This window comes from Tenrec ecaudatus, chromosome 13 (genome assembly GCF_050624435.1).
Source record: "Tenrec ecaudatus isolate mTenEca1 chromosome 13, mTenEca1.hap1, whole genome shotgun sequence".
NCBI lineage: Eukaryota > Metazoa > Chordata > Mammalia > Afrosoricida > Tenrecidae > Tenrec > Tenrec ecaudatus.
In genome coordinates this window covers 19,871,589-19,978,481 of record NC_134542.1, presented here as the reverse complement: position 1 = coordinate 19,978,481, position 106,893 = coordinate 19,871,589, and the positions used below count along the sequence as shown (strand labels likewise).

Genomic DNA, 106,893 nt, shown 5'->3' with positions numbered 1-106,893 from the left:
GTGGTCATGCCTATAGAATATCCAGGAGAGAAGGATCTTGGGAAATGTTAGTGACTATCTGTACAACGGACTGAAACGTTACCCAATCCTGCACCATCTCCACAATCACTGTGATGTTTGAGCCCACTATTGCAGCTACTGTGTCAATCCACCTCATGAAGAGTCTTCCTCTTGTACCCTAACATTTCACCAAGGATGATGTCTGTCTCCAGGGACTGGCCCTTCTTGACCATATATCCTAAGTATATGACGCAAAACCTCACCATTTTCACTTTTAAGAGGCATTCTGACTGTACTTTTCCAAGATTACAACTGTATTTGTTCTTATGGCAATTCATAGTATATTCAATGTTCTTTGCCAATACCAGAAGTCCAGGGCATTGTCTCTTCAAACTTCTTTATTCGTTGTCTAACTTGGTTGACAAATGTCAACCCTTTTGTAAAATATAACATATAGTATTGAAAATACTATTGTTTAAGTCATGTGCATTTTATTCCTCAAGGTGACAACTTTGCTTTTTGACACTTTAAAAGGAGAGATCTTTTACAACAGATTGTCCAATGCAATATATCATTCATCACAATCAGTTGTCGCAGTACGTCAATAAGGAACTGACAAATTTGAGCCAGATTCAGAAGAGGACATGAATTGAGGGATATCACTGCTGATGCCACATGGATCTTGGCTGAACGCAGAGGAACAAAGATTTTTTTTTAACCAGTGTTTTATTGACTATATCAAAGCATTAAGCCGGATGGATCATAACAAATTGTGGATAACTCCGCAAAGAATGAGAATTGTGTTCATGAGGAACAAAAGGGATACTGCATGTTTAAAATCAGGAAAGGTGTATGTCAGCGTTATATCCTCTCACCATACTTCCTCAAACTGCATGCTGAGCAAATCATCAGAGAAGCTGGATGATTTGAAGAAAAATACAGCAGCAGGATTGGTGGAAGGCTTATTAATAACCAGCGATAAGCAGACGACACGACCTTGCTTGCTGAAAACTAAGAAAACGCTCAAAGCACTCATTGATGAAGATCAAAGAGTGCAGTCTTTGGCATGGATTACACCGCAGCATAGGGGAAAACAAAACTCACAATGGGACTAATCGGCAGTATTATGATAGCTGGAGAAAAGAGAAGTTGCCAATGTTACTTGGCTCCACAGTGGATCCACACCATGGAAGCATTGAATTATCCAAATAGAGAAGCAGAAAGAGGCGAACCAGATACTATTGTAGGGAATGTGAGGCAAAGCATGGGAAACTAAGGAGGTGGTGATGTGCAAGAAGCAGAAATGGGAGGCCATTCTTGGATATCTCTGCTTCCTCTATCAGAACTCTCTCCCCAAGAATCGGGCCAACCACCCATGGACCGAGTCTGAAAGTCAGCAAGGTTTCAGAAACTGCCAGTTGCAAACACATGGCAGCCCTTTGGTCAAATATAACACATGCAGATGACCTAATACGTTAGAAAGTGAAGGCTCTCGCTAGTGCCCTGGGTTAGAGACATTTGGGTCAGCAGCATGCCTGCTGTGCCTCATTCCATCAAAACCCCTCCCTCCTCCCCCAGTCACTACTCTTCTGACTTTTACGGTCATTGAGAGGATTGTATTTTAATGAGCTTAGAGGTTTAGCTATCCATCATCCCTAATGGCCGATTTTTGAACAGTTGGGGTTATCTAGAGCAACCATGAGAGGCAGCTGGATCTCAGGACACTTAGAATCACACCATACAGTCAGTTCCCTCTGCGCCTGTGGTGAAGAGACTTTCAGTGGAAAAGGATCCCTTAGGAGTTCAAGTAGAGAGAGAGTCTGTGCCCTCTGACCTCAGCGGCCTTCTTGTCATATGCTGGTCCAGAAAGAGGCCTGCCTTACAACCTTCCCAATAGGATCCTGCTCAGTGCTTGGGAATGTGCTCGGGCCGGGTTGTCTGGTGCTGACTCCCTGAATCCAATGATTCCAGGACGTCACGGAAGTCTTCCTGGGCCCCTGGTCTCACCCAATTATAGGGGTCACGGCCACCCCCTCTCCTTCCTCTGCTCATTTGGTCTCTTGTCCAGTGTTGCTTGCTGTTTCCGTTGTTTATTCACTCAGCCTGTCAGGAGGACATGGCTCTCCTTTGCCAGTTGGGCATCTTCCCGGTGTTGGGTGCCTCAGTTCTCACACACAGCGAGTTTGCTTGAGCGCACATTTATACACCGCCCTCTGGGTGCTCCTCGCTGGAGGGCCTCACAGACACTCAGAGTCAGTGAATGAACGGAATGGAAGAACAAACGACTCCTCCCACGCATTCATGTCCCCACGTGGGCACCATTCTCCCAGGGCCTACTATACATACATCGCAGTGACTGGTGCCGCTGTAATCAAAGCCACCTCTCTCCCTCCTTCCTTCCTGGGTGCCCCAGAGCTAAGCTGGGTGCCCTGCCAGACCAGCTGCCCAGACACGGGAGCAGCTACCGGCAATAGACACCGTAGAAGGGAACCAGATGAAATAAGGCCAGAGACAGCTTGTGTATTCCAGGGGGGGGGGGGGGGGGGCAGGCGGGGGAGGAAAAACAGACAGACAGACAGAGAGAGCCGAATGAAAAGCTGTGATTCACAGAGCCCAGCCGCTGCTCGGACACTGCTCGGGTTTCACGGGCAAGATTGGGGTCAGTGAGGGCTGGCAGCGCAAGATGAAGGGCAGCAGGCTCCTCCTTCCCCTGGAGATGGGGTGGCTGGCTGACGCCAGTCCCTCCCTTTAATCCTCTTTGCCCCATCCCACCCCTCCACTCCTGGAGCTGACCACTGACCGTTGTCCTGGGCCTTTAAGGAGTGGAGGGGCTGGAGGAGGACTCCGCTCTCACCTCTCCCCCACCTAACTGGCTCCTTCCTCCCTCCCTCGCTGGGCTGGGCTGGAACTCTGCCGGCCTCGGCAGCAAACTGCAGGAGAAGCGCCCGGGGGAGCAGCCGCGCCCGGGAGGCGAGGACAGACAGAGCCCAGCAGCCCGGCTGGGCTGCCTTAGCCCACCGCTGAGAACACAGCACAGCTCCGCCATCCTCCCGTCCTGCCCACGGTAAGCGCCTGCGGACTGCCCCCGGAGGCCCGGCTTAGAGCTGCCCCGGCCTGGCGATTGCTTGCTTGTCCATCCTGATGCCCTTGCCGCCCCACCTGCTTCGAGCCCTCTCTGGTTCAGAGGGTTTTCCCCTGGGTGTGAAAGTCACTTCCTTATTGGAAACCAAACTCCGGAGCCACCCTATGGGCAGAGTAGAACTGCCCGTGGGTTCCTTCCCGGAATAGAAAGCCCGTCTTTCTCCGGACCCTTATAGAAAGGTGCTTCAGACAGTTCCCGGGGCAATGGGGTCATCTTGGAATTCCATTTCGCCCGGAACTTTCCTAAGCCCCTATCGATATGACTTCTGTCCCTCGAGGCCTCGTTGCTACCCAGGGCCCTGAGTCCCTGGTCCCCGTCCAATGTGAGCTCCCGACCCCCATAAGGGAAGCAAAGCGAGGCAGGGTCCGGGTAGCCAGCGCAGAAACCCCTGGTGCCTGGCACCGGGTGAGGAGGCGCTCTCGGAAAAAGCCAGGGCTCCGTTCTGGACCTTGTTTTCCGTCTGTTCAGTGAGCCGGAGCCCCTTTGCCGAGAGGGACAGGAGCTCACTTGGCGACTTCGGACTGCAACCTTGTGATCTGAAATGGGAGAGAACTTGGGATTGCCCAAAGCTGCCTCTGTATCAGGGGTGCTTGTTAAAAACACATACTCTGGGTCCCATCCTTGGGAATTCTGACCCAGTAGGTATGGGGTGGGGCTCAGGAATCTTTGTTTTAAGAAATACTTCTGGGGGAGGTGGATAAAAGCCAGGAATCTCTGAGTTAGAGGTGTGATCAAGAGCCTTCAAACACTAACTTCCTGAGGGTTACATGCTGTGGCCCGAGGCTGCCTGTCTTCCTTAGAAGCAGGGCAGGTATGACCCACACGGTGATTTTCTTCCTGCCTGCGCTTCGAAACCCCACTGTAATGCCCTTGGTGCCACTGGTGACATGCCAACTAGGGTAATCATAAAGCCACCCAGATATTGAGGACCAACTCTTGCTCTAGAGCCCCGGACCACTTCCCATTTTATTTCCATTTGTGTTATAGATGCTATCCTGCCACCAAATCCCCAAAGATGTCCATATACGTACTCAGAAGTTAGGTTGCTAACCAACAGGTCAGCAGTTTGAAGCCGCCAGCTTCTCTGTGGGAGAAAGATGAGGCTTTCTACTCCCATAAGGAGTTTTCCTTGGAAACTCACAGTGGCGGTTCTGCCCTGCCCTACTGGGTCAGTATGAGTCGGAATCAACTCGATGGCCTTGAGAGGGGTTTTTTTTTTTTTGGTCTCTTACCCTCAGTTTTCATGCTCTGTTCTTTGTCAGGTTTCCCCTCCCAACACCTCCTTCCTCTGTCTCCTCGCAGCACCTGCATCACTGTGACCACCCTACCCACCCAACCTCCAGTCACCAGAGGAGATCCCCAACACAAAACGCAGCCCACCTGCGCTCCAACCTGCATTCTCTGGGCCGTTTGTTGAGTCCGTTTCTTTGGGCACAGGGCGGGTTGAAGAATGAGCGAGTAAGATCCTGACAGGGGATGAGACTCAGCGCTGTTGGGAATGAGTGAAGAAAAAGCAAGTGGCAGGAAGTGGTGATGGGCAGAAGAGATTCCAAGAAAAGGAGAGCGAAAAGAAACAACTTCCGTGAGCCAGTAACAAGGCAGAGGATTGGGAGGGAAAAAGAGGAGTGAGCTAGGGAGAAAGGAAAAGGAAGGAGTTGGTCAGGCACAGGGCGGAAAGGACAGACGATGGGAAGAAAGAAAGGAAAGGCTATGAGGTAGCAGAGGAAACAGAAAATGATGGAGGGGGAGACCAAACGGCAGCATCCTCGCTGATTCTAACCCTGCCCCAACATGTTCCCTAGAGAAGGCTCTTTCTAAGGGCAAGAGTCTTACAGTGATCCCTGAGCTGGTCTTATGGAGACCTAAGTTCTAGTCCCAGCGCTGCCATCTAACAAATAGGAGACTCGGGCAGTTTAGCTCATCTTTCCAGACTTCAGTTCTCTTGTCTAAAAATGGACGTCCAGGGCTGACATTCTGGGGCTCCCCACGTTGAAACTAGTCATCTTGTGGCCACATCTCATGAGGACCCGGGTGTGAAATCGGGATTCAGCAATGGCAGCAAGATTAGGAGAGCAACATCATGCCCTGGAGTTGGAAGAGTCTGATAAAAGAGGCACAAAATCCCTTTCAACAACAGAGGTGAGAAGTAGCTTGCAGAAGAGATGTGTCCAGGCACTTGGGCTCAGTTCTCAGGCCAGCTGTGTTTCAGGACATCATGATGTTCTAGATCTAGAGGAAATGAAAATAATTCTCTCTTCTCTCATGCCCAAGACACCACCCACCCCAGATTCCCTCTGCTCCAAAAATGAGAGCCACGATCCAGAGAGGAGACGAGGCAGGGTCTTATCAAGGGGGCTTAGACTTCAGCCCAGGCCCACCCTGCTTCGATATTGAGGACTTTGGAGAGACCTGTTATTTTGTACTTCAGTGTTCAATCAGAGTCTTGACAAGACTGAGATTCCAACTGCAGTTCCACCCAGAGAAGTGATGCTTTCGATCTCCCAGGAAGAATTCTGGAGTCCTTCTTTCATGCAGAAGTTCCGTGTGTGTGTGTGTTTTAAATATGTTGCTTTAATAGTTTCTTGGCCTTTTGGCTAAGGTCAAGTGTAGATGTGTTGCTTTAATCTAATTAAATTAATTTATTTTTAAAAATAATTTTATTGGGGGCTCATACAGCTCTTATCATAATCCACACACACATCTATTGTATCAAGCGCATTTGTTCATTTGTTGCCACCATCATGTTCAAAACATTTTCTTTCTACTTGAGCCCTTGATATCAGCTCCTCATTTTTCCCTCCCTCCCTCCCAAATCTTGGATAATGTATAAATTATTATTCTTTTTTCATATCTTATACTGACTGATGTCTCCCTTCACCCACTTTTCTGTTGTCTGTCCTCCTAGGAGGGGGTTATATGTAGATCATTGTCATCGTTTCCTCCTTTCTCTCCCCACGTGCCCCTTCCCCTCCTGGTATGGCTGCTCTCATGATTGGTCCTGAGGGGTTTATCTGTCCTGGATTCCCTGGGTTTCGAGCTCTTACCTGTACCTGTGGACATGCTCTGGTCTAGCTGGATTTTAAAGGTTGAATTTGAGTTATGATCATGGCAGAGAAGAAGCATTAAAGAACTAGAGGAAAATTATATGTTCAACCATGCTATACTGCACCCTGACTGGCTCATCTCTTCTTTGTGACCCTTCTCTAAGGGGATATTCAATTGTCTAAAGATGGGCTTTGGGTGTTAACTCTGCACTCCCCCTCATTCGCATTGATATGATTTTTGTTCTGGGTCTTTGATGCCAGATACCTGATCCCCCTGATACCTCATGATCACACAGGCTGGTGTGCTTCCTCCATATGGGCTTTGTTGCTTCTCAGCTAGATGGCTGGTTGTTTATCTTCAAGCCTTTAAGAACCCAAACGCTATCTCTTTTGATAGCCGGGCACCATCAGCTTTCTTCACCACATTTGCTATGCATTCATATTGTCTTCAACGATCGTGTCAGGAGGGTGAGCATCACAGAATGCCAGTTTATTAGAACAAAATGTTCTTGCATTGAGAAAGTACTTGAGTAGAGGCTCAATGTCAATCTGCTACCTTGATACTTAATATATAAATATATGTATATAGATATATTTTCCTATCATTGTATATAAACATATTTACATATGTACATGTCTGTATTTAGACCTCTGTAAATGCCCTTTGCCTCCTAGTTCTTTACTCTATTTCCTTTGACTTTTCTCTTGTCTCACTCTCATGTTGGGGCTTCATTTGGGTGTCAGTAATTCCTCTCGGCTACATTGCCCTTGATCAAGCCCTACCAGGCCTCCTACACCCTCCTCGCCATTGTTTTAGATCATTTGTTGCTCCCATCAGTGTTTTCTGGTCTCGTCACGGCACTGATTTTCAGCCTTAGCCAGAAAGATCTTTCCTCCTGGGAATGTCACAATTCCAGTTCCTGAGCTCTGCCTTGAGCTCTCTCTAGCTATCTTGATCTCCCACTCAGCTCAAGTTTCTTTCCAACCTTCCCCTCATCCTGGATGCCTGCAAAGTGCTACCTCTTTAGAAAGCTTGTCCTCTGGACAGGGAAGCTATATTTTCAGTGACCTCCATGGTTTTCCTAAGTTACCCAAGGGTGACTTTATAGGCAAAGACAAATAGGGTATTAACATGAGGTGTGACCACAGGCAAGATCCACCCTCTTTCTGCCCGTCTGCCCTTTCATTTCTACAATAAAATTGAGCTGCATGCTGTTTTCATAGCACACTAACTGCATGATCACTTTGTAAATTCTTTAGATATTTAGATGCAAGTTTGTAGATATCTACCATGGTCCAAAACTGAATTTATTTATTTATTTTGTTTTAAAAAATATTAGTTAAAAAGCATAACATATTTTTACTCATTAGTCTGTTGCTCATGCAAAATGATACTTTCATATTTCGTAAGTTTTGTCAATTTCATGATTTGGTAAAAAATCAAGTATTCCTGTATGGGCAGAGCTAGAATCAAAGTGGCCAGGTGCCACATCTTCCAGTGCTTTCCAAGAAGCATTTGATGTTAGCTTCTAGGTGGCTTAGTTGTTGTTAGTGGCTGTCAAGTTGATTCCAGCTCATGGCGATCCCATATGTGTAGAACAGAATTGTTTAGGTTGTGATCTTTCGGAAGTGAATCACTCATCTCTCGGTGGATTCCAACCACTAAGCGTGACTATTGATTAGACAAACACTTGACCATTTGCACAACTGGGAGATTCCTTCTAGATGACTGGACCAGGTCCTCAATTGTACAGCATATGTTGTACAAGAGGTATTCCCTTCGAGTAGGCAGAGAAAACTTGAGAATACAATTCTGAGGCTGAGAAGAAGAGCTCTGATAAGGAGTATCAAATATGTTTTACAACATGAATGTTAGCTAAGCACAGTGACATGCTAAAAACAAACAAATGACAGCAAAAATGTGGACAAGCAGATGACTTCTGGGCTCCCACTTCCTTCTAGCTCTAATCCAAGAACAGTTGGTTCTTATAATATGGCCCTGTTTGATTCTCGCCTTCAGAAGAGATCACTGAAGAAAAGGGTGCTACATTCATGGTGAAGAAAGCAGATGGTGCCTGGTTATCAAGTGGAATAGTATCTGGGGTCTTTAAGGCTTGTATTCAAACAAGCAGCCATCTAAGTGAGGCATCAACTATACCCACATGGAAGAAGCACACCAACCTGTGAGATCCAAAGATGACAGTAACAAAATCCAAATATGATGAAGGGAAAACTAACAGAGCCTATTTGTTAACACCCAATTTGTAGACATCTAAGGACAGTGGGAACCTAACGTCCATCTGCAGTGTCTACTCAGGTAAAGCCTCTGACAGATCCCCTCTGGCCCCAGGTGAGGGGTGCAACAGCTTACCTACCAAAGATGATTGTAAACTTGATTATGGTGGATTGAACTACAGTATAATATGATACTTGGTCAGTTGAGCTCTTTTGACCCAACCTGAATTTGCTCTATGTTTAAATGTTTCTTGCTTGTTCCATGACAGAAATTTCTTCTCTGATATATATATATATATATATATATATATATATATATATATATATATATATATATATAATTTCTGGTGGTCTTTTCTTTCTACCTCTTTATTTTTATCTTTATATTGTTTTTTCCCCTTTGCTTCATTTTGTCTTTTATTGTTTCTGTTAAGTTTCCCAGTTTATGAAGCACAGAAGGAGTGGATGCATAGGGACGATAAATAACTGATGTAATGGTTTAATGGGATTGGGGGTGGGGACGGTGGGGGAATTGGGGAGAAAAGAATGAATGTGGGAGGAAGAGGGAGCACTAGAACTGATTGTAATTATATATATAATTTTTCCCCAACTCTTTTTAAAAGAGACTGTGTTAGGCAGAGTTGACCAGAGGAACAAATTCCAAGACACTCACATGTGTGTATGGAAGAGCTTTATATCAAAGAGGAATGTATTTTGAGAAAACATCCCAGACAAGTCCATAAGTCTGATATTTAGCCATCAGATCTATACTAGTCCATACATTCCTCTGCAGACTCACGTTGTCACTTACAATGATGCCAAATGCAGGAAGATCACAGGCCGGCGGGTGAAAACTATTGGATCCAATGGCAGTGGAAGCATCACAGGGCTGTCTCTGCAGGTCTCCTCCACATGGCTCACTCGGGTCTCAGCATAGCTCCACAGGGGCTTGTCCACAGGAAGGTGAGACAGAGAGGGAGTGTGGGACCTGCTTCCAGGGAGAAAACAGAAGGAGCCCCCAGAATCCTCATGAGAAGGACATGCCCACAAGGACGCATCAGACTATGACCTGATTGACAGTCTAGACTCCACCCTTTCACTCTTAATAACCTCAAATTGACACCAGATTATATAACTCCCACAGCGACTTAATTATGGAAGTGGATGGTATGTGAATTTTATATCAATAAAACTATTTTAGAAAGAAAGAAAACAAACACAAACCCCACTGCCATCAAGTTGGTTCCGACCCACAGTGACCCTATAAGACCAGGTGGAACTTCCCCCTGTGGGTTTCCTAGACTGTCCCTCTCTCGGAGAATAGAAAGTCTCATCTTTCTTCTGCAGAGGTGCTGGTGGTTTTGAACTGCCGCCTCTGTGGTTAGCAGCCCAATCTGTAACCCACTTTGCTACCAGAGACATCCCACTCTAACACTTCAGGAAGCATGGAGAGGACTTCCAGAGCCAGGAGGCTGAGGTGATTCCAGCCCAGGGAGAAGACGGGGATTGGGAATCCTTCCTAATACCGAGGAGATAAGAAATGAGCCAAGTGCAGCGTGTGAGGTTGCCCAGTGGATGGTCGGGTATTGGGTAGGAAGAAGGAACTTGGCAGAAAGTTGTGGTTAACCCTCCATAGTGATGGTGAGGGGAAGCAGCTAGGACTCAATGAGCAAACATAACCCAAGCTAACCCTGCTCAATTGAGTTGACCCTGATGCATAGTAACCTTATACAGGATTTCTGAGACTGTGAATCTTTGCCAGAGAAGACAGCCTCATCTTTTTCCCTCAGAGCAACTGATGGACTCAAACTGCTGACCTTGTGGCTATGCCCTTGGGGCTCTGGGAGATCAGACATACCTAGGTTTAAAATCTGAGTTCCCTACTGTGCTTTGCTGGAGGTTCTTTGGCCTTGCTAAGACTCAGTGTCACCGAACTAAAATTTGAGGCAAAGAGCCACAGACGCTGTAGGTGAAGTGCCTGATACATCGTGAGCGCCAGGGGAACCTGGCTTCCTTCTCTTCCTCCTCTAATTCTGAGACCACCAAGATTCAAGTCCACTGCTCCTCCTTCCTCCTCTAGGTGACTCTGGTACCAGCTGGTGGAGCAGTGGGCGATGGCATCCGTGCTGCAAGGACCTAGTGAGTACCTGGGAGAGCAGGCTTGGGGAGATGGCCCAGAAGAGAACAGGCGACCGGGCTCTGTTCCTCAGCTCTTCCTGGTCCCTTCCCTCCTGTGGTGACTCCTATCTGATTTCTCCTGGCCCAGGGCTTCCTGCCGACCCTGACCTGCTGCTGATGCAGGAAGGCATGCAGCTGCGCAAGGTGAGGTCGAAAAACTGGAAGAAGCTCCGATACTTCAAGCTTCAGGATGACGGCATGACAGTCTGGCATTCCCGGCAGATAGGGTGGCGTGCCAAGCCCAGCTGTGAGTGATGTGGATGGTTGGGGGTGGGCAGGGGCTCAGGAGAGGGCTGGGACCCTCAGGAGCGTAAGGTCAGGGAAGGGCCAAGGGTCCTACAAGAGCGTGCTGGTAGCACCATGCTTCCTTGGGCCTTGTGTCTGAGCCTGAATAATAGAGATTATAACCAGGGCTTTGAACCAGCTCAATCCAGCTCACGCACTGCCTACAAAGCAATATAGGAATGGACCAGAATTTTTCAAGATGGAGAAACCAGAATGCCAACTGGAACAGGGCCAAAACACGGGTCAAGGCCTGCTAGAAATGTAATCTCCCTGTGAGAAAATAAGGGCAGCATGCGTGTTACGTGGCCGTCAAATCTCGTGACCTGCTCAATGATGACAGCTGATCATGCTGCGGTTAATGTGAGTCACCCTCCACCGTGCTGGTGACAATCCAGTCTCCCGCAGCGGACTCTGGAAAGGGTGCACTACACCTCTGCAGAGTCTCCCCTGCAGGAGGGAAAACCTATAGTTTTTTCTCATTCTTGTTAGTGTTCCAGTATCCCCACGTTTGACAAATGTGGGTCTCTTCTGATTTTGCTGCATCTGCCATGACTGAACCAGCCTGAACCAGCTCAAACCGCTGGAAGCCCTGCCAGGCACACGGGAAACCTCAATAAATCATAGGTTATCTCTTGTTATCATTGCCTTAAGAACATAATCCCAGGCATCCACCAGCCTGGCTTAAACCACTGGGTTGGCCTCTTTCCAGCTGAGTAGACTTGGACCGGTTACTAACATCTCTAAGCTTCTGTTTCTTCTGCTATCTGGTGGGGATCCAACAGTCACTAGCTCGTAGGTTACAGGGACTCCACAGGAGTGAGGAGGCAGTCAGTATATTCTGGGAATTATGTAAATAGGTGTAATATTGTGAGTGCCCCATCACATACTGAATCCTCTGCCAAGCTCCTTATGAGATCACTAGATGCATCGAAGACAACTCAATTTGGCAGTGGAGGCACGGCTCTTGATCTATACCAGCTTTAGCTGAGGTCGGGGGCGGGAGGGTGGGGTGCAGCAGAGGGGGTAGAATTGGTGTGGCTCCATTCTGAACATTCTAGAAAGAGGAAGCCCTCAGACCTGGGATGGAAGAACTGCCCTTGGCATATAATGCTATGGAGTAACTGCGTCGACCCCTCCATTGTGTTTCCATCTGTCAGCCCTGGGCATCTCTCTGCAGTGCTCACAAAGACTGGGCCACGGAAGGGGGCCTTAATGATGAGGACACTCAGAGGTAAAGTCTGTGCCACACTGCCAGCTGGTGGCTGGAAGTCTGGTCTTGTCACTCCCAGGGCAGGCCCCTTGCCAGGCTGCCTATAAAAGCAGCAGTGATTCATGGGTCCCTTTGCGTCCCAGGGATCTGCATCTTGTCTCCCCCCATTTACATCCTTCAGCAGGGACTATGCCTGTTGTCTGCCTAATGCCAGTCTTAGGATGTGTACTGATACAGTGAGCACAGTGCTGATGCTCTGGGGGATCCAGCCCATGGGGGCTGGGCTTCCTGCTCCCTCTGGCTTCACAGACAAGAAAGGGGTGCTTGGGAGTCTGCCTTCCCCAGGACCCCCAACTGCTTCTTCCCTGACAGTCTCGATCTCTGACGTGGAGACGGTGCGGGAGGGCCAGGCCTCGGAGCTGCTGCGCAGCCTGGCTGAGGAGTTTCCTCTGGAGCAGGGCTTCACCGTCGTCTTCCACGGACGCCGCTCCAACCTCGACCTGGTGGCCAACAGTGCTGAGGAGGCCCACATCTGGATGCGGGGGCTCCAGCTGCTGGTGGATGTTGTCACTAGCATGGACCAACAGGAGCGGCTGGACCAGTATCAGCAGGACAGTGTCCGGGTGGGGTTGGCTGCAGGGAGAAGGGCAGGTGGGAGGGGCTGCACAGCTACCGAGGTTCAAGGGCCCAGATGGGGTGGGCAGGGCTGCTCAGACCCTTGTGAGGCTGAGGACCCCTCCCAAGACAGGGATGAGTACTAGGGATGGCAAAGACATAGCCAAAAGTCCAGGCCTGCCTAAAGGCCCCAGGACAGGAGAAAGGACCCATGGGAGGCCACGGACCAAACAAGGTGCTGATCTTAGGAGCTGAACACATTGAGCAACTATCATATGGGTGGGAAGCAACTATCACAGGTGCAGCCTCACTTCATGTTTCCTGCATTGTACTCTACTCCCCGCACAGGCATTCATTCACCACCGATCAGCAAAATGTGCCAGGTACGATGCCAGGCTATAGCCGTCATTCGTGAGATTAACAATTTAGTCAGAGCCTGCTTCAGTCAGTGCAGGGGATGGAGCCATGTGAGCGCCGCACTTGGAGTAGTTGTGGGTGTTCAAAGGACGGAGAAATACTTCCAATTTAGAGGGATCTGAAAGTTTCAGGGAGAATCGGGCATTTGAGCTGGGCCTGGAAAATGACAAGACTTTGAGCGTGAAGAGAGGTGGAGGAGGGAAACAGCCCGAGCAGAGGTGGGGCCTCGAAGAGCTGGTGGTAGCTGAGTGCAGCTGACACACACACACAGAGGAGCCAGAGATGTGCTGAGGAGGCTGGGTAGAGAATAGATCATGGGGATAAAGGGAGCCTTGAAGTCCATGTGAAGGCACTTGAACTTCTTCCTGCAGGCACAAGGGAGTTTCTCCTGTAGGCGCCTAAGTCACAGGCTTGATGCTCTGGGAAGATTATCCAGAGCTGTGGGGTGGATGGATTGGTGTGAGAGAGACAAAGATGTGCCTCACTGATATAGAAACACACACACACACACACACACATACACACAGTGCTTTTTCCTTAACACAGACCTGGATGGCTGAGTGACTGGTTCCAGCAAGGAGACAAAAACCAGGATGGTCGGATGAGTTTCCGAGAAGTGCAGCGGTTACTGCACCTGATGAATGTGGAAATGGACCATGACTATGCCTTCCGACTTTTCCAGGTGAGTTTGTCTGCTGGCGCAAGTTCGGCACGGCAGCCAGACCACACTCCCATCTGGCCCCGGACAGTGCTCATTGCTGCATCCCTACTACGTGCCCTTGCACCATGCCACACTCGGAGGGGAAGCGAGGGATGATGTGCCCCTCAGTGGGGTTGGAAAGATGAGTCCCTGGCAGTGCATAAACTACTAGCCCCAAAGGCTGGCCATTCAAACCTGCCCGGAGGCACCTTGGAAGACAGGCCTGCTTCTGAGAGGTCCCAGCCTTGAAAGTCTCCTGGGGCAGCTCTGCTCTGCCCATGCAGGGTCCCCTGGAGTCCGAATAACCAAGCCCACAGCACAGCAACTAACAACCACCCCCCCACCCTGCGACAGGTCCATCGTGGGGTTACTGACGTCAGACTGTTCACGGCCGAGTGAAGGAAGGGCCCTCAGTGGGATGTGAGTAACTAGGAAGAGGGGAGGGGTCTTCTGACCCTTTCGGAATCCTTGGGACAGTCAACTCTTCCTAGCTGAAAACTTTCTCTAGTAGCAAATGGGATGGCTTTTACTTCCTGAAGTCGCTTTGCCCAGGAGCACTAAACCTCGAATTCTGTGGGAGTTTTACGGAAGGCTGCGTGGAGCGGTCCGTGGTAGACCAGCTCTCCCAGAGCCCGTCAAGGGCATCCAGTGTCTGCTCCGAGAGTGTGTGTGCTCACTTCTCCCCTAAACTCTCTCTGGCAGGCAGCAGACACATCACAATCCGGGACTCTGGAGGGGAAAGAATTTGTTGAGTTCTACAAAGCACTGACTAAGCGGGTGGAGGTGGAGGAAGTGTTTGAAAACTTCTCAGCCGACGGGCAGAAGCTGACATTGCTGGAGTTTGTGGATTTCCTCCAGGAGGAGCAGAAAGAAGGCGACCGGGCACCTGACCTCGCTCTCGAGCTCATTGACCGTCACGAGCCTTCAGAGAGTGGTAAGAGGGCTCGGATGGAGGGGCAACCAACGGCGGGAGAAGCAGAGGAGGGCCAGACTCGAAAGACCCAGACAGGCTGTGTCTCCCTACCCTCGGTCCCTACCCTAGCATCTCACTCATCTGCTCCTGCGGAGGAAGAGCAGCCATTCTCTGTGTCCTCTTTTTCAGAACATGTTATTCCTTTTTTCATGTGCTTGCTTGCTGTCCCATGAAATCCTAGCTCTCCGCTCGGTCTGGGCCCTCTCCAAGTCCCCTACGTGGCTCTGTAAGCCTCAGTTAGGAAGCTATTCAGCTCCTGGCTGGCTGGATGGGGGACCCAGCCAGCCAATCAGTTAGTTAACTGTTAGCAAATCCAGTTAAGATAAGCTCTCTCTGCCTTCACCCCTCCTCCTCTTATCCTTTCTGTCTGTGTGCGGATTTCATATGATTAATAATAAATTATTTACAAGGCACTGCCATATACCTAACTTTATTTAGTCCTTAATACAACTCTGTAGATAATCCTTTTTTGGACCTTTGTTAAGTAACCCATAGCCCACTGCTACTGAGTTGGTTCTGATTTATAGTGAGCCTGTAGTACATAGTGACCCTATAAAACAGGATAGAGCTACCTCGGTGGGTTTCCGAGACTGTAATTCTTTATGGGAGTAGAAAGCCTCATCTTTCTCCCACAGAGTGGCTGGTGGTTTTGAACTGCTGACCTTGTGGCTAGCAGCCCAATGAGTAACCACTACACCGTCATCAGGGCTCCTAAGTATCCTATAGTTTACTGATATCTTTACGTGCCCTCTCTCTTCTCATCCCAGTGAAAAAGCTTTTTTATTGTGGTTAACATAGATGGGCCAAGAAATTGCCATCTCAACACTCTTCAATGTACAATTCAGTGACATTAATCACCTTCAACGTATTGTACAGCTATCACTTTTATCCGTTTCCAATTTTTTCATCACCCGATGCTCGGTGTCCCTTAAGCAATATATTCTATTACAAAGACAGTTTTAACAAATGAGGAAAACGGAGGCTTAGAAATGACTTGCTCAAAGCTGATCACTAATGAGAGAAGGGGTCTCGGGCTCCAATGTGCAGGCCATTGGTGCCTCTTAAGGATGAGGATTAGAGATGGGATGAATGAGAGCTGAGTCTCAAACACCCCTACCCCATCCCACCCCATGTATTCACCCATATTCTGCTTGAGCTCATGTCTACTGACTACCTAGAATGTGCCAGGACCTATTGGAGGCACCAGAGAGAGGGTGGTGACTGGGTCAGCCGAGGACACTCCTCTCATCAGTTTAGAGTCAAACAGAAAGCTATGGTCGCCATTGCAGAGTGCAGATTTGTGTGCTCACAGAAGAAAGAGGGTGTAAGCCAATCCTTCAGGAAACTCGAATGGAAGAGGAATGTCAGATGGTTAAGAAATAGGATCTTCCATTCGTGATGTAGGATCCAACATAAGAGAGTACACTATACGTGTCTCCGATCTCTGGATGCCCTTGGTTCTCCCTTCCCTGGTATGCAGCCGTTGGTAACGCCTTGGGGGAGCAGAAGTCTGGTGGCAGAGTAGAAGGTCAGATCCGGAGAACCGTGCTCAAGTCCTCCATGCTGCTTCTGACAAACTTACAAATCACTACGTCAAGCCCACGGTTGCCAGATACGTCTCATGTGCCTTATTTCATTGGGTCACCAATTGCTTTACAAAAGAGGAAACCGAGTCTCAGAGAGGTTAGGGGACTTGCCCATGAAACTCTGAAACTTTCTTGGAACTGAGGAACTGGCTGGGGCTGATATACTTTTTTTTATTAAGGTACAGTGGCAAATGGAAAAATCCCATAGCCTCTCTGAGACTCAGCAGCCTCTACCAAATAATGCAGATGAAGAGTGTCTGGCAGCCAGGGATGTATCCTTATGCTTTATCACTCTCAGAATGAAGTTTGTCGCCCCACTCACTTCCTGCCACATTCTCTATCCTCCTCTGTCAAATCGGAGGCAAGGGAGCTGAGTATGAGAGTCAAGTTGCTCTGCTTCCCGAGGGAAGCAAAGTTACCCTCCGTGGGACTACAGAGCCCAGCGTGGCTCTACCTACCGGGGTTCAAGTCCCAGTGTCTCCACTGACTAATAGTGTAAGCCTGAGCAAGTCAGCCACTGAAGCGTGGGCGATATTATAAACATCTTCATTTGTTAGCGCAGTAAGTGAGATGCCACCTGTAAGGTGCTCGGCATAGAGCACGTGCTCAATGACCCTCAGTCATCCTCGTTGCTATTACAGCAAGTCCATGCTGGAATAGGGGCCCTGGTGGCAAAGTGGATTACAAGCTGGGTTGCTGATGACAAGGTCACCAGTTTGACCCCACCAGTGGCTCCATGGGAGAAAGATAAGACTATGTGCTCCTAGCTCCACTGCCCTATAGAGTGGCTATAAGTCAAAACGGACGTGATGGCAGTGGATTTGGGGTTATGCTGGAATAGTGAGGGCCATGGGCGGCGTGACAGAGCCCGGTCCTCAAAGAGTATGTAGTATGGATGAGAGGTCAGGTTGACAGCATCGACACAAATGTGGGGAGGCGGGAGGAAACCCCCCACACACAGTGACTTTGACTGTGTTACTAACAAGTCTTTGACTCTTTGGTTCTCTCCGGGCCTCAGTTTCCCCATCTATAAAATTAGCCTTTTGGAAAAGATACTCTGCTATTCATTAGTCACGTGCTCCGTGTGACTATTTACATTTCATGACTATCAAAAAAATGTTAAATCCCATTCTCTAATCAACCAAAGCACACTGCAAGCTCTGTGAGGCGAGAGACTACCGGATGGGACAGTGCCGAGCAGACATCTCCCTCGTCGTGAAAACTTCTCTTGGACACTGTTGCCCTCAAGTTATTTTCACGATTCCCCCCCCCCACACACACCCGGAAGCTTAAACGTTCTCTGAGGGTGGGAAGGATGGAAATACAGGGGTCAGATGGGGGAAGTGCGTGATTTGGAGGCGGGGAGTGGACATCAGCGGAAAGACAGACTCCTGGATTGAGGGGGAGGGGAGACAGGGGAGGAGGGGCTGCAGGTGCTGGGAGCCCCCACCCAGAGCGTCTCACTCTAGGGCTCCCCTCCCCCGCCCCACTAGGCAAATGGCGGCACGTGCTAAGCATGGATGGCTTCCTTAGCTACCTCTGCTCCAAGGACGGAAACATCTTCAACCCGGCCTGCCAGCCCATATACCAGGACATGTCCAAGCCCCTGAGCCACTACTACATCAACTCCTCCCACAACACTTACCTGGTGGGAGACCAGCTGTGCGGCCAGAGCAGCCTCGAGGGATACATACGGTGAGGGACGGAGTTCAGCTGCTGAACGGGGAACCTGTGGGCATCTGCAGCAGGCAGGGGGAGGAGGTAGAGGGGTGCCCTGGACCACAGAGATTGAGATGTTGGAGTGTTGGAGGGCTGGAGGGATAAGGGTCCCTGGACCCCCGAGGGACCTGAAGGAGATACTCATGACTAGAGGAAGAAATGGTCACGAAATGCAGAAGGAGCTTCTCTTTCACCAGTCACGGAACATTCTCAGAACTTCTTGGTTCTGACAGATTGATTTCTTCAGGTAAATGCAAGGCGGTAGATTGAAGGAATGAGAAACACGTGTTCCTGAGTCAACCCATCTGAATTCCAAGTCCCAGTATCGAACCTCTCCAGACCTCGGCTGAAGCGTGCTGGTGGAGTGGTGGTTATGCGTGTTGGGCTGCCATCCTCAAGGTCTTCAGCTCGAGACCACCAGCCGCTCTGAGGGAGAAAGAGGAGGCTGTCTCTCCCCATAAAGAGTTCCAGTCTTGAAAACCCACAGGGCCAGTTCCACCCTGTCCTCGAGGGTCCACTGAATGGCAGTGCGTTTGAGTGGGAGGCCTCAGTGCCCCTATCTCCGCAATCCTGCACTCACAGCCCCTTTTCTACCCGAGCCGTGGAGCGCCTACATGAGATAATCCTGAGTGTCAGCACTCAGTGGGTAGTCTCACCCAGTGCGCTTGCGGTATCCATTCGAACTCCTGGCAATCCTGGGGTTACAGACTGGAACTGCCACCTAGGGGTTTCTTGGCTCTAATCTTTTTTTTTTTTATCATTTTATTGGGGGCTCGTACAATTCTTATCACAATCCATACATACATCCATTGTGTCAAGAACATATGTACATTTGTTACCATCATCATTCTCAAAACATTTGCCTTCTACTTGAGCCCTTAATATCTGCTGCTCATTTTCTCCCTCCCTCCCCTTCCCCTGGCTCCAATCTTTTTTTTTTTCTTTTTTTAAAATCATTTTACTGGGGCTCATACATTTCTTTTTTTTTTAATTAATAAATATTTTTATTGGGGCTCATACAACTCTTATCATAATCCATACATACATCAATTGAGCAAAGCTCCCTTATATATTTGTTGCCCTCGTCATTCTTTTCCTGGCTCCAATCTTAAAGGAACAAATCACCAGGAGGTTCTTCCCCGGTTCTGCTGGGAAGACTCAAACATCCCTCTGATTAGCTGTGGGGCCAACACTGCCCTCCTTATGCACCTGACTCTAAGTAGCGGCACCTTTAATCGTCATGAGGTATACGTTAGGTCGAGTAGCCGAGTTAACTTTGCTTTGCCAGTAACCGAACCAGCAGCTTCACAGGAAACACACAGAAATGAAACAGAGTCTCTGCCTTAGGAAGGTGACAGTCTCGGTGAGGAAATCAAGCTTAACTTGGCCGGGAATTTGATTAGTCAAGGATTGTGTAAGGACACACAACCAAACAGCAGAAGTATCAGGAGACGGCGTGCTGTAAGCAAGGCCTGTGAGGTGGGGTGGGGATGGGAGCGACCTATGTGGGTGGTGGACAGAGAAGGCTCCATGGAGAGTAAGTAGTTGAGAGGGGTGCATGCTGGTGAGTGGTGTTCTCCCCAGTGCTGGGGGAGGGCCTCTAGGTGGAAGATGAGATCTTGACCCCTGCTCTCTCTGGGGGCTGGGTTCTTGCAGGGCACTGAAGCGGGGCTGCCGTTGTGTGGAGGTAGATGTTTGGGATGGCCCTAATGGGGAACCCATTGTTTACCATGGGCACACCCTGACCTCCCGAATCCTGTTCCAAGATGTCGTGGCCACAGTAGCGCAGTACGCCTTCCAGGTAGGAGTGTCGGATGGGACTGTCGGTGAGGAAAGAGGGGCTGAGCCTGGGGAGGGCAGAGAGGAAATCCTATGACATGATGAGAGTAAAGGAGATTTTAACTGGAAAGCACCAGGCTGATATTGTGGATGATTGTGAGTCTTAAAAGTGTGTCAGTAATCACAGGGGTCGTTGTGAGTGGTTAGCAGCCACTACGTCCAATCGCAAGGACCTGGGAGAGAGTGGGGACGAGGAAACAAAGTGGTGGGGAGAACTGGGGGCAACAGGCATCTGGAGATGAACGTTAGCTGTAACATGAACATCTAATCAGGGGAATGGGATAGCCTTTCTGAGACTGAAAATGCAAAGGCCCAGAGGAACTTGGATTAGACTTGTTCTAATCCAAGGCATGAGATTTGGGCCCCCAAAGTGACCTTTAGATGTGAGTAGTGGCCCAGGGGTGGACTTCAAACACAGGCAAGCTCTCTGTGAGTCTAGAAAAGGGACTAGAGCAGTTGAGAAATCCAGCTACTCAGCAGAGTTGAATAGCGAGGGGGCCTGGGAAGCAGGGGTTGGGAGAAGCTTGGAGGTTACAGGGCTTCGGAACGCTGTATCCTGGTTCCCTTCCTCTCACCACTAGACATCAGACTTCCCGGTCGTCTTGTCCTTGGAGAACCATTGTAGCCTGGAGCAGCAGGAGGTCATGGTGCACCATCTGACCGAGATCCTGGGGGAGCAGCTGCTGAGCACCACCTTGGATGGGCTGCTGCCCACTGAGCTTCCTTCGCCTGAGGTAGGAGCACTGTTCCCCCAGCAGGGCGCTCCCGGGCCTCCCACAGCTGCCTCTTGCTCCTTTCTTCCCAGTCTCAGATGGGCCACCTGGCCCTTCAAAACTCATGGAGACAACTTGAACAAACGCAAAGCATTCTCGTTGAGCATAGTGCTCTATGTATAGTTCTTGCAACTTGAAATTAATTATTTACAATAGATGTTTTACCCCCAGTGGAGATATCTTACCTTTTCCCTGATGGTTCATAATTGTTGTGAAATATGCCAACAATCTAGAGAAAGGGACCCCCTGATAATACCAACATCTTGATGATAACAGCTGTCAATAGATTTTTAAAAGACTTATCTTGTACGTATGACTTTTGTATATCCACATGAAGAAAAAAATGTTGCCATGTTCTACATCTTTTTTTCTACATATTTTAATACCTCTTACATAAAAGATGTGTCACTGATGTCATATATATGTATATATATATGTGTGTGTGTGTGTGTGTATAGATAGACAGATGAAACTGCTGTTGATTAGGCATTGAGTTGCTAACAGTAAGTTTAGCAGTTCAAGCCCATCAACCACTCGACAGGAAAAAGATGAGGTTTCCACTCCTGTAAAGATGTAGTTTCAGCAACTCTATATACAGTCACTGCAACTCAGCACTCACGTCTGAGTGGTCACAGCGTGGGTTTATAATATCCCATGACACACTGTGGACATTAATCTGTGTAAGTAGCTCCTCACAGTTAGCTTGTTTATAATTGTTCACTTACACAAACAACTTTGCTCATTTATTACACCTTTGAGGTAGAGTCCCAGAAGCAAACTCGCTGGGTTGAAGAGTTTGCAGACTGATACTTTCGATGGTTACTGCTAAGTTGCCCTCTGAAAATCTACCAAGCAACACTCCAACCATCGTTGTAGGAGAGTGATCAAAAGCAACTCCAGGATGGTAGCTACTTTGACTTGTAGCAATAAACATGAAAAAGTTTTTTAAAGAAAAAAATAGTCCATGTTTATTTTCTTTTAAATTATTTATATTATTTACTTACTTTTATTAGGGCTTCTATTGATGTATAACAAAATTGGGTTGTTAACCAAAAGACTAGTAGTCCAAACTCGCTAGCCAAGCTTCAGGAGGAGGAGGAACTGGGGGGGCTCAGAAGCCCCGTCTATAGAATCACTGAGGTGGCGGCAACTTGATGCCTTTGGGTTTAGGTTACTTTTTCCTTACGGCATCTTCTGCCTTACAGAACTTTCTAAGCTTTATGAGGCCAAGTCTGTAATGTCTCCTCTTATCTATTTTGAATCTTCATGTCATATTTCTAAAGACCTTCATACCATGTTACTTTGAAAGTCTATTTTTCCCTAGTACTTCTATGCTTTATATTTTTGCACATACAAATCGTTGAGGGACTTTATGTGTCAAATGTGAAGTAGGGGTCTTACTTGGTTCTGTAAGGATAGGAATGCTCCGGGTCACGGAACAACAAGGAAATCCCCACTGTGGGTGTCAAGTAGCCAGTTACCTGGGAGGGATTGCGCACCATCACATGGTCCGAGGTCTGAGGTGCCTTTGGGGTGACCTTGTGAAAGCCATGGAATGTGTGTGATCCTCAAGAGGGTCCCAGAGCAGATAAGAAGACAGACCCTTTATTTTCGTTCTTAAGGAGCTTCGAAGGAAGATCCTACTGAAGGGAAAGAAGTCAAGGACACTTGAAGAGGATCTGGAGGAGGAGGAAGAAGAGGAGGAGCCAGAGCTGAGGCTGGAGCTAGAGACTCAGGCTGAGGCTGAGGCTGAGGCTGAGGCTGAGGCTGAGGCTGAGGCTGAGGCTGAGGTTGAGGCCGAACCCGAGACTGAGCCCGAGCCCCAGGAGTTGAGCCCTCGGAGTAAGGACAAAAAGAAGAAGGTGAGCCGGGAGTTTTTTCTCTGGCATTTGGTCAACCTGCACCACCAATGGAGTGTGGGTATATGAAGAGACTACAGGCATGGGAGGTCATGGGCCAAAAGGGGGGCAAAATGTTCTCTCCTCCCAATGAAAAAGGGCTGCAGGACAACAAACAGCGTGACTGTCTAGCGGCATCCGTCGATGTACTGTAGTGGCTTCCCAACTCCCTTAGGCCATGAAATCCTTTGAGATGAAATTTATAGGCAAGTTGAACATACAAAATAGATCCACGCACAGCCATTCTGATTGATGTGCCTATTTGGCCCTCTCCTAGGTCCTGCAAGTACTCCTGAGACACCTTGGTAGAGGGGTGGTGTGGTGTGTGTGTGTGTGTGTGTGTGTGTGTGTGTGTAAAACATTATGGGAGGCCACTGGAGCGATTGCTGGGACCGCATCCAAAGTGAGCTTCATTCAGGAAAGCTTCTTAGACAGGGTGGGTTTTGAGAAGAGGTCAGACATGGCCAGAGATGAACAGGATCAAGACGTTTTGAGGCAGAGGGAGATGTAAGCTCTGAGAAGGCACCTTCTTGTGGGGAAAGGAGGCAGAAGGTGGGGAGGTGCTATTGGTGGACTCTCCAAGATCAGGGTTGTAAGTCTGCATTTTTCTCATGCACGGGCCGGCTCCGCTGATGGGCGTTGGGCTTCTCCTGTTCTCCGCAGGGCCGTGGTGCCTAGCCTGCCATCACATCCGGGAATGGAAATTGGAATGCATGAGGCAAACCCAGAGAGAGTGCTCTGAGACCCTCACGTCCTTCCTAGGGGTGACTTCCAGGACCGCTCTTGTCCGTGGCCCCTTGTATCGACCTGAATCCATGTGCATTTGACCAAGGAGTAGTATTTAAAGAAGGCAGGGAGGATGGTTCCTCTCTGTTGGAACAATAAGACTACATTAAAAACCTGTTACCTAGACTCGAACACAGAACAGACCCTCCAAGCTCAGAGGCTGAAGCTGACCTCAGCAACAGAAGCCGCCTGCTATTCCCCAGTCTGGCCTTCAGGTTGTGGAGTTCCCTCTGTCTCGCCTGTCTGCTTGTGGTCGGTCAGAGGAGAGCCCAGCCTCTTCCAAGGCGGCTTCCTTCACATACCCACCTAGATAAGGCAAGAGGAAGAATTCAGTGGGAACAGGGTTAGGCTGGTAGGAGAAATTTGAGACTTGGCCAATTGCCTGCTTCCCTCTCCAGTTGCTGATGGCCCCTCCCCCTCTCCACTGTTCTCCTTTCCCAGAAATCCAAGCCCCTGCTGTGTCCATCCCTCTCCGCCTTGGTTGTGTACTTGAAGAACGTCCCGTTCCACAGTTTCACCCATTCAAGGGAACACTACCGCTTCTATGAGATCTCATCCTTCTCTGAGACCAAGGCCAAGAACCTCGTCAAGGAGGCTGGTCAGGACCAGAAGCTGGGGGGTGGGGAAGAAACTGGAATGGGGTCAGCGCTGACTTAATGTCAGCAAGTGAATCCAAAGAAAGAGGACAAAGCACTAGGGGAGAAGAGGGAATTAAGAAGTTCCCAGAGCAGCCAGGGGGTGGGGGGAGTGTGTCTCGGGGCTCTAGGGGAAGCAACCCTGATGGCTCACGCAGGAGATGGTGGGAGGGGAGACAAGTGGGTGGGCAGGGCCCTGGGGAGTTGGCCTCTCTTCCACCTCTCTCCCTGCACTGCGTTCACAGGCAATGAGTTTGTGCAGCACAACACCTGGCAGCTAAGTCGAGTGTATCCCAGCGGCATGAGGACAGATTCTTCCAATTACAACCCGCAGGAACTCTGGAATGCAGGCTGCCAGATGGGTGAGGGGGACAGCAGGGGTAGGGAGGAGGCAACAAGAACAGCAGCAGGTGGGAAATGGGCCCCTGGTGACAGTAAGCCCACCCACTACAGTCGAGTCAAATCCAACCCGAGTGACCCCATGGAACAGAGCAGAACTCTCTCAAGGGGTTCCGAGACTACATCTTTACAGAGAAAGCAGCCTCATCTGTCTTTGAGGAGGGTTTGAACTCCTGAACTGGCGGTTAGCAACCCAACACATAACCCACTCACTGCACCACAAGGTTCCTTCTGGAGGCAGCAGGACCAGGGATCCATCCTCAGGAAGGGTGCTGGGCTGGGAAAGATACTGTCTATGGAAGGGTTCCCGGTAGGCACTCTTCTGGCCAACACCCGTGCCCTTCGTTTCTGGAAGGGGGTGCTGGGAGGCTACCAAAGTGGCGGTGCCTTCCTTTCTCCCCTTAGTGGCTATGAATGTGCAGACTGCCGGCCTCGAGATGGACATCTGTGACGGGCTCTTCCGCCAGAATGGTGGCTGTGGCTACGTGCTGAAACCAGACTTCCTGTGTGACACCCAGACTTCCTTCCACCCAGAGAGGCCCATCAGTCCTTTCAAGGCCCAGACACTCTTGGTTCAGGTAGGTTGGAAAGAGAAACTTGGAGGGCAGTGGAGGAAGGGGTGGCCAGGTCTGGCAGGGGGGACAGTTTTTCATGAGAGGGAGGATAGCAGGAACTTCAGAAGCAGACCACCCTAGGTCCAAACCCACTGCCTAGTCACGTAATGTTGGGCAGCTTCCTCAGCCTCCCAAGCTCAGCCTCCTGCCCTGCAAACGGAGGGCAACACTCCTCCCTAGCTCACATGCTGTGGTGAGAATGAGGAGCAAGGATGTACAACAGTGGCTGCGACCCAGGAAATGCTCTCAAAGGGCTGGTCAGCATTACATTTTACACTTGCGGACCTTGTTAACTTGCTACTTGGATCCATTTCAGCTGCAGTTTAAGTTGCAGGTAGAGTACTAGAAGAAACTACATTAGCTTCCGAGGCAACCCCGAGTTATAATAGGACAGGGGTCCCTTCCCTCCCCACCGGGATGCGAGAACTGGAGCAGGGGCTGGGCTCAGCAGGAACCACAGTGAGGCTCCAGGATCTGGTTGCAGGTGATCAGTGGCCAGCAACTCCCCAAAGTGGGCAACGTCAAAGAAGGGTCCATCGTGGACCCGCTGGTGAAAGTGGAGATCTTTGGCGTCCGCCCTGACACAACCCGGCAGGAGACCAGCTATGTGGAGAACAACGGTGAGGGGCGGTGCGGTGCCGGGGAGATGGGGTATTTGCAATATGTGACATATAGGGGGCAAGGGGGCACGTTGGGGGGATGTGAGGGACGTGGCCAGTTTTCCTTCCAGCCTGCCCATTAATAGAGATGTCACCATCCTTGCCATGGGAGGCAGTGTAGAAAGAATGAGGGTGTGGCCATCTCATTTATAAGCTGTGGCGATTGCTGCCGTTTGGTGTCACTGAGTCGGTTCCGACTCCTAGTGACCCTGTGGAGAGCAGAGGGAAACATGGCCCGGTCCTGTGCCTACCATCCTCACAATCGGCCCGATGTCTGAGCCCATCGTTCCAGCCACTGCGTCAATCCACCTGGTGAAGGGCCCTCCACTTTGTCCCTGTCTCTCCACGTTACCAAGCATGACGTCCTTCCCCAGGCACTGCTCTCTCCTGACATGTCTAAAGCACGTGAGATGAAGTCTCCCCCATCCATGTCTCTAAAGAGACATTCTGGCTGTATTTTTCCCAAGACAGACTTGTTTGTTCTTTTGGCAGTCCGTGGTACTCACCGTATGTTTGCCACACCCTAGTTCAGATGCATCCATTTATCTCCAGTCTTCTTTAGCCAATGTCGGGTAACCTTTTTTTTGGTCAGGTAACTTTTAAAAGGATTTATCAAATACTTTTATTGGAGCGCTGACATCTCATCACAATCCAGTCATCCCTTGTGTGAAACACATTTGCGCATATGCTGTCACTATCATTTTCAAAGCATTCTCTTCCCACTTGAGCCCGATATCAGCTTCCCATTTCTTCCCCTGCCCTCCCTTATGAACCCTTGATAAGTTATAGATTATTTTCATATCTTACATTGTCTTCTGTCGCCCCTCACCCACTTTTCCATTATTCGTCCCCTTGGGAGGGGATTCTAGATTGATCCTTGTGATCAATTCCCCTTTTCTCTCCCCCCCACCCTCCCTTAATCCTTCTGGCAGCTCTACTCTCATTGTTGGCCCTCAGTTTATCTATCCTGGATTCCCTGTGTTGCAGGCTCTTATCTGTAGCAGTGTGCATGCTCTGGTCTAATCCAATTTGTAAGGTAGAATTGAGGTCATGATAGTGGGGGGGAAGGAAGCCCAAAGAACTAGAGGTAAGTTGTGTGTTTCATGATACTATCCTGCATTGACTGGCTCATCTCTTCTTCCCTGTGACCCCTCTGTGAGGGGATGCCCAATTGTCTACAGATGAGCTTTTGGTCTCCACTCCATGCCGCCCCCCCCTCCAATTCACAGTGGGTATGATTTTGTTCTGGGTCTTAGATGCCTGATACCTGATCCCATCAACACCTCCTGATCACACGGGCTGGTGTGCTTCTTCCATGTGGGCTTTGCTGCTTCTCAGCTAGATGGCTGCTTGTTTATCTTCAAGACTTTAAGACCCCAGACGCTCTGTCTTTTCTTTCTTTTAAGGTCAAACTCAAACAAAAACGCTCTATCTTTTCATAGCCGGGCATCATCAGCTTTCTTCACCACATTTGCTTATGCACCCATTTTGCCTTCAGTGATTGTGTTAGAAAGGTGAATGCCAGATTATTAGAATAAAGTGTTCTTATGTTGAGGGAGTACTTGAGTCGAGGCCCAATGTCCATCTGCAACCTTAATTCTTAACATAGATATGAGCATAGTTCTAATGTCCAACATTCACATGCAGATGAGGCCACTGAAAAAAACATTCCATGGCATGGGCCAGGCGCACGTTAGTCCTCAGAGTAACCTCCTTGCTTTTCAACACTTTAAAGAGGTCTTGTGCAGCAGACTTTTCCAATACAATGCATCATTTGATTTCGGCTGCTGCTTCCATGAGCATGCACTGACTGTGGATCCAAGCAAGAGGAAATCTTTGACAACTTTAGTCTTTCTGCCCTTTGCCATTGATGCCTTATTGTCCAGTTGTGAGGATTTTGATCTTCTGGGCAAATAGCCTGACCACTCGGAACCTGTATCCTCTCAAGACAATTACTGTCTCGTTCTTCTACCTACTGCCTCAGGTTTTAATCCATACTGGGGGCAGACGTTATGCTTCCGGGTCCTGGTGCCTGAACTTGCCCTGCTACGCTTTGTGGTAGAGGATTACGACTGGAAATCCCGGAACGACTTTGTCGGGCAGTATACCCTGCCTTGGACCTGCATGCAGCAAGGTGAGCCAGCTCTGGGTGGGGTCCCTGGCCACCACCCCAATGCTAGCCACCTTGCGACTGCTGCTCTCCTGTCCCTCTGCAGGTTACCGCCACATACACCTGCTCTCTAGGGATGGCACCAGCCTGCACCCAGCTTCCATCTTTGTGCACATCAGCATGCGGGAAGGGCTAGAGGAGGAAGACGCCTGAGGGGACACTTCCAGTACAAGGTAAGGCACTGGCTGCCGATGGGAGGGAAACGGGGACAGCTGCTCTAAGGGGAAGTGTGGGGGGGGGGCAAGACCATGCTTTGGGTGTACATCATTCCTAGTCTCAACCCCTCCCCCGGGCAAACAGAGGGCGGGCCTGGGTTTACACCTTCTTCCCCCCCTCCTTTTCACAGCCGATGACATCATTCCCACCATCTCTGTACTCAGTGCTGGAGTTCAAATCCTCGTGCAGATCTTGGGCTCATCCTTCCCGTGAACCCTGGCCCCAAGCAGAGTGCCACTAGAAATCCAGGGTGGGGCCTGGGGCAGAGGAGCCCAGAGCTAATATCCCCTTCACTCCCAACCTCCTCAAGGTCCAGAGCCAGGGGACAGAGGAACCAAGGCTCAAGGCTGCCCATGCAGAGGCTGGAGAAGAAGACTGCAGCCTGATGCTCAGGACACCACACAGCCTCCGAGCCCCATGGGATGGCTCGGCCCCAGCCCAGCCTATATAAACAGTGCTTCTCTCCCCAGTTTGGTGTGGGCATGGTCTTATTGGTGGACACAAACGGGAGGTTCAGTGTTGTGGGCATCTGGGTAGACAGGTAGGGGCAGGGAAGGTACAAGAGGTTCCCAGAGCCCCTTACCCCGACCCCTGCATGTGTTATCTAAGATGGGCACAGAAGGCTTCTAAAGCAGGAGACCAAGGGTTTTGTAGTCGGCCCTCCTGCAGCTTGCCAGGAGTCCCGGGTTATGTCTGCTGTCCCAGCCTGATATAAATAGTGCCTTCTTGAATTTTCCCAAGTGCCTCCGCATAGAAGGAGCCCAGATGGCACAGCGGCCAAGTGCTCAGCTAGAAACCAAAACAGTGGCAGTTCAAACCTACCAGCCGCTCCACGGGAGAAAGATGTGGCAGCCTTACTTCCATAAAGATGACAGCATGGAAACCCTATGGGGCGGTCTGTGGGGCCCCATAGGCTCACTTGAGTTGGCAGGGGCGACAGAACGGGTCCTAGAATCTGTCTCCATTACACAGGCCTTGGGAATGATGTAGACCAATCCAGCTCCTAACGTCCAGTGCTGCTGCTGGGCCAGGCTGGGGACTGATGGGGAATGAAGCCGTGGCCTCGGGGATGCTTATGACGGCAGTCGTCCCTGGACAGGCAGACAGAGGGCTCTGAAGGGGTGCAAGGGGCAGGAGCCACAACAGGCCCAAGGGCAGAGAGAAGGCAGGTCTTTCTGGGCCTACTTTAGAACCCACAGCAGGTGAAGATGGAAGGACCCCCAGGGGAGGCAGAGGCCTGAGAGGCGGCAGGGCAGATGACGGCCTGGAAACCTTACGAGAGAAAGTGGGAGGCAGCGGGACGACTATCCCTCGGTTTAACATGCTTTATCAAGCATTCAGCACCACAGCACATGCAAGTAGACACAACTGCTCTGAGGACGCTGCCCGGGGGTGGAAAGCGGTGCTGGAAGAAGGAGCAGGCTAGAGTGGGTAACACCACGCTCCTGCAGTCAGAGCCTTCCGTGGCATGCTGGTGGGGAAATAGGAACTCAGGAGTTAAAAACACACAGCACTGCTGCAAGAATCCAGGTTGTAGTCCATGTCTCTTCTACAGCCATCCATCCCAAAGTACAAGAGCCGGGGCCCCACACAGGCTCCAGCCTCCCTTGTACCCCAAAGCCAGCCCGGCCTTAGGCCCTGGGCTCCGCAGGCCTGCTCTGGGTCCAGTGTGCATGCCTTGGCCCACGCCCTCCTTTCCTACCTGGGAGGTAGGCAGGCGCTCAGCCCTCAGGGCCAGTGGGTGGGGCAGCAGGCGCAGGCGGGCCTGGGTCCTCCAGCTGCACGTCATGCAGGTGCACGGTGGGGGTGGTGGGGTCTTTACCCACGCCCTGGCTGGGGTCAGCCTGGTCAGGGTGGTGCCTGCGCACATGCTTCACCACCTGGAACTTCTGCTTGGCTTTGTAGCTGCAGAGGCGGCAGAAGAAGGGGTGGCGGTCGGTGTGGGTGAGGGCGTGGTGGCGCAGGCCGGCAGCCCAGCGGAAGGCGCGGTGGCACACGTTGCACACGTAGGGCTTGGCCTCGCTGTGCTTGCGGAGGTGGGTGCGCAGCAGAAAGCGCGTCTTGAAGGCCTTGCCGCACTGCTCGCACATGAAGGCCCGCGCCTCGCGGTGCCGCGTCTCCCGGTGCACACGCAGTGCGTCAGCCCGGTTCGTGCAGTACTCACACTCGGGGCACTGGTAGGGCTTCAGTCCTGAGGGCAGGGCAGACACAGGGGTCAGCGGTGGGGGGAGCCCCGTGCCACCACGGAAGGGGAGTGAGCACGGTGCAGAGGCCCACCTGCCCACCATGATCCCGGCAGAGAACACAGACCAGCTAATGGCCGAAATCTGGAATGTTCCAGATCTGTCGGACAAGTCTGTGCGCTGCCCCCAACACACACTCACACATGCACCTAAAAACCCCAACTCACTGCCACTGAGTGGATTCCCCCACTCACGGCAGCTCTATAGGACAGGATAGAACTGCCCGTGTGGGTTTCCAAGGCTGAAACTCTTTGTGAGAGTAGAAAGCCTCATCTTTCTCTTGAGGAGCAGCTGGTGGTTTCAAACTGTTGACCTTGTGGTCAGCAGCCCAACACAGAACCACCATGCCACCAGGCTTCCTAGGCCCCCAACACAGCACCTTCCATGCAGTGGGTGTTTGGAGGATGTGGGGTGACTAACTGGACTGCTGTAAGCAAGGACCACTCACTATGCCAGGCTCCCGAAGGGGAAATGCCAAGCCCCTCTTGGTCCCAGGACACTGAGGGGATTTGGGGACCTGCCGAAAAACAAGTCTTGTTCAAGTCGAGAAAAGGACATGCTTATGAGAGAAGGAGTGGGGGCGAGAAAATTGGCCTCGACAGAGACAGAAGGCCCGGAAAGGTACCGGGTCCCTTCCTCCACGGACAAGGGCCCCAATCACACGTGCACCCCACCAGGCACCTTCCCCGGAGCCACAGTGCATCGGGCCCTCACTTGGCGACCAGCTCCAGCAATTTCCATGTGGGAACCACGGAGCCTGCCCTCCAGCCCTCATGTTCAAGGGGAAATCGACATGGGCACCGGACTGAGGCAGGGCCCCTGCAGACTCACCCGTGTGCTTGGTCATGTGGTACTTGAGCTGATTGACCCACTTGCACTTGTAGCCGCAGTCGGGGCACAGGTACTTGCGCTCCTCTTTGTGGATCCGCATGTGGTACTGGAGGAGGGAGGGGCACAGGGGACACCTGAGCGCATGCCCCGCCCTGGGCACCTGATCCCCCGGCCCACGTGTTCTCCCATCACAGGTCTTCTCACCTGGCCATGCTACACCACCCAGACTTGTGTGCCCTCCTCCTGGATCTGCCCCTACCTATGGAACTTATTAGCCATGGCACCTGTATCGTGGGGCATTGTAGACACATCTCTCGAGTTTGCATTGGGATTAATCACAGAGCGTGGCGTCCAGCAAGGGCTCGATGGTACCTGTGATAAGTACCCAGATAACACCTAACCTACTGCTCCATGCCGTTATCACATGCCAAGTCCCCAGGATGGCATCTCGACAGTGTCACCGCCCTGGGCCCTTGGTCAGCCCTATCACTGCTGACACTTGAGGGAATCAGTGGATTGGAGGAGTTAGGGAACTCACCGCAGAGCTCGTTTGGCAGGGCCAGGCCCCAGGGTCAGCCCTGCTCACTGGCCCTGCTCGCCAGGCCTCAGGCCTTACCTTGAGGCGAGAGGGGTCGGCACAGGCATAGGGACAGAGGTGGCAGCGGTAGGGCTTCTCCCCGGTGTGGACACGGCTGTGCCAGGTGATCTTTTGCCGGTTCTTGGTGCTGTACGCACAGTCTGTACACTTGTAGAGCCGGGTGCCCCCATGCCCTTTGACGTGGTGATCAAGCACCAGCTGGTGGCGGCAGGCAAAGTCGCAGAAAGGACAGCGCAGAGGGCGCTGGCTGGCGTCCCCGTCTGGCGCTGCCTCGTGCTGCTCCAGGTAGTGAGTCACCAGGCCCACCTGCTCGCGGGCCGCGAAGTCACAGAGCTGGCAGCGGTGGCTGAAGTGCCGCTGCCTCCGGTGCTGGTCCAGGGCGGGCCGGCTGGGGAAGGCCTCCCGACAGGCGGCGCACTCGAGCCTGGGGTGCTGCCGGCGCGTGTGTCCCCGCAGGCTGGCGGGGCTGGGGCACAGCAGCCCGCAGCGGGTGCAGCGGAGCGGGTCCTGGGCTGCCTCTGCGGGGGCGCCAGGGGCGGGAGCCGCGGGCTCGGGGTGCCGGCGCAAGGCATGCTGCTTGAGCGCCGTCTCCGAGCTGAACTGGGCCTCGCATTGCGGGCAGGCGAAGGCCGGGGTGCCCTGGTGGCAGCTGTTGACGTGCCGCGTGATGTCATGGCGGAGGTAGCCGCTGTAGTCACACAGCGGGCAGAAATGGGTGGGGGTCTTGTCGTGCACTCTCAGCCGGTGCAGGCGCAGCTTGGAGTTGGTCCCGAACGTCTGGGGGCAGGAGCTGCAGGGGATGCGGCCCACCCCCGTATGCCGGGACTGGTGGGCCTCCAGGCGGTAGCGTCGGGTAGTGGAGAAGTCGCAGAAGGGACACTGGTGTGGCTTCACCCCCTCGTGCTTGAGGCGCCGGTGCTGCTGCAGGCAGCGGCTCTGCTTGCAGGTGAAGCTACAGTCCCCGCACTGCAGCGGGGGCCGGGGGCCACGGGTGGGCCCAGCAGCCAGGGGCCTCCTCTTCTGGTGGCCCCGCAGAGTGGCGGCTGTGACCGGGCAGAGGCCGCAGAGTGGCTCCCCGGGACCCTGAAGTGGGCAGCCGCGCGCCTGGTGAGTCCGCAGTGCGCGTGCCTGCTGGCAGCTGAAGGGGCAGGTGGGGCAGGAGAAGCGAGTGCCCTTCGGCCTTGGGACCACAGCTGTGTCCCCACCACCAGGGCTAGGCTCCGAGAACCCACCGCCCTGGGGAGCAGAGTCCCCGCTGTGCACGGGGGACAGGGCAGGTTTGGCTGGGGTGGCTGCCCTCCTCCCTTCTCCACGTCCCCCCCTGCAGCCTTCGGCCACATGAGAGGTGATGGAGGAGAGCCGGGAGCACAGGAAGGTGCAGGAACTGCAACGGAACTTGCCCTGCTCAAAGCGGAACTTCTCCTGGGGTGTTGAGGGCGAGGGGCTGGCTGCAGGTGGGGTGGGGGAGCCCGAGGGGGTGCCTGGAGGCTCATCGGTTCCACTGGGCTCACCAGGCAGCTCAGAAGGGGTGCTTTTGGGAGCCACTAGGTCCAGTGCTAAAAGCTCAGGCAGGGACTTTGTGTCCTCGGCAGCCTGGGGGCCTTGGGGCTGTGGGCTGACTGGGTCTGCCCTGAGCACACCCTTGTTCTTTCTGAGGACAGGACACTTCTTCAGGAGGTGGGTGCTGAGGCCCCGCTGCTGCTTAAAGTTGGCCCCACACTCGGGGCACCGCAGGGGCTCTCGACGGCCTTGGCAGCCTGCCCTAGCATGCAGATTCAGGGCCTTCTCTCGGCGGCTGATGAAAGGGCAGTGAGGGCAGCGGAAGGCCGGGCCCTCTCCCTGGATGACCACCATCTGCACCCGGCCCTCCAACACCAGGGCCTCGGCCTGCTCTTTGTCTTGCCTCCTCAGGGCCTTGAGGATGGTCTCTGACTCCGGGAACTGAGGCAAGGGGGCAGTCTCAGCAGGGGGACTTGCCTTAAAGGGCCCCACCCAGCTGCTAGGGGGCTGCTCAGAGGAAGAGGGGTTCCGGGGAGGTTCAGGGACTGGCTTGTCCAGAATGGGCTCCTCTTCAGCACTCAGAACAGCAGGTTCGCCACCTTCGAAGCTGGATAGCGCCATCAGAGTGCCGGCAGATGTTTCCAGTTCTAGGGGCCCGGAGGGGTCCATGGGCCTGCCCTCTACTGGGGCCGTCTCAAGGGTCTTCTCCTCCAAGGGCAGTTCGGCCAACGGTTCCAGCTCGACCTGCAGGGCCTCCAGGTGCAGGGTGCAGGCGCTCTCATCCACCTCCGCCGGGCTGGGGCCGCCAAGTAGCTCGCCTTCCTGGGGAAGCTCACTGCAAGCCTGCCGCTCGGCTCTGTCCTCCTCGCTCAGCTCAGACACGGCTTGGCCAGGGCTGGCCTCCACTGCAGTCTCAGGGACAGGGCCCGGCTCCTGGGGCTCAGCGTCTGCCAGGGGTGCAGGGCACTGCCTGGAGCCCTCTGGCTCCTGCTCCTGGATAGCGGGGTGGAGCTGCCAGACCTGGTCCCCGGGCACGTAGCCGTGGGCCTTGCGCTTGTGGAAGAAGAGTGTGGTATTGCTGAAGGTGCGGTAGTCACAGAGCGCGCATCGGAACTCCCGCAGGCGCGTGTGCTTGCAGTTCTCGTGGCTCAGCAGCGCCTGCTTGTGGCGGCTGCGGTAGCTGCAGTAGCGGCAGGGGAAGAGCGGGGCCGGCGCGCCGGGTCGGTGCTGGGAGGCCATGTGCTTCTGCAGCTCGTACTTCCGCTTGCAGGCGAAGGCGCACACCTCACACATCAGGGACTTGCCCTGGTGCCGCAGCTTGTGGCTGCTCAGCTGGTCAGCGCGGTGGCAGCGGTAGGAGCATTGGTTGCACTGGTATCTGCAAGAAGGGGGAGACAGCGGCGGGTGGGGGCAGTCAGAGGACGAAACTGCTCACAAGAGCTCAGAGCCAACAGCAGGCCTTACTCTGGGCCAGGCTCTACCCATCTAACTGAATCGCCGCCCCCACTGAACCCGTCTACAGTGAGGAGTACAACACAGGAGTTAATACGTGATCTAAGGTTACAAAGGAGGTAAGGGGAAGAGGCAGGATCTGAACCCTGGCCTTGGGGCCTGGCTTTTAATTCCACCTCCCCCCCCCCCACGAAGGCTTTAGGGACCATCAACTTCTGTGGAACTGACCTTACCAGTGAACCCCAGGGCAGTTCAGGTCTAGTCTCTGTTTTCTTTTTTTTTAGTCTCTGTTTTCTTAAGATAGTCTGACCGCCTTGGAGAGGGCGCTCGGCCTGGGTTTGGACTCCGAAAACCTGAGTGACACCTTACTCTCTATCTAGGTTTGAAAGCAGTCACACAGACCAGTTGTCCCCACTGAGGGGCGCCGAGCCTGCGGCACGATCAGGGGCTGGGCTGAGGTGAGGGGGGCATACCTGAGGTCCCCTAGGTGTTTTCGCATGTGCACGCTGAGGTAGTGCTTCCACTTGGTGACGTAGCCACACTCGGTGCACATGTAGTCCTTGGCGCTGGAGTGGGTCAGCATGTGCTTGGACAGGTAGCTCACATCCCGGCAGGTGAAGTCACACAGCTCACACTTGTGCGGTTTCTCGCCTTGGGGTAAGGGGAGAGCATGGCTCATACTCGGAGGCCGCGCCCCCAGCCTCAGCAAGCCTGCCCTGGTGCTCAGTATGACCAGGGGTGTCATGTGCTCCCCAGGAGCTGAAAGCATCACAGTTTTCGAGGCTGCTTCACCCCCATCCCCCACTACACACACACACACACACACTCTCTCTCTCTCTCTCTCTCTCTCTCTCTCCCTCTCTCTGCCGGACCACTGCTTGCCTGACTCCCATCCCAAGGAGATTGGGCCTGAAGTAAAGCTGATCTTCCCCAAATCAGCTTCAAGTCCTCATTTGATTTGTCATCTGGCCAGTTATTCCTTCTGAGCCCCTCCATGTTGTCACTACCCGCGCGCCCAGCCCCGTTCTCGGGCTAGCAACATGCACTCGGGCTCTGCGAGGGCGTATGTGGTCTGGGAGCAGGTCATTTGATCTTTGCCCAGCCGGTTTTTTCACCACCACTGGCCTCCCCCACAATGGTGATCCCAAGGACTCGGCAGGGGCGGAGGAAGACTCCCACCCAGAGAAAGGACGCTTGACCCGGGTTCCCTGCAGAAAGAAGGTCCAGGAGTAAACTGCTCAGCGGGGACAGCCCTGGCTCACAGCCCTGGCTCACCCTGAGCTGCCCCAGCTATAGGTTCTCTGATGTCATGCTGGTCCCATGGAGACCATACCTGGGCGGTGCTGTGACCTGTCATCTATCTGAGCTACAACCCACAACTTTGAAAACATGGCCACCAGACAGGACACCCTGGGGAACTCAACCAGCCTTAGCCGGGATCTCACAGGATTGGAGGCTCCAATGAAAACCGAGTTTGTTTGTTTAGGAGGGACTTCAAGAGTAAACAATGAAGACGGGAGGGTGGGAGGGGTGTGAGCACTAGAACTGAAGGTGATTACACACCCCATTTTAAAGATGACGTAATCATGGGGGGGGCAAATGTTCTGAAATTGATTGTGGCAAGGAGTGTACAATTCTTGATATGATTGAACTATTAAATTGTGTAATATGTGGATTAAGTGCCAATAAAACTGTTACAAGAGAAAAACAAACAAAAAACCGAGTTTGGCCAAAAAAATACCCCCAAAACCCTGCAACTTCCAAGTGACTGTAGGTGATCGTCTCTCTTGGCACACCCTGACCTTGCATTGTGGCTGGAGGTCTCCGCCTCGGTGTGGGCATGCCTACTCTAACAGCGGAGGGCGGAACTGGGCTGGGGCCTGAGCGTGCGCACAATGGTTGGGAGAGCGCTCAGGGATCAGACTGCTGGATGCCGCCTCAGCTCGACCACTGGACCATGGAAGTGACAGCCAATTTCAGGCTCATGTGTAAAACCAGAAGCCCAGGGATACTAGGGGAAGCAATAAAGTGGAGGCCAAGGCTTCATGCCAGCCATCCTGTTCAGGGCGGCGACACACACACACACACACCACCACCACCCCCCACCCCCCCCAGCAGGATGCCGGGCACCTCACCCGTGTGCAGCAGCATGTGTCGGATGAGCACCCTCTTGTGGGCGGTGGCAAAGTTGCATTCGGGGCACTGGTGGATCTTCTCGTGCGCGTGCATCTTGCCCACGTGGTCCTGGTAGGCCACCGGGTTGAAGGTGGCGAAGGGGCAGAAGGGGCAGTGCAGCTCTTCGCTGCCAGGGTGGCCCTGCTTCTTGTGCTTGCGGAAGAGGTGCTTGTTGGAGCAGGCGAAGTCACACTGGGGGCAGTGGAAGGCATAGTGGCTTTTGTGGTGGGCCTCCATGGCCTCGGGCGTGGCGAAGAGCAGGGGACACGAGTGGTGGCGGCACTCCACGGCCCGCACGCTGTGGGCCTCCTTCAGGTGCTTGACGAAGGCCTTGCGGTCGGGCGCCGAGTAGCCGCAGCCCTCCTGGAAGCAGCTGAGGGGCGCTGGTTCGGCCGCCGTGGCCGCGTGGCTCTTAAGATGCTCCTTGAGGGCCTGGCTGCGGTGGAACTCCTCGCGGCAGACCGGGCAGGCGTAGGTGTCCGAGTAGAAGTTGGAGATGTCCTCGTGCATGCTGGCCATGTGGCGGTTGAGCGCGTTCCTCTCCACAGCACTGTAGTGGCACAGCGGGCAGCGGTGGGCCTTCTGGCCGCGCTCCCGCAGCAGGTGGGTCTTGAGCTTGCTCTTGCTGGTGAAGAACTTCTGGCAGTTGGGGCACTGGAGGCTGGGGTCTGGGAAGTGCAGGTGCAGGTGCTCCACCAGGTGGGTCCGCTTCTTGAAGCAGCGTTGGCACTCGGGGCACATGTGGGTCTTGAAGAGGGACTCAGCGGCAGGAGCCGCCTCACCTGGGGGAGGGAGCAGAGGACACCGGGCTCACGTGAGCACACAGGATGCAGAGGGGGTTGTGAGGAAGCTCCTTTGATAAGTCAAAACCCACTGCCACCAAGTCCCGGCCAACTCACCGCCCTCCAGACGAGGCCCACTCACAGCGACCCTACAGGACAGCAGAGAACTGCCCCTGTGGCCTTCAGAGACCCTCACTCTTTACAGGAGTGGAACACCTCATCTTTCTCCGGAGAGGCGGCTGGGGGTTTCAAACTGCTGACCTTGTGGTCAGCAGCTCAAGGTCCAACCCACTGCGCCACCAGGATTTCCTTTATTCCACTCATCGTGACCCAAACAAGGGAGAGTAGACCTACTCCCCAGACTGTTCACCTTTGTGGGAGCAGACAGCCTCATTTTCCTCGGGGGAGTGGCTGGTGGGTTTGAACTGCTGGCCAAAAAGTAAGAGGACCGTGATGTTGCCCGAGCCCAGCACAAACCCGATGCCGCCTGTCTCCCTCCACAAAACCTAGTCATTGGGTCGAAAACAAGAACTGTGATGAGGAGGACAAGTGTCCCAGGACACAAAGCCAGTGGCCTTGCCACGGCCTGTGTCATTCGTCTCCCCAGCCCTTCTCAGCCTCCTTACACACACTCCTAAGGACAAGCCTGCTGGAACACGGGGGTCCACAGAAGGAGCAGCAGTGCTGTTTGGGAAGAGAAACAGCCCAGCGGGGAGTACGAAGAGAAGAAGGGGAAGGAGTCTTATTTCTCAACACTGGCCCACTGGGTCCCGGTAACAAGCTGGTAGGAAATGCCATCAGCTCTTTCCTAGTCACCGGACACGGACTATGCTCCAAATGTTCTATGCTGGAAAACTGGGAAGCAAGGATTCAGAACCAATCTGCGTGGCTCCAGGCCAGGCCAGACAGGCCGCCCAATCAGCAAAGCCACTGGCCTCTTTACACAGCAGAGCCCCACTCTGGCACCTTCCACCTTGAGAAACCAGGCCAGGGCGGGCAAATGCTCCTGAGCCTGAGCCTGTGCACTCTCCCACCAGACTCATGAGGATGGAAGGGAGGGAAACAAATCATCCCAGCCAAATCTCAGCCCAGACCCCAGAATCGCAATGCCAGGCTCCCACACCCATTCCTCCCCGCCACCCAATGACACCAGTACATACCTTCCACCTGCGGTGTCCCCTGGCCTCTCCCCGGGGCTGGCTGGGAGCCACGTTCTTCTTCTCCTCCAGCGTCTTCCTCTTCAGCCGACTCCTGCCCAGGCACGGGCACACCTGCTTCCTCCGAAGGTGCTCCCTCCCCCAGGGGCTGTTCGGGGGCTGGAGACACAGAGAATCTGATGAGAGTGGGACAGCTGCTTGCTCTTCCCTCCTCCCCAGGTGGCAAGAGAGGGCCAAGTGCACAGATGTGTTCTCAGACCAGTCGAGGAAAATGGGGTGGGGGGGGTGGGGGAGGCTCAGCTGTCAGCACTGCCCCATGTGAAGGAAACCAAGCCTCAGGTAACAGCCACCTCTGACACCTGGGAGGTGAGAGCCCTGTGCTCACCTGGGGGCCGAGGTAAGAAGGGGTCAATAGCACTTGCCTGGCTCAGTGGAGGTAAACAGACCCCAGTGCCCAAACTACCCTCTGAGAAACCTAACTCAGCAATTCAGGGCCACCAGACCTTGCCCCGCCCAATCCTATTCTTTCTACCCGCCAGCAGGAGCGGCTGCCTCAGCAAGGAAACGCTGGGAGAGCCTCTGCTCCAGCAAAGAGCAGCTTCTTGCCAGCAGAGAGGAAGATGCTTCGTTAATTCACCCAAGCTTCTCTTGGCCTCTCCCTGAATCCCACTTGCTCTAAAAATAAGTTTACAAGCGTTCTACTGGGGGCTGACATTGAACTTTCGCCCCTGGAAAGTTCTGGAAAGGATCAGAAGGGAAAAACTGGTTGAGTGCGGCCAATGTTCACTCATTCTCAGGGACAAGGGCTTCCTCGCACTCTGTCTGTTTGGACCTCAACAGTGTCATCCAGTGACGCTGTCCACTTGAGACACTACTCTGGGTCCCCTTGCATGCGGGCACCGCCCTCTCCTATAAGGTGCATTCCAGGAAGGGGACAGCGGCGCCCTCGGCCTCTAACCTGGCAGCAGCTCCTGGGTTGGCAGGCTTCGAAGGGCAGAAAGTTCTCCCCGTGTCCCTGACCCGTGGCTCCGCTGATGCTGCCGGAAGAGTTTGACATTGGAGCCCACGAAGCTGCAGTGGCTGCAGTGGAAGGGGTAGTGGGCCTGCCGGTGCAGCTCCATGCCCTGCTGGCTCCCGAAGATCAAGGGGCAGCCCCGGAAGGAACAGGGCACAGGGACGGCGCCGTGAGCCTGCTTCAGGTGATGCTGCAGGCCTTGGCGAGCCTCGCAGGAGAACTCACAGCCGGGCTCTGGGCAGGAGAAGGTGGCAGGGGTGCCTCGGTGTGTCTTAAAGTGGCTCTTCAGGGCCTGGGGATGAGCGAACTCCTGGCTGCACACGGGGCATGGCAGGGGGCTGTCTGTTGGGCTCCGGCCCTGCGGAGGGCTGAGGAGGGTGAGGTTACTGGGGGCCAGTGCTAGGGAGCACGGCGAGTTGGACAGGCCCTGCACCGGCTGGATGAGGGTCGCGGGGCACTGGTGCAGGGCCAGCAGAGTTGGGTCTGCAAAACTCTGCCCACAGCGCTCACAGAAGTACACTTCCACCACCTTGACCAGGACACCTGCAAGCAAGGGCCAACAGAGACAGGTACATCAGACACGATAAGCGACCTGCACAAGCTGCGAGATCCTGACATTCGTGGAGTGGCGACAGGTTAGTTCTGCCACCAGGACCGCAAGTCCCAGGTCATGGACCGTCCACCTGGCACCCATCTTAAGAGTCTCAGTAGCTAGAGCACTTCCTGGCACAAAATAGGTGCTTAAATATTTGTTTTGGGGGGGAACAAACATGAACCAAATCCAGACCATGTTAAGAAAAGGCCACAGAATAATCTCTGCCACACAAGTGACAGAGCATCGCTCCCAATTCCAGCAATGACATTGAGGAGCCCGAGAGCAGGACATCAGAGGCCATCCAGAGCTCATTTCACAAGATGAACTGACAAGAAATGAAAAAACACTGGGTCTGGCTATCAACACAACACAAGCCAAACCAAGAAGACCCATTTGCCTCTGTAGACTGGGGAGGAGATTGGTGCCAGTGTTGGCTAGGGGACAGGGAGTTAGGCACAAGCCTAGCTACTGGTGGGCTGTAAACTGGTATGACTTTTCTGCAGGGCAATCTCTTCCAAGAATTGAAATGTGGAATTCCACTTTGAGGAATTTATCCTCTAGGAAAACGTTCACAAGCACCCAGGTAGCTCATTAGATCAGAGAACTAAAAAGACAGCTGAGTAAGTTGAGATACATGCATACAACCAAAGGGTGAGGACCTGGACCCAGGAGAAATGGAGAGTTCTATTATTTTTTGGGGGGGGAGGGGCAGGATAATATATACACACACACATACACCCAAAGTTAAAATTTAAAAACATGTTATTGTTTACAAAGCAGAACACAACAGTAGAATCTTTATTAAAACCTGTATGTCTCAAGTGGAAGGCAAATGTTTTGAGAATGATGGTAGCAACAAATGTACATATGCGCTTGACACAATGGATGTATGTATGGATAGTGATAAGAATTGTATGAGCCCCCAATAAAATGATTAAAAAACAAACAAAAAACCTGTATGTCTTTATTAACAGAAGACAGACAGGAAGATGCACCAAATCGCTCACAATGACTGATCCACGAGTAACAGGATTAATGATGGTATGTTTCTCTTTTCTAACCTTTCTACATTACTTCTTTTTAAATGATGACTGTGAATTCCATATACAATAAAGCTGTAAAGACATTAAAAAGACCAAAGCAAAAGAGACAGACAGGGAGGGACCTGACTGTATCAGGAACCACCAGCAAGTGTGCAGGGTGCTGAAAAGGAGGATCTTTCAAAAAGCATGTACTGCGAGGGCCCAAGTCCAAGGCCTGGCTGCAGGAGGCATGCCGTGAAGAACCATACCACGACGTGCCCGGGCATCTCGGCACGGCCCAGGCAGGCCAGTCTCCAGCTCTGGGCTCTGGACTACAGAGAGAATGCAATCAGCAAGGGGCCTAGAAGGAGACTTCCAGAAAGAGCAGAAAGCCTGAAGGAGGCAGCACTAAGCACTATTATTAACTGAGCATCCAGGGCATGCCAGATGCTATAAGATCAAGTAATAAAGCCACACCGCATCAAGTCTATTCTGACTCCCGAAGACCATCTAGGACAAGGTAGAGCTGCACCTGGGGGTTGCCAAGGAGTAAAAAAGCTTCATCTTCCTCTCCTTGGAGCAGATGGTGGTTTTCCAAAAAACAAAACAAAACAAAAAAAAAACCCCAAACCAATCTCAATGCCACTGAGTTGATGCCAATTCACAGGGACCCTACAGGGCAGGGTAGAACCGCCCCTGTGAGTTTCTGAGACCGTAAGTCTTTACAGGCATCGAAAGCCCTGTCTTTCTCCCAAGATCAAGTCAGAGAAGGGTAATTCAGGAATGAGTCGGATTAGGAAGGAAACAACTCAAGGCGTTTCTTTCTTTTTTTGAGACGTTTTCCCAATTCTATTTATTTATTTATTTTAAAAGTCATTTTATTGGGGGTGTGTACAATTCTTATCACAATCCATACATATATCCATTTTGTCAAGAACATACGTACATTTGTTGCCATCATCATTCTCAAAACATTTGCCTTCTACTTAAGCCCTTAATATCTGCTGCTCATTTTCCCCCCCTCCCCACTCCCCCTCCCTCAAGAACCCTTCATCATTCATATATTATTATTATTTTGTCATATATTACACTGTCTGACATCTCCCCCACCCTTTTCTCTGCTGTCCCTCCCCCAGGAAGGAGGCTATACATAGATTCCTGTAATCAGTTCCCCCTTTCTACCCTACATTCTCTCCACCCTCCAGGCATCGCCACTCTCACTACTGGTCCTGGAGGAGTCATCTGTCCTGGATTCCCTGTGTTTCTAGTTGCTATCTGTACCAATGTACATCCTCTGGTCTAGCCAGATTTGTAAGGTACAAGGAGTTTCTTGAGCAACATGCAAGACCCCGGCACAGGCCAGGGAAATACCCTCCTACGGTCTGTCCTCCCAACAGCCTGAGGAGACCGAGGGACCTGGGATTCTGGTAGAAAAAGGCCATCATGCTTGTTAATGGTGGAGCCCGGATTCGACACTCAGCCCTGCTTTTCTTATTTTTCTTTTATTTTTTCTGCTTTTCATTTTACTCTTTGTTGCTATTTGTTGTTAAGACAACATGTAATTATCGCAGCAAACTCAAATGATACAGAAACAGAGAAAGCAAGAGCAGGGCCCGCCTCTCCGCACCACACAATTTGGTCAGCAGCCTTCTGTGCAAATGGCGGTTCCACACATATGTGAACATAGAATTTTTGTTAACATAGAATTCTGTCCACACAAATAAATGGGGTAGGGGGCAAAGTGAAATCTTATTGCCCTGGTTCTGCTGTTTGCTCCCCTCCCTCACTTGCTCTGTATTAAAGAATATTTTTACATGTAAGCATAGTTAGATCTTGCTCATCTTTGCTGTTGTTTGGGAGGGAGGGGGTTGGCCCAGTTTATGGTTATTTCAGAGCATGGATAAATCATAACAACATTTTACCCATAGTCATGAACACCTGGGTGGTTTCCAGTCATTGCAAACAAGCTGCTGAACTCACCCATGTCCTTGGACAGATGGGTGAGCCTCTCCATAGGCCAGATTGAAAGACGTGTGATGACCAGGTGAAAGGACCTGTCTATGTTTCTAACTCACAGTGACACTATAGGACATGGCCTTTGGGTTCCACAAGACTGTTTGGTAATTAGCTAAATTGGCCTTCCAAAGATTATATTAAACTACACTTTCCAACAGCATTATAAGATTGGGTCTGTTTCTCCCCATTCTCATCACCAAACTTTAAAAACACATTTCCTTTTTCTCAAAGTTGATAGGCAAACAGGCATCGCCTAGTTTTCTTAATGATCATGTATTTGTGTGCTGAGATGATGCAACCTTTCAGAGGGTCACTGAGCATTCCACGTAAAGAACTGCGTGTGGTAGGAAAAAGGGGAAAGGCAGATGGATAAAAAGTAGGGGGTGTGAACAGGACAAGGCATCGGGAGGCTTGATACATTGTATAAGTTGTTGAATACCAAAATGATGATTTTAGATGTTACTCTCCCTCCCCCACCTAATTCACAACGAGTTCGCAGGGGGGAGAATTGCATGCAAATACGCCCCTAGCCCCTGCCCCGCCTTTACTTTATAATTTTTCCTTTTAAAATTCTTTCCCTTACTCTGCAGCCTTCAATCTCAAGAACATGAACACTTTCTTGTGTATTGTAAACATTTGCTTCGGGCTCTTGATTTATATTTTTTAGGATATCTTTCACCACATGCAGGAATTTGGCTAAGATGTCCCGGAATTCTTTGCCACCAGATTACCACCGCAGAGGGGTGGTGAAGAGCTGGCAGGTATAAACAAAAACCCACACACCAAGTAGTTCCCTAAGAAGTAAGAGGCTACAGAAGGGCCACAAGGAAAGGGGGGGGGTGGAGGGAGACTCCGCATAGGGCAAGATATGACAAAATAACAATCTATAAATTATCAAGGGCTCATGAGGGAGAGGGGAGCGGGAGGGAGGGGGAAAAAAAGAGGACCTGATGCAAAGGGCTTAAGTGGAGAGCAAATGCTTTGAAAATGATTAGGGCAAAGAATGTAGGGATGTGCTTTATACAACTGATGTAGGTATATGTATGGATTGTGATAAGAGTTATATGAGCCCCTAATAAAATGTAAAAAAAGAAAATGATTAGGGCAAAGAATGTACAGATGTGCTTTATACAATTGATGTATGTCTATGTATGGATTGTGATAAGAGTTGTAGGAGCCCCAAATAAAATGTTTAAAAAAAAGAAGAAGGGCCACAAGGAAGAGACAAGCCAGTCAGGGTGCACTATAGGAATAATGAAACATACAAATTTCCTTTAGTTCTTTAATGCCCCCCCACCCCCACCTATCATGACCCCAAGTCTTAGAAATCTGGCTAGACCAGAGCACGTACACTGGTATGACACAGGGAATCCAGGGCAGATAAACCCTTCAGGACCAATAATGAGAGTAACAATTCCAGGAGGGGAAGCGGAAGATAGGGGGAGAAAAGGGGGCACCAATCACAATGATCTACATATAACCCCTTCCCAGGGGGATGGACAACAGAAAAGTGGGTGAAGGGAGACAGCGGTCAGTGTAAGACATGAAAAAAATAACAATTTATCAATTTTCAAGGGTTCATGGGGGAGGAAGGGTAGAGGAGAGGGGAAATAGCTGATACCAAGGGTTCAAGTAGAAAGAAAATGTTTTGAAAATGATGACAGTAATATATGCACAAATGTGCTTGACACAATGGATGGACGTATGGATTGTGATAAGAGCTGTAAGAGCCCTCAATAAAGTGATTTTTTAAAATAAATAAATACACACCAAGGAAGAAGAAGATAGAAGAAGAAGAAGAAGAAAGAGGCTGTCGCCCTAAACAGAAATGCTCGCGTGCCAGGCTGTACAGAGTGCTCAGGTGAGCTCAGCATGCTTTGTACAAGGAATCAAGGCAGGGACCTGTGTATCTAGTCACCTCTGGGATACCCTGCCAAGCACGGGTGGTCACAGAACCTGGGCCTTCTGTTTCATCTTTTGCTGTAGTTCCTGGGTGTGAGGGTGAGGATGGGAGAAATGGTCCTAGAGGACTGGAATAATAAGCAGCAGCTAGGATTGGCTAGAGAGGTCAGAAAGGTCATTTCCCCTCTGGCCTACCGCCTAGCAGATGGGAGGCCCTGAACAGACTCTGCCAGGAGCATGGGACAAGGTTGGGCATCACCTTGCCAGCCTTCCGTCATCATTCACCAACTGCACCCCCAGTGACCACATCAGAGTATAAAAATAGGCTGCTGCCCTGTGAGCTCAAGTTTATACAGAAAAGATCAAAAGTGACGTAGGCCAAGCCTTGGGGCTGCTTGACCCCCTGTCCTCCAGCAATGGGATTGGTACCTGGAGTGTCTCCGGGAGCCCCTGGGGACAGATTTCCAGTTACTGCTTCCACAATGATCTCCATGTCTCCTGTGCCCTCTCCAGATGTCGTAGCCTCTACCAGCAAGCAGGCGGGGTCCGTAGGCAGAGGGGCGGGGCTCTCCGAGGGGCAGCCGCTCTGCCCAGGCTCCAGGAGGTCACGGGGAGAGAGAGACTGGGGGATCAGCAACAGTTCAGAGCACAGTCCAGCCATCGCCCCAGGGCTGTTCGCTGGCTGTGAGCCCAACACAGGGTCTGTCATCACCACGGCTTTCACGGCTGTGCTTTCTCAGGTGCTGAGAAGCCAAGCTGAAGGAAAACAAAAGCAAATCAGGTAGCAGTCTCACTTAAAAAAATCATTTTATTAGGGGCGCATACAACTCTTATCATAATCCATACACACATCAATTGTGAAAAGCACATTTGTACATTCATTGCCCTCATCATTCTCAAAACATTTGCTCTCCACTTAGGCCCCTGGCATCAGCTCATTTCCCGCCTCCCTCCCTGCTCCCCCTCCCTCATGAACCCTTGACAATTTATAAATTATTATTTTGTCATATCTTGCACTGTCCGATGTCTCCCCCCACCCACCCTTCTACTGTCCGTCCCCCAGGGAGGAGGCTACATGTAGATCCTGCAACCGGTTCCCCCTTTCCACCCCAGCAGTCTCACTCGCTGACAATCGGCATGTGCACACAGCCCAGTGTCTGTTGTCTTTGGCAGTGGTTCACCTGAGGAGAGCTGCCTCTCGTGACTACCCAGAGAAGTGAAGAGACCACAACCATGGTGTCAGCAGAGAGCCAACCCGTCCTGCCCAAGACACTAGAGAGAACGGGTTATGTTCTCGCTCTGCTCCAGCTTAGCCAAGTAACCTGGAGTAAAGGATGGTGCAATCTGGGTCTCAGTTCTCTCATCTGCAACAAAACTGGCCAGAGGATCCCCAAAATATCTTTCCCTCTCACAGCTCTGTCCCATAGCTCGACGGCCCTGGATGACCCAGAATTCACCGCATAACCCACTATGCCAACATATCTTGATCCACCACAAACTCCCTGCATCGAATTGATTCTGAGACTAAAAGTGACCCTATAGGACGGGTAGAATGGACCATGCGGGTTTCTGAAACTGTAACTCTTTACAGAAATTGAAAGTTTCATCTTTCTACCCATATCCAGATAGACAGGCTAAAGTGAGTTTACACAGGATTCTTTGTAACTAGAGAGGCAGTAATCCCTTCATGAACTTGCAATCCGGAAGGTCAGTCAGGACCCAGGGCTAGGGAAAGTGAGAAGGAGCATGCCTGAAGAAGAAACCAAGCCTGGTTTGCTAGAACCCAGTGCCCTGCAGCTGGAGGTCATCTCGGCTCACTGGTTCTGATTCATTATCTCTGCAGGGGTGGGGAGTGGGAGAGAGTTTGGTTTGGTGGGTAAAGCGTCTGGTTTGGTCTCAGAGGGGAGCCAAAGAAAATGTGATAGAGAACCTTCAACGGCTAGGGGATGAGGGGAGGAGTGAGACAGGTGGACAGAGAACAGATAAGCTTATCATCATGTAGGGGCAATGAGGAAGAGAAAGAAAGGACAATAAAGCCTGGAAAAAAGAAAGACACTCCCCCTCTCAGCCCCCCTCCTCCAGCCTGGGGATGAAGGCACCTGGGTTCCCACCTGCCACCAGGCTCTGACTTACCATGCAGTTTGGGGCAGCTAGGATAACCTTTCGTCTCTGGGCCTCAGTTTTCCCATCTGCAAAGTGGAAACGATGACAGCGTCCACATTCTCGGGAGAGCGCGGGGGTCACCAGAGTCGACGAATCGGAAAGGCGTTTTGTAACCTGCAAGGCTTGGGATGGAGCATCATCGCGATTACGGTCTTGAGGGGACAGCGGGTACCCGGGAGTGGTCCAGAGCTGTGACACCACTAAGGCGAGGGGCAACCGCTCCTTGGCGTGGTCCCTTTAGCACCACCTCCCGGGGTTCCCCGCACCCAGACCTCCTCTTCATCCTCGCCCTCCAAAATCGTTTGCCTCGGGTGGACAGGATCCACCTGCACCGGCTTGCAGTTCCCACCCGGCAGGCGTTTACTCACCTCCCGGCCCAGGGCCGGCAGGAGCCGCATCTCTATGGTCGAACAGCGGCTGGAGAGGCCCGCCGGGGTTCTTTGTGCGACCGCCTCCGGCCCAGCCGCCTCTAGGACAGCGGAGCGGGCGCAAGCTGGCCACTCTGTTCTCAGCCGCTGGCGAGGTACTCTATGGTCTTTTACCATCGTTTCCCGGCTCCGCACCCCGCCTCCCGCGCCGGCCGAGGCGCCCGAGTACCATCGAGAGTTGTGGGGCAGAGTGGCAAGGAAGGCCTCTCGGTGGGCGTGGCGGGAAGTAGATGAAGGAAGTTAGGGCGGGGTCGAGCGGTGCTTCCTTCTAGAAGCGGGCGGGCGAGACCATCGAGAGGGAGGGCCAGAGCGTCATGGCGGTAAGGGGGCGGGGTGACTGACGGCTCTCTCCCCACCACGCTGCTGGATCCACGCGCGGTGGTGTGGAGGGGGTTTCGCGTGGGGGCTTCCGAGCAGCCAGCGTGAGAGGGGGGCTTTAGCTGCGCCTTTCCATGCATAAGTGCTTTGGAAAATCTGACTCGAACCCTGATCCTCAGCCGAGGTCACTGCTGTCCGTTTACCGCCTGCGAACCAGGTGCCAGGCAAAGTGGCCGGAGTGATGGGGAGGAAGGGCAGGAACGACCACACGAGTTGGTCCCTAATCTTCTCTGGATTTTCCAGCCTAGAATTATACCCGGCCTCATTTTGTTGATAGGGGTGGGATGGAAGTAGCAGCAAATTGGCAGGTTTCATTTTGGCGAGAATGGGTGATTTGAACCGAGGGAGCTGCAAGAACAAGGAGATGGGAGGTGGTTTGCATATTTTCTGGACAGCGAGGCTAGATGAGCTCTGTGCTAGGGAGAATCTTGAGCACAAGATTGGAAAGGAGTGGCCTTTGGGAAGCACTATAGCTGACGGTGAATTTGGTTTTGGATTTATGAAAAGTAGTGGCCTTGTCTGCGTCGCTGAAGCTTTTTAATATTTATTATCGTTGTCACTTTGGACAATTAGCCCAACTATCAGATCGATTAATCGGGTCAATTATTTCACCTTTATGACTGCTAATAGCCGCTCTTACCCCTCTCTCTCCCCCCACGTGACACACACACACACACACACACACACACACACACACACCCTCCCCCACCACCCCACTACCACCACCAATCTGTTATCTTGGCCCTTCTCTGGACCTGGGGTTGACTTTTCCTATCAGTTTGGTGGAAAGTTACATGAGGAGAAAATGGGTGGGAGGATGGGAGACCTGAGCCACAAGTCAGTCCCCCTTGAGGAGGTGGAAATCGGACCATGTGGGAGATGGAAGCAGGAGGTAGTCAGGAAAGAGCTCAAAATGACCTAAGTATTCCGTTTTCATATAAATTTTTTTTGGCGGGCTCTTACAAATCTTATGACAATCCATCATTCAGTTGTATTAAGCACACTTGTACATACGTTGCCATCAACATTTTGAAAACATTTTTCTACTTGAGCCCTTGGTATCGACTCCTCTTTTCTCCCCTTCCTTCCCACCCTGTGAATCCTTGATCAATTATTATTTTGTCTCAACACTGCCTGTTGTCTCCCTTGGCCTTCACTCACATTTCTGCTATTGGCTAAGTATTTGTTTTAACTTGAACTAGCTCGTTGGGGATGGAAACTGCCAAGGCTAATAGAAACTGCTCCCTGCTACCCTTCAAGTGGTGCCCCAGGCACAGGACATACCTAACCTACCTTACCTTTCTAGGGATTAGAGCAAAATGAAGCATCCTATTGGAGCTGATTCCACCCACCCCCACCACTATGGGGCAAGAGATGGGGGTCTCATTAGGAGCCATCCAAGAATTAACAATCTTAGAAATTTAATGAGTGTTTATTTAGATGGGGCATCATAAAGTTATAAGCAGGGCAGCTTATGGGGCATTAGGCACAAAAGGGAGAGGACGTTTCAAAGACCCCGCTCTAGGCCTGTGGCTATTGCTTTGTCGGTGGAAGAGAATAGCTCCTTTGCCCTCTGCTGAGACCCCAGACCTCTTTCTGTCTTAGGGACCACAACTCTGCCCTGCTGCGAAGCCGGCTAAGTTATTCCTGGAAGTTTAGGGGCTCTCCAGAAAACAAGGTAGGTGCCTGCTCACCACACCAAGCCAAACCCAAACCCACTGCCATGGAGACGATGCCAATTCAGATACCTTATAGGATAGAGTAGGCATGCCTGTCGGTGGGTTTCCGACTTTTATCGGAATAGAAAGCCTCTTCTATGGAGTGGGTTGTGGTTTTGAACTGCTGACCTTGTAGTTAGCAGCCCAATGCATAGTAACCCACTATACCATCAGGGTTCCTATGAACAGGCAAATGAAAGGCAAACTGGGCAATCGCCCTATAGCCTCCCTTCACTCTTTTTCGTTCCAACCCCCACCCCAACTTGCCCCCAAAAGGGAGGCTATGGATCTGCCTAGGGGAGAGGGAGAGGGAGAGGGAGGGGGCGGGGCCGCTTGGGAAGCATGGAGTTCAGTTGTCCAACCAAGCTGTTTTCTCTGCCGCCACTCCTAGGTTTGGATGCCTCAGGGCCTGCAGGGCTCAGTGAGTCTCCTTCAAGATGCCCCTCTCAGACTTTATTCTGACCTTGAAGGACAATCCCTACTTTGGGGCTGGATTTGGGCTGGTGGGTGTGGGCACAGCCCTTGCGCTGGCTCGGAAGGGTGCCCAGATGGGCATGGTGGCCTTCCGGCGCCATTACATGATCACCCTGGAAGTCCCTGCTCGAGACAGGAGCTACGCTTGGTTGCTGAGCTGGCTCACCCGCCACAGCACGCGAACACAGCACCTCAGTGTTGAGACTTCGTACCTTCAGCACGAGAGTGGCCGCATCTCCACCAAGTTTGAGTTTGTGCCCAGCCCTGGGAACCACTTCATCTGGTAAGGCTGGGAGCCAGGGAGCGCTCTGAGAGCAAACAAAGGAGAAAGTGGTGGACAGGGTGGACCCATTTCCTCCCCCGTGTGTCACTCAGGTACCAGGGGAAATGGATCCGGGTGGAGCGCAGCCGGGAGATGCAGATGATCGACCTGCAGACGGGGACTCCTTGGGAATCCGTTACCTTCACTGCCCTGGGCACTGACCGCAGGGTTTTCTTCAGTATCCTGGAGGAAGGTGTGGTGGGCACAGGCAGCCCTACTTGGGGGGCAGGGGGCATGAACATCCCAGTAAGCAGCCTTGGAGAGGGCATGGGGAGCAAGAGCCCACAGGAGCTGGGAGGCGGAAGCAGCCATTTGGGCTCAGCACTGTCTGGTTCAAGAATCTGCCTTGGTGGGAATAATTTAATTTGGGGGCCTGACTCATCTCCCTTCCCCCAGCTCGAGAGCTAGCCTTGCAGCAGGAGGAGGGAAAGACAGTGATGTACACAGCAGTGGGCTCTGAGTGGCGCCCCTTTGGCTATCCACGCCGCCGGCGCCCCCTGACTTCTGTGGTTCTGCAGCAGGGTCTGGCAGACCGAATTGTTAAGGACGTTCGGGAATTCATCGATAACCCCAAGTGGTACACTGACCGAGGTGAGAGGCTGGCAGGGTCTCGACTGGGTTGTGTTGTTAGGACTGGGGATTGGGGCAAGCCGGGACACGTTCTGGAAGTTGAAGGGAAAGAAAAGTAACGGGCAGGGTGGTCTTCTCCAACACCTAGCCCGGGGGCTGGGCTGGGGCATCACGTGGACCCTGGCTCTCTCCGCAGGCATCCCCTACAGGCGTGGCTACCTGCTGTACGGGCCCCCCGGCTGTGGGAAGAGCAGCTTTATGTGAGTGGAGTCGGACTTTTCTCTCGACTTTGCAAAACCACCTTTAGAGGACCAGGCTGGCCCCAACGGGAAGGAAACCTTGGGGAGAGGCTCCCAGATAAACACGAGGACGGGGGAAGACTGGGTGGGGGGTTAGGCTTAGGCTTTTCAGAGCCACCTCCCACCACCCCTCCACAGCACAGCCCTGGCCGGGGAGCTGGAGCACAGTATCTGCCTGCTGAGCCTCACTGACTCCAGCCTCTCAGATGACAGGCTCAACCACCTGCTGAGCGTGGCCCCACAGCAGAGCCTGGTGCTCCTGGAGGACGTGGATGCTGCTTTCCTCAGTCGAGACTTGGCCATGGAGAGTGAGTGGGGCTGAGGGAAACAGGGATCCAGAGTAAACGTGGAACCATGGCAGAGTAGAAGCCCAGAGGCTGACAGGCAGACCCAGAGCCCACAAGAAACAGAGACATGATGGGGGATGGAAAGAGATGCTACTGGCTGGTTGGTGTAGGACCATTGAAAGGTGCCCTGGTGGCACTGGGCTAAGCACTGAACTGGGAATCACAAGGTTGGTGGTTCAAACCCACCATCCACCCCCAGGGGGAAAGATGAGGTTGTTTCCTCCCATACTCTTGGAAACTCCAAGGAGCCGCCACCCTTCCCTGTTCTCCAGGGCAAAGTCAGGACCAGCTTGATGGCAGTGGGCTGGGTTGGGTTGATGACCACTCATGCTTCTTCATCCCCATCTCCCTCCAGACCCAGTCAAGTACCAAGGTCTAGGCCGCCTCACCTTCAGTGGTCTCCTCAATGCCTTGGATGGCGTAGCTTCCACTGAGGCCCGCATTGTATTCATGACCACCAACCATGTCGACAGGTAGGCAGACCCCACCCTCCCTCAGTGCTCCAGACAGACCCGGGGGTTCGGTGGGACCATCACCTTTGGAATGACAGCAGGACTGGTGCCCACCACTCTGCCTTGTCTCCTCGCAGGCTGGACCCTGCCCTGGTCCGTCCTGGGCGAGTGGACCTCAAGGAGTATGTAGGCTACTGCTCACACTGGCAGCTGACCCAGATGTTCCAGAGGTTCTACCCGGGGCAGGCACCTTCCATGGCCGAGACTTTTGCAGAACGTGTCCTTAAAACTACAACCCAGCTCAGTCCGGCCCAGGTGCAGGGCTACTTCATGCTATATAAGAACGACCCTGGGGGGGCACTCCACAACACTGAGACCTTGAAGAGGTGACCAGACTTCTGGGTAGCTCTCTCATCTAGGGAGCCAATAAACACCTGCCATGCTCCTCTGCCTCCGCCCCTCGCTGTACTGGTTTTTGAGTGGAAAGCGGAGTCCGCAGCTGCCTCCAAGGGGCAGCAGTGTCCCCAGGTGGCACAGATGAGGGCTGAGCCACTAGCTGAAAGGCTGGCAGCTGGAACCGGCCCAAAGGTGCCTTGGAAGACATGTCTGATCATCTAGTTTCTGAAAGGTCACGACCTTGAAATCTCTGGAGCCATTCTACTCTGTGCACAGTGGCCAGGAGTCTGAACTGACCCAACACACACAACTGAAGATGAGGCCCAGAGACCTGACCATGCCTGGCTCCCCTAAAGGTATGCGTGTACAGAAGGGTCCGTGCAGCTTGCTTCCAGGTGTCAATATCCCTTACAAGCATTCCCGTATTCCCAAGAACCCAGACTTGTCCCACCATGGGCTTGCTAGGGTTTTGCAAAAAGCCACATCTCACGGGCCAGCCCTGCTGAGCGTAGAAAGCCAAAGGCCAGATCTCTTTATTGCTCCCCCTCCCACCCCGAGCTCCCCTTCCCCCAGCAGTCCTGCTAGGAACCATCCTCAGGTTCTGGGCCCAGGGGTTCCCTGCGGCCCGCAGGCCTGTGGACGCCCCGACCGCGGGGCAGGCGGGGGTAGGAAGAGCCTGGTGTCCGGCCTTTGGAGCGCTCCCAGCGAGCATAGTCCCGAGTCCTGCGGGGCGGGGGGCCCTGCCAGCCCCCAGACCCCTTCTCTGGGGGAGGACCTGGGACCCCTTGGTTGAGGTCCATGGGCTCCTTGAAGAGCCCCTCAGGAGGTGGTTCCTCAGCATCACGGGTGCCTTTGGAAGCACAGCACTGCCCTCCCTTCAGAGGCCGCCGGTCGGATAGGGGTGGGTGCCAGGGGTTTCGACTGGCCCGGGGAGGACCTGGTGGAGCTTTTGGGGTCTCACCCAGCCTTGGTCGAGGGGGCCCCACCCTTGGGATCTTCTCACATGTGCGCTGGGAGGCCATAGGCAGAAGAGCTGGCAGGGTGGGCTCGGCATTGGGTGAGGTGGACGGCTCTGTGGCCAGGGTACTAGGTGGCGGGGAGCCTCTGGAGACGTCTTCAGATGGCTCAGACTGCGACGGGGCAGGAGCCTAGAGAGCAGATACTGCTGTTATGACCAAAGCAGGCCCGCCTCCCACATGGGCCAACCGCCATGCCCGCGACCCATGTGGGGCAGGAGCTGGCGCCCCTGCTTTACCTGCTGGAGGCTAATGAAGTACCGGTTCCGCTCCGCCTCCAGGTCGATGATGCCGCCCCGCTCCTGTTGTCTCTGGTAGAGCCGCTTGCGCTCGTCCTGCTGACGCAAGCTCTCGGCGTTGGGCTCATAGAGCTCCTGGAGGGAAGGACAGACACGTGGGGTGGGGGGGGAGGGAGGCAGCCGCAATGCCCTCCCTGCTCTTCTAGCACTGCCACGGGCGGCTGCTAAGAGGTCTCGGGTTGGGGCCCTCAGATGGCAGCTCCCAGATCTAAGCCCCAGATTCCCTTTTCAAAGGCCCCCTTTGCAGAGGTCTGAGGAAGGGAGGGCATGTCCAAGTCCCAAGATGAAATACAAGGGGAGGTGGGTCCCCCTTTCCTGGAGGATGCCACTGTGCCCGGCCCAGCTTGAGAGGTGTACCCTTACCACAGGCTGCTGGGGCTCAGGAGCGGCTTGTAGTGCTGCCAGATCATACACGAGGGGCTCTCTGCACACCGGACACTGCACACCAACTGCCTCCTGAAAGAGAGAAAGCCCGCCCAGCTGCCCTCTGTGCGGAAGGCAGGGACTGCGTGCGGAGGCAGCCTGCTCAGGGATGAGGACGGTGGGGGTGGGGAGCTGCAAGTACAGGCAACAGGAGATGCATGGGAGGGTTAAGTCAAAAAGTATTGTTGTTGCCATTCACTCATGGGCTGATTCCAGGCGCTGTTTGAATGTGTCTCTGATCAGTGGATGGCTGTAGACAAGTTCTCTCAGTAATACACTTGTCTTAGTCTCATGGACCTTCAAAAAAGATCTGTTTTTGGCTTTTGGATTCCAAAAGGGTGAGCTGGCTCATTTTCTCAAAGGATCCAGGATAATCACAAGGCTTATCAGGGAGACCTATGCAACTGGAACACTGGACTAGGGAGCAAAAGGCCAGCAACGTTGCACTAGGCAGTTTTTTCCTACCATACGGCACTGCCTCATTTTTTGCAGAGAGCACTTTTTATCCTAGAATTTCCCTGGGAAACTTGACCCCATTCACCCTGCAGTCCTGATTTTGCCCCTTGGGACAGTTTTTTATTTTCCAAACTCCACAAACATTTCAAAGGAGCAAGATTTGAGTGCCTCAGGGATGCCCAGACTGCCATTTTGCCTGGCGTCGACTGCCAAGTGCAAGCTTCATTGGCGAAGTTCCGGAGATGGAAACCCTACCTTCGGGAGTAGACACCTAGATGGAGACTGTCAAACAAGAGCTTCACGTTTGCTGGCTTCTTACTAAGACTTTGTAGCTTTTTGTAGCAACACTCTCTGACTTACCCTCATATATAGAGGTGAGCTCTCATTAACCTTAGCACTATTTAAATCCATTGCCATGAAGTGGCTTTATAGCCACCCTAAAGGGCAGAGGCAAACTGCCTCACAGTGTTCCCAAGGCAGTAATCTATGGGAGCACAATGACAGTTTCTCCCAGACCGGCCGGTGGGTTTGGACTGCCCACCTTTCACTTAGCCATTACACCATCAGTGTTCTCTCCCAAGGTATCTGGGACCCTGAAGGGCTCAGAGCCACTGGTGAAAGGCAGCGAGGGAGCCTACCTGTCGGGTGGCAGCATGCTGCTGTTCCTGCGCCTGCGCCTTCAGCTCTTGCTCCATGTGCTGGACGTACCTCGCAAGGCAGTGGCAGTGGAAGTAGTGGTAACAGGGCGTTTTGGTAAAGGCCTCCTTCTCCTGCGGGCAGAAATGCAGGGCTCTGCGCTACAGCTCCCCACTGCCCACCCCATGCAGAGCCCCAGGGGCCCCTCAAGCAGAAGACCCACCTGGAAGCCATACAGGCAGATGACACAGTGGCCATGGGGAATGTTGTTGTCTGTGAGAATCTCCTTCCCTTTCTGAGAGGAGAAAAGATGTTGCTGAGTCGGAGGCAGGGCAGGAACGGCGAGCCAGGCCTCTGGCCCATTCCTAGGAGAACGGCTAGAAGCAGACTCCGAGCTGCATTTCGGTCCTGGTGATGTGCCCTTGCAGTGTGGGGCCAGTCTTTCTCCACATCCCCAACCCTCCCCCAAATGTGATCCTCCTGCCGCCTGAACCCCATTTCACTGTTTTTCCCACAAATCACTTTAAATTCACCTTGGGGATGTGAAAAGAAATGTACTTTGGAAAGAAGTCCAATTAAAACCCCTACCGTCTTGGTTAGGTAGGCTTTTTTGTGTGTAAACCTTGAAATGATTTGTGCTTTATAAAAGACGAACAATTTCCACGCCCCTCCTTACACCAACATAACCACAGCCCAGAGCCGCAGCACCTTTTTCACACGGCAGGGCTCACCCAGCTGAACCCTGTGAAGAGTTGACCGGGGGGGTGGGGGGGAGGAGAAACACCACCAGCTGGAAAAGAAGCCAGCTGGTTCCTTAAGTCACTCACTTTCCCTTTACCACAAATAAAGCCTCCACAGGAAAGCAGAAACCACACAAACTCCCCAGCAGGGGACGGTTTCCCCGAGTCAAAGGCACCACTCAGAACAAGGGCCTTTCCCTTCGCTACACCCTGGATGGCAGGTTATGGAGGGTGGGACTGTACCCGAGCCAAGGGCACCCTGGAAAACCTTTCTTGATCAAACCTTTGTGGGACAGTGAATTTGTTCTAGAGAGTTTTCCGAGTGACAAGGCACGGGCTACTCAAATGGACAGAAAATTCAAAGGCACTGTGGTGGCCTAGGAAGTATGCTGGCACTGGCGTTGAATAGCTAATATTCTAGAATTCCATCCAGTTCCAAGCTGCACTGTGGAGACGATTCATGGGCTACAGTGGTCTCCTACACCCACTCCCTCCTGGAAAAAGACAGTCAAACCCTCAGTGAGATGAACCAACCCGAGCCCCAACAATGGGCTCAAACAGCAATGACCGACCAGGTGGGGCAGAACCTAGGGACACCTTCTGTTCCAAGTGAGGCCACCATTGCTGAGGGCCGGCTTGGTGGCCACTCCCAGTGAGGACACCTGGCCGTACCCTTGCATCCAATCCTGAACGCTATTCCGAAATTCAGTCCAAAGAGAGGAAACCAACTTTATACTGTTTGTTTCCTAATCCCAACAGACACAGTAACCCTGCAGGTCTGGGTGGTGCTTTCTGCAGAGGCCTAACTCTTGGAATGAAGGGGCGATGGCTTTTTCAGTCCGCCCTGCTATCAGGCAGACTGGCCTTCAGAGTTCCAGTGTGGCCATAACCACTCCCCTGCCCCTTTTAATTGGCCACCTGAAGAAGACAGAAACCAAAGCCCGTGAAACCAAAGTGGAAAAGGAGATGTTTAAAATACACATGCTGCTGTAGGCACTTTGGAGGAGCTGCCAAACGATCTTTGGGGAGAGTTCTTGAAACAGAGCCCTCGCCTTTCTGCATTCATTCAGGCCTTTGCTAAGCATCGGCGGGACTCCTGGGCGGAGCAAACAGCTAATGACTTGGCTGCTAAGTGTTAGTGACTTAAGAGCAAGACTCCCAGAGGCACCTTGGAAGAAAGGCCTGGCAGTCTATTTCCCAAAAATGAGGAAAGAAAACCCTATGTGGCACAGTAGACACACAGGGTCACCATGAGCTGGCTGGCGTCAACTCAGCAGCAAGGGATGGAGGGTGAAAGATTGACGGGGGTGGGGGTGGGGGTGGAGACCCAAAGCCCATCTGTAGACAATTGGACATCCCCCCACAGAAAGGTTACAAGGGATAATTCAACCAGGGTGTAGTATAGCACTGACGAAACACACATCATTCCTCTAGTTCCTGAATGCTTCCTCCCCTGCACTACCATGACCCAGTTCCACCTTACCAATCCGGCTAGATCGGAGTGCACCCATTGGGACAGATGGGAGCTCTCGACACATGGAATTCAGGACAGATGGAACCCTCAGCTACAGCAGTGGGAGTAGTGGCATCATGAGGGGAGGGGAAGAAAGGGTGACCCCATCACAAGGCTGGATATAGAGCCCACCCCCCTGGGGCAGGGGATGAATAACAGAAAGGTGGGTGAAGGGAGACAACGCAGTGTAAGACACAACATAACAACAGTAGTATAAAATTGATCAAGGATTCACGAGGGAGGGGAAAAAGGAGCTGATACCAAGGGCTCAAGCAGAAAGAAAATGTTGACTACAACACATGTACAAGCGTGCTTAATACAACTGAATGACGGATTGTCTTAAGATTTGAAAGAGCCGCTCCCCACCTCTGAAAAAGAATGATGAGAGGAGGTGCCTCCAGGTGGGTGTCCTCAAATTCTAGACCCTGGGCTCCCCACCAAGGAACTCCAGCCCGGGAGGCCAGCAAAGCACACCTCTTACCTCAATCAGTTCATAGAGCATGGCAGTGCCCAGACTAGCCTCGGCCACACGGCTCAGCGCCTGGGAGATCCTGGAGGAGAGGGGACAACCCAAACATTCGGCCTGCCCACTTCCGTCACCAAGCAGAGCAACTCCTGAGTTTCCCCTGCTCCAACTGGCCAGCCCAACTCACGTGTGGAGGTGCTCATCGGACAGACCTCGGGGGTTCCGGATGGAGATCCGTGGCACGGCGTTGGGATACTGGTGGGGGACACCGCAGGTTACTGCCTCCGTGTCCCACCTCAGGTCTGCCCCGATTCCTCCCTTCGCTGCCCTGGGAGAGGGACCTCACCTGTGTTGGGACCTGAAGCACCAGAGTGACGCAGACATACTGTGAATCCTGGTCCTCTGCAGTGGCGGGGTGCAGAGTGATGGAGATTTCCCAGGGCGAAGACCTGCAGGGGGAGGAAGCGGAGACCTGGGCTGTGACTTAACATGAGCTGGGGAGTGATGGGGTAAGACAGTAAACGGAAAGAGGATGGGAGCACCGGACTCTTGTGAGAATGACAGGAACTGCCTGTCTTCCCGATAGAAGCATTTGCTCTGAGTGACTGAAGAGCAGACTCTGCGTGGAGTCCTCTCTGCCCGCCCTTCCTTGGATACATACCTTCCACTGCCTTTAACCACCTGTAGTTCATCCAGATAGATCGACTCCAACACTTCAACCTCAGACGGAAGGACCCTAGGGAGACAAAGGGAGCCTGGCTTGGCATTACAGCTCTCCCTGCCAAGCCTGCTAAGGGAAATCGAGGCTGGCTTTGCAGAAAACGAGAATCTGCCAGAGTTTATTCTGAGGCAAAAATCCTTCAAAAGTGGAAGGCTAAGTTATCAGAGAGTCAGGTAGAAAGCACAGAAATCAGAATTTTATGGATGGTTTTCGTTAAAGGATAAGAAAATGGACTCCCCAAGATGTGAAATGACTAGCCCAAATCTCAAGGACTGAGAGGGAAAACCTCGATGGGAATCAGGCTTCCTGACTTCCTGGGTAAGTCTATTTCCACTGTTGGTGGTTCCTTAGCAGTCATCTCTGATCCTGGAACATGGGGTCCACTCATCAGCATCAAAAGGATCACTGCCATTCCTGGCTTTCCCCACACCGTTCAGCTTGGAGCCCAGGCCATGACCTGCCTACTCTCTACACATACTCTGCCCACAGCAGTCACTCTAAGCATTTTTAAAGGAGAGGTCAACCTGAACTGAATAACAGGTCTAGGTGGTGTAAAGACCGTATTGTCAACAACAACCAAAAATAAGTAAAAAAATGACCGTACTGTCATACAAGAACCATAAGCCTTAGAGTCAGTAATATCAGCAATTTACCAGCTATGTGATCTAGGTAGTGACCAACTGTTAGCCTGAGTTGTCTTAACTGCTATATATAGACTGCCTACGTTTTCAGATTTATTCCAAGGACTAAAGGTGAGTACCACGGCCTACCAAAAGAACAAAAAAACAAATCTGCCTTGGAAGAAATACACCCAGAGTGTTCCTTAGAGGCAAGGATGGAGACCTTGTCTCAAATACTTTGGAGATGTTGTCAGGAGAGAGCAGTCCCTGGAGAACGACCTCATGCTTGGTAAAGAGGCAGGGAAACAGAGGAAGGCCCTCAATGAGATGGGCTGACACTGACGGCCACAATGGGCTCAGGCATCATTGTGAACATGATGCAAGACTGGGCAGTGTTCCCGTTCTGTTGGGCATGGGGATGCTATGGGTCGGAACCGACTTGATTGCGCTAACAACAAAGGTGACTTGTTTATGTAAACTACCTATCTGGGGGCCATACTCTGTCCTCTCTTACCTACAGAACTTAAAAAAGGAAAAAGAGAAGGGTACAATTAGCAGAGTAGCCTAGATATATTTAGGACCTTGGCCAGATGGTTGATTTTATATCAACCTGCCCAAGTCAAGATCTAAGGCAGAGAACACACAGATTTCATCATAAATGGCAGTTACAATGACATTATAACACATTGCAGATGTATGGTTGGGTTGAGTCCATGGCCCTATCCAGGCCATACATGAAAGTTTTCCAGTAATTGCATTGTTCCCTCTTCACCAACAGCAGGGCTCTCTCTTACGGCCTGTAGTAGTGGCCTTCAAAGCTGCTGCCCTCCCCCCCTTTGTTTAAATCTTAATGACATTAAAAACAGAAACTAAAACACCATTCGTGTTCGAGTGGATCCCAACTCACAATGATCCTAAGGACAAAGCCGGACTGCCTGAGGAGTTCCCAAGGTTGTACATCTTGACAGAAGCATACTGCCACATCTTTCTCCCTCAAAGTGGCAGGTGGGTGCCAACTGATGCGGCCCAAGTGCTTGCCCACTGCAGCACCAAGAACCTTCTGTCTTTGGCAAAAAACCAGGTAACTGTGGGCTAAGTCCAGCTGACATAGGCATGGGAAGCTCTCACACTAGCTCCCAGCACTGCTGCTGTCTCCATGCTCAGGGGCTGGAAGACTAGGGTCCCTGGAACACCGGGCAACCACCAGCCTGGACTGTGTCAATCAGGGCCAGCGCTGGCTGGGCTCCCGGAGTCTGTCATCACTACACTCATTCCAGCTTTGGATGGGAGGCATTTGGCAGGATGGTGGTAAGAGACTGTAGAATATAAGAATTGTTGTTTGAGGTGCAAACTCAGTGCTCCCCTACACACAGAACAAAACACTACCCAGTCCTGCCCCATCCTCACAAACTGCTGGGCAGTACTCAAGAATTTGAGAGTTAAAGAGTCGGACCAAGATTCCAGGTGTAATTATTTGCGGGTAAATTACTGTATCTAGTCTCCTCAGCTGCCCACACATCCTGACCCACTCGATCAGTCTTTGAAGAAGGTGCCACACCCACCTCTTTGTGTGGCTGGGGCTATTGACTCACAGGAGCGAAGTGACCCGGTCAGCATCCATAGCTAGTAAAATGTGGCGTCAAGTCCCATTTTACCCGATCTCCAAATCCCAGAGTCCCTCCAGGCTCTGGTCTGTGGTTAAGAATGCTCGAGACGGACGAGGCCTGTGCGTTTTGGGAAGTGTGCCGCTTTACTCAGATAAGGGTCGAGCAGGAGGCAGGGGCAGGACTCAGCACAAATGAGGCAGGTGCAAGAGGGAGGGGGAGGTACACGGGGAGGCGTGGGCGGGGCCTGACGAGCAGGCATCCCGCCGACCCCTCCAGCAGTCGGCTTCAGGAGAACACGGGCTGGGCTCCGGTGGGGCCGGAGGCGCGGGGACTCCTTTCCACCCGCCCGCTCCCCGGAGGTCCAGAGGCTCCCACACAGCGATGTCAGCGTCTCCCTCCCCGCTCCTCCCCATCGGCTCGCCAGGCGGGCCTAGCGCGGTCGCCGTCGGCCCCTCGACCCCGAGTCCGGCGGCCGGCCCAAGCCCAAGCCCCAAAGTTACCAGTGCTCGTCCCCGGCAGCCGCCGACGCTGACGCCGCCATGTCTGCACCGGCTCGCCGCCGGAACCGGAAATGCTCCTGGGAAGCTGGCCGGCGGAAAGCTGAGCGAGATGGGGCGGGCAGCCGGCAGCCGTTTCCAGGCAACCGCAGACTCTGGGGCCTGAGCGGGTCCTCATGGCCCTGGGACGACTCGGAAGTGCCCCACTACGTGCCTCTGGGCAGTCCACGGGCTTCCTCCCCGGCAGCTGACCGCCCGTGCCCTTCGAGCCTCTGCCCCGTGCTAGCTAGTCAAACTGGTGAGGCTGGGGCGTCGTGGAGACCGGCGGCGCGGGGGCGGAGGATCACACGCCAGGCAAAGTTCGCAGGCAGCCAGAAGGGGTGGGACGAAGGCCGGGGCCGGCGTCCCTCGGCCTGAGGAGCTGGACGCTCCTGGGTTGGCGGGGACAGGGGCTTGGGCCTGCCCGGCGCGTGGGCAAGAAGTCTGGGCCGAGGGTCCCGAGGAGGTTGGGAGGGGCGGGAACGTGAGGGGGCGGGGCGGTGGGCGGGGCAGAGTGGGTGGATAATGCTAGGGGAGGGGCGGGGTCTCGTTGGGGAGGCAGGTAGGGTCGGGATTGGGTGGGAGGAGCGGGAGCTGAGGCCTTGGGGTCCGGTGCAGGAGGCCGGCATGGAGAACCAGGGAAGGCTCGAAAGGGAAAGGAGTAAGAGGCACGTCATCCGGAGACCTCACTCCTGGTCTCTCCATGCATTCCGCCCTCCTCTATCTCCGAGGCTTGGACTCTTGGCAGAGAGGAAGAAGCCAGGCCTCTGACTGTACGCCTTCTCCCAGGCACACGTCTGGCCCGCCCGATGTGCGGAACTGCCTCTGGAGCTGTAGCCCTTCACCACCATCCCTACCTCCTTCCTTCGGAGGGCTCCCGAGACGCCATCTGTCATGGAAAAGTACCACGTGTTGGAGATGATTGGAGAAGGCTCTTTTGGGAGGGTGTACAAGGGTCGAAGAAAATACAGCGCTCAGGTGGTGACTCAAAAAGGGTATCTTTTAAGTGGGGGGGATCTACTCCCCTAGCACCAGAAGGGCGAAGCTCAGTGGGAAATGGGCCCAGAAGGGAAGCATTCATCCCGAACCTGTCTTCTTTAGTCACAGACTTCTTCATACCTTCTCTTGGAGCATGGTCTTAGATGGCCCGGGTTCACAGCCGAACTCCGCAGCTTCCTAGTTTTAGAACTATGGACAAGTGACTTCACTTCTCTGTCTTAGTTGCTTCACTGTGGCGCGTAAATACCAACACCTGTTCATGAGGCTTGAGGGTTAGCTAAGTGCCACATCATTACCAAAGCACTGAGTGTGTGCTTGGCACCTAGGAAACAACAAATAAGCATTAGCCCTTTGCCATCGAGTTGATCCCGACTCATAGCAACCCCGTAGGACAGGGTACAACTGCCCCATAGGGTTTCCAAGGCTTTACAGAAGCCGACTGCCATATCTGTCTCCAACACGGTGGCTGGTGGGTTTTAACTGATAACCGTTTGAGTAGCAGCCAAACACTTAGCAACTGTACACCATGACCCCTTGAGTAATCATTAGCTGCTAATATTTGTCACACCATGCAGGATGAGTTAGACCATACGACCCCATTGCTTCCCATGTCATTCCCCTGCCCCCCCCCCATTCCTCTATAGCCCATGATGTCCAGTCCTTTTTTCAGATCAGAACACCTCTCCCAATAGCCTCTTGTCAAGGTGTGCCCCAAAGAGACATGTCTGACAGAGGCTAGGGGCATGGGGAGACTAGGAAAGGTCAGGGTACCACAGAGAAAGTGGAGGGGAACCCACCGATGGGATGAGAGTTGCTGAAGCAGTCTAAAGACTGTACTCTAGACCTCAGCTAATGTTGAAGTGCTACCCCTTCCCTTCCCTTCCCTTCCCGGTAGTGTGGTTGATTCTTCCCCCTCCCCACTGACAGGTGGTGGCCCTGAAATTCATCCCCAAACTGGGCCGCTCCGAGAAGGAGCTGAGGAACCTGCAGCGAGAGATTGAAATCATGCGGGGTCTGCGACATCCCAACATTGTGCATATGCTCGACAGCTTTGAGACTGACAAGGAGGTGTGCTTCTATGGTTTGGGTCCGGTCTCCCCAGTACTGGGTTCCAGGGATTCTTCCCACGCCCACGCCCACCCCCTACCCCCGAATGCATCATTCTGGAGCTATCAGCACCACAGGCGTCTCCCTGTAGGTGGTGGTGGTCACCGACTATGCTGAGGGAGAGCTCTTTCAGATCCTTGAAGATGATGGGAAACTGCCCGAAAACCAGGTATGCTTCGTGACTCAAACTTCTCCCTGCCCCTGACCTCGACCCAGGTCAAGTACTAATAAGAAAGCTAAGGATGCTGAGAGCTTCCATTTGCAAGGCTCCTGAGAACCTAAGTCTAAGTGTCTGTGGAGACAATGTGTGACAGTATAGTTTAGGAACCAACCAAAGTACTCACGGCCGTAGAGTCAGATTCCCCCTCATAGTGACCCTACAGGACAGGGTAGAACGGCCCCTGTGGGTTTCCGAGACTGTCACTCTTTACAGGAGTAGAAAGCCTCATCTTTCTCCTGGGGAGTGGTTTTTGGTTCCAAACTGATGACCTTTTGGCTAGCAGCCCAACGTGTAACGGACTATGCCACCAGAATTTCCACAGCATAGGGATACGAGCCAAAATACCGAAGCCTGGCACTGCCACTTCCTCACTGGATGCCCTTGGTCCAGGTTTCCTCCTCTGTAAAATGGGGATATGAAGCCTGCTACCTTATAAGTCTTGTTTGAGGATTGTAATGAGTTCACTTACATCAAGTATGTATTAGAGTGCCTGGCACATAGTATAACTAGCTTTAACTGAGGGTTCAAGATGCTCTAGGCATCTTGAGGGCAGAAGGGCCCGTGCAGCGGGTGCCCTAGAAGGCACTCACAGGATCTGCCACAGGCTGTAGCAGTTGGTAGGGTCTGACAACACATTCTCTAGCCGTGTTCATGCTGAGAGTGTCCCCGTGGGCGCACAAGCAGCTCCCAGGCAGTGTCCCTGGTCATAACCCCCTTAATGCATTCTTAGGTATCTGCAGTTCGCTTGTTCATTTGCTTGTTGTTTGTCGGGCTGCTGCTTTTGAGAGCAAAAACGTTGTCTTGGTTACTAACGGCTAATGTGCGTTGCAAAGGAGCCTTGGCTGAGTAGTGGGTTATGTCTTGGGCTGCTAAACTGAGAGTTCAGCAGTTCAACTCCCCCAGTGGCTCCAGGGATGGAAGATGAGGCATTTTGCAACCATACAGATAAGACAGCCTTGAAAACCCAAAGGGGCAGTTCCCTTCTGTCCTATAGGGGTGCTCTGATTTGACATTGGCTCGATGGTTGTGGATTTGGTTCGGTAACATGCATCGGCAGGAGTCCTGGTTGCACAGTAGTTAAACACTTGGCTGCTAACAGAGGTTAGGTTTGACCCCCTCCCCCCCGTCTTGGTCCGTAGGGTCTATTGTCTGGGAACCCCCCTGAGGAGGTTCTACTTTATCCGAAGGCAATGGGTAATGCATATGGAACCCTTGGGAAGTGTCAGGCACCAGGCAGAACACTAGATGGATCAGCTCGTTTAGCCCACACAGTGATTCTAGTCTGTGGAGTTGGTGGTGTCATTGTGGACCATTTGCAAATGATGAAGCTAACTGATCACGGTAGTAGTACTAGTGAATGACAGACATCTAGTGGTTGAATGAATGAACAAATGAAACGATAACTGGAGAAGAAGGAAACGCCAACGCAGCTCCAGTGTGAAGCTCTGGAGGAAAGCTGAAGGGGGCAGGATCCCTGGGACCCACAGTAAGATAAGGAGGGTCTTTGGCCTCTCCAGCAGGTGCCTTCATCCAGCCTTGCTTTGCTTTTCTTCTGCCTGCCTGACTAGGTTCAGGCCATCGCTGCCCAGTTGGTGTCGGCCCTGTACTACCTCCACTCCCACCGAATCCTGCACCGAGACATGAAGCCGCAGAACATCCTGCTGGCCAAAGGGGGCGGCATCAAGCTCTGTGACTTTGGGTGAGGCTTCTGCACTCCCTTCTAGGCGTCCAGCATTGGGGGAGTCTTCGCCTTACCTGGGCCTGCCTCCCGCTGGGTCTTTTGGGATCTAAGCAAATAGGCTTTCTTGCCTTGTGTGGGCTGTCTCATGCCATGACCAGGTATGATTTCTAGTGATACCGTCTCCCTCTCCACTTCCCTCCCTCTCATCGTCTGCTGCAGGTTTGCCCGGGCAATGAGCACCAACACCATGGTGCTGACATCCATCAAAGGCACCCCACTGTACATGTCTCCAGAGCTGGTGGAGGAGCGGCCGTACGACCACACGGCAGACCTCTGGTCCGTGGGCTGCATACTGTATGAACTGGCTGTTGGCACCCCTCCCTTCTACACCACGAGCATCTTTGAGCTGGTCAACCTCATCCTCAAAGACCCTGTGCGCTGGCCCTCCACCATTAGCCCCTGCTTCAAGGTAAGGGATAGACAAAGGAGAGCGCTTTCGTATGAGGAATGTGACTCCAACCCCCCAGCCCTTTCCTGGGAAACAGTAATTTCTGCAAATGACAGAACTTACTGAAAGCACTGGGCCAGAGCAGGCTTGCTTTGCTACTGCGGGGGTTCATCTGCTTGGCTGCAGTTAGGACTGCCACAACTGGCAATGGCAGTCCCTTTTCAGGCCAGTCTTTCCTTTCGTCACAATGAGAGATCATTTCAAGAGACCAGAAACAAGAATTGGTCCTTCCATCTTCCCTTTAGCCCATTTATTGCCCCTTAGATACAGTGTCCCAGAGATAGTTAGATGGCATGCAGCCAGCTCTAACTCCTCTGCCAGAAAGAAGGAATCTTCAGGCTTCTGGCTGGGTGGGTCAGAAATTAGGGGTGGATGATAGAGGTGGGACCTTTCATTACTGCTAAGCCTCAGGCTGGCGTCCACTGCTGTCAGAGTAACCAGGTGCAATTTTACGGCGATAATATATAAAGAGTATAGTAAAGTCATAGAAGATAGGCGAGAAAGTAAAATAATGGAGTCAGACACATTTTGTGGTAGCATGCTCACCTCCTGGACCACCATGATCTCAGCAGCCAGGTCTGCACAGAGAGCAGGCGGAGGAGAGGCGAGAGCAAATATTTACTGTCTTTGGCTATTTGTAAGACATGCATATTCAGGAGTTCCATACGTCACAAGGTGGGTGGTAATCACAGTAAAGTCTCTGAGCTCACAGGTGAGGAAACCCAATACCTGCATTGGGGGAAGGCAGAGCAGATAGGTGCCTTGGTGGGAGTTGATGATCAAAGACTGTTTGCTAATACAGGGAGACAGAAGACAGAATCAACCATGTGCTCACATGAAGGTAGCCTCGCTGTTAGGGGAGAATCTGGAAATGGCATGTCAAGCAGGATAATGTGCTTGGACTTTATCTCTACTTTAGCTTTCCAGATTCCCCCTGTTATAAGTTAGGGAATATAGTGCTGGTCATATTTCCCTCAGGGTGAGTTTCCCACACCCGCCTTTTTTGTGAAGGGGAAGGGGAGGAGTTCTGCCTCATAAATTCTGCTCTCCGGCAAGATGTTCGGCCTCCCTGAGACTTAAATATCCCCTTCTTGCACGGAAGCCACTGCCACACTCCCTTTGCTTTACGAAGACAAGAGGGAACAAGTTCCTGCCTAGCCTATTTCTCACTGCTGTCGAGTCGAGGTCGCCTCAGAGTGACCCTGTAGGACCAGGTGCAACTGCCCTGTGAGTTTCGGAGACTGTCTCTCTTTATGGGAATAGAAAGCCCCGTTGTTCTCCCTCGGGGTGGCTGGTGGTTTCAAACTGAACTGCAGACTTTGCAGATCGTAGCTCCCACCAGGGCTCCCTTCTAGCCTATTCAGGGAGATAGAAGGTGTCAGAAGGAAAGGCATTCTCCCTTTGGGCAGCGAGCCAGGTGTCTTCACCTCGAGCTTTGGTGCACTCACCTGCCGTCTGTCTTTGAGAGCTGGGATCATAATCTACTAGTAGCTTCTATTTCTGTTTCAGGCCCAATTGAGGATTTCCCCAAGGATTCCTCATAGCAGATGTACCCTTTTCGGAGACATTCTCCTTGCCCCTCCTCCGTCCAAAGACTTGCTGAGAGAGTCCTGGTTTTGAGTGCTCCCAGATATGACCTTACACAGTGGCTTGTGTGTGTGAGTGTGGTTTTAACCATGAGTGCATCTGTTCCGACCCGGCCACGAGCACACCCTCATCCGCGGAGGGCAAAGTGAGTGAGTGGTGTCGGAGCCCTTTGAGCGTTTGCTTTCTACTGACGATGGTGAAGGTGACACTTTCCTCCCTCCCTCCCTCACAAAGCTCACTGCAGGGAGGCTCCTGTTTCTCCCCGCTGGGGCTCCAAAGTGCTCACGGATGGGAGGTGAGGCAGTGAAGTCTGTCCTCGATTGTAGCTAAAAAAGTAAGGCCTAAGGCAAGGGTGAGGAAGGGCTGGGATCCAGACCAGCTGCTGTGCTGCACAGCAGGGTATAGGGAGTCTCAGTTTTGCTGAGGAGAGAGAGCCTGCACCAAAGCAGAGGGCTGATGGGACATTTCTCTCTCCACAGAACTTCCTGCAGGGACTGCTCACCAAGGACCCCCGGCAGCGGCTGTCCTGGCCAGACCTCTTACATCACCCCTTCATTGCTGGCCGCGTCACCAGTGAGTCACCAGGACTCCCAGGGCTGTTACACTACCCCCAATAGTCTTCTGAATGTGATATATCCCACGACCCAAGCCCCTGCATCCGTCACCTCGCCCTTCCTAACCGGCTTGAATGTTCCTCCTAACCCTTTCCCTAGCCTTGCCACTCCTCTTGTAAACTCCCTCGCTGTCGGCCACTTTGCCAAAATGATCTCCTTCCACAGAAGCCCACAGAAACAGAGGAGACACCTGTCTGACCACATCTTCCCCATCTTCCCTGCAGTAATAACTGAGCCAGCGGCCCTGGACTTGGGCACACCATTCACCAGCCGCCTCCCTCCAGAGCTGCAGGTCCTAAAGGATGAACAGGCACATTGGTTGGCCCCCAGGGGTAACGGATTGCGTGTCTTGCGTCAGGCACGTAAACGCATGGCTGAGGAGGCCAAGCAGAAGGTGTGTGGACAGAGCAAGTCACGAGACATGACCAGATTAGTGAGTGGGAAAATGGGAGAAGAGTGACTTTGTAGGGGTGGGAAAAGACCGCAAATAGGAGTCATCTTGCCCTGTGGTTCTGATCCAGGGTCTACCACTGTCCTCCCACAGAATCACCAGAAGACTAAGCCTGTGCTTGAGCAAGAGGACAAGACCAGCAAGGTGGCTCTGCCCAGGCTAAGGACCACCCCTCAGGAACCAAGCCTCTTGGCTGGGATCTTGGCCTCCGAAATGCAGAGCAACTGGGCTGAGTGGGGGCCTGGAGAGGCCCCCTCCACACCTTGGTGAGCAGAACTTGCCCAGGGGGTTAAGTACAGTCAAGGATCTTGCAGAGTTTTTACTTTAGCCAAAGAAAATACAACATGGTCCTGGGTACTGACCACTGCCTAAATCTGGACAGGGATCTGGGAGTCCTGGTCCTGGGTGCTTGGGTTCTGATTCCAGACATTTTGCCAATGGACCAGAAATGTGGGGACTTCCCTGTCTTGTGTCTCAGTTGTGCACTAACTGAAAGGGGGAGGACCATCTCTGTCCAGAAGGGCAAGTTTTCAGAATTGAGAGCCACTGGTACAAACTGCCAGAAGAAGCTCGAGACTGAGAGAGATCCCAGGGATTTGTCCGGAGTGCTCACATAACCCATCCTGGCCGCAGCCCAGAAGCCGGCGCCAAGTCCTACATGACTTGCTCCTCCTTCCTTGCCTGGGCCTTGGGGAAGGGAAAAGTTAATGAGCCCAAGCCTCACCAGTGAGGAGCTCACCCTGCTTATCAGTGTCCTCTGTTAGGGAGCCTCAGATCACTGCAGATCAAGAACAGGCTTTCCCGGAGCCCAGGCCAGACGTGGTGGAGCAGAAGACCATGGATGCAGTAGATCTAGAAAATGAGGTGAGCCTTAGGGATTCTTCTCAGCCTTCTGCCACGGGCCTTTGGGTCTGGCTTGATGTTTTCCTAGACCCATGATACCCAATCCACATGTGAGTTCCTTCTGCATTAAAAATGGTACTCTTGTCATGAATGTTTAGATTTTAATTACTCGGTATCTGAACGCCTAATTATCAAACATCAGAGCATGTAGGTAAAAATGAAAACCCTCTGTCCCCTGAGTCTTACCTGTTTCACAGGTGACCCCTATCAATCAGTTCCACCTGCCTCCCTCTGTGCCTTTCCCATACACGCGCACTTAGAAGAGCCCAGCTGGATCTTGTTCTGACATCACCGACTTCATACTGAACTGGTTTGTTCCATTCCCGGGCTCTTTTACCACATGACCTGTTTAGAGGGCTTTCCTGCATCAGATCAGCTTGTGTGATCTCAGTCTTTGGTCTCACTTAGGGTTTTATCTTTTCCTCTTGCAGTAATTTCAAATGTACAGAGACATGGTAAGAATGCTAGAAAGAATTCCTGTAAACCTCTCTCCCCTATTTTGTTAACCTTTCACTACATTTGCTTTTTAATTTTATTTCTATGTTTATATGGGGGAACTTCAAGAATTTTGTGGGAGTTTGCACAATTCTCCTTAATAGTGGGTTAGCCAGGGTTCTTTATATACATGTTTATATTTATATAATAAGAAGGAACATAATGACTAATTAATCCACACAGCAGTACAGAGGACTCAGTTCAACCCACTTCATGGAACAGTTAATATACTTAAGGTCCTTCAATTCATGAATGGGCTACTGGTCCAAGGTCGAGGAAGCAGATAGATGAGTCTGACCTCAGGCAAGACAGGCAAAGGTCCGAAGGCAGCAGGGTGGGGTAGCATAGGAGCATGGTAAAGCAGGCCTTGATTGGGTCTCAAGTGCTAGGGAGCCATGGCAAGGCAGCACGATCCACAGGTTGGCTCAGCCCACAAGTAGTGTAGCACACAGTTGAGGCAAAGAACTAGCTCAGTACACTGGTCTGATCACCAAGGAGGCTGGCCTCGGAAAGCATTGATCTCAATTGCCCTCTAATTAAGCTGTGACCTGATTAAACTCCACCCACGTGTTCCTATAGAGGCCTAGTTGGCACAATAAACCCAACTCTCACAAATAGATTCATGCCATTGAGCATGCCAATAAACATTTTTTGTTTGTTTTAAGTTCATGGGAAAATGGAGTTAAAAGATAATGGAGTTTTTTGACGAACTTTTAGCTCTTTCGTGTATATATATACACACTACCCTCTTTTTGAACTATTTCTTTATATATCAGTTTTCTTTCTTTATGAAAACATCATTGTTTTCTAAGGATCTCTGGCAGTGTAGTGGTTATTAAGCACTCAACTGTTATGGGTAAAAGTTAGCAGTTCAAACTCATCAGCTACTTCTTCAGGAGGAAAATATGGCAGTCTGCTTTTGTATAGATTTACGGCTTCAGAAACCCGCCAAGACAGCTCTACTCTGTCCTATCGTGTGTGGAATCATCTCCATGGCAGTGGGTTTGGATTTGGGGGTGGGGTGGGGTGTTTTTTGAGAACAATGTCAGTCACCTGCACAATCACCATACATCATACAAATCAGAAGTTTAACATCAATGTAAGGCTTTTGTTACCTACCCTCCAATCTGTATTCAAATGTCACCATTGCTCCATCCAGCAATGTTACTTATAGCAAACAAAAAAGCACTGTTTCTTATAGCAAGAACGAAAGAAGTGTTTTCCTGGCCCCAGGTCTACCAGACACTGCACTTTGCATCTATTTGTTGTCACTCATTGTTGTCCCACCTTGAGCCGGGCCTGTACTTTCTTTGTCTGGCAGACTCACAGTTTTGTAGAGTCCCTCAATGGGATAATTTCCTCATGACTTGTTTCAGGGGCTACACTTCTAACAGACTGCTTCATTTGGGAGGTACCCCTCCGCACCCCCACCTTTTAAACAACCATTTGGGAGTGCCCTCCATTGGTTCCCTCACGGTTGGCTGTATCGTGGCAGACATGGGCCAGTGTTCTCCAGGAGACTTTTCAAGGCCCCTCATGTCGATCAGCTGGGCTTCTTAAGACCAGTCACTGACAAAACCCAAATCCCAGACACCTGTGCCAGGGGAGTCAGGGACTTCCGGAAGTTATTTCGAGGGTCCCAGGGGTTTGCACGCTCTGGGTCAGAAGTTATTTCCTTTAAGCTTTACCATGTCCTCCTGACCCCTCCCGCTCCTCTTTGCTTCAGGAACCAGACAGTGACAAGGAATGGCAGCACCTGCTGGAGAGCACCAAGCCCTTGCCCACGCAGCTAAAGGCCCCGCTCAGCCTGCTCTGCAATCCTGACTTCTGCCAGCGTATCCAGAAGCAGCTCCAAGAGGCCGGAGGGCAGGTGACCAGCAGGAGGAGACGGGGGTGGCACTTGATATATTAATAGAACGAGAAAGGGGGTCGTGATGGTTCTGCGGGTTGAGCACTGGGTGGCTCGAGCCTGCCCGCCACTCCATGGGAGGAAGATGAGGAGGCAGTCTGCTTCCGGCAAGATTGACAGCCTGGGAAACCCTCTGGGCAGTTGAGTCAGAATGGAGTTTGTTTCTTTCCAGTGCGCCTAGTCCAGGAGGTTTGCTAATCTCCCTCTGTAGCACAGAAAGCAGGTCTCAAGATTCTCTAGTTTTAAAGGGATAGGTGTCTGTCTAGAGCAGGGGTCGACACACCTTTCCTGTGAAGAACCACATGGGAAACGTTTAGGCTATACAGGCCAAGAGGCAAAACTGGAGACTACTATAAAGTATTTGCATATATAATTTTTTTCCTGTAATTCGTCTACTAATGACGAGTGGAGACAGCACTTCCCTCCCCTTCGTGGGGATTAAAGTGAGTGTTTCCACCGACCAAGTCTCCAGCTGCTTCTCTGAAGCATGATGGTCTTTTCCCCGGGTTCTCCCCAGAGGCTGACCCCCTCTTCCTTGTGAGTTCTGTTGGTGAGTTTATTGAGGTATAATTTGAATCCCATACAATTTTCTCGCTTTTAACGCACAAGTCGATGATATTGAGGAAATGTACCAAATGGTAAAGCTAGCACCATCGTCCAGTTTGAGAACAGTTTCAGCTCCATGTGCATCAGGACATGCTACAGAGTCCTTAAGACCCTTCCTTCCTTCCAGTGTTGCTAGTAGGCACCCAAGGGGCATACCTATCACTCTGCTGTAAGCCTCAACCTCAGAGCATTCAGCTCAAGATCTGTGGATCAGCAGCCCCAGCTCCTGCACTCCATCCTAGTAAGCCTCAGCCCAGGGCACTCTGCTTCCCTTCTGTCGGGAAACAAGCCCAGCTCCCTTAATTCAGTGACCAGAGCCACCCCGCTTCACCAGCACACCTCCTGTGCAGAAACACTCAGATTTACTCACTCTGAGGATCGGGAAGCCCATCACTCTGTTCCATGCTCTGGTTCCTGGTTCTGCTGATGTCAGGAGGTCACTGTTTGCAGATCTCAGGTCCAGAGGCCCTGCTGCACTGCACTCCTGGCTCTTGTTGGTAATGAGGTCCCTCCTGCTTCTCAGGAGGCTCATTTTACTCAGGTCAGGATGGCTTTCTAGGGGACCCTATTCAAGTCACTCATAGGTGAAGCCTACCAGTATCTTCCCCCATCTTTTTACCAGACCCATGCAGGAAAAAGTAGTTTCTTAGAGGCTTAGGATCGATGAGGCACATTAAATATAATGCATCGCCCCGCAGCATGTTTTTGAGGTTCACTCACTTTGTGGCCCATTTTCAATACTTTGTTTCCCTTTTTATTGCTGACTAGTATTCCACTATTTCGATGGACATTTGGATTGTTCTCACTCTCTGACTTTCAGGAATGGCACTACTATATAGAGTAAGTTCCCATCTTTGGCCATATGTTTTCCCTTTTCTTGGGTAAATACCTAGGAATGTGATGGCTAGGGCATACAGTAGTAAAATTATATTTCAGGAAGAAACTGCCGAACCCCTTTCTGAACTGACTGTGCCATTTTACATCCCCACCAGGACTGTCCGCTTCTGCAGACCATGCTAGCATTGGGTAGTTTGTCTTTCTGACGGTAGCCATCTAGTAAGTGCCAAAAGCAGCCCTAGCAGTGCGGTCAGGTAAGCCAGTTGTCCAAACCCGCCAGCTGCTACGAGGGAGAACGATAAGGAAGGCTATTTGCTCCTGTCAAAATTCACAGGTTTGGATCCCTTATATAGGGGCACTATGAGTCGGAATCCACCATTTGTCTGTCGTTTTAGCATACTTCAGTGGCTTGCATCTTCCTGTGATGCTGGAAGCTACCTCATTGGGATTTCAAATGCCAGCAGAGTCACCCAACATGAACAAGTTTCAGCAGATCTTCCAGACTAAGAAGAGGCTATGAAGAAGGCATGGGCTGTCGACTTAGGAGGGATTCGCCACTGGAAGCCTTTTGAATAGTGCTGGTAGAGGAGCCGCGCAGGTTGGAAGACACTCAGGGTATGTCTTGAGAAGGAGCTGTCTTCTCATAGACTCAGCCAGAATGACGTGGATGAAGTAAAACTTCCAAGACTCTCATCTGCTGCTGGGGCATGACTCAAAAGGAGAAGAAACAGCTGCAAACACCCATGATATTTCCAACATGGAACGTATGACCTATGAATCTGGGAAAATTGGAAGTCTTCAAAAGTGAAACAGAACACATAAAGATTAATATTACAGTCATTGGTGGACTGAAATTGTTATTGGTCAGTTTGAATCAGACAATTATGTATATGGTTTGTTATACCAGAAATGACAAATTCCAGAGAAATGGTGTTGCAGTCATCATCAAAAAGAACATTTTAAGATCTATCCTGAAGTATAATTCTGATAGGATAATTTTTGTATGCTTACGAAGAAGTCAATACAACTCATTCAAATTTACCAATAAGCTATTGATGAAGACATTGAATAATTCTACCAGTTTCTTTCATCTGAATTTGATCAAACATTCAATCAAGGTGCATTGATAATTTTTGGTGATCTGGATGCAAAAGTTGAGAATAGAGGAAGAAACAGTAGTTGAAAACTATCACATTGATGATAGAAATGAGGCTGGAGATAGCATGATAGAATTTTGCAAGACCAATAAATTTTTCCTTGCAAATACTTTTTTTCAAGGACATAAATGATGACTATACACGTGGGTCTTATCAAACAGAATACCCAGGAATCAAATTGACAACATCTGTGTGGGAACAGATGACAGAAAAGCTCAATATTGGCAACCAAATTGAGACCAGGGACTGACTGTGGGACAGACCATCAATTGTTCATATGTAAATTCAGGTTGAAACTAAAGAAGATGAAAATAAGTCCATGAGAATAAGAATACGACCTTGAGTATATCCCACCTGAATTTTGAGAACATTGCAACAACAGATTTGACATTGAATACTAATGATAGAAGACCTGCAAACTGCACTATCGCATCAAGAACATGGTACATGAAAAAAATAAAAATAAAACAAAAAAATCATGGTACATGAAGAAAGCAAAAGACCATTAAAAAGACAAGAAAGACAGATCTAAGTGAATGCCCAAAGAGACACTGAAACTTGTTCTTGAATGTAGAGCAACTAAAGAGAATGTAAGAAATGATGAATAAAAAGAGCTGAACAAATTTTCAAAGGATGCTTTTCCCACCCCCTGTAGAGCCGCTCGCCCTGCCGGTCTGTGGCGATCTGCGGACGCTGCTCTTTTTTCCGCAGGATGGTGTTTGTTAAGGTTGTCAAGAACAAGGTCTGCTTCAAGAGATACCAAGTGAAATTTAGAAGACGACGAGAGGGCAAAACTGATTATTATGCTCAAAAACGCTTGGTAATCCAAGATAAAAATAAGTACAATACACCCAAATACAGGATGATAGTTCGTGTAACCAACAGGGATATCATCTGCCAGATTGCTTATGCCCGTATAGAAGGGGATATGATTGTCTGTGCAGTGTATGCTCACAAACTTCCCAAGTACGGTGTGAAAGTTGGCCTGACCAATTACACTGCAGCATATTGTACTGGCCTGCTGCTGGCCCGCAGGCTTCTTAATAGGTTTGGCATGGACAAAATCTATGAAGGCCAAGTGGAGGTAACTGGAGATGAATACAGTGTGGAAAGCATTGCCGGCAACCTGGTTCCTTCACCTATCTGGATGCCGGCCTTGCCAGGATCACCAGTGGAAATAAAGTGTTTGGGGCTCTGAAGGGGGCTGTGGACGGAGGCTTGTCTATCCCTCATAGTACCAAGCGATTCCCTGGTTATGATTCAGAAAGCAAGGAATTCAATGCAGAGGTGCATCGAAAACATCCTGGGTCAGAACATCGCCGACTACATGCGTTACCTAATGGAAGAGGATGAAGATGCTTACAAGAAACAGTTCTCTCAATACATAAAGAACAACGTGCCTCCTGACATGATGGAGGAGATGTACAAGAAAGCACATGCCACTATACGAGAGAACCGGTCTATGAGAAGAAGCCTAAGAGAGATGTGAAGAAGAAGAGGTGGTGGAATCGTCCCAAGATGTCTCTTGCCCAGAAGAAAGATCAGATAGCTCAGAAGAAGGCAAGCTTCCTCAGAACTCAGGAGTGGGTTGCAGAGAGCTAAGCCAAACCATAATTTTCCATGAGGATTTATTACATAAATACAATAAACTATTTCAAGCAGCAAAAAAAATTTTTTTTCAAAGGACATCTCGAGAAAACAAAGTAAAGTATTAGAAAAGAAATTTGCCGAGACCTAGATTTAAAAACCAAAATGAAAAAGAACACGCTCAGCATTCCACAAGCTGGAAAAATGTAAGACTGCAATTGCAATGTGGAAGAATTCTGTGGGCAAAGTATTGCTGTAGGAATGAATGTAGGAATCATCCAAAGACAATGGAAGCAATACATGAAGTCACTGTATTAAAAAACACAAAAAATGGTCAATAGTCATTTTTCAAGAGGTAACATATGATCAAGAACCAGTTATACAGAAAGAAGAAGTCCAAGTTGCACTGAAGGCTCCAGGAATTGATGGAATACCAGCCGAATTGCTTCCGTAAGCTGATGAAACACTAGAAGCATTCACTGAACTCTGCCAAGAAATTTGAAAGACAGCTAGGTGCCTAGCCACCTGGAAGAGATCCATACTTGTACCCATTCCTAAGAAAGGTGACCCAACCAAAAATGGAAATTCTCTAACAATATTATTCATATCACATGCAAACAAAATTTGCTAAGGATAATTTTTTTAAAAGGTTGCCGCTGCCTCAACAGTAGTAACAGCCAGTCCGAGAAAGAAGATGGCACTCTAAGCAATAGTAATCAAAATGGTGTCTCATCTAATGGACCAGGTAAAATATTAAACAAAGAAGACATAAAAGTTGAAGGATTACACGTTAATGGACCAACCAGTGGAAATAAAAGACCACTTCATACAGATATGGATACTAATGGTTATGAAACAGATAACCTTACCATTGACCCAAAGCTTGCCCGTACGACTGCAAGAAATGAGAATGATTTTGATGGAAAAAGCGAGAGACCTGCTAAAAGGCAAAGAGTAAACAGCAATGGAAAAGAAAGTCCAGGTTCTTCTGAATTTTTCCAAGAAGCAATCTCGCATGGGAAATTGGAGGAACTTGAAAACTTAGATGACTAAATTTTTTTACCTCTTTTACTTTCTTTGGAGTAAATCCTGATGTGACAAATTTTCAGGGTTGATGGGTTACCTTAAAGTTGATTTCCTTGAAACAGCTGTTTAAAATTCGAATTAAGCCTAACTTTAGGAAATAAGATTTCATAATTCTATCTTTTGTAGATTTTTTTTTACTTTAAAACTATCAAAGAACCTTTAAGGCTATAACAAATATTTAAGTAAATTTGAATTTAAAATGTACCTTTGCACTTGCTGTACTAATTGTATAAAATTTCACTTGCAAGGTACTTTTTGCGTAGTTTCATGAAGGGGGGGGACCTTACCTTCAGATTTTTACTTAACACAGTTTTTCTGAGTTTCTTGACTTAAATAAGACACCTTTTCTCTCCATAAAAAAAATTTTTTTTTAAAGGTTGCCACAATACATCAATAGGGAGCTGCCAGAAATTCAGGTCATTCAGAGTAGGATATGGCATGAAGAATATCATTGCTGATGTCAGATGGATCTTGACTCAAAGCACAGAGTACCAGAAAGATGTTTATGTTTTTGGTTATGCAAAGGCATTCAACTGTAGACCATTATAGACTCTGAATAAAATTGCAAAGAATGGGAATTCCAGAATACTTCATTGTGCTCTTGCAGAACCTGTACATGAATCAAGAGGCAAATTGTGTGACTGGAACAAAGGAATGCAGTAGAGTTTAAAATCAGGAAAGGTGTACATCATCAGGGCTGTATCTTTTCACCATCCTCATTTAATCTGAGTACTTAGCAAATCTCAGAAGCTAGACCATAAAGAAGAATGCAGTATCAGGACTGGAGGAAAGTTCATAAGCCTCTGATGTGCGGTTGACACACCTTGCTTGAGAAAACAAGGAAGGCTTGGGGCTCTTGCTGAGGAAGATCAAAGCAGTCAGCTTTCAGGATGAGTTGCAAGTCAATGTAAAGAAAACCCAAGTCCTTGCATCTGCACCAAACTGATAAACTGAGAAAAGATGGAAGTTGTCAGCGGTTTCTTCTTCCTCGGGTTCACAGTCAAGGCTCATGCAAACAGTAGTCAAGCAACATAATGACACCTTGTATTGGGCAAATATGATGCACAAGACCTTTTTTCCACAGTGACCATGAAGAAGGAAAGCTGGAGAAGAAGACGCTTGAATTACGATGCCTCACCTGCCTGGATCCTGCTGTGCTACAGCGCTGCACCAGACTGGATTTGGAGGCTGGGGGCTGTAAGACTATTGGGGGAAGACAATAAACAAAAGGAGAGCTCCTTTCGTTTTTCTACCAAAACCACCTCATGGGACCACAATCAGAGGCTGCCCATCCCACCCCGCCCCTGGCGGCCCCCGTCTCCGGTTTGTCTTTCCATCCCCGTCCGTTCATCTGAAGCTCTGGGTTGTGGATTTGATGAGGCCCACATTGCCATCTGCTCCCCTGTGGGGTAAGCTTGTCTTGTTGACCCAGGAGCTCTTTTTCAGATCCAAGCCCGTGCAGATTTTAGCCCTTTCACCTACAGAAGTTTTTGCTCCTACAGTTAAGTTGCCTGGTCTATTTTGAGTAGAGTTTCACGTCTGGTGTTAGTTGAGGATCTAAGCTATTCTGTTTTTACATACAAATAGCCTAACACCATTCCTTGAAGAGTCTCCTTTCCCTGTCAGATTTCCTTGGCACTGAGCCCCCTCCCTTTTGGCACTTGCCGGCTCTCCTCAGAGTGTTTAGTGGATCAGGTTAAGAGCTCTGCCTCTGGGGGCAAGACTCTCTGGATTTGAATTCCAGCCGAACTCCTCATGAGCTGTGTCGCCTTTAATGACTGACTTAGCCCATGTAGAAGCTTCCATCACCTCTCCTTCAGATGATGGGCAGCAGTACTAACTTCACAAAGATTGTGTGTGCAAAGGAAAGCAAGTATTTAGAACACTGAATGCCATACTGTAGATCACTGACTACTTTTGTGACTTCTCTCCGCCTGCCATTGTAAAACATGAAAGTGCCCTTTGCCTGTGGGCTGTACAGAAATTCGGTGGTAGGCTGGATTTGGCCCACTGACCATCGTTTGTCGACCCCTGATCTAGAATACAAGGGGACTTCAAAATTTTTTTGAAAGAAAGAGAATGGAGAGAGAATGGAATTTTCCCATGAAGCCTCTTTTGTCGGGGGTGGAATAACATTGTTTTTCATTTTTAGATTTTTTTCTTTTTTAATGTAGGGACTAGAGAAGGGCAGGAGCAGATAAGAGTTGGCCCTGGGTCTGGGAGGTCTGTAGGACCGCAGCCCACGCCTGGGTCACTGTGGTTCTATGTGCAGGAAAGCTAGCGATCACTAAGCCTCTTCCCTGGCATCCTGCCTCTGCTCTCTTTCTCCTCTGGCTCTTGGGCTTCCAGAGGAAGGAGCGAGACTTGCTCTCCCTGACCACCCTCCTGGGGAGACTTGGTAAGTGTGGTGTTCCGCCTGTCTCCGAAGGTGACAGTGATCCCCGTCTCTCCCCCCACCCCCTCTCCCCTCCTGCAACTCCCAGGTCCTGAAGGGCATCCCAGAAGGTGCTGCACACATCCTCCCTGTGCTCCAGGTGCTGAGCAGTCTCCTGACTAGCTGCAGTGACTCTCAGGTCTTGTATTCCTTCTGCCAGGAGGCAGGGCTGCCTGAGCTTCTGCTGCACCTCTTCAGACACAGCCAGGAGAGTCCCGGCATCCCTCAGGTGAGCAGGCCAGCTGCTCTCAAGGCTGACGGACAAGGCCTCCTCTTGGCACTCTCTTCCCTCCTGCCATACCTTGTGGCCCAAATGCCCCCTTTCTCCTTCCTCCTCCCTCAACCTAGCAGGCGAGGAATTTCAAACTCTGGGGCCAGGCAGGTAATGTCCTTCAGACTTGTGACTGTGTGTGTGGCCACCCAGAATAGTGGCGGGTAGGACGACTGGCGCTCACATGTCCAGTATAAGGGGGGCAGCTCCTGCCCATTGCTGCCATGTGGGACTATAGCTTTCTTGGGCAGGTATTTCTGAGCCAGGGACTGAGATTCAGGGGTTATCTATCTCACAGACAGTCACTGAAGTGTCAGTGGTCACAGAGTAGTAAGTGACATGGCTGGGACTGAGACTCAGTGGGTCCGAGGCTGCACCTCTACTTCCCGGGCCGTGTCCTGCCACTGCAGCGCTGCGAGGGCAGGGGACACGCACAGGGCCACAAGAGAGGCAAGGTTACGAGGGCCTAAACCCGGGAGGCTGGAAAAACTACGGTCTGCTGAGAAGTAGTGATCTTGGGTGTTCCTCAGGACTTTTGAAAATTTATTTGTTTGGAAAACCAGTCCTACAAAGCCTGGCAAATTCCCAACTCTGGTGCAGGTCTAAAGACATTTTCAGGCCCACTCTTGATATCCCAGAGCCACGCTCTGCTCACACTGGACCCCCCTCCTTCTGCTGTACCTTCTGTTCAGATCTGTTTTTGTTTTTTTCTTACTCTGTTTCCCTCCCTCTTCCCTGGCAGCAATCTTGGTACGCGGCCTTCTTAAGGGATCTGCTGGCTGCAATTCAGGCCTACTTTGCCTGTACCTTCAACCTGGAGAGGGGCCAGACAAGCGACAGGTAGGGTGAAAGGCACTTTTTCTCGGTCAACCATTTTGGCTCCAGTCTTAACCTGATGTCTGCCCCTCTCCATTACAAAGAGGCTCAGGGAGAAGAAATAACCTGCGATGGGTGTCAGGTTTAGGGATTAACGAATGACCTCCTCAGAGTCCAGTGGCCCCTAAAAGGCCCTGAGAAACCTCCAACTTCACTTCCAGAATTTCAAGTTCTAAGAATCAGTAGTACCCACACCCTAAATGAAGGGTCAAGATGTGACTGATGTGTGTGTTTGGGACCAGATGTGTGTCTGGTGGGGGTGACAGGAATGTGCAATTTGATGTGTGCCCCTGCAGGGGCTCTTCTGGCCCAGAACTGGCCCGGTACCACACGTGGGCATTTGTGATATCGAAGGGAAGAAACCAGGGGCTCATTTTCCCTCCCTAGCCTACAGGTGTTTCAGGAGGCAGCCAACCACTTTCTGGACTTGCTGGGGAAACTCCTGGCCCAACCAGATGACTCTGAGCAGACCCTCCGGAGGGACAGCCTGATGGTAATCTCCACTGCCTCCCCTGCTGTCCTCTGTTCTCCTGTCCTCTTCCTTCTGACTCACAGAGCCCGGTCAAGTGAGTCCAGTAGACAGTATGCCCTCACCAGGACCACATGAGTAAGAGAGTGTTCCCAACACTAAGGGACTATTGGGAGACCTGGAAAAGCAATAGCAAATACGGTGTCTCCTTGAAGGGCCTTCTAGATCACCTAGCAGGTCCCCCACCTGGTTTGTTCTGAGGACATAACTGAGGTGGCTTCTGGAGGTGAGCGGCAGAAGACTGGGAGATTGGGGAGTGAATGAGCCAATAGCTGAGTTCTGGCTGAGAGCAGAGGCGGTGAGCAACAGCCTGGTTGTCCTTCCCAGTCCCGGTGGGAAGAACAGCTAGGCGACCATCTGACTCTTCTGTACCGAGAGCCTGCTTGACTACTCCTCCCTTTTAAAAGTCAAGAAGCTCATAAAAAGTTTGGCCCAGTGCAGCCAAGTCGCAGACCATCCAGCAGCAACATGCTGCTCTGGCCAGCACGTCTCAGATGTCGCTGTGCGTGGATAACGGGGAGAGCTTAGAATAAACATTCTACCTCCTGAAATGCTAACTCAGTGTGGCTGCCTGGGGAAGGATCCAGGAGTCCTCAGGAATTCTTATGCTCGTGTCCACAGTTAATACTTTGAGAAGTATCAGGTAGCAGCCGGTCAGAGAGAAGTCTTTGAAATGTGAAGACGACCAAAATGCTTTTTTTTCCCCTGTGTCCGGAATGCTCGCAATTAGACAGTTGGCTGTTCCCATGTTGTGTTGTGGTTTAATCCTCTTAAGTGCTCAGGGAGTCTTGCTGCGCACACTAAGCCCACTCAGCTTCCCGGCACACTGACGTTAACACTGCCTTTGTCTCCCTTCAGTGCTTGACTGTTTTGTGCGAAGCCATGGATGGCAGCAGCCAGGCCATTGCCAACGCCTTTTACTCCAGCCTGCTGACGACCCAGCGGGCCGTGCTGGATGGGCTCCTTCATGGCATGACACTTCCACAGCTCCCCTTCCATACGCCCCCAGGTACCCAGGGCTAACTAGAGATCCCCTTGACTGATGTAGCCCTTGCTACTGCTGCCCACGAGCATCGTGCCAGGTATTGAGAGGGTGCTCTGTAAGTTGCTGTGAAGTTAGGAAATAAATGGGGATCTAAGGAGACACCCGAACCCACCCTGCATCTTTGCCTTTCTCCGCAGGAGCCCCACAAGTGAGCCAGTCCCTGCGGGAGCAAAGTGAGGATCTGCCCGGAGCCATTTCCTCTGCACTGGCCGCCATATGCACTGCTCCAGTGGGAATGCCCGGCTGCTGGGAAGCCAAGGAACAGGTCGGAGAGGCAATTTCCTGCTCTGCCCAAATGGGTGACGAGGGGCCCAGTATCTCGGGCAGAAAGATCGAAGCTTCCCTGGCCTGAGTTTCCTGCCTCCCTTTACTCAGTGCTCCGGAAGCATGCTCCCAGCCTGGGCCAGGGCTGCTGCAGGAGCAGGTGCAGCCAGAGTCCCAGGACCACTGGCCAGCTGCTGGGGGGGAGCTCAGTGATAAGTGCCCCAGCCCGGTAGGGCTGCTGTCTGAAGCCGCCTGTGATGCTTCCTGTAGGGCATAGGGTCCCACTCCTAGGGGACCGGCACTACTGTCCTCCAGCCCTGCCTACATTAGGGCCAAAGTTGGCCTTCCCTTTGGTCATGAAGGCTGTGAATCTCACGGGGTCATAGGTTCCTGGCGAACCTGGAGAAGTGGCTGATAAGGAGTTAGGCGTCCTGGCCAGCTGGAGAGGCAAATGGTGTTTGTCCCTTTAGATCTCTCGGTACTTGGCAAGTCAACTGACCGAAAGCGGCAGCCAGCTGAGGCCGTCCCTCATCTCTGGACTGCAGCACCCGATCCTGTGCCTACACCTTCTCAAGGTACTGCCCTCCCAGGGCTTCTCAAAGGAGACCCTGAGAGAGGGGATGATGGAGAGCCAGCATTTGAGAGCCATCCTCCCTCCCCCCTTGGAGGACACCTTTTGTTTTCAGATTAGTTCTCTGACCAAGGCGGCCCACTATGATCCAGCCCTTATCAGGCCTAGAGAAAGATTCTCTGTCTCTGAGAAGAGGCAGGAGTGGCCTCAAGTGTGAGACTGCTGAGAGGCCGGCCTGCCTGCTCACCGCGCCTCCTTGATCCTGCAGGTTCTCTACTCCTGCTGCCATGTCAGTGAGCACCTGTGCCGTGTGCTTGGGCAAGAGCCCCTGGCCTTGGAGTCCCTGCTGATGTTGGTCCAGGGCCAGGTAGACCAGCAGCACCATGGGGATCTCGGGGGACCGGGCGAGGGGGAGGGGGAGCACCTTCTCCAGAGGTTTCGCTGAGAGCTCAGCTTTCCTTTGTAGGTCAAAGTCTCAGACTGGGAAGAGTCGGTTGAAGTGACACTCTACCTCCTCTCCCTTCTTGTCCTTCGACTCCAAGCTCTGCCTTCCGGGTGAGTCCTAAAGTAGGTTCTTTCCTCTGAAGCCTCCACTTCCTCCGCACATCTAACCCTGCCACAGAATCCGGCAGGCCCATTGCCCTTAGGAGGGACTGGGGCAGAGAGAGTGCAGGTTTTTCGACAAAAACAGACTCAGTCTGACCCCCTTTCTGCTATGGGGGTGGGCATGCAGCCTGAGTGGAGCGTGCCTGCCGCCCATGGGTGAGGGAAGGCCACTCATATGACCACCCCCCACCCCCACCCCCACCCTCCTCATTCCAGGCTGGAGAGGCTGGGCAGCGAGACGGCTGCTCTCTTCACCCACTCACATGTTGTTTCTCTCGGGGTGAGTTTCCAGCCTCTGTGCTTCTCCCCTGCTTTGCCCTGCCCCTAGCCCTTGGGGGAGCAGGGAAGTCAGCACCCTATTTGCAGTTGTCTCTGGGGTGTTCATCAGGATCAGGGTAGAGCCTGGTTCTTTCTCGACCTGTCCTGAATGCCGCTCCAGTTCAGACATTCTTTCTGCTCCTTGCCCTCTCCCACAGAATGCAGCAGCCTGTCTGTTGGAGCAGCTTTGTCATCAAGGAGTGACCCTTGACCTCCAGCCCGTGGAATGGATGGCTGCAGCCACACATGCCCTGTCTGCCCCTGCAGAGGTGAGGTCTGCCAGGGAAGGCACAGGCACGCTGTCTGCGAATCAAACACCAGGAAAGGAGTGAGGAGTCATGACATCCTTCCTTTCCTAGCCGTGGCTCCTCCCTAGCTAGGCCCCTCTGAGTTGGAGGACTGAGTTCCAAGGAGTGAGCTCGCCCTGCCTCCTTCAGTCCCCTCCTCCTCCAGAAGCTCATACTTAGTCTGGGGACTGTCCTTCCCAGTGTTTAACCTCTTCCCCTTCCAACTGTGGTTGGCACTTGACTTCTCCAGCTCTTTCTCTGAAAGAGACAAAGTGGTTGATGTCCTTCTGGGAACACTTCAGGAATACGCTGCCCGGCTGTGCATGTCCTCAGGACGGAGTATCCTTTGACTGAATAGCCAAGGACCAAGACTCCTAAGTCCTAACCTCTTCCTGCTGCCCCAGGCCAGGGGTGGACCATCCTCCCGGATGAGGAGTTGGCTGCACAGGCCTGGGGGGCTGCCTCCTCTCTTAAGGGGCTGCATCCCTTCTGCCCTCTCAACAGGTCCGGCTGGCTCCACCTGGTGGCTCTGGGTTCTATGACGGCCTCCTCATCCTGCTACTGCAGCTCTTCACCCAGGTAGAGGGCCATCCAGGGACGGGTGGGTAGGCAGGGGAGCCACTGGACAAGGGGGAGGAAGAAGCAACCGCCACCCACCTCTCTTCTCAAAACTACTGCGATTGACTGGGCCCAGCTGGCCTGGCGTGGGCTGTTTGACGTGACCCATCCCTGGGTGTCCGCAGGGACTCTCAGCAGAAGCTCTCGTGGGCTGAGGGTGGTAGGAGAAGGAAATCAGATGCCTGGGGAGAGCACCTTGAGGGGAAAGCAGGTCCCCTGCCCTCACAGGCTGAAGACGGGTGAAACCGGCATCTGGAGCTTTGACCTCATGTCACCCCCACCCTCTCCCAATTCTGCCCCACAGGGGAAGACTAGCCCTATACGGGACTTGGTGCATTCGGAAATGTGGACCGTTTTGTGGCACCGCTTCTCCATGGCCCTAAGGCTGCCCAAAGAGATCCCCATGCAGGAGAGTGAGCTCTTGCTGCCCCGTCCACAAAGCCCGGTGCCAGACTGGACACTGATCTCACCCCAAGGTAGCGTTCTAGCAGCACGGCCTCCTCCATAATCCCTTTTCAGGTGGGCGAAGGGGCAGAGTCTGCACTGTTGCTCCTCAGGGATGGAACTGGGCAGCCTGGGGGACCCAGAACCCCTGCGCCCCTTGTCCCGGCTGGGCTCCACTCTCCATGTTTCCAGGCATGGCCGCCCTTCTGAGCCTGGCCGTGGCCACCTTCACCCAGGAGCCCCAGCTTTGCCTGAGCCACCTGTCTCAGCGTGGAAGTATCCTCATGTCCACCCTGACGCACCTGCTCACAGACAGCTTCCTGCAACAGCTAGCCCGGGCGTGAGTTTGAGCTGGGGGAGGGACGCACATGGGCCAGAGCCTGGGATTCCACAGTCAGGGTTGGAGGAGGGAAGGCAGGAAAGAAGTGGGCGACAGCTTGAGCTAGGAGGCAAGAAATGGAAGAAGGATTTGGCTGGGAACCCGGATTGCTGAGCTCGGGAAGGAAGGAGGAGCTCGAGAAACAAATTTGAAAAGAGCGAGAGTAGAATTATCAAGGGGATAAAGGGCCCAGGACCCATACCAAGTTTCCCCTTCCCCATCCCCCTCCGCAGGCCTCACGGCGCTGAGCTCCTCCCGGCAGTGGTGCTCTCTGTCTGCCAGCTCCTCTGCTTCCCCTTCGCCCTGGATGTGGATGCCAACCTCCTTGTGGGCATCGTGGCTGACCTCAGGGACTCACAAGTCGCTGCCCACCTTCTGCAGGTACTTGAGAAGCTCCCCAGGCCTGACCCTGGGAGAGGAAGAGGGAGAGGGCCACACGCATTCAGTGCAGTCAGTGTGCTCTCCGTCACTTCCCAGGCCCCCCAGGCCCCCAGCAGAGTGCAGCATCTGGCTCGATCTAGCAGTTGGAGTGGAGAAAGTAGTCACCTCTGAACAGAGGCCCGTGGTCAGAATTGGGCTGCTGTCTCTTTTTCCCGTCAGCCCCTTGTCTGGACTTTATGGGCACACAATGGGGGAAGGTGTTCTAGTCTAGGGCCCCTCAAGACTCAACCAAGTGGCCAGAAATCACTTCTCTGCCCCTCCGTGGCATGAAGCAGCAGACCTTTAGGAGGCAGAGAGAGCGAGTCTTCACCGAGCAAGGGACGAACTTGGCAAGACCCCGCAGACGGGGCTCCAGCTTGTGTCTTTTCTGGGTGCTGGGGTGGGAGTGAGCCAGCTCGGCTATGGTATTTCTCACCATAGCTGGACTTTCTCTCTCCCAGCTCTCGGGCTCCTTCTGGCTACATCGCTCCTTTTCTCTGCATCCCCCCATCCCCCAGGTCTGCTGCCACCATCTTCTGCTGCCACAAGCTGAGCTGCCAATGAGTCTCCTCACACGCCTAGCCCTCACCGAACCCACGTCTCTCAGCCAGTTTGTGAATGCGGTGGCTGCCTCCCCTAGCACCTTTACCTCCTTCTTCTCAGATGCCCTCTTGGGTGACCAGCCACTGCTGACCTCTGACCTTCTCTCCCTGCTGGCCCACGCAGCCCGGATACTGACCCCCAGCCACGTGTATTTTGTCCAAGAACTCCTGGCTGGGGCTGATGAATCCTACCGGCCCCTGCGCAGCCTCCTGGGCCACCCAAGGAATTCCGTGCGCATCCGCATCTATGGCCTCTTGGGACACTTGCTCCAACACAGCATGGCCCTGCGTGGGGCACTACAGAGCCAGGCCGGACTGCTCAACCTGCTGCTGCTGGGGCTCGGAGATAAGGACCCTGCTGTGCGACGCAGTGCCAGCTTTGCTGTGGGCAATGCAGCGTACCAGGCTGGTCCCCTGGGATCCGCCCTGGCAGCTGCAGTGCCCAGTATGACCCAGCTGCTGGGAGATCCTCAGGCCGGCATCCGGCGCAATGCCGCGTCCGCTCTGGGCAACTTGGGGCCTGAGGGACTCGGGGAGGAGTTGTTACAGTGCCAAGTACCCCAGCGGCTCCTAGAGATGGCATGTGGAGACCCTCAGTCAAATGTGAAGGAGGCTGCGCTCATTGCCCTCCGGAGCCTCCAGCAGGAGCCCTGCATCCATCAGGTATACCACACTTGGGAGCTTAGGGGCCTGGATGGTCAGGCACTCTGTAGGAACAGCATTTGTCTGCAGGAGTTTCTAAGGAAACGGGCCGTGCAGAAACCCAAACCTTGTCCCTCCCAGGGGGTTCTCATTTATCACTCCCCACCCTGAAGAAGGGAAAGGACCTGCATGGAGGGCCTCCCTGGGTGGGGCAGTACTTGGAACCTCAAGGCCAGCTCCCTGTTTTCTAGAGGAGGTGCAGGATGGAGAGGGGACGAGTAGGAGATGTTGAAGTGGAGTGGCCTCGTTCTGACGGCCATGAAGGTGATAGCCATCTTTCTTGGTACTCAACTTGCTGAGGGCATGGCCCGGGGCCACATCTGACCTCCACCAACTTCAGTAGGGAGGAAAAAAATCCTGCTCAACACCAGCCCCGGGCTGGCCAGACACCGCCATCCTCCCCTCTGTTCTGCAGTCAACCATGCCTCCCTCCTGCGGCACTCTGCTTCATTACTGGGTTGCCTAATCCATTGCATTGGCCACCCAGCACTGCCAGACTATAGTCAATGGTAGGTGGCTTTGTTAGAGAAGCTCACAGGTTCCCCAAGCCGGGCTCAGGAAACATAAAGGATGCAGTCTTTGCTTCCCAGCAGTGCCCCTTCTCAGCCAGCAGCCCACTCTCTGTCTGGTCCCCTGGCCTCTTGACTGGTTCTGTTGGCCAGGAGACCTGCCACTGGGACTCCCAGGCTTGCTGTTGCCCCTGTGCGCTGCCTCGTGGTCTCCGTGCTGTGGTCGCCTGTGCTTCCGCAGCCATCCCAGCAAGGGCGCTTGCCCATGCTCCACTGGTGGCTCCGCGTTCTTTCTCTTTGCCTCTTTTTTCTCGACGGTCATGGTAGTCGCTCTTTCTGCTTCTGGGATGGTTTTCCTATACCGAGGGGAGTGGCGAAACTGACTAATCCCAAAGGAGCATCCTCTACGCCTTTTTTGCATGGTCCCACACAGTCACTGGGTCCAGGTTGACTAGAGAAACAAACTCATAGACATCTGTGTACAGGAAAGAGCTTTATATAAAGAGTGATTGTACATTAAGACAGCAGCCCAGCCCAGGCCAGACCAAGTCCTTAAGTCCGCTGTCAGCCCATATGTCCAGTACCAGTCTGTAAATTCCTCTTCAGACTCACGCAACACATGCAGTGACACCGAGTGCAGGAAGATCACAGGCCAAGACTCTGGCTGCCATCAGCATAGCTCCATGTGGCTTGTCAACAGGAATGTCTCGCAGGGAGTGTGCGTGTGTCCCACCTCCAGCAAGCTGTTTCTATCTCCTTCGCGCCTCCAAACGAGGTCGTCAAGCTGTGACCTGAATGACAGGCTAAACTCCACCCCTTCACTCTAAATCATCTCAAGTTGTCAACAGATTATGTAACTACCACAGTCACTTAGTGGGACTCCGAGAGGAGTTGATGGAAGAGTCATAAGCAATCAGTGTCGCTGTACCACACATGTGAACAGCACAATGCTAAGTATTTTCCCTCTCGTCTGGTTTAAGCTATTGCTGCTCTCGTTTAGAAGATGAGGACATTCAGGCACAAAGCTTTTAGTAACTTGTCCATCTTACAAAGCTAGTAGGTAGGATGGGACTTCGGAACTCAGAAGTCTGAGTCCAGGACCCCTACTCTTCATCACGGCTTCATTCTGCCTCTTCTGCTCAGTTTCAGTATCTAAAGAACCCAATGGAAATCACCCATTCACTTTTAGTAGTACATGGGGTAACATTTAGTGGTTCATGCGGAACGGAAATGGTGGTGGGACGGTGATATTTTCAGAATTCCTGACCATCCACATGGGGAGACAATAAAAGAGATCAATGGTGATCCTGCAGTTGGGACCCACTGGTCTGGATCCCAGACTGCACTTCAGATCTGTGGGCCTCCGGCTGCTGCTGCATTCATTCCCTCAAGAGCATGGGACCATGGTGCCTTGGCTTCATGGCCTAACCAAAGAGAATGTAAGTAAATCTCCCACATCATCTATTGAAAGTCCCCCAGGCCCCCTTTCTTCTTCCTTCCTTTCCTAGAGTTGGAACTGCCGGGCCCATGGGAATTTCTCTGCGCCTCAGAAACTACTGTTCCTGAGTCTCATGCCCTGTTTTGTCATCTGTTCTCTGGCCCACAGGTGCTGGTGTCCCTGGGTGCCAGTGAGAAATTAGCCTTGCTCTCTCTGGGCAGTCAGTTCGTGTCACCCAAGAGCAGCAGTCCCAGGCCTGCCTCTGCCAAGCACTGCAGGAAACTGATTCACCTCCTGAGGCCAAGCCACAGCACGTGATTCCAGATTCCTGGGGTCAAGCCTCCAACCTTCCTTGCCCTACGGTTGCCAACTGTCCTTTTTCTACAGTACCAGCCACCAACTCAATCAAGCGCTAAAGAGACTAAAGAGGTTTACACAAGGTGCCAACTCAACTCAGATGAGAAACTAGAAGAGATGTGTGCAGAAAGCTCTTTCCTTCCCAGGTTCAGGATGATCTCACCCAGCAAACTTCAAGAAGATGCCTTGTTTCCCTACAGCCAGAGCTTTGTTTCTCCAAAGAGTAGACCTGAGGAGAACACCTTCTACCCAAGAGATCTCTACCTTTCCCGAGCACCGCTTATCATCTTCCCAGCAAGTTCCTGCTTCCGGGGTACTGGCCCCAGGGCAGAGATAAAGACAGAGCCACTTCCAGCTCTAGGCTATTGGGGTAAAAGCCATCAGTCCCCATTGTTGAGGGGGTCCCCAGAACTTAGTCCACATTCCCATCTTTGGGTGGGGTTGGAGAGTATATCTTTCTTTTTTAAACTCTGTTTATAAACTCTTTTAATAAAAGATATGTCTCACCCTGCTGGGACTGCCATAGTAAGGGGTTGGGAAGCGCAACCTCTCTTTTAGCCTCTTGGTGGTGGTTCAACACTGGCTCCATCGCGGTTTGGGCTGGGAGCATATTTCTATGGTTCCCCACCCTCCAGCATTCTTTCATCTCACATTAGCTCCATGTCATCACCTAAGGCCGGGGGAGCTGGAATAGGAAAAGGTAAGATTAAACCCAGAGTGAATTGAGTTTCTGTGAGCTATCCGGCCTCACCCCTCATTTTCATCGTTGGGGGAGTTTCATTGAATACGGAATCCCAGCTGTTAGAGAAGGGCAGCTGTTGTGGAAGTTGTACAATTTACCAAAAAGGTATTTGGACGACCTATTAGAATCTTAATCTAACTGGACACCTAAACTTAACCCAGTGGGTGAGTTGGGCTCAGCTTCCCGGGCTTGGGAGTAGTTCATAGTTTCTCTATTCATAAAACAGGGAGAAGTCTTTCTGCCCTTTCCTAAATTCCAAGTGTTTTCAAACTGAAAGATGAGGAAGAGGCCTACATTTCTATAGGAAATTTTACTGAGTTCTCATTGTCCACTCTGCTTTCACTTTAACAAAAATAACATTCCTGGTTGTCTTCGTTGCTAAGTGTCATCAAGTCGGTTCCAACCCATAGCAACCCCGTGCATAGCACAGCAAAGCACTGCCTGGTCCAGTGCCAGCCTCACCATTGTTCCTGTCACGAGCCCATGTGGCAGCCACTGCATCACTCCAACTCATTCCTCTTTGCACTGCTCTCTCCCAAGCATGATGCCCTTCTCCAGGGACTGGTCTCTCCCAACAGCATGTCCAAAGTAAGTCTCACCGCCCTTGCCTCCAAAGAGCTCTCCAGCTATTCTTTCAAGAAAGATGTGTTTGTTCTGTTGGCAGTCAATGGTACTTTCAATATTCTTCTCTAGCACGATTCAGATACATTGATTCTGCTTTGGTTTTCCTTGTCCACTGTTCAACTTTCATATGCATAAGAGGCAATTGAAAATACCATAGCTTTTTAAAAATCATATCAAGTGAATGAGGGGGAGTGTGAGTGGAGACCCAAAGCCCATCTCTAGACAATTGGACAGCCCCTTACAGAAGGGTCACAAGGAAGAGACAAACCAGTCAGGGTGTAGTATAGCAATGATGAAACTTACAACTGTCCTCTAGTTCTTTAAGGCTTCTCTCCCCCAATATCATAACCCCAATTCTACCTTACAAATCCAGCTAGACCAGAGCATGTACACTGGTATAGATAAGAGCTGGAATCACAGGGAATCCAGGAAAGATAAACCCTTCAGGACCAATAATGAGAGTAGAGATACCAGGAGGGGAAGGGGAAGGTAGGGGTACAAAGAGGGAACTAATCACAATGATCATATAACCCTCTCCTAGGGGGACAGACAACAGAAAAGTGGGTGAAGGGAGACATCAGTCAGTGTAAGACATGAAAATATAATAATTGCTAAATTATCAAGGGTTCATGAGGGAGGGAGGGAAAATGAGCTGATACCAAGGGCTCACGTAGAAAGGAAATGTTTGAAGATGATGATGGCAACATATGTACAAATGTACTTGACACAATGGATGTATGTATGGATTGTAGTAAGAGATGTATGAGCCCCCAATAAAATGATTTTTTAAATGAAAAAAGAAAATACTATGGTTTGGATCAGGCACACCCTTGTCCTCAAAATAACTTCCTTCCTTTTCGATAAATCTAAAGAGGTCTCATGCAGCAGATTGACCCAGGGCAATGTGTCTTTTGATCTCATGACTGCTGATTCCATGAACATTGATTGTGGCTCTCAGCAAGATAAAATCCCTGACAACCTCAATCTTTTCTCCATTTCATGATGTTACTGTGACATCGAATCAGAGGATCTTAGTGTTCTTTACGCTGAGTTGTCATCCATACTGAAGACGGTAATCCTTGGTCTTCAGCAGCAAGTGCTTCAAGTCCTCACACAGCAAACACGGTTGTGTCACCTGCACATCACAAGTTATTGATAAGCCTTCCTCCAGCCCTCATGTCCCATTTTTCTTCACATCATCCACCACCTCTGATGATTTGCTCAGCATGCAGATTGGATAAGTATGGTGAAGAAAATACAACGCTGACGCACACCTTTCCTGATTTCTAAGGACCACTGTTGTCTTAGTCCGGATAGACTAGAGAAACTAATCCCTGGAGACTCGTGTGTCTATAAGAAAAGGGTTTAGATACAAGAGCAATTGAAAAATGAGAAAACATCCCAGCCCAGTCCAGATCAGGTCCATAAGTTCGCTATTAACCCATATGTCTGATACCAATCTATAAAGTCCTCTTCAAACTCACGCAACACATGCAATGACACCGAATGCAAGAATCTCACAGGTCAGTGGGTTGGAAGTCTTGTGGACCCAGTGGTGCTGTAAGCATCTCAGAGTTGACAGGGGTCTCAGAGTATCAGAGTATCAGAGTAAGTCCATGTGGCTTCTTCAGCTCCCAGAGCATAACACCATGTATCTTGTCAGTAGAGCGTCTCCAAGGGAGAGAGCAGAGAGAGAAGTGTCTCCCTCCTCCAAGGAGGAAATGCAGGAGTTCCCAGAATTCTCAGGAGAAGGACATGCCCACACAGAGGCCTCATTGGTTATATCTTGATTGACAGGTCACACAAGATTATGTAACTATCACAACTAAAGTCAGTTCAATTCAACCTGTATGTATACTTACTGTTTTCTGCGTGCCATATACTGCTCTAGGCACTGAAGATAAAGCAAGGAATCGAATTAGAAACAGTCTGTTAATGGAATTTCCATTGCGGTGGGCCTTATTAAAATGCACTTATCAAGGTCAGGGAATTGCAGGAATATTGTATGTAGGACAGTGATTAAAAACCTCTGGAGAAAAATAGGTGGTAGTGGGGGGGGGGGGAAGCATGGATGCTAATTGGATGGTCTGTCTCCCTGAGGTGAAATTTGAATAACGGCTGGAAGGAGAGAAAAGGCTAGGCAGAGGCAGTGCTCACTTCAAAGGTCCTGAGATAAGAACCGCCTGAGTGTTTGAGGAGCCCTGAGGGAAGGGGCTACAAGGAGGCCAAAATGTCTGGCCCCCATTTCCTTTCTGTCCTCGTTTCCTATGCTTCTCTCCCTTGGTAAAGACTTGGGGTTTTACATTGAAAGGAGTAGGGATCTGTTGAGAGTGGCAGTGTTCAACCTTCCTCATGCCGCGACCCTTTCATAGAGTTCCCCATGTGGTGGTGACCCCCAACCATAACATGATTTTCCTTCTACTTCCTCACTGTCACTTTGTCACCCAGAGATTGAGAACCGCTGTGTTAGAGGATTTTGAACAAAACAGTGATGTGATCTACCTTCTCTGAAAAGGATCACTCTTCATTTTGGTATTGCAAATAGACTGGGGAGTGAGGTACATACGTGGGAATCAGAGTCTCGGAGACCATGGTCATAATCCTGGACCACTGGAGTGGTAAAAAGTAGTCATATTTCAAAGATATTTTGAACATGGAGCCAAAAAAGGGTTTTTTAGCCCCAATTTCATGTTTTATATTGACGGTTCTACTGATGCCCTTAAAAGAAATGACAAAAAACCAGGGATACATTCTCACATCTATCAGGTACCTGGAAGGAGAAATATACTCTAAATTCCTTACCGTCAGAACTCTGGCAAAGCAAGAACTCCTTATCAACAAGATTTTAAAACGCGGTAGCTAAAACACATTGCAATTTCTTTTTGACCTAAGTCAGTGACCTGAGTCATCTTCCTTGAGCTTTTTTTCATTTTAAGAGATTTTAAAGTTTCAACTATATTAAAGGTTTAAGTATACACTTAAATTGGAAATGGGAATTGATTTTCTATTCTTTTTTTTTAAATTTTAACAATTTAGGGGCTCATACAATTCTTATCACAGTTCATACATATATATACATCAATTGTATAAAGCACATCTGTACAGTCTTTGCCCTAATCATTTTTTTCTCCTCTTTTCTTTTTTTACATTTATTAGGGACTCATACAACTCTTATCACCATCCATACATACATCAATTGTATAAAGCACATCCATACATTCCCTGCCCCAATCATTCTCAAGGCATTTGCTCTCCACTTAAGCCCCTTGCATCAGGTCCTCTATTCTTTTTTTAAAAATTATTTTCTTTTAAAAAATTATTTTCTATTCTTTTTGGAGTGGAAGTCTTTTTCCTTATGAAAAAAAAAACAACCATCATCTGCAGATTAAAAAACAAACAGGTGAAATACCAGAGCCTGCGGAAATCCTGGACAAGAAGCCTGGACAAGGTGGAAACCTGTCGGAGGAGGGAAACAGTCCTATTTCCCACTAGTGAAGAGGGACAGGAAAGCGACAAGACTGCACCCGGCTGAAGTTAGAGGTGGGACATGTGGGGCACTAGTGGAGGCTGCAGTGCATGACAGTTCTAGTTGACAAGCCATTCTGTGTGAGATAGCTCTGCTGAAATAACAATGTCAAGTTGCTTCAACAGATGATGTCACGTTTTAAGCATCGGGAAAATATTCGTATTTCTGCATAGTATTTTTCCACAAGGAGACTTCTTTCCATCACTTTTTCTAGCATTTCCATGACTTAAAATGACAGCTTAAGGATGACCACAAGCGATTAGTGGCTCTGTTATTTTTTCCATTGTTGGGCAAAGTTGGGCTGCTTGCTAATCTAACTCTTTCAAAGGGGCTGTGCTTTTTGGGAACCCCTTGTTTCCAAAACAGGAGCGCTAGCAGTGTGATCAGTGGAAAAAAACAAACAAATGCCCAGAGGATAGATCAAATTGGATGCCGCTGTTGAGAAGAAGTTTGCATTTAATAATATTGTTGTTTTTTTGGTGGGGAGGGTTCCATTTTATTTATTTATTTTTAAATCATTAAAAAAATAAATCATTTCATTGGGGACTCCTACAGCTCTTACAACAATCCATACATCAGTTGTATCAAGCACATTTGTACATATGTTGCCACCATAATTTCCAAACATTTTCTACTTGAGCCCTTGGTATCAGTTCCTCTTTTTTTTTTATTAAGTCATTTTATTGGGGACTTGTTCACCTCTTATCACAGTCTATACACACATCCATGTGTCAAGCACATTTGTACGTTTGTTGCCCTCATCATTCTCAAAACATTTGCTTCCTATTACTGTTAGTTATAAAGAGAAAGAGACCCATTCACTCGGTATGTCGGAGGAACACGGAGTTTCATAACCCGGCTTTGCGTCCACTGAGAGAGATTTGCACATTGGTGACGATCACTTCCTCTTGCTTCTTTTTCTTACAATCATGCCTGCTCGGCGACCTATGTTTCTTAAATTCATTTAAAACTAGATTGAAAAAAGAAATCCAAGAGGCTAAGAACAAGCACAAAGAAAAATGACAACTTTGCCATTACATTTTCTCCTGAATCACGGCAACTCTTTTTTATTTCGACCATTTTAACCCTGTGGAATGACACGCTTGTGGCCCAGGGATGAAGCAATGTGCTTATGGGGGGCCAAACATGGAAACCAGAAGAGGAATCTCATGTAACTCAAACTCCCTAAGGCCCATCACACGTGAATTCCCATGTTGGTTCCAGGAGGCACCCTCCATGCTGAACACAAAGACCGCTGCTTGTGGACGGTGTAAAGTGCCACCTGCCTCCCACGTTCACTAGGGGCAAGGCTGCCAAGGCTTTCTGGGAGGTTAATAATAGAGTGTGTTGGTCATTGCTTTTCAAGATTCTGGGCACCATGGAAATAAAAAGGGACAGAAACGGCGTGCTTTAAAAAAAACTTTCAGAAATCCGTAGTAGAAAAAGGGAAGCTTTCCTGGGTGGCATGTTTGCAGCCAAGAATGGCGAGGCTGGTGTTTCCGAGAGGGCTGTGTCCTTTCGCTCCGCACTTGGGGACATGGTAGGGTTGAGCAGCCCGGCTGCTGACAAAACCTGTCTTCTTCCACCACACCTTCTGGCAGGAGGTCGGGAGCTCCGTGTGGGTCTACAGAGGACAGAGCCCAGAGCCGACCAAAAGCTGCTGCACTGGCTGTGTTGGAGGAATAGCATCGCTTACACCAATGGCCATAATTTTCTGGAGGTCCCCAGGGTTTAGAAGGTCCCGTGCAGTCTGCTAGCTAGTGTCTCGATACTTTTATTGGCATATAATTCACTTCAATAGTTCGGTCATATTACAAAGCTGCACAATCATCACTTTGATCTGCAGGATAATTGTTCTGGATGACGCTGCTCACCGTGTAAGAGGCAGAAGGCATGCTTCTTAGGCATCCTGGGATGTGGTAGAACATATCAAAATTGAGCAAGCCATTTGCTTTGGGGGTCTCATGGCCACCAAAAGAGTCAAGGCCTCCATTATGACATTCTGCAGTTGGCCATTCGAAGACAAATTCCACAGCCAAGCTTGCTCTGTCGGCTCCGCGTCTCCAGTTTGCTTCAGCACCAAAGCCGCCGAGGTTCCCCGTTCAGTTCAGCTACCTTCAGTTCATTGTCGTCCTCTTCAAATAACAACTTCTTCCAGGCCCCACGCGCACAGCCCACTTCACTGCAGAGCTCTGCTCTGACCGTTGAGGGGCTGTTGAGCCACGGAGCCCGTTAGCCCTGTGCCACGCTTCAGATTTCTGGAAGCATTCATGCTGAATGAAACCCGGGACAGCTCTGCCCGCTCCAGGGTCAACTCTGTGTGACCATGGCCAAGCTGGCAGTTGGGCAAAAGGACTCTCCAAGAGCAAATTCCCACTTCCTCCTGCGGCCACCTGGCCAACAGTCGTGTGTGTCTCCCCCTGGACTCCACAGGGATACAAGGCCTGGCTTCCCTCAACATCCTGGTGTCAGGAGGGGTATCAGGCCTGTCCTGGGGGTTAGGCTGCAGGGGGACCAATGGGCTCACTTAGCCAGTGACTGGGCCTGAAGTAAGGTCTCTCTCTCTCTCTCTCTCTCTCTCTCTCTCTCTCTCTCTCTCTCTCTCTCTCTCTCTCTCTCTCTCTCTCTCTCTCTCTCTCTCTCTCAGAGGTTGTCCAGGCTGTGCCTGGTCCCAACCTGTGGTAAGAGCTGCCAGGTACACCATCACAAACAATGTTGTTAACCGACCCATTACTGGTACTGCCTGAGGTAAGAGTCATATGAACAGCGCACAGACGTGAAAGCCAACCACTTCGGAACCAGCATACCTTTGTGGCGTGAGGAGGGTGGGTCGCCTGCTTTCTGGGTGCCCCCAAGTATGGCTAGCCAGGCTTCTCTGGTTGCCACGACAATCACTGTGGGGATAGTTAACTCTCTTGGGACTGCCATCAGGAGAAATCTCAAGCCACTTCAGGGGCTGCTTCAGGACCTTTCTTTCATGGACTTCTGGGAACTGCCTTGTGTGGTTCCGCTCCCCCAGCGATTTTCGTGTCTGTGCGTGCCTGTAATGTGTCATCTGTATTAGTACCAGGGGACCGCCCAGCAGCCAAATGGTTTTCAACCAAGTGTAAGTCATAGATATACTCGGGGGGATACTGTCGTTTAACTGATGATTCCATTATGGGAGTTTATTAGGAAAGTTAACAGGTTACCACAAGTCAGGATCAGAAACCATTAAGGATACAATAGCCCTTTTGTCCACAGCAGTATCTCCTCCCAGTCATGTGGATAGGCATCTCTCTCTCTCTCTCTCTCTCTCTCTCTTTCTTCCCCCACCCCCCCAGGTCCTTAGACATGCTGCCCTTTTGATCTCAAATGGTTGGTCTCTGCCCTGTTCAAGCAAGTGTTTCAAATCTCCTTTCCTGCTGATAAAGGCCCAAAGGGCCCCCACTCTGCAAGCCACCCTCCTGCCTCATTCTGTGGCCCAGAAAGCCTACCACTGTGCCTCATGGCCTCCACGCGGCTCCTCTGCTCTCTCCTGGGCCCAGTCCTGCAGCCTCTAGTGCCTCCAGCATTTCTGGCAGGGATCTTGCACATCTGCTAGTGGCTCTTCTTCTTCTTAGAAGCTTCTTTTTTTTTTTTCTCTTGTGAATTAGATGATGGTTTGCAGAGCAGATTACAGTTGTATCTCCTACAATTCATGCAAATCCTGATTCAGGGAATTCATTGGGATCCCCTTCAAGTAGGACCACTTATCTCACTTCCCTCCTGTGTTTTTATTTCCATTCTTTCATCTCTGAACTTTGAACTTTAACCCTCTGGGCTTTGTCCTTGGAACTCAAATGGTTGGTTGTCCTCACATGGAAGTGAGTTTAGTTCCAGCCTGAGGTTAGAGGTCATAGTCCTGAGGGGTCTTTTCTTGATGGTGGAATTCCTCCAACAAACAGAATTTCTTGAAGATTGGGTGTAGGATGAGAACAAAGGAAAACAGTTCAGGGTGATTCCAGGGTTTCCAGAGTGAGCCACTGGAAGGGTGGAGCAGAGTGACAGGTGGGAAAAGTAGAAGTTTAGCTGTAACATATTAAGTTAGCAAAGTCTAATTGTTGCAGATTTCTGCACACGTACACAATTACACAGAGATTAGATTAGTTCTGTGAACGCCATCACCCCTTCCTTCAACAGCTACCATATCTATTCCCTTGACTTTTTTTTAACCTAAGAATTTTAAAATGAATTCCAGGCTACCTGTGATGGTATACTCATACCTAGTAGGATCTCTACTGCTAAGAGATCAGAATGTTTAGAAAACACGATCACTGATTGTTTCACACCTGGCAAATAGTAACCATGATTACTCAGCATTGAGTGTCTATTCTGATCTCAGTATTCCTTGACTTACGATTCACTCGCTCAAGGCCATTCTAAAGAAGGTCCACTCATTGCATCTGGCTGACAATCTCTTAGGATTCTTTGCTTTGTTTTTAACAGTTTTTATTGGCACTTAATCCACATGTGCAATTAGCATCACATACATTGCTTTCGCTCCCTGCTCCTTCACCCTCCTTTTCTCCACCTTTCAGCCCCTCACTCCCCACTTCAGTTCTCACCTCTGCGCATCTCCTCCAGTGCTCCACGAACTGGAAGACCCCACAGAAACAACGAGTCTTTCATATGTCAGCTGTTTCTGCTATTTTGGGGGGTATTATTTTATTTGTTGATGAACCTGAACCATTTGGTGAGTAGAATTTCCACATTGGACTTGACTGGATATATATCGTGATGCCTTGTACTCTGTTTCAATATCCTTCAGATTCCTTTGAATTGGTCATTGACTCTAAACAGATGACAGTATTGGCAGCACTCCTGTTAAAAATGCTTTGCTTGCATCTCGACGCCTATTTTCTAATTGGAAGACACCACTAGCTGTCAAGACCTGTCAGGCTTAGGCAGATACAGTGTCTTTGAAAACTCTGACTTTCCGCCCAAAAGACAAGCTAAGGGAAAGTATTTTATTCCTTGGAAAAGGAATTGATCTTATGCTGTATCTTGGTAAATGTCCCATGTGCATAGCTACCGTTTTTGACTGGCATGCTCTACAAATGTCAATTAAATCACATTAGTTAAAACGAAAACAAAACAATCTATCAGTTAATAGTTTGAAATGTCATGCTTAGCTAGTACACACACAGTTTGATGGTGAGAAGTTAAATTACAATGAGCCTTTTTATGCTATGTATTGGGTAGACCAATAGCTAAATAACTCATGAAGAGGTACAATAAGAAAACATGGCCCCATCCTTGCGAGCAGACAATCTAATCGATTAGAAATATCACGTACAGAATTTTTGCTTTGCAAGTATTGTGACACTTTTTATATGCTGTATGCAAATGACTGGGAACAGTTCACGCTGCTGCTGCTTCCAGTATTGACGCCGTTTTCTCTCATCAGATTGGTTAGCAATTTGATGCAGGGTATACACACACAGCTAGTAAACTAATTTCATAAAGATTTTACATATGCTGAGGAGCTAGAAAGTACTGTGGGGGACTGGAGTGGTCTGAGTAGTGCCCAGAACTCAGAGAATGGCTGGAGGGTTGGAAATGTCATGCTTGTGCTTGGCTTTATACGATGAGTGTGTTTGCACTTTATCACCTTTTCTGGCAACAGTTTTATTGGAGTGTAATTTAAATATCAGATCATTCAATGGTTTAATCATTCAACCATATCAAGGAGACTTGTACAATCACCACCACATCAATTGTAGAGCACCGCCCCCCCCATAGTTAAATCACCTTTAAAACGATTATGCAGTCACAATCCGTGCTAGAGCTTCCTCCTCCCTCCCACCTTCCTTATTTACTCCTCAAATCCCCTTTCCCTCCTTATCATCCCCCCCCCCCCGCCCCCGTATTCCCTACATCCCCTTGTATCAGTTGTTATCATTATGCATCCACTCCTGTGCTTCACAGCTGGGAGACCCAACAGAAAACAATAAAAAACAAAATCGCACTAAGGTGATAAGGATAAAATCATAATGGTACAAAGACAAAAATACAAATAATGCATAAGAAGGAAAAGACCCCAACAACATACAAAATGCCAGGGAAGAAACTTCTGTCTGGAACAAGTAAGAGATGGTTGCCCAAAGGGGAAGAAAAGATAGATAGATAGATAGATAGATAGATAGATAGATAGATAGATAGATAGAGAGATACTTGCAGCCAGAACAAACTGAGGTCGCATCTATAGGGTGGTCAACTGGCCAAGTATCGAGTTTGATCCAGCATAATCAAGATTCAATGGTCTCTGCCTGATAGTAAGGCTGTTCCAGACTCTAGCTTGTGGCTTGGGCAGCTAAGCCAGTAGCTCAGTTCGATCACTTTTTAGGGTGGTGGGTGTGGTGGTGTTTGTGGTGGTGTGTGTGGTGGTGGTGTGTGTGGTGGTGTTTGTGGTGGTGTGTGTGGTGGTGTGTGGTGGTGTGTGTGTGGTGGTGTGTGTAGTGGTGTGTGTGGTGGTGTGTGTGGTGGTGTGTGTGTGGTGGTGTGGTGGTGGTGTGTGTGTGGTGTGTGTGTGGTGTGTGTGGTGGTGTTTGTGGTGCTGCGTGTGGTGGTGGGTGTGGTGGTGGTGTGGTGGTGGTGGGTGTGGTGGTGTATGTGGTGGTGGGTGTGGTGGTGTGTGTGGTGGTGGTGTGGTGGTGGTGGGTGTGGTGGTGGTGGGTGTGGTGGTGGTGGGTGTGGTGGTGGTGGGTGTGGTGGTGGTGTGTGTGGTGGTGGGTGTGGTGGTGGTGTGTGTGTGGTGTGTGTGTGGTGTGTGTGGTGGTGTGTGTGGTGGTGGTGTGTGTGGTGTGTGTGGTGGTGTTTGTGGTGCTGGGTGTGGTGGTGTATGTGGTGGTGGGTGTGGTGGTGTGTGGTGGTGGTGTGGTGGTGGTGTGGTGGTGGTGGGTGTGGTGGTGGTGTGTGTGGTGGTGTGTGTGGTGGTGGTGGGTGTGGTGGTGGTGGGTGTGATGGTGGGTGTGGTGGGTGTGGTGGTGGTGTGGTGGTGGTGGTGGTGGTTTGATTAAAGTTTTCAAGCCTATCAAAGAAGGAAGAAGGGCATAAGCCCATTCCACAGATTCCATTGTTACTAACATTGACCATGATGACTTTATTCTTTAAAATATTTTTTTCATTGCTGTCTATCTATTTTAAATTCTATTTTGAAGGATTGCAAGAATATTACAAAGCAGAACTCCCATATGCTCCTCACTCAGATGCACTAATTGTTGTGTTGTTGGGTTTGTTTGTTTTTTTTTGCTGCATTTGCTTTAAGTTCCTTTTTCCGGAGCCATTTGAAAATAAGCAATAAATGTTATGAACTGAATGCTCCTTAGATGTGATGACGGTGAGACTTTGAACAGGACATCATGTTTGGTAAAGTAGAAGGTTAGCGAAAATGAGGAAGACCTGCAGTACAATAGACTATTAGCACAAGAGCCGCATCAGAGGACTCAGCTATCAGAAGACGGCCCAGGAGTAGACAAGACTTTGTTCTGTTACACCTAAGACCGAGTGACACTAGCAACAATATAGTACCCCTCGACCTTTAAATACTTCGCATTGCCACCGAGTGAATTCTGACTCATAGGGACCCTTTGGGACAGGATAGAACTGCCCTGGTGTGTTTCCGAGACTACAACTCTTGACCGGAGTCCTTTTCAGAGCAGCTGGCAGATTTGAACTGCTGACCTTGCTATTGGCAGCCCACTGCATCGCCACTCAGCAATCAGAGCTCCTCTTTAAATACTTCAGTATGCATCTCTGAAAATCCAAGATATCCTCTTAGCTAACCATGGCATAAAGAATGGATCAGGAAAGTATGCAAGATGGGAAGTAATGGCAGAAACCACCAGCTGCTCCCACGGAGAAAGACCAGGCTTTTTACTCCCTGAAAATTACAGTCCAGGAAGCCCACAGGGGCTGTTCTCCCCTGTCCCATAGGTGAGTGAGTTTTAGAGTACAATGCTATAGAGTCACTATGTGTCACCATCAACATGGACTTCATAGCGGTGAGTAACAATACTAACTAGTAATTAGTAATAATGTATCAGAGTTAAATTCCAGGTTCAAATGTTGCCAGTTGTTCCAGACAATGTTCTTCATATCACTTTTTTGCTCTCCCTGGTCTAGGATCCAACCCAAGATTGGAATTTTATTTGGTTGTCCATTTGGTCTGTAATCTGGTTTGCCAAACTCCGAACCACCACTGACTCTAAGCCACTTTGGATAGATTTGATATTTCTTAGTAGTTTGATTCAGCTCACCCACTTCTGGTAGAAACACTTTTGAAGTCGTAATGCATCTTGTTAGTACGTCATATCTAGAGGTTCATGCTGTTACTCTTTTGTGTTATTAGCGAAGTTACCCCTGATCACTTGGTTAGGGTGGGTTTGCTGGGTCTCTATTCCCGTGGCATTAAAAAAATAATAGTAAACTACGTTTACAATAGCTTTGTATGCAGGAAAAAACATTGAACACAGAGTTATCCTATTATTTCTTGCCCCTGTACACAATTTCCATGATTATTAATATCTCACATGAGAATAATGGGTTCCTTACAATTAGTGAACCAAAACTGATATACTGCTGTTACGTAGGAGACCCTAGGTGGTGCAAATGGTTTATGTGCTCTGCAGATATCCCAAAGGCTGGGGGTTCGAGCTTACCTAGAGTAGCCGTTCTCAACCTGTGGGTGGAGACCCCTTTAGGGGCCGAATGACCCTTTCACAAGGGTCACCCGATTCATAACAGGAGCAAAATGACAGTGATGAAGTAGCAACGAAAATAATGTTATGGTTGGGGGTCACCACCACATGAGGAACTGTATGAAAGGGTCGAGGCATGAGGAAGGTTGGGAACCGCTGTCCTGGAGATAAATTCAGAAACCCCCTGGAGCCCAGTTCTATCCTGACACATGGGGGCTGCCCAAAGTTAGAACTGCTGACCAAAGTTCATCATTTACTCGGATTTCCTTAGGGTTTACTTACTCTAGTCTTCTGTTCCCAGAGCGTATAGTGAATCACATGTACTTGTCATGGCTTGGTAGACTGCTCTTGGCTGGGGCATTTTCTGATTTGAGTCAGACCTTGTGTTCGATGACCTGGTCGGTTGTGAGGAGCACTGGTAAAGATAATCTCTAGGATATTTGGAATTTGCCTGGTGTTTTTCTGGTGAGGTTGTGTGTTTCCAGAGGAAGGTCACAGAGGTAAAGTGCCATTTTCAACACGTGATGTTATCAACACGATTTCTGACGGATGGTTCTGACTCTGTCGTGTCTGTCAGGTTTCTCCACTGTAAAGTTTCCACGCTGTACTCTTCAGAAAGAGTCAATCTGCACAGGGCACAATTAAAGGGCGGGGAGTCATTTCTCTTTCAGAACAGAGTTTCAGCATACTTTATTTGAAACTCATACGCATAGGAAGGTTATCTCTTTCCTCACATTTTGATTCAGGCATTGATGAATACCAGCCTGAGCTTTGGGGGTACAATCCAATGTTACTTTATTTTGTTGCTCAAATTTTTCCAGTTCTTAGCTGTTGGGAAGTATGTCTGTTAGTGTTTGTGCATTAATGTAGTATTTTCTGTCTGTCTGTCTGTTTTTTTTCCCCTCATCAATATTCCCTTGGCTTTCTGGCACAAGATACTCCAGGCTCATCTTGCATATTTCCTATTCCAGTTCTAGAATCAGCCATTTCTCCAAGGAGCCCTGGTCACTTTTAATGGAGAGTGATTTAGGCCCAGAGTCGGGCCCTTGCTGTGCTATTTGGGTTATGCTGGAGTATTGGAAAACACAGCCGGCATCCTATCATTTAGTTCCTGAAAACCTCTGGCCCATGTCTGAAAAATAAGGATATTTTCTTATGCTGCCCCAAAGTCACAACATCTGTTTCTTATGTAATTAAGATGTCACAAAGGATTAGTTTCCTGTGGCTGCTGTAACTAATTACCTCAAACTTGGTGGCTTAAAACAACCAACAGAGGGGCTTAAGTGGAGAGCAAATGTTTTGAAAACAATGAGGGTAACGAATGTACAAATGTGCTTGACACAATGGATGTAAATATGGATTGTGATAAGAGTTGTATGAACCCCCAATAAAATGATAAAACCAACAACAAACAAGAAACAACCCCACCACAACCAACAGATATGTATGCTCGCATGGCTTTAGAGGTCCGAAGTCTGACATCATGGTGTTGGCAGGGCTCACACTTTCTTCAGACCCTAGAGGAAAATCCATTATTTGCTTCTTCCAGGTGTCCTTGGCTTGCTCTCTCCTCACTCAACTCTTGGTTGGCCTCTGTCGTTCCATTGCTTCTTCCTCCTCTCTAGCTCCTCCTCCATTAAAATCCCCCTGTAAGTGTCACTCTGTAAGGACATTCATCATTGGACTTAAGGCCCACCCAGATAAACCATGGAAAATGCCTCCTCTCACAATTCTTAACTTAATGATCTCATTTGTGATTGCCATATAACTATGTAATAGTTATAGGTTCCTGAGACTAAGACATAGACTTATCTTTTTGGAGGGCCACCATTCAATCTACTATAATACCTAAGAAAATTCACAATGCTTTTTAAAAATGGTCATCTATGATTTGAAGGTTCCTAGTCTGTATTCCAATTTCTCCACTGTCTCAAAAATGTCTGAAAAAATCTTTTAAAAAGTTTTTACAGTGATTTATTTGAATCAGAATCCAAACAAGGTCCACTCATTACATCTGATATCCTAAATATCTTAAAAGAGAAACTCTTTTTTTAATGTCCTTAAATTGTTGAGAAATGAGGTCATTTATCTTGTACATTGACCTATATTTTGGATTTGACTAATTACTTTCTTGTGGTGTCATTTAATTATTCCTCTTTGTAGTTTGGGAACTGGAAATTAGAGCCTAAAGCTTGGTAAGATTAATATTAGACCTTTATTTAGATTTAAAAATAAACTACCTCATAAATATTACTATTTAAATTGCATCTTATCGGGAGATGAAAAATATATCGATGCCTCACGTTAGTGATTTAAGGTGGATTAGTATATGATTAGTATATACAGGTGAAGGCAGGCACTGTCCAAGTGTAACTTTCTCCACAATTCTCTAATGGTTTTAGCATCCATCAATGACTCTTGTCCGAACCAATTACTCATTGATCATTTATATTCTTTTCGATGTTGGTTTCATCTTTGATTGCCTCCTTTATTTCTATAGCCAACAGCTTGGAAAAGATCCTTTCTCCAACGCTCTTTAGGTTTCTAAATCCATCAGGTTTGGAGACATCTGGAACCGAGGTGACACAAATCTGTCTTGTCTGGAGGAAATAATGAGATACTGAATGAGGTGGTACTTCTTTTTAAAAGATTTTAAAAATCATTTTATTGGGGGCTCACACAACTCTTATCACAATCCATACATACATCAATTGTATAAAGCACATTTATACATTCGTTACCCTCATAATTCTCAAAACATTTGCTCTTCACATTAAGCCCCTGACATCAGCTCCTCATTTTCTCCCCTCCCTCCCAGCTTCTCCCCGCCCCCTCCCCGCCCCCCAGTTGGTACTTCTTAAGGTTCACACTTAAACGCCCAGGAAACTGGTTCCATTGTTTGT

At 50.8% G+C, this 106,893-nt stretch overlaps 5 protein-coding genes and 2 pseudogenes across 10 annotated transcripts; 4 read left to right on the top strand and 3 right to left on the bottom strand.

Annotated features, from left to right (window-relative positions):
* Window positions 1-2,675: 2,675 nt before the first annotated feature.
* PLCD4 (phospholipase C delta 4) lies at window positions 2,676-28,576 on the top strand. Of its 2 annotated transcripts, XM_075530375.1 has the most exons (17): window positions 2,676-3,064; window positions 10,502-10,560; window positions 10,688-10,846; window positions 12,467-12,695; window positions 13,673-13,808; window positions 14,529-14,760; window positions 17,879-18,080; window positions 19,761-19,905; window positions 20,525-20,677; window positions 22,339-22,578; window positions 23,842-23,998; window positions 24,281-24,397; window positions 24,840-25,012; window positions 25,533-25,668; window positions 27,692-27,841; window positions 27,924-28,050; window positions 28,224-28,576. In XM_075530375.1, the coding sequence occupies exons 2-16, from the start codon at window positions 10,536-10,538 to the stop codon at window positions 28,028-28,030; spliced, it is 2,361 nt and encodes a 786-aa protein (XP_075386490.1). In that variant the 5' UTR covers window positions 2,676-3,064; window positions 10,502-10,535; the 3' UTR covers window positions 28,031-28,050; window positions 28,224-28,576. The 2 variants fall into 2 exon arrangements, with proteins under 2 accessions (XP_075386490.1, XP_075386488.1); XM_075530373.1 differs by lacking the exons at window positions 2,676-3,064; window positions 10,502-10,560; window positions 10,688-10,846; window positions 12,467-12,695 and having other exon boundaries at window positions 12,885-13,808; window positions 28,404-28,575.
* ZNF142 (zinc finger protein 142) lies at window positions 26,016-48,188 on the bottom strand. Of its 2 annotated transcripts, XM_075530371.1 has the most exons (10): window positions 47,913-48,188; window positions 47,515-47,666; window positions 45,811-46,137; window positions 39,790-40,389; window positions 38,835-38,990; window positions 36,853-37,674; window positions 35,191-35,368; window positions 31,784-34,643; window positions 31,168-31,273; window positions 26,016-30,284 (listed from the first exon to the last, which is right to left on the bottom strand). In XM_075530371.1, exons 3-10 carry the CDS (start codon window positions 46,088-46,090, stop codon window positions 29,815-29,817), a joined length of 5,472 nt encoding a protein of 1,823 aa, XP_075386486.1. In that variant the 5' UTR covers window positions 46,091-46,137; window positions 47,515-47,666; window positions 47,913-48,188; the 3' UTR covers window positions 26,016-29,814. The 2 variants fall into 2 exon arrangements, with proteins under 2 accessions (XP_075386486.1, XP_075386487.1); XM_075530372.1 differs by lacking the exon at window positions 47,913-48,188 and having other exon boundaries at window positions 47,515-47,903.
* Window positions 48,189-48,222: 34 nt separating this feature from the next.
* BCS1L (BCS1 ubiquinol-cytochrome c reductase complex chaperone) lies at window positions 48,223-52,982 on the top strand. 2 transcript variants are annotated; one of them, XM_075530387.1, is made up of 9 exons: window positions 48,223-48,292; window positions 49,956-50,028; window positions 50,460-50,825; window positions 50,918-51,057; window positions 51,261-51,455; window positions 51,631-51,694; window positions 51,872-52,041; window positions 52,436-52,553; window positions 52,670-52,982. In XM_075530387.1, exons 3-9 carry the CDS (start codon window positions 50,506-50,508, stop codon window positions 52,920-52,922), a joined length of 1,260 nt encoding a protein of 419 aa, XP_075386502.1. In that variant the 5' UTR covers window positions 48,223-48,292; window positions 49,956-50,028; window positions 50,460-50,505; the 3' UTR covers window positions 52,923-52,982. The 2 variants fall into 2 exon arrangements, with proteins under 2 accessions (XP_075386502.1, XP_075386503.1); XM_075530388.1 differs by lacking the exon at window positions 48,223-48,292 and adding an exon at window positions 48,378-48,507.
* A 494-nt stretch (window positions 52,983-53,476) lies between these two features.
* RNF25 (ring finger protein 25) lies at window positions 53,477-62,379 on the bottom strand. The gene is made up of 10 exons (XM_075530386.1): window positions 61,926-62,379; window positions 59,139-59,213; window positions 58,824-58,926; window positions 58,665-58,732; window positions 58,493-58,562; window positions 55,982-56,053; window positions 55,761-55,892; window positions 54,607-54,699; window positions 54,184-54,318; window positions 53,477-54,076 (listed from the first exon to the last, which is right to left on the bottom strand). Exons 1-10 carry the CDS (start codon window positions 61,964-61,966, stop codon window positions 53,510-53,512), a joined length of 1,356 nt encoding a protein of 451 aa, XP_075386501.1. The 5' UTR covers window positions 61,967-62,379; the 3' UTR covers window positions 53,477-53,509.
* STK36 (serine/threonine kinase 36) lies at window positions 62,026-92,506 on the top strand. Of its 3 annotated transcripts, none has more exons than XM_075530383.1 (27): window positions 62,026-62,220; window positions 62,751-62,939; window positions 63,888-64,028; window positions 64,159-64,236; window positions 65,856-65,986; window positions 66,188-66,437; window positions 68,543-68,636; window positions 68,902-69,071; window positions 69,222-69,394; window positions 69,893-69,992; window positions 72,253-72,396; window positions 80,192-80,371; window positions 81,156-81,253; window positions 81,677-81,782; window positions 82,677-82,827; window positions 83,001-83,128; window positions 83,598-83,702; window positions 83,967-84,065; window positions 84,165-84,253; window positions 84,521-84,584; window positions 84,781-84,891; window positions 85,414-85,488; window positions 85,832-86,003; window positions 86,164-86,311; window positions 86,584-86,731; window positions 87,289-88,035; window positions 90,190-92,506. In XM_075530383.1, the coding sequence occupies exons 2-27, from the start codon at window positions 62,856-62,858 to the stop codon at window positions 90,337-90,339; spliced, it is 3,936 nt and encodes a 1,311-aa protein (XP_075386498.1). In that variant the 5' UTR covers window positions 62,026-62,220; window positions 62,751-62,855; the 3' UTR covers window positions 90,340-92,506. The 3 variants fall into 3 exon arrangements, with proteins under 3 accessions (XP_075386498.1, XP_075386500.1, XP_075386499.1); XM_075530384.1 differs by lacking the exon at window positions 62,026-62,220 and adding an exon at window positions 62,311-62,427; XM_075530385.1 differs by lacking the exon at window positions 87,289-88,035.
* LOC142424175 (large ribosomal subunit protein uL18 pseudogene) lies at window positions 75,733-76,637 on the top strand (annotated as a pseudogene).
* Window positions 92,507-96,693: 4,187 nt separating the features above from the next.
* On the bottom strand, window positions 96,694-102,998 carry LOC142424854 (plakophilin-2-like; annotated as a pseudogene).
* Between the last annotated feature and the right edge of the window lie 3,895 nt (window positions 102,999-106,893).

Coding starts and splice junctions, on each gene's coding strand:
- ZNF142 (XM_075530371.1), bottom strand. CDS start 46,090: ATGACAGACCCTGTGTTGGGCTCACAGCCAGCGAACAGCCCTGGGGCG. Junction 35,369..36,852: donor ACACATGCTGCTGCACACGG/GTGAGGTGCCCG, acceptor CCTTACCCCAAG/GCGAGAAACCGCACAAGTGT. Junction 31,274..31,783: donor CCGACCCCTCTCGCCTCAAG/GTAAGGCCTGAG, acceptor TCCCTCCTCCAG/TACCACATGCGGATCCACAA.
- RNF25 (XM_075530386.1), bottom strand. CDS start 61,966: ATGGCGGCGTCAGCGTCGGCGGCTGCCGGGGACGAGCACTG. Junction 58,563..58,664: donor TCCGATGAGCACCTCCACAC/GTGAGTTGGGCT, acceptor CCTCTCCTCCAG/GATCTCCCAGGCGCTGAGCC. Junction 54,700..55,760: donor AGCATGCTGCCACCCGACAG/GTAGGCTCCCTC, acceptor TCTCTCTTTCAG/GAGGCAGTTGGTGTGCAGTG.
- PLCD4 (XM_075530375.1), top strand. CDS start 10,536: ATGGCATCCGTGCTGCAAGGACCTA. Junction 22,579..23,841: donor GTAAGGACAAAAAGAAGAAG/GTGAGCCGGGAG, acceptor CTCCTTTCCCAG/AAATCCAAGCCCCTGCTGTG. Junction 27,842..27,923: donor TTGGACCTGCATGCAGCAAG/GTGAGCCAGCTC, acceptor GTCCCTCTGCAG/GTTACCGCCACATACACCTG.
- BCS1L (XM_075530387.1), top strand. CDS start 50,506: ATGCCCCTCTCAGACTTTATTCTGACCTTGAAGGACAATCCCTACTTT. Junction 51,695..51,871: donor TGTGGGAAGAGCAGCTTTAT/GTGAGTGGAGTC, acceptor ACCCCTCCACAG/CACAGCCCTGGCCGGGGAGC. Junction 52,042..52,435: donor TCGAGACTTGGCCATGGAGA/GTGAGTGGGGCT, acceptor ATCTCCCTCCAG/ACCCAGTCAAGTACCAAGGT.
- STK36 (XM_075530383.1), top strand. CDS start 62,856: ATGGAAAAGTACCACGTGTTGGAGATGATTGGAGAAGGCTCTTTTGGG. Junction 64,237..65,855: donor GGAAACTGCCCGAAAACCAG/GTATGCTTCGTG, acceptor CTGCCTGACTAG/GTTCAGGCCATCGCTGCCCA. Junction 83,703..83,966: donor TGTGCCTACACCTTCTCAAG/GTACTGCCCTCC, acceptor TTGATCCTGCAG/GTTCTCTACTCCTGCTGCCA.